Genomic DNA, 144,179 nt, shown 5'->3' with positions numbered 1-144,179 from the left:
AATAAAGTCAGTGAATTAAAGTTACATTTATAGCTTAAAAGGGAATTAATGACACAGAAGATATAAATGAAGAAATCACACAATTGGGGCCCAGAGAGGAAAAGTAATGGAAATGTATAAAAGAGAGCGTGAGAAATGTGGGACATAGAATGAGCTAGTCCAACAGACACACAGTCAAAATTCTAGACAAAATAATAGACTGAAGAGAGACAATGTTTGAATGGACAATGGTTAAGAATTACCCAGAATTGATGAACTCAGGCATACCAACAAATCTCAGGTAGGTTAAATTACCATAATTACACACACACACTTTTGTGTGTGTGTGTGTGTGTGTGTGTGTGTGTGTATGAAAAGCACCAAATAAGAGACTAGGGTTTTACAAAAAGCAGAGAGAAAAATTGGATTGTGAAGAAAATAGTGACAGCTACATTAACAGATGACTTCTCCACAGAGAAGTCCAGTAAAAACAGAACATTATCCAGAACTTCTTCATTGTTAACTCCAGTGATCTTTAATTCACTGACTGTATGTATATTTTTTTCAATTCTAAAAGCTCAATTTTGCTTTTTCTCATTTATGCCTGCTTATCTTTGATACACATTTCATTCTAATGTTTTCATCCCATATTTTATTTACATAAAATTACTAGTCTTGACTTCTCAATGAAAGACAGAAATCACCAGAAAAAAAATATCTTCAAGGGTCGAAAGTTCTTTCAACCTAGAATCATCTACCCAGTAAAAACATCTTCCAAGAAAGGCAATTTGAAGACATTTTCAGAAATTAGAACTTTACCACTAGCAGATTGTCCTGTGGGAACATCTTAGCATACATTTTAACAAGAATGCACTTTAAAAAAGATTAGGAAGATTCTAGAAGGAAGTTATGAGCTACATAAAGAAATAAGGCAAACAGGGAGGCAAGTGCAGAGGGCCGACAGGGAGCTTCAACAGTCTGCATAACATCCTATTTCACTGTATAGTTTTTTAATACATGTTATGTTACATATGTTCATATGGGTACCAAATGCTTCATAATTTTGAAAATAGATGAAAATCATCATATGGTCCCTGTGGAAAAAATATTTTAGCATAAAAGAAATAGGTGAATATTATCCCTAAAAGTCAGTGAAAATAAAATCTCTGTAAATAATTTGTAAAATAAAGCAAAAGAAAATTTTAGACAACTGTTTGGACAAACTGTGGTAGACAAGTGTTTCCACAACAGGGCTTAAATAGTGGTTCGTGTGCAATAGGAGCATCAGTCATATGCAAAGAGCAAGTTGAGGAGACAGAGGGATGCTAAGCCAGAATACAGAGCTAGGAAGCAAAGGGAGATGGGAGGAGCAGTCACTGGACAATAAGGCAGCCATCACAGCAAGGCCCTGCTGAAAACTGGATGTAGAAAAGTGCCCTTGTTTATTGACAAAAAGTTTCCCAGCTCTTTGAGAATGCAAAATAGAATAATAAGGTGATGAAAATGATGACAGTCCAATCAGCATGAAAAATAAGGAGCAGAGGAACACGTCAGAGACAGCTGTGGGGGGAAAAAAATTAGAATAGTCACAGCATGTTTATTGAGTGCCTCCTGTTTGCAGGCCGGGGGCCAAAACTAACACATCATCATCTTATTTACTACTACACCAACGTGAGGTTCACATTATTGCCACAATTACAAAAGAGAATATTAAGCCCTGAAGAGGTTGCTAAAGACCACAGCTGGAATTTGAACCTAGGTTTTTCTGTTGCAAATGTTTGAACAATTTATCTTTTTCAATAACGATATCAAGCGAAATAAACTTCAAGTTAACCTACTATGTATAAAGGAAGTCATTTTGCATTCGTAGACAAATTATCAGCATGGAAAAGAATGTTAAAACTTTATACTTCAAAAAATACAGCATAGAAATATGTGTGTGAGTGCATGTGCGTGTGTCATATAGATCTAAGGAGAAAACAGATACAGACACCTATATATTTCATGAATGTGAAAGCAAGATCTTCAAAATCAAGTTGACAGTTATTAAATTCATCAAAATTGCAAACGAATAAGCCACAAAGTCAACAAAGATTTTACCAAAACTACATGAATAGTTTGTTATTAGAATATAGATAATAATTTAAACATGTCAAATTTATATATATTATAACATATTTATACAAACAGAAGGAGTTCAATTACAAGGTAATTTAAGTTGCAATTTAAAGACATTTGATAACTAAAACCCTTTATAATAAAATATCTTATTAAATGTAAATAAGTTTACTTCTTTCGTATAACAAGAATACTTTCCTAATTAATGGCCAAAACTACATTTGAGATTAAAACCCCAGAATCATTGTAAATAAGGAAGGAAGACTATTAATGTTTAATATTATTCTGAAATTATAGCCCATTATATAAGTATATTAAGAAATTGTTAACAAATATAATTTTGGGAGGTAAGCTAAACTATAATTATATACAGATGGTCTGATTACACATTGTACATATTGTAAAATCCAAGAATGTTTAACTTAGCAAATTAGACTGTTTAATATTTCTGAACATTGCCATGGTGTGGGGAAATTGGTGCTCTCATATTATATCACATAGGGGAACATTTACTTTTTTAGTTAGCAATATTAATTAAGATCATGTGATTGCTAACTACTGGGAGTCTGTCGTCAAAATAGCTAGAAACAAAAATAACATATGACAAAGATGATTACTATGATCTTAAGTCTATAAAATTAAAAAGAACAATATTTCTAAATGTCTAATTAAAGGAGAATCTTAATTAAAATACTGTACTATATGCTCATTAAATCTTTTAAAATTTTGAAGGATGTCAAATGTTTGCATGTAGAATGTTTGTATGTTGAGTAGGAAGGATCTACATATGCATATTGTTTCTATACTGTAAAAAATACAACTTTAAAATAATTCTTGGAATGACCCTGCCTATATACTATAATCGCTTCAGAAGAAGAAGTTAATGCTGCACCTCACATTGCTCATCCTTTAGTACCAAGAACACAAGTTATTTCCAGGTCCTTCTTTATATATTTCTATATTCAATTCAAATAGGTAGTGAGTGAGGGAGAGGAGAGAGAGAAAAGAGGGTTATCCAGACCACGGCTGTATTTGATAGCCATTCATTACCATTAGGAAGGAAACAAAAGTCTGCTAAGAGAAAGCTGTTTAATAACTAAAACCCTTTATAATAAAATATCTGGGTAAAGAAGATGGGTAAAGAAACAGGACAGGAAAGAACACGTTGGCGGGATGGCGTCCATTCATTCACTCACTGCCTGAGAAGAGTGTCCTGATAAAATATCATGGTGACTTGACTTGGTTATTCAGAAACGGGACACCTGGTAGTGTAGCATCCTGACGCTGCTCAACATTCAGATGACACCATCCTGGACCAAGCAACTGGATTAATTGAAATTTGCTATGTTTAACATGGCAAGGCCTCAACACAACCCAATAGCGGTCCTCTTGATGACAGCCTAGTTTCTATTTGTTCACACCAATAAAAGCGTTATCACACAGATTGTCTTAGATCCAGTCCACAATGTCATATGCTTTTCATCACTTTCTACATGTGGAAACAGCTGATATAAAATGGACGTGTCCAGGATCACACAGAAATTAAATGGTAAATCCAGAGTTGAATCTCTGCTGGGCTTTCCTTTTAAGTCAAAATTAGCACTTTGTCATCTATTTCTTTCTACATTAGTTCTAAAAGAAAAAAAAAAGCTACCAAATAAAATCTGCTTGTTGGTTACATGGAGATTTTTAGTTGAAATTTGAGATGCAGACATGAGTTTTTGCCTCAAATATATTAAAGATGAATTTATTCAGACTACCCAAAAGATCATAGTCCAGTTATAAAGCTGAAATAGATACCCCCCAAAATACTTGTCTATTTTGCAATGACTTTGAAATATTATTACAAGATTTTTTCCATGAGCTGTTTTATTCTGATTGTTGATTCTATCTTACAGCATGTGAAAATTCTCTGTGTGTGTGTGTGTGTGTGTGTGTGTGTTGTGTTCTATTCAAGCAAAGCAAAGTAAAATTAACAAAATGGTATTTTAAATTATTTTTAGGCACACATTCATTAATTTATCCAATAATTCAATAAAAGTTTATTGAATATCATATATATATGATACTATGATGAAAAATTGTAAATGAAAAAATAAGAAAGAACTATGGAGTACTCTAGCTGTATGTTTTTTGGCACATTACCTAAACTCTTTGAACCCCATTTTTACCAATTATAAACTAAAAATCACAATCTCTAACAAATAATTTAGTTTTAGGATTAAGAATGAGACATTGAAGCCATGAGGCCCTCAGGTGGGGCTAAGCAACTAGTCCTTGTGAATTGCGTATAAGTCAGTCCTCATGGAGCTCATAGTAGTTAGGAAAGATGAGCTTTTGCAGATGGAGATTAAATATTGGATTCCTCCCTTATTTTCTGTGTGATCATGGAAAAGTGTATGTCTGATCCTCAGTTTCTAAATTAGTGAAGCAGCAATCCAGGCCAAATAGATTTAAACGTTGGCCAATATTAAAGTGTTTCACAATTTTATATTTTCCATATTACATCATACTGGTATCAAAAATAGTACCTATCTTAGTGGGTCTGTATCTAAGAGATAAGTTTGTATGACTCATGGTTCTTGCATAAACAGATTATAGAATCAGTAACACATTAATTACAGAGTTCCTTTTTCTTAGATTTTGAGTGCATGTAAAATATCATCCTATATTTAATAACATAAATACACACATATACACACACAAATCTTTTTTGCACAGGATTATTCAAAAAGACACTATTTGCAGTTACATTAAACTTAAAAAGTCAACCACAACACATTGTAAATCATAGTAACAATTATGTTATATATTGTCCATTTGGGAAGGGAAGATTATGGCTTATACTGCTGTGTATTGTCCATTTGGGAAGGGAAGATTATGGCTTATACTGCTGTGTAATCTGCATCATGTAGTAGATGCTGGTTGCAGAGTTAACAATCAATAAATTCTAGCAAAAGGATGATCTCATAACTTTAGGTTTAAGTCTGTCAGAAACCTATTTACAGTCCACAAATCTTTGCCTTCGCAAACTATGCTTAGGTATAAATACAAACAAATGTAGATTTTAGGGGGTAGACCTATATATGTTTGGCAAGATATGCAAATAAAACAGCCAAGTTTCCAATACAACTTATATACCCATATCAATTATTTATGGATGGATGAAAGTATTTTAAATATCATTCATGACTATTTCCAAATCTTTTCCTGTTTTCACTATGCTTGAGCATAAAGGCCAACTTTGCAAACATGTGATTTCTGTTTATGTGATTGATAATCTCATTTCTTATTCATGTTCCAAATAGAACAAAAATGTCAACCCTCTGCTTTGAAAGTCATTTTTCAGGGAAATGGCCATTCAGTTTGAGTTTCTGACTTTATACAATCAAAAGTAAATCTTTAATGGCACAGTTCTATGTTATTTCAGATAAGAATCCGAATAGTATATTACGCCTACCTCCAAAGTGCTGCTTCAACTGCATAAGAGACCTTACTGCTTTGTATTATGTTCATTAATGTACTTCATTGACAACCCTTTCTTTCCCTAGACCAGTGCATTTTCACCAGCTTTTATCATTTTTTATTTATGTTTTTAACTGAAACATGTAAATTTTGTATATTCATGGGGTGCCATATGATGTTTCTGTACAAGTATACATTATGCAAAGTTTAAATCAATTAAACATATCTACTTTCTCTGTTAATACTTCTTTATGGTGAAAACATTCAAATCCTATATATTTTTAAAGCTTTAAAAATATATGTGTGTAAACAACACATTATTGTCATCTAGGGTCACCCTCCTATGCACTAAAGCACCAGAAATTCTTTCCTCTAACTGTAACTTAGCACCCACTGATTAAGCTTAGCCTATCCTTCCCGTCCTGTTAGTCACCACAGGCTTAAGAAACAACCATTCTGCTCTCAACTTCTTTGAGATCACCTTTTTTAAATTCCACATATGAATAATGTGGAATATTTGTCTTTCTTTGCCTGGTATATTTAACTTAACATAATGACCACTACTACCATCCAAGTTGCTGCAAATGACCAGATTCCATTGTGCTCTGTACCCCATTTTTTTATCCACTCATCAGTTGACGGACAGCTGGTTGTTTCTATTTCTTGGCTACTTAGAACACTGCTACTAAGCATATAGGAGTGTAGATATCTCTTTGACAGACCTGTTTCATCTCTTGTGGGTATACACCCAGGAGCAGGATTGTTGGATCATATAGTAGGTTCTTTTCTACTTTTTAAGGACTCTCCACACTCTTTTCCACAATCGTTCTACTAACTCATATTCAAACCAACTGTGCATGGAGGTTTCTTTTTCTCCACATCGTTGCCAGTGCTTTCCATCTTTTATTTATTTATTTATTTATTTGGTAATAGTCGTTTTTCCCAGGGTGAAGTAATTGTGGTTTTAATTTGCATTTTCCTGATGATTAGTGTTGTTAAGAATTTTTTAATGTATGAGTTGTCCAATTGTGTGTCTTCCTTTGAAAACTGTTTATTCTATCACTCAAATTCAATTTGGACTTTTTTTTTCCCTATTGAGTTGTTTGTTTCCCTTATATATTCTGGTTATTAGCTCTGTCAGATGAACAGTTTTCAAATATTTTCTGCCATTCTTCTTTGTAGTGCAGGGGATTGAACCCAGGACTTTCTGCATGCTAGGTAAGCACTCTACCAACTGAACTATATCCCTAGTACCTTTTTCTCCCATTCTACAGATTGTCTTTTCACTGTGTCAATTGTTTCCTTTTCTGTGCAGAACTGTTTAGTTTGCTGAAATACCCTTTGTTTATTTTTGCTTTTGTTTCCTACACTTTCGGGGTCTTGTTCAAGATATCTTTGTCCATACTAATGCCCCAAAGAGTTCCCTTTAAGTTTTCTCTAAGTTTCAAGTCTTATATTTAGTCTTTAATCTATTTTGGGTGAATTTGTGTTATGTGGTGGGACAGAAGTTTAGTTTCATTGTTCTGCCTGCAGTTACCCGATTTTCTCACCACTATTTATTGAAAATACTGTCGTTTCTCCGATGTGTGTTCGTAGCACCTTTGTCAAAGATCAGTTGGCTGTGAATGTTTTCTCTAGATTCTCTATTCTGGTCCATTGGTCCATGTGCCTGTTTATGTGCCCATCTCATGCGTTTTAATCAACATAGCTTTGTAGTATATCCTGAAATCAGCCAGTGAAACGCTTCTTACTCTTCTTCCTTTTACTCAAGATTGTTTTGGTTGTTCAGAGTTTCTTGGTGATTCCACACAAATTTTAGGAACTTTCTTTTTCTAAGTCTGTGAAAAATGTCCCTGGTATTTTGATAGGAACTACACTGACTCTCTGGATTACTTTTGGGTGGTATGAACATTTTAACAATGTTGATTTTTCCAATGCCATGAGCATGGGATATCTTTACATTTCCTATGTCCTCTTCAATTTCTTTCATCAGCATTTTATAACTTTATATAGAGATTTTCACCTTGGTTGAATTTATTGTTAGGTATTTTAACTTTTTTGTACCTATTGTAAATGGGATTGCTTTCTTGATTACTATTTCAGATAGTTAAGTATTGATGTATAAAAATGCTATTGATGTTGGTATGTTAATTTTATATCATGAAAATTTGCAGAATTCATTTATTAGTTCTAATAATTTTTGTCACAATCTTTGAGGTTTTCTACATTTAAGATGTTGTCATCTGCAAACAGTGATAATTTGACTTCTTCCTTTCCAATCTGGGTGTTCTTTATTTATTTTGCTTGCCTGGCTGGGATTTCCAATACATTGAATGAAAGTGGTGAAAGTGTGCAGCCTTCTCTTGTTTAGTCTCCCCTCATTCAGTATGATTTTTGCTGTGGGCTTGCTGTACATGACCTTTATCATATTGAGGTATGTTTCTTCTATGTCTTATTTGCTTAGGGTTTTTATCATAAAGGAGAATTAAATTTTTATCATAAAGGGAATTTTGTATCATAAAGGGAAATTGAATAAATTACTTTTCTGCACTTATTACAATGATCATATGGGTTTTGTCCTTTATTCTGTTGACATGGTTCATCCACACTTATTAATTTGAGTATATAGAATCATCTTTGTACCAGTGGGATGAATCCCACTTGACCATGGTGAATAACCTTTTAAATAAGCTATATCTATATATTTGTATTTATACAGCTTATTTAAAAGGTTATTCACTGTGTGAGCAGTATTTTATTGAGAATTTTTGCATCTTTGTTCATCAAAGATATGGACCTGTAGCTTTCTCTCTCTCCGTGTGTGTGTGTGTGTGTGTGTGTGTGTGTCCGTGTGTGTCCTTTTCTGGTTTTGGCATCAGAATAATGCTAGATTTTTAGGATGATTTTGGAAAAATTTCCTTCTCTTCAATTTTTTTTTAAATAACTTAAGAGGAATTGGTATTAGTTGTGACTCCATCTTGGATCTCAATAATTTTCTGAAAAATGCTTCACCAAGGAAATAGGGGACCCTCCAGAATACCAAGAGCCAGGTGGTAGCTTGAGGCTGTTCCAGACAGATACAGGACAGAAGAAATTATTGGAAAGAAGAGGACCACTTTTCAGAGGTGGAGGGCATGGCCTGGTGCCAGGCTGGGATTTGTGAGGATATGGGCCTCCTTGTGGCAAGACTAGTCCCAGTCTCCTAAACAATAAATTAGTGACTACATCTCCTTTCTCCCCGCAACAGGTCAATTGTTTTTTCCATGTTATGCTGCCTGGGGTTGAGGAAAAATTGGTATGGGCTGTGGCCACCAACACCAGATCTCACCAGGAGGCCACAGCTTACCAAGACCAGTGGATGTGGTATTAGGACTGAGGCCGATTGTGCTGTGGGCTGCCTGCTGCTGGGGTAGAGTCAAGGATTGATACTGCTGCAGCCAGCTGGAGGTAATGCTGGCTGGGATATGTCAGACCAACAGAGATGGATGGTATCTACCTAACAGAGTGTCAGATCCAGAGGCTCCATCCTCAGGTACTGGCCTAGGAATAAGGACTGTAAAGACTTGCCCAGTGTTAAGTTTGATTGACCTACCACTGAGTTCCAAGACACAGTCCTGTGCTCACTTTCTTGCTCCACTCCTCAGCAGCTAGAATCTTGCTCCTCATTTTGCTGCCTGAGGTCAGGGGTGCTGTTGGATGCAGTGCTTTGGCTGTCCAGGCTGATGTTAAACTGGATTACATGTGAGTCTCACAAGGGATTCTGCAGCTGAATCGATTAAATTGCATAATCGATGGGGTCACCCCAAGCACACAAAGAGCTGGTGATGATGCAGCCCAAAGCACATGCCCGTCCTATCAGGGCAGAGATCACTGCTTGATGCCAGATAGGTCCAGAGGCTCCATCTATGAGCACTGAGCTAGAGATTGGGGCCTTTGGGCTCTATCTGGTGCTGAGTTTTATCATGATGAGCCCACATTGATCTCAACCAAAGTCCTATGCTTACTTTTCTGCATTATTCCCTATTGGAGTCTTATTCTTCGCCTTTCTTCCCAAAGTTTAGGAAAGAGTGGCCCAGACACTCCCTTGGCCACGTGACTAAGGAGGATCCAAATACTCAGGGGGCAGGAGACTTGGTGCCTTGTAATACACTGGCTTTTGCTATGGTGGATCTGGTACTGGGCTTCAAGTCTAAGGTCTAGACTTAATCCCCTCTCCTTTCCTCAGGTAGCATCTAGGAGTTGTGGGAAGGGCCATGTAGGCAACTCATTCCTTCCAGCCTTCTTCCATGTATTATTCTTTCTTTGCTGTGCTAAAACTGGGCACTGTGTTCTCTCCTTAGCTCTTGTGAAGGTGGATTGGTAAAAGAATAGCTGTCCATCTTGGCGTCTCTTTGGAGAGACAAACACTGGAGCATCTTACTCACCATCTTGATCCCTCCATTGTTGGTTTTTGTTAGTCTGTATTGGGAGTAGTTTGGAACTCAATCATTTCTCCCCCCCCCCTCTCTCATTACAGGGGATTGAACCCAAAGACTCTCAACCACTGACCTACATTTTCATACCTTTATTTTTTATTTTGAGACAGGGTCTTATTAAGTTGCTTAGGGCCTAACTAAGTTGCTGAGACTGGCTTTGAACTGGCGATCCTCCTGCTTCATCCTCCTAAATCACTGTGATTCTAGGTATGCACCACTGTACCTGGCCTTATTATTGTCTCTTAATTGAACATCTATACTGATGGCTCTGTCCTTCTTAAGACATCTGTCCTGGCTCCATTATTTGGATTTTTCATTATAATTGAATAATCTCTGTTTTCTGTCTTTCAGTTCTTCTGAAAACATAGTATAAATATGAGTTCCTTCATTGGAGTTTTAGGACTATGACCCCATCATAGTAATATGTCTTAAGATGTATTAGGGTGAGTTAATTTTAATATTTCAGATCCTCCAGTCAAATTTTATATGAAGAGTTCTTAATTTTAGCCAAAATTAATCAAGTTATAAACACTTATAAGTAAGGGAATACTTAAGTTGTACTGTTATTTCAGAGTATTGTTTTATAATAATATTTATTGCCATAGAGAATATTAATAATTCACAAGCATTAGATGTGTCATAGTGAAATGTAAATAAATGGAACACAGCACATTCTGTAGCAAAAATAACTATTCAACTGTTATGGCTCTTCTTCCTCAATTAGTATTGATAATAGAGTTTATTCCAAAAGAAAATAATGTGTCTTCAATAGTACCTTGCAAGTACATTTTCTGCACTACAAATTCTGTAAAAGATTAATTGATGTTCTACTGTTAAATGGTTCTTTGCTCAGTAAGTGTGAGAAACAAGTGAAACAGTACTAACCAGGATTTTTTTATGTCAGGACACTATAGAGTTTTCAATATATTGGTATTAATTTTATAATTCAGAAAGAGAGGAAAAGGTATTATAATGAGGAAATCTAATTACATCCCTTTTTTTTTCATGATTTATACTTTCTATGTCTTATCCAAGAAATCTTTGTGAAGATTTTCTCCTATGCTTTTTTTTTTTCAGGAACCTTACAATTTTCAGCTTTTACATTTAGGTCTATGAACCATTTTTTGTTAAATTTTATGTATATTAATGAGTTAAAGAATAGATAATACTTTTTCAAAATTCCCAGTTTTTCTATATAATTTGTTGAAAAGTTAATCTTTTCACTATCTTACCCAGACCCAATTGTCAAAATCAGTTGGCCATTAATTTGTGGATTTACCCAGACTCTCTTCTCTGTTCCATTGTTTTACTAACCTCAGACCTCTAGCACATTGCTCTGATTATTACAGATGTATACTGTATCTTGAGATCTGGTAGTACAGATTCTCCATCTTTGATCTTTCTCCAAAGGATTTTGTTTCTTCTAGGACCTTTGCACCTGCATATCAATTTCTGAATCTTCTTATCAAGTTGTATAAGAAAATCTGCTGGGATTGCACTGAACTTATAGATAACTTTAGGTACATTTCAAATGTTACTAATGTTGAATTTCCAATTAGTGATATATCTCTCAAAGCATTTAGATGAAAGATTGGCAATCATTCTTTGTAAAGGGTAAGGCAGTAGTTTTTGATGCTTTATTAAATTATATGGTCTCTATAGCAGCACCTCAATGGCAAAAGCAGATATATATATATATATATATATATATATATATATATATATATATATATATATATCTGTATTGCTTGGTGCAGTTGTGCATGCCTGTAATCTCAGAGGCTGGGGAAGATGAGGCAACTCAGAGAGGTGTTAAGAAATTCAGCCAGACCCTGCCTCTAAATAAAAAACATATATGAAAGAGGGGGTAGGAAAGTGGCTTAGTGGCTAACTGCCTATGGATTCAATCATAAAAATTAAAAAATAAGCATAGCTGCATTATAAAATAAAAAATAGACCACAGACTATAGACTGTAGTTTGCTTAATTTTGATATAGATCATCTTCAAATATTCCCAACAGTATTGTTAGTTAATTATTATTTTATGTTGGATAGTTTTATAAATTATATTTTTAAAACATCATAATCATGAATAGGATACATATAAAATTATAATTTGTTTTTAAATATTTACTTTGTATCCCATGGCTCTGCTGAATTTTCTAGTAATTTTTTGGTAGATTTCTCAGTAACCTATTGCCTGCAAATAATGGCAGTTTACCTATTTCCAATCTTTATGAGCTTTTTTCTTTTTACTGTTTTGTTGCATTCCTCAGGACTTCTGGTACCTGTTGAACAGGAGTGATAAGAGCAAACATCTGACAACATCAGCAAACATCAGCAAACAGCTGACTCCAGGGAAAAGACAGTCATTTTTCACTACAAAATAACATATTAACTGGAGATTTTCTCCTAGACTCCTATTATTAAGTTCAGGGATGTTTTTTATTTTTTATTTATTTTTTGTTGTTTTTTTTTTCTATTTCTAGTTTCCTAAGTGGTTTTATCATGACTCAATACTGTCAAATGTTTTTCTCCGCTCAATTAATATTGATAATTGTATTGATCAACTTTTGAATGTTAAATCAGCCTTGCATTACACAGTTGTTCCTGTTTTTTAAAACTATATAAGTCAATTAGATTTGCTATGCTAATGTTTTGTCAGGAATTTTTATGCAATGCTCAAAAGAGGTATTCATATGTGCACTTCTTTTATGTAATATCTTTGTTTGGTTCTTGGCAGGTAACTCAGACCTCTTAAGAAAAGTGGGAAAATATTTCCTATTCTACATTTCTTAAAGAATTTGTGTAAAATTGGCTGAATTTTCTCCTAATTAGAGAATTTCCCAATTAAACCATCTGGACCTGGAGTTTTCTCTGTGGAAAGGATTTTAATTATGAATGTAATTTCTTTAAAAGATATTGATCAATGTAGACATTCTATTTCCTTTTGTGTCAGTTTTTGTAACTTGTGACTTTCAAGGAGTTTATCCCTTTCTTTGGAGATGTCAAGTTTGTTGTTTTTTAATATCCCTCATTTCTTTGGATGTCTGTAATAATATTGCTTCATTGCTGTTATTGGTAATCTGTATTTCTTTCCTTTTTTAATCAATTCAACAAAAGATTTATTTTATCCAAGAATATTATTGATAATTTCCAATAAATAATGTGTTATCATTTTTTCCCTTTCCCATTTCAGTTCTCATTTTCATTGTTTATTTTGTGGTTTTCCTTTTTTTCAGGTTTTTAAGATTAAGTTTATTCCACTGACTTTTATCACTTTTATTTCTAATATAAGTATTTATAGCTATACATTCCTAAGCACTCTGTTAACTGCATCACTCAAATTTGATATATTTTTCCATTATTATTCAGTGAAAAGTGTTTTATAATTCCTTTTGTGATTTCTTCTTTGATCCATGGTTTATTCAGAAACTTGTTTAATTCAGAAAATTGTCAGAACATGCCTTGGGAAATTGCAGAACACTCTTGTTATTTACACTTAGGATATAATGCAGTTTGGAATACAAAATATGGGGAGAAGATAGCCCCAGAGGTGATCCAAAGGAAAAAAGTATGTAAGCATCCTACCCATATAGGGATACATGTTTACTCTAGGGAATTATCTAAGACTGAGGCTCATCTTAGGAAGGGACACAGTGTGATCAAGATATTTTTAGAATCAGAGTAATCATGACACTAATTATCAGGAGACCTTTGTCTTGAGATATTTTGCTTGATACAGAAAAAAAAATAAATATTATACACATTCTATTACAGAATACAAGTCTCAAATGAGCCCCTCCCCGGGTTCGGCAACCCTTCCCCCCTCTCCCAACTCAGACCCTCCCCCCATCGTCCCTGCAGGCCGCTACCGCTGTCCTACAGGCTTCTGGACGGGGAGACAACCTATAGTCCTTCTGCATGGGCTTTTCGGCAGCAAAACCAACTTCAACTCCATTGCCAAGGCTTTGGCCCAGCAGACAGGCCGGAGGGTGCTGACAGTAGATGCTCGGAACCATGGTGACAGCCCCCACAGCCCAGATGTGAGCTACGAGGCCATGTGCCAGGACCTGCAGAGCCTCCTGCCCCAGCTGGACCTGGCACCTTGTGCCCTCATTGGCCACAGTATGGGAGGAAAGACAGCCATGCTTCTGGCGCTCCAGAGGCCAGAGCTGGTGGAACGGCTGATTGCAGTGGACATCAGCCCAGTGAAGACCACAGGCACCTCAAAGTTTGCGACCTACGTGGCTGCCATGAAGTCCATAGACATCCCAGATAAGATGCCCCGCTCCCAGGCTGGAAAACTGGCCGATAAGCAACTCAGCCAGGCTGTCCAGGACATGGCCGTGCGGCAGTTCCTGCTCACCAACCTGGTGGAGGTAGATGGGCACTTCCAATGGAGAATGAACTTGGATGCCCTGGCTGAGCACTTGGATGAGATTATGAACTTCCCACCACAACAGGAACCCTATTCTGGGCCAACTCTCTTCCTCCTTGGTGGAAGTTCCCATTATGTGTGTCCCAGTCACCACCCTGAGATTAGGCGACTCTTTCCTGGCGCCCGGATACAGACTGTGCCTAACGCCAACCACTGGGTTCATGCTGACCGCCCCCAGGACTTCATGGCTGCTGTCCAAAGCTTCTTGGTCTAAGAGGTGCTGCCTGCAAGAGGAGCAGAAGGTCCCAGGCTTCGTGTCCTTGCAGCCTGTTCACGTTGCCACACAGGACTCGGGCACGTACTGAGAGGGAACGGGGGTGTGCAGTGGCCAGGCCTCCAGGTTTAATGAATAAAGACAATCCCCCCCCCAAAAAAAGAAAGTCTCAAATGAATAAAATTAATCATACAAAGAATAACTTTGCTGTATTATCAGACACCATTTAATTCTATAAAGGACAAGAAAAAAAGCAACTTGTACACAAGTATGAACCACAGTCATAGTAAGTAAGCTAGTGGCAAAATTCATAAAGTATGTTAAATAGTAAGTTACTAACCTGGGAGACATGCTAAAGGTAGATAAATGCAATAAATAAAATTTATGTGCACTAGTTATCTTTCCATCACTGTAATAATTGTCTGAGGCAATCAACTTGGCTTTGGATCACAGTGGTGGAGGTTTTAGTTCATGGTCAGGTGAATCTATTGCTTTTAAGCTCTGGTGGAGGGGTGCCAGGTGGCAGCGGCAGTATCATTTGGCAGAGGAAAAACCATTCACCTCATGCCTGGGAAGAGAAAGACAGGAATAGGAAGGGCCTGGGGTCCTGCTATCTCTTCAAGGGCATGCTCGCAGTGAAGACCTCCCACCTCGGCCCCACTCAAAATTTTCACCACCTTTCAATAGTGCCAAGATGGAAGCTAAGACACTTGGGTCTTTAAGATCTGAACTAGCGCAATATGGCAAAACAAATAAAAATACCAGTGACAGAAACAGAGTCAGTTATGATAATCCTCTTCTCAGATTTTTTTTTTCTGAGAAATGGCTATTACCTTCTTTTCAATGTTTTATTGGTGCATTAGAGTTACATATAATACTTGATTTCATTTTGAAATAATCATACAATTTGTCATTTTGAATTTGGTATTTAATTTGCTCCATTTCAGTCCCAGGTCTTTTCTTTCCCTCTCTTCCTCCTTCTCCTTACTCCTCTTCCTCTACTCTATTGTTATTTTTTCTATTTATTTACTTTTAATTGGTGTTTTATAAATATACATAAAGATAGATTTCACTGTTGTATATTTATACATGCACATAACATAAGTTTGTCAAATTCATTCTGTGTTTACTCTTCTTTCCTATCCCTCCTCCCTCCACCTCAATCTCCTTCTTTACTCCACTGATCTCTGTCCTTAGGATACATGAAATCCACTCCCTCCTTTCCTCCCTTAATTTGCTGTAGCTTCTGCATATAAAAGAAAACATTAACCCCTGTCTTTCTGATTCTGGCTTATTTCACTTAGCAAAATGTTCTCAAGTTCCTTCCATTTACCAGCAAATGCTGTGACTTCATCTTCTCTATAACTCAGTAAAACTCCAGTGGGTACGTATACCATGCTTTCTTTATCCATTCTTCTGTTGTCAGACACCTAAGCTGATTCCATACCTTGACTATTGTGAATTGTATTTCTATAAACATTATGGCTGCATTCCTATTGTATGCTTATTTTAGATCTTTTGGAAATGAAGGAGTGGGATAGCTGGATCATGTGGTGGCTCCGTTCCTAGTTTTTTGAGGGATCTCCATACTGCTTTCCAGGGTGATTGAACTAATTTGCAGTTCCATCAAAAATGTATGAGTATATCTTTTTTCCCCTACATCCTTACTAACATTTATTATTATTTGTATTCTTGACAATCACTATTATGCATGGAATGAGATGAAATATCAGTGTAGTTTTGATTTTCATGTTTGGCAGAGGTATTGAACACTTTTTTCATATCTGTTGTCCATTTATGTCTTATTTTGAGAAATGTCTATTAAGTTTTTTGCCCATTTATTAATTGGGTTATTTGGATTCTTCTTTTTCATTTTTTTTCATTCTTTTTTTGTTTTTGTTGTTTTGGTGTTAAACTTTTTGAGTTCTTTATTTTTTGCCCCACCTGAGGAGCAGGTGACAAAGATTTTCTCTCATATTAATGCCCCATCTGAGGAGCAGGTGACAAAGATTTTCTCTCATTTTTAGGCTTTATTGTGCAGAAACTGTTTAATATGATACCATCCAAATTGTTTATTCTTGGCTTATTTCTTGAGCTTTAGGAGTCTTGTGAAGAAAGTCAAAGTCTGTGCCAATATGTTGGAGTTTGAGCCTACCTTTTGTCCTAGGATTTACAGAGTTTCTGATCTAATTTCTAGGTCTTTGATCCACTTTTAGTTGATTGTTGTGCAGAATGAAAGATAGGGATCATGTTTCATTCTTGTACATTTCAATATCCAGTTTTCCCAGAACAATTTGTTAAAAAGTTCATCTTTACTCTATCATATCTTTTTGGCATGTTTTCTGAGAATCAGATGATTATATCTATGTGGGTTTGTCCCTGTGTCTTCTACTATATTCCATTAGTCTTCATGGCTGTTTCGATGCCAATACCTCAGTTTTTGTTACCTTAGCTCTGGGGTATAATTTGATGTTCAGTATTGTGATGCCTCTGTAATTGATCTTCTTGATCAGGATTGAGGTTCCTATTCTTGGCCTCTTATTTTTTCATATGAATTTTAGGACTATGTTTTAGTCAGCTTTTTCATTGCAGTGACTAAAAGATCTGACCAGAACAATTATAGAGTTTCATTAGGGGGCTCATGGATTCAGAAGTCTCACTTCATGGTTATCAGGCTCCACTCCACTGGACTTGAGATAATGGCAGAAGAGTGTAGCAGAGGGAAGCAGCTCACATAATGATCAGGAAGAAGAGAGAGAGACAGAGAGAGAGAGAGAGAGAGAGAGAGAGAGAGAGAGAGAGAGAGAGACTCAACTTGCCAGATACAAAATATATACCCTCTAGGCATGCCCCTCATGATCCACCTCCTCCAGCCACACCCTACCTGCCTTCAGCTACCACTCAGTAAATCCACATCAGGGGATTAATTCACTGATTGGGTTAAGGCTATAGTAGTGCAATCATTTCTCCTCTAAACCTTCTTTCATTGTCTCATACATGAGCTTTTGGGGGACACATCACATCAAAGCCATAACAATTTTTTTTTCTAGTTCTCTGAGAATGTCATTGGCATTTTGATGAGGATTGCATGGAATCTGTATACTGCTTTTAAAGAAAGCATTTTGATATAGTGCTTGTCCAAGAACATGGGAGGTCTTTCCCTCTTTTAATTTCATTTCTTTGTTTGGTGTTCTATAGTTTTTATTGGAGAGACTTTCACCTTCTAGGTCATATTTATGCCTAAGTATGTTATTTTATTTTATTTTTTTGAAGTTATTGTAAATAGAATGAATCATCTTCATACTCTCTTTTTCAACAGATTCTTTATTGGAGTATAGACATCAATTGATTTATGAGTGCTGATCTTATATCTATATCTATATCCCTGGAAGTCTTCTAGTGGAGTTTTATTGGGTCTTCTAAATGTAGGATCATGTCATCAGCAGAGATAGTTTGAACTTTTCTTTTCCTATTTGTATCCCTTTAATTTCCTTTTCTTGTCTGATTGATGTGCTAGAGTTTCAAGGATCATGTTGAGTAGGAGTGTTGAAAGCTGGCTTCCTGTCCTGTTTCTGGTTTTAGAGGAAATGCTTTCAGTTTTTCTCCATTAAGTATGATGTTGGCCTTGGGTTGGTCTAGTATAACTTAAGTTTCTTCTATCACTAGTTTATCTAGCATTTTTAAATATGAAGGTCTACTGAACTTTGCCATTTGCTTTTTCTACATTCATTTAGATGATCCCTTGAGTCTTGTCCTTAATTCTATGTATTATTGGTTTGTGTATCTTGAACAAACCTTACATCCCTGGGATGAAACCCACTTGATCATGGTGTACTGTCTTCTTACTATGTTTCTGAATAACATTTGCCAATATTTTGTTATGAATTTGGTATCTATGTTCACCAATGGTATTGGTCTGAAGTTTTCCTCCCTGTCGTGTTTTGGTCTAATTTTAGTATCAGGGTAATACTAGTTGTATAGAATGAATTTGACAGCATTCTCTCTTTTTTGTTTAATGCAATAATTAAGAATGATTGACATTAGTTCTTCTTTAAAGATTTGGTAGAACTTGGCTGAGAATCTGTCTGGGCCTGGAACTTTCTTTGTTGGAAGGTTTTTTAATACCTGTTTCATTTTCATTACTTGATATTGGTTTATTGAAGTTTTCTATATCCTCTTGGTTCAATTTGGGTTAGTCATATGTCTCCAGGAATCTGTCAATATCTTCAAATTTTTCAAGTTTATTTTAGTATCAATTTTCAAAATAGTTTCTAATGATCCTCTGGATTTCAGTACAGTATGTGATGATATCTCCTTATTCATATCTAATTTTATTAATTTGGATCAGTGTTCTCCTTTTTTGGTTAGTTCGACTAAGGGTTTATCAATATTGTTTATCTTTTAAGAGAACCAACTCTTTTGTTCCATTTTTTTGTATTTATTTTTAAATTTTCAATTTCATTAATTTTGGCTCTAATTTTAATTATTTCCTGTTTTTTTCTCATTCACTAATTTTGGTTATTAGTTTTTCTACAGCTTTAAAGTATGAGATTAGAGAATTTATTTTTCACCTTTCAATTTTTTTAAAGGTAGGAACTCAGTGCCATAAACTTTCCTCTTAGAGCTAGTTCATACTGTGCCAGAGATTTTGATGTGTTTTATCTGCATTCTCATTTGCTTTTAAGATTTTTTTCTCCCCTGATTGCTTCTGTGATCAATTCCTCATTTAAAAATATTTAGTCTCCAGGTATTAGAATGTTTTCTATTTTCTATCTTGTCACTGATTTCTAATTTCGTTCCATTATGATTTGATAAGCTGCAGAGAATTAACTCTTTTTTTTTTTTTTTTGTATTTTCTAAAACGTGCTTTGTGCTCTAGTGTATGGTCTATTTTAGAGAATGTTCCACAAGCCATTGAGAAGAAAGTGAATTCTTAGTTGTTTGTGGATGAAATATTCTATAAATGTCAGTTATTTCCATTTGATTAGTAGTATTTCTGAGTACTGAAGAGCCTTTACTTTGTTTATGTCTGAATGAAGTATTCAATGGTGAGAGAGGTATGTTGAAATACCTCAGTTGTTGCTTTGGAGTCTATTTGATTCTTTATAATTGAGAAGCGTTTGTTTTATGGGGGTAGACTCACACAGTTTGGGGCGTAAATATTTACAATCCTCTTATCTTTTGGTTAGGTATTCCCTTAACCAATACGAAGTGACCTTCTTTGTCTCTTTTGATCTATTTTGGCTTGAAGTCTACTTTGTCTGATATGAGGGTAATTACCCTGCTTGATTTCAGTTTCCATTTGTGTGGTATATATTATCCATTTTTTTTATCTTTAGTCTGGGACAATCTTTATCTGTAAGGTTAGTCTTTTTATAAACAACACGTTAATGGGTCTTGTTTTTTAATCCCATATGCCAATATAAGCCTCTTTTTTAAAATTTCTTTTTGTTGTTGTTATTGATGGACCTTTATTTTTTATATTCAGTGCTGAGGATTAAACCTCACACATACTAGGCTTGCTCTCTACCACTGAGCCACAACCCCAGCCCCAATATTTGCCTTTTGATTGAAGAGTTTAGACCATTTATATTCAGTGTTATTATACAGAGACTATTTTAATTTTCTGCCATATTGATTAATATATCCTGATTAATTCAGAATTGATTCTTTTAATTGACTATTCTTGTGAGATTCATCCATATATTGGCTCAGATATTTATTTTTTGTTTCTTCTACATGAAATATTTCATCATATATGTTTTGTGGTGCTGGGTTAGTGGTTATTAATTCTTTTGATTTCTGCTCATATGGAAGGTTTTTATTTCATCTAAATTCTGAAAGTTCATTTTTCTGCATACAACAATCTTGTTGGCACCTGTTTTCTTTCAGTGTTTGGTATACATTATTCAAAGTTCTCCTTGCTTATAGGATCTGGGTTGAGAAATCAGTTGAAATTCAAATTGGCTTACCTTTAAATGTGACTTGCCTGGTTTATCTTGTGAATTCTAACCTTATTCTGTGTATTAAGATTTTCATTATAATGTGACTTGGAGAGGATCATTTTTATCTTGCTTTATTTGGAGGTTTATATGCCTCTTGTATTTCGATTTCCATCTCATTTCTAATACTTGGAAAGTTTTTTTTGTTGTTGTTGTTGGTATTGATTTTTGGTTTTTATGAGAAAAAGGAAAAAGAAGGTTTATTGCTTTGCTAGCAAAGAATAAACACAGGGGATAACTTTCCCAGGGGCTGTGATTCTGTCCATCAGCAGGAAGAGGGGGCTTTTAAAAAGGGGATTCAATGGCTACATTTCATGTGTTCTCTGTTGGAGTTGTAATTCACTTGTTAATTTAGGAGAGAGTCATTTCTGAGATATTCTGGTACCATCTCCAAAGTCTGGATTACTTGGTTTCTATGGTGGGTGTGTGCTCAAGGACAGGAAAATGTGCCTAAAATGGAGAAGAAAGATAATACTGTTTCCCCGGAGATTAGGGTGGAGGAGAGATTAAGGAGGAGCAGGGAGAGAGGAAGAGAAAGAAGCATGTCCATTTTAAAAATAAGTTGCTGTGGAGGAGCAGCAAGGGCTATATTCAAAGCATAAAGTAGACCACTGTTACATTTCCCCACTGTTAATTTCTACATTCCATTTCTGTTTTTTTTAAAAAATGGGCAATGACATCTCCAAACTGCTTCTTGCTGAAAAGGGGTGAAGTTGGGGGAAGTAATCCAAAGTCCTTGTTCTCTATCAGGTGGGGTGTGGACAGTTAAGGGCATTCAACACTGGAGCAGTCCAGAGGTCTACAGTGGCTGATGGCTGGTGACTGGACAAGGCATACAGAGGGCAGGGATCATGCTAAGCCAAGAATAAACAATACAATAAAGCATTACTTTTTGTAAACAATTAGCACAAAGCAAATAGTATTTCAGTCAGTCTCTGAAAACCATGAGGACAGTAACAAATAATCTTATCAGTGAAAACCAGGACTAGTTTATTGATGTAGGAGGTTAGGACGATTTGTAAGTCTATGAGATCATACTCCAATTAACTCAGGGCAAATTTTGCAACTGTAGAGTCCCTTGTGATCATTATTATTAGGCATGGAAAGTTTTATAATATTATTTCATTGAAGAGATTGTAGATTCCTTTAGTTTGTATTTTGGAGTTTTCTTCAATCCTGATGAGTCTAAATATGTTCTCTTGATGTTATTCCAGATTTATTGAATAGTCTGGTCATCTTAACATTTTTTCTTTATTTTCAAGATTATATACTTTATCTTTAATACTGTAAAAAAATGATCTTTGAAGTGGTCTAATTTATTGTGATGTGTTCCGTTGGATTCTTAATTTGATTTATTGATTCTTTCATTTCCAGGATTTCCATTTGGTTCTTTTTCAGAATCTCTTTTTATTGAAATAATCTTTCATTTCCTATATTTTCTAAGTTTATTTCTTATGTCATCTTTTAGATCATTGAACAATTTAATAAGAACTTTCTAAATTCTTTCTCCAACATTTTCTCTTCTGTGGTGACCATGGGGTCAGTTGTTGAAGTGTTGCAGGCCGTTTGGAATGGTTTGTACCTTTTGCTTTTTCATACTGCTTGTAGGTCTACCATTTATTAGAATGATTATTCTTTTTTTTTAAATGGAAGGGCCTATCTAATGAACTTCTTTTTCTTAAGAGTCCCAGCCTGGTCAAATATCCAGGTAGTGATAACTCTTACTCAGTGTGCATCCCATGTTGTTTCCAGTATCTGCACCACTTTGAGAGAAGACACTGAGTCTTGTTTATTTATTATAATCATTTCAGAACAAAGTCATATAGTATTCAAACTTAGGAAAAAACCAAAACCTCATTAACAGTGTTGCCCAGAGTTCCTCTAATCAAGGTGTAAACTTGTAGTAATGTTCATCTCCTGGTTTTCAGGGTGTTCCTTTTTTCCCCATGGATCTTCCTGCAGCAGAGAAAGCTGGGCTCCTGGACATAAGAGATGGTGCCTAGAAAAATCTCAAGGTAGTTTTCATTTGCATCTCTCTGATTTTAAATCAGGGAACAGTTTTTTCAAATTGTGTTGGCCATTGTATTTCTTCTTTTGAGAAATGTCTGTTCTTGTGCCCATTGATTCTGTGTGTGTGTGTGTGTGTGTGTGTGTGTGTGTGTGTGTTAAGCTTTTTGAGTTCAGAAGACATTTTTATAAAACATTTTAAAATTGGCCATTCATTGTTGATATCCATTATGGCCCTATTTTAACTTCACTTGTTGTGTGTCCATGAAGTGAAGGTAACCCCGTGACTGTTCAGGAGAATGATTGCTTGCAGCTATGTCTTTCTTACAGAGCAAGGACAGGTTTTGGCCACAGTTAATTTTCATCTGTGCATTCCTTCCTTACTCAAACCCCAACTTTAGTCTGAATCAACACAGAATCAGCAAAGAAGGTTGCCTTGGGACAGAGAAAGAGGAAGTATGAGGAAAGGAGAGGGAGAGAGGTAGTGTATCAACATTTTATAATCCAAAATTAGGGTAGTAAGATCCTTTCACATACTCATAATCTAACCTAATACCCCATCTCTTTTATTTTACCTCACATTGTATGCTTTTAGTTGATTTAATAGACCATGTTATTTGAGAATCATCATTTGGTCTGTAAGCCGTTTTCTTCTGAGACTTCTAGGATAGAAATTGGAGGCTACTATTTCATCAAGATTATTTTCTACATGACCATTGCCATAATAACAAAAACAATGATATCTTAATAATCAATGATGAGAGGCTTCTTTTGGTATTGTTGTTATATATCAGAGTATTTCAAAATCTGATTTTGATATTTTGAGGAAAGGTTAAAAACTCAATAAAGAGATGGTAGAATTAAATATACATATAATCCACAGAATAAAGCAATGTAAATTATCAAAGTATCTCATGATATTTGCAAAGAGCTTATTTTCCATCACTGTGACCAAAAGAGCAGATAAGGACGATTTAGAAGAGGAAAAGTTTATTTTGGCTCACTGTTCAGTTCATGGTCAGTCAACTCTGGAGTTCTGGGCCCAATGTGAGTCAGAACACCCGTCAGAAGCTCCTGACAGAGTAAAGTAGCTCCACCAGGAAGCAGACAGGAAGGTCTGCTCACCAGTGACCAAATTTAAACTCCAAAGGAATGCTCTCCGTCACCTACCTCTGAGATAGTGGACATGCCAGGCAGTTAGACAGGGACCAGCTGGCCCAGGCAGGTCTCTCCTCTTCCTCCCTTATCCCAGGTTACCAAAGGCCCTGATCTTAGGAACACAGGAGACAGTATCACCAACAAGTTGCCCAAGCAGCCTGAGCTTTCAAGGCTGGGCCAATCAACAAACCCCAGCAGCAGATTTCAATCACAGAACGCCAAGACCCGCAGCCTCACATCCCAACCAGGAATTTTAAAAACCAAGAAGCTCCTCTTTTCTGGCCATAAAAGCTGGATGGTCGGCCCTAGCAGGGGCACTCAAACACTGCACCAGAAGCTCTGAGCGTTCTCATTTTCTTTCTTTTCGAGTACAGTTCTTACTAGATTGCTTACCTGGCATTCATTGGTGGTGTTCATTCTTGGACTCTGTGGAATATAAATTCAAACTGGAACCGACCCCGACTTCAGCCACCCGCTACCTGCCTAAAGTTGCTACCCAGTGAATCCATTGTTTCACCTCTGAACATTCTTACATTGTGTCTCCTAGTTTTTATAGGACCCTTATGTGTAAACCTTCTCAGAGCCATTATATACACACATATATACCTATTTATCTATATAAATGTATGCAAAATGTGTATAAATGTATGTATGTACATACATACATACCTAGGTGCTCAGATTTTGCTTTTACCACACATTTAAAACTGTGAATTTAATTTTGACAAAATAAATTCAATAAACACTAATTGAGGATCTACTATTTCCCAGTCACAGGGCCAAAATCAACATCATTTTAACTTCACCTGTTGACACAGACTATTATTGTCCTCCACTTTATCTTACATTCTTTGATTGTTTATGTTACGTTGCCAAAAATACATAAATTTAGCTGGGTATGGTGACACATATCTGTTATCCAAGCCACTTGGTAGCTTGAGGCAGGAGGATCAAGAGTTTGCGACCACCCTTTACAACTTAGCCATACCTTAATAAGATAAAATGAAATGAAATAAAATAAACATGTTAATTTAAACCATAGAACTAATTCAAGATAAGTATGGGCCATGTGTCCACAAGCATGTGATGTAAAGCAAAATTTATTTTTATAATTTGTCACTGAAATAAATGTCAACAAGATCATTCATATTGTATACCTCCATGATATACTTTCTTATTATAAATCTAAATAGGGTAATTAATGTTTTTGAATTGGATTTTGACTGATAAGATAAATATTAAAGCACTGCTTAGTGTTAGCACATTAACTCTTGACTCTAAACCTCTTCTCCATCCTCCAATGCATTTAATATTCAATGTATTTAAATTATACAAAGAATTCAATGTATATTATTGGTTTTGAGGCATCTCCAGCTTGAGACCAACGTATTTTCCTTCTATGCCACTGGTGTATTGGGGCATATTAGGTTTTAAAAATTCACCCATGTTTATTAGGAACAGGCCTAAGTCTGTGAGTAACAAAACTCTGCCAACCTCTGTCAGTCACTTTGTTTAAATAGCCTATGTCTGTGGCAGGCCTGCAACCCCCCAGGGCAGTTTCATTACAGAAACAGGAGATCAAGAGGAAACAATTCAAGGAAACTGATGAGTTTCCTCCTTGGTGGTGCCTAAAATTACCCTACGCAAACAAATATCAGACAGAACAACACTACCTGAGAGTCAGTGGGCTTCTTCCCTCATGTACGCTCTGGTTTAGAAGCGCTGGAGTATAGTTATCAATGCAGAAGCAGCAGAGGAAGGGGGTGTGTTATCAAGCCAGACTACCAGAGTGCAAGTCCTTGCTGGGGCAGTCACTTGCCCTGAGACTTGATACAAGTTGTCTAATTTCTCCAGGCCTTAGTTTCTCCATTTGTAAAATAGAGATAATAATAGTTCATATTTCATTGTAATGGTGTGAGGATTTAATTGAGTTAATATATTGTACTTACATTGTACACAGGTACTGAATGTGCCCCATAAATAATGTGCCCCATAAATAAGTACAATGAGATATAAATAACAAAATTTTAGAAATTGTACTGAGCACAGTACTAGGTGCACACTTTAAGTACTGTAGAAGTAATTGCTAACATTGTTATACCTCTAAAAATGCAACAACTCTTAAAGTTCCTGAAAAATGAAGTCACCTTTAAAAGCATGAGTATTCCTTTAATGCTGAGACAATCAAAACAAAAAAAAAAAAAAAAGAGGAAGTGAGAGCTTCCCTGAGGTTTAATGTTGCATTTCAATCCCACTTATTCAAGATGGAAACTTGAGGGATCTTGTGTAGCCCATACTTTCCAAAGACCAGATCAACTTGTTCTTGGCTTGTGATTTAATCTTAGGAGAACCATAAATAAAGAGTCTGTCGTGGACTTTGAACACTAAATCTAAATGTTATGACCTAACATTTAGCTTAGTCCAAAAGCTATAGAAAACATGTGATTGATTTATTGTAAACATAACTATTTAATTGGCAAATATTGTCTTTGGGGAAAAAATCAGATATTGAAACATTATTTAAACTGTGGTTTTACTGTTCATTCTTTGAAGTCAGAAGATTACTATGGCTGCTACTGTAAGGTTTAGTTAATTTTTACTTCTTCCTACATTATGATTTTATTGTAAGGCAGCTTCAAATTATTTCATCAATCTTTGCCTTTGCTTTTAATTTACGAAGGGGAATTTACTTGTTCATTGGCTTGAATAATTCTCAATATCTTGCCAAACAGCCTGTGGCAACTGAACAGACAAGACACATACATTAGACTTTTCCATTTGAGTGCAATACGACAAAAACAAATTATGCAACAAACTCAACTTCATGAATTGTAGACACTCATAATTCAAAAATTTCCCTTTTGTGTCTGTAATTAAGAAAGCAAATTTGACACATATATTTGGGAGGCAAGTAGCAAAGCAAAGCATATCTTTGGCTATAATAGCTTTTCATTCCATTTCTTTTTGTTATTTTATCTCCCTAATCTGACTGAATGCTTTATATCACTCAGACCATCTTATTTCAGAACATATATTAGGTGTTGAATCAGTAACTCTAGATCTTCATTTTTCTTATATCCTCAGATTGTTCTTTTAAGTATGAAGAAAGTTCCCATATGTTCATAGTGTTATAAAAACTCTCCAGTTGCTCAGAACATGTAACACATTGTGGTGGCTGCAATGGGTTAAAAGTGTGCCATCAGACTGGACAGCCCCAAAAGACTAGTGATCCCCAGCTGAAAGGAGCATCCTCTAGAGCACCTGGGCAGCCCAATAGGGGCAGGATCTGGGATGCCATGTGTTCTCTAGCTCTGCTAGGTGGTGTTGGGTGTGGCCCATAAAGGAGAAGGGAGAGGAATTCACTTGGCAGGAACACAAGAAGTTCAGCAGTGGTCCAAGTTGAGGCAGGGGTCACCTTGCATATTGTCCATCCCTATTCCTTCTTCACACACATTCACATATCAGTTCTTCTGTAATTGCTATATAGTTCTGCAGTGGAATACCAAGCCTTTCAGATGGGCATGCATTTTACAAATCAGAGCTTTCTGATATTGCTATGAGAAAGGCGGATTGGAGTTGAAATTCATGAGTATTATCACAAGAAAATTCAACATTACCTGCTTGGACAGAGAAGAATGATTCTTTCACTTCTTTAAATATAATTTTCAACTATGAAAAAATGTAGAGTGGTTGTAAAAGAAGGTCTTACATATTTCCAGTAACTTGCTATTATAGCTATGTAAAGTTTGAAGTGATTAATAACAAAAAGTCTATCAGTTGTTTCAAACATAAAACTTTATATAGGAAAGGTAAGTTTATGGAAACAAACTCAAATTTTTTCATAAAAAGCAATAAATGATTTTATGTGGAATTTTGTGCACAGTTAATAATCACTTTGAATATTTCCCCACTTTTTTATCATATTAATTTAATACAAAAAATAGTTAAAATTTTAACGGGGCTCCAAGGAGTCTTATCATTTTCTCAGTGCCTTGACTCTGAAAGGTTCTGGGAAGCACCTTCCAACAGGGATTTTTAGTGGTTCACATGCATGCCAGATTCTCCCAAGAACTGGGCATTCTGCCTTTGCTGCTAACTCAGATCCACATGCAGATCACTCAGCCTCAAAAACATCATTCCAATTTGAACATACAATAAAACATCTCAGGATTCCATCAAATGGGGCCCACGTGTAATGTTTTAAGCTCCACTACCTATTAGACTGAAAAAGGGATTCCAGAGAGGTACAGTTTCTGCAAAGTTCACCGATCCTGACAACTGCCTGCAAGAAATGGGTCACTCAGGTGTCTTCAACAATTTCCTCTAATAAATCAGAAACTTCCTTCTTCCTACTTCTGCTGCGGGGAAACTGGCTTCTCTGCAGTAACTATCCATCCCAATTCGAAATCCCTTTGCTTTCCTCGGAGCGTCCACCGCACCTGGGTCTTCAGGCCTTGCTGCATAAATTTCCCTAAGGCGGCAGTAGCTGTGACCTTGGCCTGTGGGCTCCACGCTACCGATTCAGACTTCTTTGTAGGTGTCCCAGGAGGCAGATAAGGCCAGTGGCCAGTAGCGCATCAAGGCGGGTCCGGACTTCTTCAGTATCCAGTTCCCCTTTCAGGTTCTGTGCCCCAGGACCTGCAGGTGATCGCGACTCCACCTGTGGCTCCCGGAGCCGCCTGCCACCCGCCCCTCCCCCAACCTCCGCTGGTGGTGTTTATCTTTGCCATTGCTTCTGGCTCTTTCTCTTTCACTTTTCTTTTTGCCAGAGTTGGGACTCCCCGATTGGAAGGCGGCGGGGGAAATCACAGCTGACTCGCACGCTGGCTGCCGTCGAAGCCCCTAGCCCTGTCCTTGGTACGTGACGCTGGCTGCAAGGAGACCACCCTGCATCCAGGTCTCCATGGAGGTATGAGCTCAGCTTCTCCGCTTTGGGAATGGAGATGGTGTTGCTTGAAAACGCGGTGGAATTTTCCCCGAAAGCCTACGCCCCGGGCCCCTCCCAGCTGCGGCTCAACTCACACTTCTCCTCCACCAGCCGCAGCGGGCCGCCCCGCCCACTTGACGGGGACTTCAGTTTTCGGCTGCACGACGTATAGAGGGTTTTTCCCCTCCTGACCCTTTATTTCTCCCGTCGGTTCGCCTACCCATACGACTGCTTCCGGAGGAGCGCATTTTCGCGTCCCTTTGCGCCTTGCGTGCGTCTCCTCGGTGCGCTCCAATCTCGTTGTTCCTGGTGGCCGGCAAACAGTGACAGCGCCGGGCCCCTGCGCGCCACCTACTCTGCGAAGGCTGGCAGGGGGTGTCTGGCTGTCCCAGCCACGCGGCGGGTTTCGAAGAAGACGCGCTCCCGCAGCACTGATTCTTCCTGAACCTACTCCTCAACAGAAAGTTCAAGAAAGGTACCGCCGCTCTCCGCTTGCTCACTGTCGCCCCAAGACCCTTGCTCTTAGTGCGTGCGAGCCTCTCTCACTACCTTTGCAAAATCATGTTACATTCGTCTTTGATCAGGATATGTCTTCTAGGGAGAGAATTATGCAGGAATGATCATTGCTTGGCACTCAGGCCTGGCGCTGTGTTCGCGCCAAATCTGCACAAGCCGCTTGTCTCTCAGAAAAGCAGTATTTGGAATGAAGGGGAAAAAAGAAAAAAAGAAAGAAAGAAAGAAAAAGAAAAAAGAAAGGAAAAAGAAACTTGCAAGCAATTTGAGAGAATGGTATTGAAATAAAACCCTTATTCAAGAGGCTTTAAATAAATAGCTAATTTTTTCAAGATTTATTGAAGCTCCATTATTACAAGAATTTACAGTTCACTTGAATTAAATTTTTGTGATTCTATGCATTTAAAATTTGCTAATTTCAAAGTATGTGTCAAGCAAAATAGTACTTCACTGATGCTTATAAATGAAGTAGATTGTTAAACAGAATGAGTCACAAGTTAAAACTAGAAGCAAAAGTGGCTGTCACCAGCAATTTCCCATTAGGTGTTTCTAAACTATTTTGTAATATTATGATACTGGATAATGGCCACTTCTTGCAGTTGTTGTCACTCTCATCTTTCAGTTTATGGAATGAGACCCAACTGAGCTGGCTGAACTCTTGTGTTAGGATTATGGAATAAATAGATCAGGATGGTTATTACACATCTTACTGTGCAGAAGCTGTAAGGTGGACCATTCTGTTGAAATCATCAACATAAAATACACATTAAAATTTAAACTTCTGTCATTTTCTTATAAAGTAGTGCATTGGACATGGTAGAGGGAGGAGGTGCAACAGAAGAAATATCAAGATATGTAAAGGACTGAACACAAAGCAATAGTCATTTTAGGGTTTTAAAGTAAAGAAAAAGCTGAAGTTTTAGTGTCAGAAAATTCTTAGGGTTTATTAGGATTCTTTGTGTCATGTCCTTATATTTTTCTTTTTCTCCTTCTGAGGTTCATTCAGACTCATGATCTGCTTTGCAGCAGTGACTAAGAAGGGTTAGATTGGCCCTAGATACAGAATCTCAGATAGGGGGGTGTTTCCATGATTTTGATGTCATTGCTGTCTGCTAATTTAAAGGAGCAACTCCAGTGTTTGATTTGATGTTCTCATTAGAATTTACCTGCAGATTACTGGTAAGCTTAAGAAAAATAATATGATACTTTTTGTTTAAATCCCTGAAATTAGTATAGCAGAAAGCCATCAACTAGTACTTTAAGAATTAATATTATCAATGAATGTATTTTTTTAAACTTCTTTGAAGGATGGAGAAAAATAGTGATTTTAAGTTTATTGGAAGTAGAAGAGTTTAACATCTGGAGCTTCCCCATCTCAGGTTTGCTGCCTCTGGTAGGTTACAGGAAGTCTGTAAAAGAAGTGGCATGCTGTGTAGATGTAGATTTTCTTCAGGAGAATACCCCATCATTCTAATCAGCTTTTTAAATGGATCTTTGATGCAAAAAGTTTACAAAACTTTTAGAACTTAGAAGATTGTCCTTCCACCCATTTCTCTGAGTGTTTTCTTTTCTTTCTCTTTCTTTGTTTATTGTGTAACTACTCTTCTGAAGGTTAGTTAGTGATAGATAATACAGAGTACTGTCTTCAGATCCACAAGTTGCATTTTGGACAATAATAGGATTAACAGCCAACACCTGTTGAGTTCTTACTAATGTATCAAACATTGTTCTAAGTAAGTATGTTTTGGTTTTTGTATTTTGGCAGTGCTGGAAAATTTAACCAGGGCATCCAGCATGGTAGGCAAGTCCTTTATCACTAAGCTACATGCCCAGCCCCCTAAGTATGCATTTTAAAAACCATCCTGATATATTTTCGTGGTGCAAACTATATTTTGTAGCTTATGAAATTATAGAGTAAATAACTTTCCTAAGGGGATAGACTTAGAAAGTGGAATTCTAATTCACATAGGTTTAACCCATTTTGTCTCATTATCCCATATGTGGAAAACCTATAAAAAACTTAAATATGATAATAATATGATTACAAAATGATAAAAATATAATTATAATAGTTATGATATAATAACATAAATTCATGTTAATTTGTGTATGAGCTCTAGGTTATGATTTCCAACTTATTTTAATATTTTGTTGAAATATTTGCAGGATTGAATACTTGAGACCTACTAGGTTAAGAAAGCATGTATTTATTCAAGGATACTATTATTTCCTACAATAATATTCCTCACTCAAATATTTCCTACAGTTTGACAGGGACAATCATATTTCATTTTGAGGAAATGTTATAGTGTTAGAATATAGATTTTAAAGTAATGTTTGTATGACACTTATATAAATGACATCAATAAGTACATATTTAACCATTCTCTTTAATCAAATAATATTCATATAAGTATCTCTATGTTTAGTTCCCTGGGGAAATATCTTTTATGTTCCCTGAATGAAAACACTTGTCCAATTCATATCAGTTTTAACTGATAAAAGAATAACAGTAAGCAAATTTGGATTGATGCATATATCTGTATCCACCTATTTACTTATCCATCGGTCCAGGTAGAAGGCCCAGGACTCATGAAGGGATCAGGATGAAAGACCTTCCTATTGCATCACAGCTGGAAATAGTAACATTAACTATTTTGGAAACCCCCTTTTCGGAAGGCCTTATGATAGAAAAGCTGGGAAGAAGCCAACTTCTTTCTTTAGCTATACATTCATTCTTAGATTTACTTACCCAGTGATTACAGTAACTGCATGAGGCTTTAGAGATTGAACTTTGCTTAAATGCTTGCTGCTAGCCTTTTAAATTGATTGGATGGAAAAATTCTATAGGGCCTTTGAGAGAAAATGTGTGGTGGTGAGTACTGGAATGTAATTAACTAAATAATTAATAACAATTTGATGGTGTATTTCACTAATGAACTATCATCAAGTGTATATACGTATGTAAGCATATGCATAACTGTGTATATTCTGTATGTGTGTGTGCATGTGTAAGCATATGTAAGTTTGTGTGTATGTATATATATGCATGTACATATCACCTGTTAACATCTGGGGACAGATAAGGGCTATTTTTCACTCTGCTTCTGGAGTATATTGAATCAGGGATAGCCCAGAAATCTTAACAGAGTCTGAAGTACAAATTATTGTTATTAAGAGAATCATTCCAGTAGAAACCAATGTGAATCTGGAAGTAACACAAAGGAAGTTTCACGAACCACATTGATATTTCACCTGCATGACCTCATGGACTTCTAATAATAACTACATTTTTAATCTTCATTGTACAAAAAATATTGTACTGGTATGCACAATTTCACTTGGATTAGGACATAGCTAAGAAGACATTCTGCTGAGATTTATTTTGGTTACAATGTTAATACTTTTTTGTATATCACATGTTTTCTTTTCTGGGTTCCGGAAGGCAGTTGTTCAGTATAATGAAGACTATAATGCTTGTATCCTTGCCATGAAATAGATGGTGATCATCACTGGGATAATCTAATGATATTTATTACTTAGCTTTTTATGTTAAAAGATGTTCTTTTTTTTTAAAAAGTTATTCATTGCTGGGATTAGAAATAGTAAATAAGAGGTTCTTTGAGCTCAGTTCAGTTCAACAATATTATTTGTACACATTTTACATCTGAAGGCAAGGTATTTGTATACATCTGTTTTATAGTGTTTTAGCCCATGGCGATAGAGGGTTGCATACAGTCTAAATTAAAATGAACTCAAAAGTTTGGATACAATATGTGGTTGTGTCCTCTCCACAATGTTAATGATTCTTTCAAGTCCTGATAGGTATTGGGAAAGATCAGAGGGGAAAGAAATTATTTGTCAAAAGAAGGAATTGCAACTGAAAATAGTCCTAGAAGAAGAAGATATGATGATTTTAAGATTGATGGGGGAGGAAGTTATCATAGTGACACATACAAAAATGCCCAGAGAAAGCCCAGATCTCTCATAGCACTGAATTATACTTCTCCTTAATGGGAATTTTACACACATGTTTTTTAATTGAAATTTGAGAAATGAAGCAGCCCTTGCACACTGTTAGTGATGATCTCTAAAATTTTCAAATAATTATTCTTAAATTGAACATTTTACAGTTATGGATTTTATAACATATTTTCCATTTTTTCTCCCTTACTTCTCTACAACAAAAGTAAGTCTATAAATTCAATCTTAATCCTTTTAACTAAGGGGTTCTATTGTAAAAATTTCTTCTTGGCTATGTTGTTTTATCTATTATGAATGTACAATTAACCAAATAATCCTTTTTTGTAAGCAATGATGAGGCATAAAACTAAAGTTATAGTGGAAATGTGAATGATAGCTAGACATAGAGATGATTTATAACATTGGTTTGATTTAAGTTAAAAGCTCTCTCTTACGTCAGTTTTTCAAGTTGCTCCTTTCTTTATGTGGCGCCCTGACAAGGCAAGCCAAAGGATCAGATTCTGCACGGGGGAGGGATGTGTCTTTCATAAAGTGGGAAAAGAAGAAAGGGGAAGTAAGAAAGGAGAACTTGCTAGAAATCTGCTTGTCTCAGGTCCAGCAGGCATGGCATTGATAGTACGGGAGTCCCACTAAGCAGTGGGTATGGAATTTGGTTCCTTTAGTGCTCTGTACCCACACACCCCTGGGAAAATGCAGGACACCCCAGGGGCATGTTTTGTTCTGTTGGGAGATCTCTGATCTAGTTCAGCCTTATCCTCTTGACATCTGGATTGCCATGGCTTTACTGCACATAAAGCTAAGTACTCGGGGCCTGTGGGCAGAGGTAAAGGACCTAGTGGGACTGCTGTGGAGCCTCCTCCCTGGCTGGCAGTAGGAAATACTTTCATGCAGGCTGTGATCACTTCTGCATCCCCCTCTCCTCTTCTAGCCTCAGCTCCAGGCACACTGCTGCTGTCTTCTACACATACTTGCCCCTCAGTGCCAGCCTGCCAGGGTCTTGCACAAAGGGCTTATCATCTGTAGTGTCTGTGTCCTCATCCTCTGCCCGGGCAGAACTACTTTCTTCCTTTTATGTATTTATTTGGTGCTGTCTGTATTCCCTTATAATATTTTTTATGTCTGTAAATTCATTTTGATATGAGTCTGACTCTATACTTGCATTTTAAATAAAGAAAAGATCTGAGTGCCTTGCAGAGGATTGGTCATATACATGATTTGTATTGATTCAATGAGAGTCAGTTGGATCATTCAAAAGTTGGACAGCTAAGCACATGAATGTGAAGGAGGGAGGAGGCATAGCAACATAGCAAAAAACAGTGCTGGACCAATAAAATGCCGACAGTATTTTAGGAAAATTAGCTCAAGGCAGAATTTGTTGAAGAAAAAAGCAATTTAGAGATCAGAAAACCAGATAGAAATCCATGCAGTTAATTCGGGTGTGTGGTCTCATTCTCATTATCTAGTCAAGGGTTTATAGTTCTAATAATTCTTTCTCTCCATCATTTTTTTCTCTCTCTAATGGGTCTTTCCCCTTATCATATCACCAAGCTATAATTCCTCCTATTAAGCAAAAAATAGCCTTGTGTTATTTTCCTCATTTCTTTCCCCTACCACCTGGGTGTTGTGCCCCCACTTTTCAGGAGAACTTTCAAGGTTCACCATATTCTTTACCTGAGATTTTGTTTTTTCTCACTCTGTCTTGAACCAGCCTGGTGGTCATCCCACTGGTGCATTGAAATCCATTTGTCAAGGACACAAGAACCTCTCTGTTTTTAAATCTCCTGGTGAGTTCTTGGCTCTCTTCCCCCATGCTCTTTCAGCAGGTCCTGAGAGTTCTCAGGTAGACCAACCCCTCTTCTTTCTTTATTTTCCTTTTTCCTCACCAGCAGCCATTTCAGTCTCTTTGACTGGTTTCTTATTTACCGAGTGTGGAAATATAGGAGAGTTTGAGGGCTCAGCCCTCAGGGCTTTACTCTATGAATATACTCACTACTTTGGTGATTTCGTCTGTCTCATGGTGTTAATGCCTTGTATACTGGTGAGTCATAAATTTATGTCTCCAGCCATGACCTGTCCCTTGAACTCCAGACTCATATCCAAAGTCTCTCCAGAATCTCGATTAGATGTCTAATACTCATTGGATTCCTGAAGATCCTCCCTGTCTGCCTCTCCCTCTGTCTTCTCCATCTTACTTGTTGTTTCAGTCAGCTTTTTCACTGCTATGATTAAAAGATCTGATCAGAACAATTTTAGGGGAGGAAAATTTTATGTTGAGCTCACGGTTTCAGAGGTCTCAATCCACAGACAGCAGGCTCCATTCCCTGGACTTGAGTGAGGCAGAACATCATGGTGGAAGAGTGTGGCAGAGGGAAGCAGCTCACATGATGAACAGAAAGCAGAGAGAGAGAGAGACTCCCTTTGCAACATACAAAATATATACCCCAAAGCCACACCCCCAGTGCCTACTTCCTCCAGCTATACCCTACTTGCCTTCAGCCACCACTCAGTTGATCCCATCAGGTATTAATTCACTGATTTGTTTAAGACTCTCGCAACCCAATCATTTCTCCTCTGAACCTTGTTGCATTGTCTCACACATGAGCTTTGGGGGAATACCTCCCATCCAAACCATAAGGATTCATTCTTTAAAATGGATAGACAGTAAGTCAATCATCAATCAATAAATCAATCATGGAGTCATCTTGGACTTTGTTTTTCTCATACCTACTTGAATCTGCCACCAAATCATTTAGCTATGCTTTTGAAATATAGCCCACCCTTGACCTTTTCTCACCACCAACATTGCTGCCACCTGGGCCCAAACGAGTATCATTTCTCACAGTATAAATGCAAGAGTTGACCTCGCCACGCCACCCTTGCTTCCCTCTGCCCGACTCCAGCCTGTTCTCAATGCAGAAGCCATATTGTTTCCGTTAAATGGTAGTGCGTTAAAAATGACTATCATAAGATAAAAATGGAATGTAATAACAGTTGAGAACTCAGTGGCTTAAAAACCTCATTCATTTATTATTTATCATGATTCAGCAATCTGGGCTACCTTTAGCTAGTTGACTCTTCTTAGGTTGTTAGGGTCAAATACCCAAAAATGCTTCTTCATTCTTCTGTCACCTCAGCTAGAACATCTGGAAAGCTAAAGACTGGCCAGCCATTAGCCTTCCTCTGTTTGGCCTCTTTAGATGCCTAATTTACATTTGCATGAGTAGCCTGCTTTCTACCCTTAGAGTGTTCGAAATTTTTATACTTCTTTTAGTTTAGCTGTTGATGTATTGTTTCTTGTGTTTAAATTCATATCTCTTTAAGACACGGGGGACTTCCTTTTAATTTGAGTTTAACTCCATTTGATTAAAAAAATATATTTTATGTATAATATATAATAAATATATATAATATATAATACATCAATAATATACAAAAATGTATATATATATACAATGAATATATATTATATATAATAAAAAAATATATAATGTATATATATATATATATTTTTGTATCTGAAAAATGGAGTCTCTCTCTGCTTCTGATCATCATGTAAGCTGCTTCCACTCTTCCACCATGATGTTCTGGCTCACTTAAACCCCAAGGAATGGAGCCTGCTATCTATGGATTAGACCTCTGAAACTGTGAGCCCCCAAATAAACTTTTCCTCCCCTAAAATTGTTCTGGTCAGATCTTTTAATCATAGCAGTGAAAAAGCTGACTGAAACATTGTATCTATATCTATATCTGTCTCTATCCTGAAAACTCTAACACTGGCTCCTGTTTACTTTTGCTGCAAGTGAGAATGCTATAGAAGAAGCCCTTAGGATTTTTAGGGGCCCAATCTGACAAGATCTAAGGCAGCACTTTAAAACTTTCTAAGGTCTTACTGAAGGATCTTTTTGCTACGTGCCTATGATATGATCTTCAACCTGAGAGCACATTGTTTTAGTAAACCTTGGATTCGACCTCTTTTCTATGACTACTTCTCTCTTTGAATATCTTTTGCTGCCTAGAAAAGCAAGAGTTAGTTTTATTTTCTCAGCCAGCAAATCTTGGGTTGAGCTATTTCCTCTTCCTGCACTTACTCATGGTGCACTGAATGAAACCTATTGTCACTTTCAGAAGCACATTCTTTTTTTCTTCTCTATTTTTATAGGCCACGGTGCTGCCAATGTCCTGTCACACTATGACATGAGTCGTTCTCTCTCCAGCCTCTAATGACAATTTCCCTGCTGACTTTCTAGCCCTTAGTGACAGTGTCTTTGATTCTCTTAAGATGTTCACCTGCCACCTAGTCTCGTATCAGTTTCTGGTACAGTTATTAATTTTTAAGCTACCCCCAAACCTATTGGTGTATGATAAGAACTATTTTATTATCTCAGAGTAAAAATGTGGACAGGACACAGTGATGATGGTTTGATGTTACTCCACAATGTCTGTGGTCCCAGCAGTTAGGACTCAGTGGACCTTGGTTCACTTTTATGGGATCCCAAGTCTGGTTGTTGACTGGGTTCTCCTCCATGGTTTTCCATGTGGCTGGCTTGGGCTTCCTCATAGCATGAACCTCTCATGGCTGTCAGACTCCTTGCCTAACATTCATTTTCTATAAGAGAGAAAGTGGGAACTGCAGGCTCTTCATGCCTGGGAGTTGAATTTCACAGACTACCACATTTACCTCATTCTTTTGGGAAAAACAAGTCAGAAGACCATCCTCTGTTCAAGAGGACAAGACACAGATTCCACCTTTCAATGGGCAGCATGTCATGCAGGTTCATGATGGGAAGGCATTGACGTATGGTAGCTACTTTTGAGAGATAATCTGCCAAAAATGTGATCTTGTTAAAACATTAACCAGGTTTTATCTCCTCCCCTTTATTCAGAACTATCCATTGCCTTCTCATCTCATTCCAGTAAAAGCCAAATTCTGTTATTTTTATATTTCTGTTATAAAAATAACTGATATGTGATCAATATGTCCCTAAGTGATTTGTAGCCATCATCTCATCCACTGTCTTTCCCAGAGCACTAATTCAGTCACCCTGGTGGCTCTTCTACTCATCAGTCATAATGTTACGTTCTTGTGTACAAGTCTTTGAACTTGATCTTCCTTCTGCCTAGAATGTTCATTTCTCAGATATGACCCACTCTTCTCACCTCCTTAAAGGCCTGGCTTAAATATCTCCTTTGCAAATGAAGCTTTTCCTGACTGGTGAACTTCAGATCGCCCTCCCTCAAGGCTCCCCTCAAAGCTTCTCCAAACACCTGGCACTATCTTGTTACCATGGTGAAAGGTCTTGCCTCCTGGTGCTGTACAGAAATTTGGGAGAAATGCTGGAAAGGAAGTAGCTTTATTTAAAACCAGGTTTGAAGAAGAGAGAACTTTCTGTCTCAAATTTCCACCTTTTGAGGGGAGATGAGGCTTTCAGAAGCTTTCAGAAGAGAAGGGGAGGCACAGTCAGAAAAAAGAGTTTAACTAGACTTGACTCAAAGTGAGTTACCTGTGATACGTGGCTGTTAGAAAATTCTCTCCAGCATATTCTGTATGGTCTGGATCGGGAAGGGAAATGAACTTTCCTGAGGGCCTAATTTGGCCCAGGCTATTGATAGAATCCTCATATTTATCATTAGGAGTAAGAGATTTTAGTACTGAAACAAATATGCACAGAAAACAAAATCAGAGCTGTTTAATATTGCATGCCAGTTTTATTTAGAGTTGATAATTTTATTATCACAAAGTAAGTGCTTCAACAAATGAAAGGAAATTGAAACAAGGCACACCTATTTTCTCTAAATTCCTTCAAATGGAAGTCCTTTCATTTTCTTAATTCCATTTACCAAGTATTTTGAAAAAAAAACCCACAATTATTTCAATAGTACAAAAAGTATTAGTAGCACATAGATTAGTGTCTCTTCTCTTAAAAATGCAAGAAGGGGCTGGGGCTATAGTTCAGTGGTAGAGTACCTGCCTGCACATGTGAGGTACTGGGTTCGATCCTCAGCACCACATAAAAATAAATAAAGATATTGTGTCCAACTATAACTAAAAAAAATATTTAAAAAACGAATGCAAGATAACAAATATGTAGCCCTAACGGCATTATTATATCACTTCAGAATTTACCATAACCCCAAATTAGAGTAAAAAAAATTCTGTATTTTGTATCTTTAGACTTTACTCCTGAAAAGCAAGATCCTAGTTTATTGTATGCCTAGGACCTCTAAACTTTGAGACACGGTTTTGTTGGTGGCTTATTTGACTTGATAGTACGGTGTATATATCTTATAAAGCCTGAGCTCTCTTAATTCAAGCCATGTTATTCTCAGTCACTGAAATTTATAAACACAGCTTCCAGGACATGTTTTTTGTTTTTTTCAGTCCAGGAAGACTGACAGTGGACAAAGTTCTACTATGTAATAGCAGACATATACTGATCATTTTCTCTGTACATGACTTTCTACTATGTGCTGGACGGGATACAAACAAGGAGCCATAATAATCTCCAGGAATTTATTATCTAGTAGAGCAATTCATATTTGTATGGAAAGAGTTGCATAGTCCGTGTGTTGAAGGGCTGCCTGACCTTTAAGTACACCATGCTTGCTTGCATAGCTGGATATCTGGGCATGCTGTCTTATAGGGAGTACACTATTTCATCCAATGCCTCTTCCTCCTGGCTCTTTTTAGCTGGTGCAAAGGTCTCCAGTAATACTTCCTCAGAAAATATTTCCCTAAACCTCTAAGCCTGGGTTACGCATTTTCCATTCTTAACCTCATTGAGTAAATATTTGTGTAGTGAACATTTGTTGCCATCCAAAATGCTGAGCATTTTCACATGTTTAATCCTCCCAATTCTTGAGGCACTTTCTTCCTACTTTCCAGATGAGTAAACTGAAACATCAAGAAGTGAGGTGACTTGCAGGGAGCTGATAGCTAGGAAGTGGTAGAACTGAATGTGCACTGGAGTTTGTCTCTAGAGCCTGTGTTCTCCACAGGGAGGATACAAGGAAAGATTGAATGAGAGGAGATCCAGTTACCATTATTTGTAGACTCAAGCCATATGAATAACCAAGGTTTTCAGATAGAAGATCAAGAAAATTAGTGACACTTTGCAATACTAGATAAAATATTAGGACTGGCAGTATAGTTCAGTGGTAGAGTGCTTGCCTAGCATATGTGAGAGACCTTGGGTTTGATTCTCAGCACTGCCAGAAAAAATATTAGAATTCTAAATAAGATGTTAGCTAGTATAACAACAGTAAAACAAATAAACCATGTAACCTCCCCCATCAGGAACACACGCATTACAGTAAAATACTTGAGGATTGTATAGATAGCTCAATATCAGAAATTTATCAGTATAATCTTGTGATATGGAAAAAATAATATCAAACTGTTAGAAGAATAATAATAGGTGGGATCTTCCAAAAGTGGATACAGTACATCTATGAAAAGCCTGTACTGAAAGTTGAATGTAATTCAAAAACTTGAAAAACATTTCCTTTAATTTGAGAGAGGGGAGGATACCAGTGTTGGTACGATATTCCCTTAGAGTACTAAAGACAGAGATGATGATAGCAGCACATTTTTATTGAGCACTTAACTATATACCAAGAAGGACAGTAAACATGAGTGTGGCTTAGCTATTGGTGAGAACAGCGTGAATGGTCCATCTTCCCACTCCTCCAGAGAAGAAGGATAAGAATTGAACCACAGTGAATCAGGGTTGAAAAGAGTTGTTTGGAGCAATCGCAGGTGAAATGTTTGTTTTGCTGACCCAGAAAGCAGCTATTTGGAAATCAGTGGTGGGGAGCCACTTGAATTATAGACATGTTTTGCTGGTGGTAATGATGATGTTGATAGTTAGCTCTAAGATATGAAATGTAAAAAGCTCAAAATTCACTAGTAACTGCCTTTTAAATATGATCAATTTATGTGAATTTCAAGTACAAAACATTGTAATATGGGCTGTAGATTAGACTCAGATTACAATGTATAGACTCTATCTATATATTAGACTCATCCTGAAATTGAAGTTAATATAGAGAAGTGGTATAATCCATATGTATTTTTGGTGCGTCTGTTAACTGAATGAATTCCTAGTGTAGAATTAAAATAGGAATCCAAAACACAAATGGTGACCCGAAATGCATTGTTAAAATTTAACCCCTTTGTGTAAAAAATCTAGGCAAAAAATTCATTTACTTTTTTTTTTTTTCTCTTCCGAAAGTAAGATGATTAGAAAGGAGAAATTCCCCCCTGGGGTGTTAAACCATCCTTGGTGGTTCTAAACATTTGCATAACAATTCAATATCTTCTAAGATTATCAACTATACCTTTATAGATGTTACTCAGGAACTGGATTGAACTTTAGTCACTTCCAATCTAATTTCATTTTAAAGATAAGATAACTGAGGTTTAGATATATGAGGTATTTCACTTATGGTGAATCTCTCTTTGGATGTGTTGTGGGAAAGTGATGTGCTTCATACAAGGGCCACCATTTTTTCTTTAAAATGTTACAGTTTCCAATACTGTAGTTCATGTAACACTGAGACTGAAGAAGGCTCCCTGGCAGAATTTGAAATCTTGCTAATCTTAACCATGGAACAGACCTGGAGCTTAGAAGCTGCAAATGACAATCTTTTTAGAGCAATAGCTTGGAAACTATTAGTTAAATAATATGTAATTAAGGTCAGTGAGGAGGGATAAAGTACTGTTTCCTATCATGGAAACAGGCGTTCTTTGAGCTCTGTCTAGATGAGTATACATAGCCCTGGTGGAGAGGAAAGAACTACAGTGTGTGATCAGGGTGGACGAGTTCTCTGAACTAGCCATGTGAATCACACTAGAGGTCAGGAGTTCAAACTCTCTGCCAACTGTCAGATGAACTGCTGAGCAGTTTTGTGAGCACCACTACTTTGCCAGGTAGACTTGAGAAGTTTAGTTTGCTTGTCAGAAAGGAGCTCGGGAAGCAGTGCTTTAGAAATAAGATATTGGGACTACTGCAGCAAATTGGTGGCTGCTCTGTTGTTCCAGAGATCCCATGTTCAGTGTAAAGGACTTGATAGATTTCATAAAAAGCCAAGTACTGGGAATGGGAAATGCCAGAGGTCTAATTGGCAAGAATAATTAAAGGTTAGAAGAATGGCTGCCAGTGTTAGTCAGACTGCCTGAGGACAGGGTAGGATTATGTGGTCTCCAGTGCATCTGGGTTTAATACAAGATCAACCTTGCTCTAAATCATTTTACTTAATTGTAAGTGTTGTTCCTGACATTTGTGGTAATCGTGCTTCTTTGTTGCTGTAGGGAATTAGAGAGAAGCAATAGAAATGTTTGAATCCAGTTATTCGCCAGCAGGAGATGTGCTGTACCATTAAACTGTTGTTTTCATTGATAGGTTAGTATCAGCAGGTAATAGGAAATGTGCATCATTGCAAATTATCCTGTGGTATTTCCTGCTACAGCAGATGATGTACATCTTCCACTTCAGCAATGAGCGGTCCTGTAGAGATTGGTGTCATTATGGTTGTTATAAATCACAGCGTGCATTTTAATAGTTAAACAATTATCTAGAGTGGCAGTACTGGAGTATTGTTAGGTAATGACTGGCTGATTTTAATGGTGAAGAAGAAGTTTTATATATAAGTGCCTGAAGAATCCAAAAGACATTTTAAATGCTTGTCTGGAAACTTTTTGTTTTTCTGTTTTAGGCTCATTTATCTTTAACTGCAAATATATGAAGCTCAGAAGCCCATCAAAATAGCTTTCCATATGAATAGGTAGAGTTTAAGGTCATGATATATACGTATAATAATTTTTATCGTAAGCAGATAAGGTATAGAAGGAATAAGGAAGCCAAAAGTGGCCACTTGTAAATTCAGGCATACCTAAGTAAACAAGGTTTGGCTTGGCCTTTGGAATGAGAGGAAGACACTTCTTTAGTCTTAAGGGGCTAAAGCTATAAGGCTTCTTTCCCCTCTCTTTCTATTCTTTTCTTTTAGTCAGGTTTTTCATTGCTGTGACAAAAAGATCCAACAAGAACAATTTTAGAGGAGGAAAAGTTCATTTGGGGACTCACAGTTTCAGAGGTCTCAGTCCATAGACAGCCATCTCCATTCCTGGGGGCCCTAGGGGAGGCAGAAGATCATGGCAGAAGAGCGTGGAAGAGGGGAAACAGCTCAGGACATTACACCAGAAAGGAGAGAGAGAGAGAGAGAGAGAGAGAGAGAGAGAGAGAGAGAGAGAGAGAGATATGGGGAGAGGGAGGGAGAGAGATCCATTGAACAAGGACAAAATATAAATCCAAAAGGTATGTGCCAGGGACTCACCTTCTCCAGCCACAACCTACCTGCCTCCAGTGACCATCCCAATCAGTGGATTAATGTGCTGATTAGGTGAAGGGTCTCCTAACCCCATCATTTCACTTCTGGATGTCCTGGCATTGGCCCACACATGAGCTTTTGGAGAACACCCGATATCTAAACCATTCCACATTTATGTGATTCCTTTATCATAGTCCTCCTGCCGTTGTGCTTGCACCATTATGGTCTTTATGTTCTTCAAAATCGAGCTCAAATTTACCAACTATAGACCCTTCATCTTGCTGCCTCAGGAAATCCCTGCATCTCCCATTTTGCTGTATGAGTCTTGGCCTTTTTCATGGCAAAATTGGACGCCCTTTATATTTTAGAATTCTATCCAGTGGTGTGTTTTCCCAACGAGACTGGAACCATTGCAATTTTGAAAGTATAAAAATGTTCCTAGGCTTTCATTTGATAAAAAAAATTTGCATCAGCATGTCAATCAACCACATCACTAACACACATTTAGTTTACTGATGTTTTCCTTATAGCAAGACTTTCCTGAGGAAGGAGTCAATGTGAGCTTTATTCATTACAAACTGATGCTTTAATAGCACTGAACTATGCAGATGTTAACAGCTACTTTTTCCTCTTGGGTGGAATAGCCCAAGCTTGGGGGATGATGCAGCTGGTTTGTAGTGCGATGCTACATTCACAATGGGGATAATTGCCCATAAAGAGTTGATTTTGAGTGCTCATGTGTATTAAGATTTGTTCTATGAAGTTTGCATGAATGAGCTCAGTTAAACTTCACAAAGATCCTGTGAGATGGGTAATGCCATGCTTCTCAATTTATAGATACAAGAACTGAGCTCCTGAAACAATAACCTGCCCTAAATGTTACTGGTAGTAAGTAGTTAAGTCAGATTTCAAACCCAGCTTTGTCTGAGACAAAGTTCTGTTCTACACCTCTCCAGAAGAACTCTCTGCAGGAATGAAAACGAAATATTCTATCCCCCTCTGTCCCACATAGTGGGCACTAAGAGTTTATGGCTTTTTACCACTTGAAGTGGCTGGACTTAGGACAGGATTTTCTACTTTTAGTTTATTTTAGTTAATGATTTTCTACTTTTAGTTTATTTTAGTTAGTTCACTTTTAAATTTAAAAGCTACATGGGTTAGTAGCTACTGTACTTGTTAACACAGCTCTGGATACTTTTTAAATATTGACGAATATAAGCCAATAAAAGAGAAACCATATCAGAAAAATATGTTTATAGAAGATACTATTCTTTATCCATTTCTAGAATTTTCCTGTTTCAAAAAAAAGAGTGTCTTAAATTTGTTGCTGTATTAGAAGCATAGGATTTTATTTCTTTCAAAAATTACTTGCTGCCTCCTTTGGTTGAGACTTTGCTAGACTTTGGGCATTCTAAATGAAATAAGTTATGGTTTTTAATTTTATGGAGCTCACCCATTTAGTAACTTCATAAATGATATAATTTCTTTCAGAGTCTTTTCATATGCAATTAATAAATTGTTTCAATCTCTAATGTCTAATATTTTGTCATGTTTTTCTGTTAATATTTAATGTTGTATTTTGAATATATCAATTGGTATAAATTCACATGTTCTAAACTTCAAAATGTATAAAGTGCTTTCCAGTTCCCTTCTATAGATACAACCAGTGCTGTCATTTTCTAGTGTATGCCTTTACAAATACTTTTGTGCACATGTGAGAAAAATGCACATATATATTTACTTCTTCCCTTTTCAAAAAGTATAAACTGTTGAAGAAACTTGCTATTTTCACTTAAAATATACCTTGGAATTCTTCATATTAGTATTTAAATAACTTTTCATTCTTTTATATGACTGTATAATATTCCAATGCATCATAATTCATTTAGTAATGCCTTATTGATGAAAATTTAGAATGTTTCCATTATTTTTCTATTATAGGAAATATTGACATGAGTAACTTCAGTGATTAGATTCAAAAGTCATCCCGAGTGGACTGCATTCATGTTTCCCAGAGCATATTTTAGAGACCATAAGTCTCATAAAATGTTGAATATAAAAAAATTCTATGATTAAGTAACTGGGTAACTTTAGCTATTTGTTGGTGGTTCATCATGCACATTGTCAAATTAAAAGAAGTTCTGTGATAATCTGTTTCGATTTGATACAGGTGCATTCCAATCTTACATTTTCTCAAAGACAGAATACACTATATTTGTAGGTTGGGATTTCTAGGGAGCAGATGCCAGGGTAGAGTTGTGCATTTTATGTGCAGTCTGCATGCAGTGCATGTTTTCAACTCCTAATGGAACTGGGGCAGATAGAAACAAGGTAGGCAGGGGGAACATTGTAATACAGTTGCAGTAGAGGATTCAGCAGATCCCGTGAGGAAGGCTGTGGAGCTAGGAAGGCCCATTGGAGGTGGTCCAACCCTGGGGAAGAAGGCTAGGTTCTTCCAGGGGAAGGTCATGACCTTGTACTAGATACCTTCTTTGATGACAGCATTTCTGGGTAGGGACTCAGCTATGCGCTGTCAGCTGGCAAAATGAGTGCCTCCTTGTTGACTACAACTCTGAATAGCATCTTCATATTTTTTAAGTAAATGTTTATTTGTTATTTACTACATGGTCTTATTGATTAGAGCAAGTCACTAGGTCACTTTGGAAACCAGTTTCTTGCTCTCTGAAATATGGATGCTGAACTGCAAATTTTTTGAAACATCTAACATTCTCTTTTTCTGGTTCCATTGTATTGATTACATTCAAGGTCAGAGATAAATTTTTCTAAATACATGATTGGCCACATCAAGGTCAACTATGGGTATGTAGGTCAACCTTAAGCTTTCATACTACTGCTGTGCAATTATGGAGAAAGTGCATTTTTATAGGGCTTTCAGGTGCATGCCACCTAACTTTGGGAAGCCTCTTAGGGGCAAAATATGGCCTAGGAGAAGTGTATTAGTAATCTTTGGTCACTGTGACCAAAACACTTGACACAAAAAATGTGGAGGAGGAAAGGTTTGTTTTAGATCATGGTTTCCAAAGTTTTTGTCTATGGTGTGCTGACTCGAGGTAGAAACATCATGGTGGAAAGGCAAGAGAGGAAAGCTTCTCAGCTTATTGCAACAGAAAGGAGAGAGAGAGAGAGAGAGAGAGAGAGAGAGAGAGAGAGAGAGAGAGAGAACACACGGATGTGCACAAGGAAAGAGAATGAGAGAGTACACAGAAGGAAATGGGGAGAAGAAATACCTTCCTAGGGCACAACCCCAGTGATCTACTTCCTCCAAGTAGGCCCCACCCCCTAAAATGTCCACCGCCTCCCGTAATACCATCAAATTATTTCATCCTCACTGGATCGATCCACCAATGAGGACGGGGTCCTCATGACTCAATCACTTTCCAAAAACCTCACCTGTGAGTATTGCAGCATTGGGGAAAAGGCCTTCAACACACAGGGAGACACTCCGTATCCAGACCATACCAAGCTGAGTAGGAGGGGTGTTTTTGTTTTTTAAATATGTTAGTCACAAGTTATTAGGAATTCACAGAAGTAGCTGGCCCGTGGTCTTCCTAGGAATATTATCTCATATTGGTAATAATTGAGTAATCAGACTGCAGTCAGCAGAGAGATGACTGTGTGCCTGCCCCTTTTGTCTATATAAACAGTGTCTTCGCATCACTGCATCAGTCTGGGAAATATTTATCCCATACACTGGTCTCCCTTATGTTGCAGCATGAACCCCACCCCCCAACCCTAAAAAAAATAAAACCCTGTTGGGGATGGTTTTGTTTTGCCTCTTCATTCCTTCTATCTTGAGCTGAACAGGCTGAGATGGTTGCATTAAGAGCTGGCAACATGAAGGGCTGCTAGTGCTAAGAGCACCGAGCAGCAGAGATCTGCTGAGCAGTTCCAAAGAATCGCCAAGAGCCTCTGACTTCTGAAGGCAAGTGGGAGAGCTGCTAACAGGAGACGGAGAGCTGCGGCACTTAAAGCTCAGAGATACTAACACGAAGGTAGCTGCGCTTCATCTTTTTGAATGAATTGAGCAAAAGAAATCTCAGCTGGTTGGCAACAAGGCTAGCTGTGTTATCATATGTCTGCTAATGGCAGACTTTCTGTACTGCTGTTCCCTGCATGGGTGCTCTTCAGATTGGAGTGGAGATAATGCAATTGACTGCAGTGTGGGTGGAGGCGTCCAGAGCAGTACAGGGCAGAGGCATCTAGAGCATTCCTGGCAAAAGTGAAGGTATTTGACAGCGATTGCGATTGCGATTGCCATGGGCAGTTGTAATGGCAATCACAAAAGCAGTGGTGGCTAGAACAGGGCTTTTGGAACAGGTTCATGGAGACAGCCCAACTGGACCACTGAAGCAATGGCAGTCTCATCAGCGACCTTTATGACAGCTGCAGGAGCAGCGATGGAATCAGTGATGTCTGTGGCAACTGCACAAGTGTTGGCCCTGTAGCACCAGCCGAGGTTCCCAGTGGAGCTGCAGGAGTGGCAGCAAGAGTGACCACTACTCAGCGGAACATGGGACTGCCAAGATGACAGCAGTGGTCCCCATCCAGCCTGATGTCGTCCTGGCTGTTGCTGTCACCCTGGCTAGACTGGCCATCTGGCTACAGTACCTGGGTATAGGGAAGGGACATGATGGATATCAGTTGATCAACCAGACACAATGATACCCAATTCCTACCACCCTCAAGCTGCTTTGGCTGTTTGAAATGAACAGAAAAGTAGAAAAGTATCCCTTTGAGAGAGTTGGGTCTTCCTATTGATCTCGTCCTGAGCTGATGTGATGTCCAACTAGGGGGTGAAATGCCAGTTTGTATTAGCTGGGGCTCCCGTGACAAATTACTACAGAATGGATGGTTTATACAAGCAACAGGAATTTGTTTCTCAGTTCTGGATACTGGGAAGTCCAGCAATAAGATGCCAGCTGATTTGGTTTCTGGTGAGGGCTCCCTTTCCAGCTTTCAGATGGCTGCCTTCTTTCTATGTCTTCACATCAGAGACAGAGAAAGAGACAGTAGAGGAGGAGGAGGAGGAGGAGGAGGGGAAGAGGGAGAAAGGAGGAGGAGAAGGAAGAGGGAGAGGAGGTGGAAGAGGAGGAGGAGAGGGGAGGAGAGGAAAGAGAAGCAGCCGCAAACTAGCCTTTTGGTGTCTCTTCTCATAAAAGCACTAATCCCTAAGGGCCCACTCTTCTGACCTCATCTCAGCCTCATTATTTCCACAAGATTCCATCACAAATACTATCAAGTTGGGGTTATCACTTCAGAATATGAATTTTGGTGGAGGCATGTAGTCACATTTCAGTCTATGACAGTTTTTTTCTTTTTTTTTTTTTTAAAAAAAAGAAAAAACTGTCATAGACTGAGAAACAAATTCCTGTTGCTTGTATAAACCACCCATTCCCATCATGTCCTTGAATGGTGACTCCAGTCATTACCTCGGCCATACTTTCCTGGTATTTTAGTTTTCTCTATGTGGATCAGAGATAAAGTCTCGGAGTGGGTTGATGGTGGGGGTTAGTAGTATGTAGGAGATGTTTTCCCACCTCTGAATTAGCCTTGGAGCAGATGTCTGGACCCAGAACTCTCTTTATAACTTTGTATAACTTGATGTTTATTTGTCCTTAACATTGAGTTCTAGCCACCAATTCTAGGACAAGAATAAAATCTCATGCCAAATCTTACTGAAATCCTGTTCCTCCTCCAGGAATTCTGAGCCAGTGCAGGCAGCATTCCTTTGCTACTAAAACTGCTCGCTCAGGCCACCTCCAATGTCTCATGTTCACTGAAATCTTTCCCAGTTCCTCATCTTCCTCATCTCCATGGGATCCATGGCCTCACACATTGACTTTGCATGAGACTTTCTTCATTCCCCTTTCGAAACATTCAGAGCATTTTTTTTTCTGTTGTTTTCTGGTTTTTCTCCACTAGTTGGTGAGCTTCTTAAGGATTAAAACCCATTATTAGAGCACCAAGCAAAGATCCTTAGATATAGGAAGTTTTGCATAAATGTTTCTTTAAATGAATAATTTGGAAGAATTCTGGCTTTCAGGTAGGCATAAAGAAGGGCTAAATTTGGATTTGCAATTATATTAAACGTTTGCTACCTCAGTAGTGATCAGAACTAAGATTGTTTAAAATTAATTATTACTCTTATTGTAAATATTCTTTATACCATCGGCCATACTGAAATTTGGCTGTTTCTTAATTTACTTTATAAAATAGAAGTTATACTGCTTTACTTTTTTTAAAGTGGAATAAGTTGAAATACCATTTGTAAAAATAGGAGGCGTACTATTTTAAGGTTTTCTAATAGTACAATCCGTTAGCATATTTAAACCCCTTAAATCAAATGTACTTTGAAAAATGATATCATACATAATAGTGTTTTAATATTAAATATATGAATGGAGATTTATATTTCATTGTTAGAATAGATGTTCAAAACTATATTCAATATCTTCCTTAGACAGTAACATAACAGGAAGCCGACATATATCTTTGACATTTTCCTTATGCCATTTTGTGGTAGAATGAAGAACATTTTGCTAGAAAACTCTGGGAAGCATTATACTTTCTAATCAACATTAGCTTGAGTTAAATTATGGGACACTCTCAAGACTTCATGAAAGATTCACCCAGAAAATTCAGGCTTAACTTTTGAAGCCTTCTCCATGCAAGACTTCACGTCTTTTATAGCATAATCAGGAACATAGTAAACCATTAACCTGAGGAGAAGAGGATTCAATACCTAATTTTTAATCTTTTTATTCTCACCTTTGACTTTTATAGAATCCATCCCGACGTGTGGCCATCTGGCTCTGTGAAGCAATGTCTCATTCTGTTCCATGTTAGTGATGTCCCTCGGAGTACAGAAGTCCATGCCAGCAGACAGCCAGGCTACAGGAGGTCATGTAAGCAAAGTTTAAAAACCATATTATGCAATATAAACACTTTTATGTACTTAATAAAAAGTAGAGTGGGGGCAAACCTGGTAATGTCATACATAAATCAGAATTTTTGTAAACTGAGCACCTTGGATGAAAAAGAAAATGCCAATTTTCATAGACTGTTTAAAGCATTTCCTGTGGATGGAGAAGACTGCACATAAGAAAAGTAGACATTTTTTTTTTCTTGCAATTACTCAGATAGGGAATGTTCTAAGCTTTCTAATCTAAATGGTCAGTCACAACTAGTCCACTCTCCTCTATCGATGGAAAGCAGCCATAGACATGGATGTGTCTGTTCAGTCCCAACAGAACTTTATTTAAAAGCACAGGTAGTGGGTGCATTTTAGTAAGCTTCTCAACTCAAAAAAAAATGATAAAAAAAATTTAGAGAAGAAAAGTTCATTTGAGCTCATATTCAGGGGTTCAGTCTATGGTTGGCCAATTCCTTAGCTCTGGCTCTAAGGTGAGGCAGAACATCATGGTGGAAGTGTGTGGCAGAGTTAAGCAGCTCAGGACATAGCAGCCAGGAAGCAGAGAGAGCTCCACTGACCAAGGACAAAGAAATAAACCCCAAAGACATGCTCTCAGTGATCTACTTCCTCTAGCTACAACCTACCTGCCCACAGTTACCACCCAGTTAATCCATATGAGTGGATTAATTCACTGATTAGGTAAAAGCTCTCATAACCTAATCATTTTACCTCTGAATTTTTTTCATCATCTCACACATGAGATTTTTTGGGGATACCTCATATTTGAACCATAACAGGATGAGATTTGAGCTATAGATTGCACTTTGCCAATCCTGGGAACATAAGATGATGAGATTCTGCAGCTCACATTCTGCTACTTTACTACTTTTCTTTTGAATAAATGGGTGCTTCAAATTACATAATAATATAATTCCATTTTCCAACTTCTTAGTTTACTACTTTAAGGAAAGTATCTGATATTGATGAAATTGTTTAATGACTAATTGAAATTTTTGAAAAATATATAAAGATAATATAAGATCAAATTCAGTCTCAAGAACTCAACAAAATAAAGCCACAGAAATGAAAATTCAAGCACCTGGATTCTTATTGGTAAACCTATACATATCTCTTTTTAAAATTTTTTATTGGTTCCTCTTAGTTGAACATAATATTAGGTTTCATTGTGACATAATTATAAATGCATGAACATACTTTGTTCTCATTCAGATCCCAGTAGTATCCCTTTCCCTTCATTCCTCCCTGTTCCTCTTACATTTTGTTATAATTTCTGTGTAATTCCTCAAAATAAAATTTTGCATTGCGTACATAATGCAAAAGGAAAGGGGGTTTACATAAACTGAAACTCCTTACATAAATGCTAATGAGAAAAAGGTAGTTCCTCTTTTGCTTAGTCATTTTTTGGTGCCAGAAAATAAGAACATAAAAAGTGAAACAAAAAGTGTGAAAAACATATCCTTTGGCAGTAATTACCTATAAACTAACAATTTCCCCTTAACTTCATTAGGCTTCCTTGAAACTACTGTTTAGTAGGAATTTTGGTAAGAATTCCCCTGAACTCAAGGACCAATTTACTGGTGGTCTTTTGGATACACGCTTATTAGGGTGTCTGCACTGAGGGTTCTAAGAAAGTACAGGACATTTTGATCATTGGGGTATAGAACTTGGGACTTTTTAAGCACTAGCAATGTAGCTTTGAATTATCTTGTCACTATGAGATATTGATGGAAGCAACTAGTCATTAATTTAAAAAATTCCATTTTGATAAATTTGGGGACAGGAGAGTTTTTTTTTTTTTAAATGAGATCATGGTTGAAAATGCAAGAAATTCCAAGAGGAACCTCCTCCCTTATTATCTCAGTAATAAATAAGTGTTTGAAGTTGTAAGAAAAAAGCCTCATATGCTTTCTGGTTTTTTTCTTTTTGATGAATTCTGATTCCTCAGTTTTTCCTTCAGCTTCCTTTGTTGGTATTCTAACAAAGAGAGGCCTTTTGATTGGTCACTTGGGGTGACTAGTGATTAGTATTCCTGTCTAATATGAGTGAGGACTGAAAATTTAGGGTAGGTAGAGAGACCTCAAATATCTCAATTTGCATACTATAAAGCAGGCAATCAAGTGCCATTTATTCCTTAGTGACCCTTGATATTACTGTAACTAGGACCCTGTAAAGCACAATTGGTACAGGATTTCCTCTCCAAAGCAGCTCTTATTTTGGAAAATCAATTTAGCATAGTAGGCTTCATAATAAAGAAACCTTGGCTGAAATGACGTTTGTATAACTGAATTTCACCTGCAGTGTTTATCATGATCTTTACTTTTTTTTTTTTTACATTCTGAGAATAAATGTACTTATGCATCAGAATTTGGGTATATGGTGAGTTAATTCTGAGAACAAATGTACTTATAAATAAGAATTTGGAATATATGGTAAGTTCATAAGGATCTAATATCTACATGCTTTCACCAAAGCCCTCTTTATTTATTTTACCTACAACTATAGTCTACAGGGTTGGGAAGCCATCAAACATGTCTTTAACTCAATTTGTTTAAAACTTAACAGTATTTCTTACTACTTTTTTGATTATCAAAGTAATACATGCTCATTATAGTAAAGTAAAAACCACAGAAATGTATACAGTGAAAAAATTTCACCACTTATGTAATTACTAAGGAATAACTGATTACATTATTCTTTCCAGTGTTATTTTTCAACAATATAAAAAAAAGATACAAAGATTGTGTCTTTGCTTGTTTAACAGAACATTGTAACATTTCTCCTTGGCATTACATAAGTAAATATTATTTCAATGCATATATAATAATCCAAGTTAAAATGTATCAGAAACCATCATTAATTTCCCTAATTTTAATTATTAAAAGCAACACTGTATAATGTATACTTGGATAGATCTTTGTCCATAATTCTGACAATTTTATCAGGAAAGTTTCTTAGCAGGGTATATTAGAGTTCTCCAGAGAAACAAAAGCAATAGAATTCATAATTATACAAGGGGATTTATTAGAGTGTCTCATATGACAAGGGAATCCAAAATGTCCCTCAACTGCGGTCTTCAGTCTGGAGAGTCAAAGAAAGTAGGAGTTGCTGGGTCTAAGGAATTAGAAGCCTCAGAACAAAGGAAGAGACCAAAGATGCAGCCCCAGTGCTAGTGCAAAGACCTGAAAGCTACCTAGAGAGCCCCTGGTGCAAGTGTGCATTCAAAGGCTGAAGGACGTGGAGTTCCATGTCCGCTAGTGGCAGCAGCAGAAGACTCCACCTGCTTGGGAAGGGAAAGCCAAGCATTTTCTAGTGGCCACTTCTGCCCTTTGCTCTGCCTGGACCTCCAGCCTATTGGATGGTGCTTCCTGCATTCAGGGAGGGTCTTTCCCACTCAGTTCACTGATCCACGTGCCAGTCTTCTCCAGAAACACCCTAATAGTCACACCCAGAAGTGTGCTTTACCTATGCCTACCATCTCCTCCGTTCAGTCAAGCCGTGGACCAAAATTAACCTTGAAAGAAGGGAATTACGATGTCCAAATTTAGAAATAAGTTAAAGGTGCTCAACACGTATTCCAGAAAGCCTGTGCAAATTTACACTTTTGTCATCTCTCTGTGAGTCTTGGTGGCCTGTCTCCTCATCCATCCTAACATTTAATCATCCTTTTTGGTTCCATAAGGAATAGGATAATAGTTCATGCCACATGTGAGTATCTCAGGAACCCTACAGAAAACCAGGGAATTTGGATTGAGGGGGAGACTCACAAACTAAGCGTATAGCAAAATCCAGAGACAGTGAAATACCATAAAACCCCAAATATGTCATTTATAGGCAAAACAACTGAAGCCAGCAGAATTTGTGCAGGAAACCCTGCTGAGTGCCAGGGAAGAATGGGAATTTGGAAGGAACCCATTGATATCAGTGCTCATCAACAGATAAATACTGCAAGAAAGCAAAGGACCTGCTCTGTGAGCACTGACCTTGAACAGAAATCATTGCTGGGAGAAAAAGAGAAAGATGTTTTTGCATCTGTAAGTGGGAGAGCTCACAGAGCACATTTTTGAAAAGGAGAGAAATGCATTGGTGGGAAGGGGATGTGGCCCGTGGTGGCAGCTTCCAGTGATGACTCTGGAGGAGCTCAGAATTGATACTTATGACACCCCTTTTGTAAGTGCCAATGAACTTCACTGTGCGCATCCTGACAGGCAGTCAGATACCTGCCTCCAGTGTGTGTATGTCTTGTCTGGGGTTTCCTTTCTGTCATGGAAATGTGCACAAGAGGACAGCCTGTGTGTCTGGGCTCTGACCAAGGAAATGGAGATGTCAGCAGGACACCCTTCCCCTGTCCTCTGCCTGGGAGTGATTCCTTATGGTGCAGTCTGTGTCTGTGTCGTTCTGTGCTCTTAGAAATGGCCAGCTGTGCAGCACTTTCTGGTAGGGGCTTTTCTTCAGATCCTGATATTTTCCCCATTTTTACTTCCTCCCGCTTTCCTGGAATTGCACTCCTTACCGAAATGCTTCTGTGTCTAATGATGATGTCATACTTTTATTGTTTTTCTGATTTTCATTGGAATTTCTTTCAGGACACAGATTATTTAAAAATATGTTGCTTGATTTTTCCAGCTGTTGAACATTCCTTAGGTATCTTTTGTGTTTACTGATATCACAGCCAGAATTTAAGTCCTTTTAATTTTTAATAACCTGCTTTATGGCCCAGCATATGCTTAATTTTGGCAAATGTTCTAAGAGGACTTGAAAAAAGTGTGAATTTTGTCAATGTTGGGTGTCAAGTACTATACAACACCAGGTAGATCAAGTTTATTAATTCTTTTTCAGATCTGCTTTATCCTTATTAAACTCTTCTTTTACTGTTTGTTTTATGTGCATTTTTTAAAGATTTTTTTTTTAAAAACACCCACACTGATGGTGAAATTGTTTTAGTTCTATTAATTTTAACTTAGTAAATGTAAAGCTATGATTTCAGGAAATTAGATTTTGGATTGTGATATCCCCCTGTGTGTCAGTCAGCTTTGCATCACTATGACACAACATCTGAGATAAACAACTTAAAAGAGGAAAGTTGTATTTTGGCTCACAGTTTCAGAGGGTTCAGTCCCTGGTTGTTACCCTTGGCTGTGGGCTGCATCGAAGCACAATATCATGGGGGTGTGGAGCCCAGGATGGAGCAAGATGCATCCTTCATGGTAGGTGGGCAGTGAAAAAGACAGAGAGAGGGAGGAAGGGGCAGGGAGTCCCAATATTCTCCTGAAGGGCATGCCACAGTGACTTACTTCCTCCAACTAGGCTGCACCTCTTGAAGTTTCCCCACCCCGCATAGCACCATGAGCTGGGAAGCCAGTCTTCAACACAGAAGATCCAAACCATAACACCCTGGGAGATCGGCCTCTTCCTTGCTTTGAAATGCTCCCGCACCCTCATCTTTCTAATAAGCTACTTGACTTAAAGTCTACTTTGGGGTAAATATAGCTACCCTGGTTTATTTGCCATTTACGTTCATCATTTGTTTTTATGTTACAGGCCTGTCTCTTAAACAGCACATAGCTAGCTATAGATCGTGTTATTGTCTTTAGTCCAACTTGGCAATCTTAGTATTTTACAGAGTGTTTAGTTCATTTTCATTTGTATGATTCCTGGTTTAGTTGTGTTTATCTGACCATTTTCTCAGTCCTTTATGGTGCTTTTTCCTTTTGTGCCTTTATTTAGATTAATCAACTTTTTTTATTTCTCCTTTATGTCTACTAATCTTTTAATAATTGCTATTATACTCTATAACCTCATATGTTATAACATGCATCTTGTTTAGTTTACATACCAGACATCAGTTTTTGTTGTTGTTGTTTCTTGTTTTGTTTTGTTTTGTTTTGTTTTTTGAGGGGTGCTGGGGATTGAACTCAGGGCACTCAACCACTGAGCCACATCACTAGCTCTATTTTGTATTTTATTTAAAGACAGGGTCTTACTGAGTTGCTTAGCACCTTGCTTTTGCTGAGGTTGGCTTTGAATTCGAGGTCCTCCTGCCTCAGTCTCCAAAGCTGCTGGGATTACAGGCATGTGCCACCATGCCAGGCCAAACATTAGTTTTTACTGAGATATTACAACATACATTCTTCAAAATTGCATTCTATCTAGTGGTTATTTTAATGAGAAATAATTGCAGAGTGATTTAAAGCCTTCTCAAAAAATACAAACTTCAAATTATTTTCATGAAGTGAGTATGCCTTTGATACTTAAGCTTAATCTCATCAGTAAATTATTAGCAGAAATAATTTAGGAGCTCATTGAAGGAGTAATATATAATGGCAAAGTAGGGTTCATTTTAGGGATGAAAGATTGTTAACTGTTAAATTAATTAATCATATTAATGGATCTAAGAAAAAAACACAAGTTAATCTCTATATATGCTAAATATTCAGTTGAGCAAATTCAGCAATCATTGTGGGTTTATTTTGATGTTTAAACAAATAAGGGCAACTCAATAAAGTAAGAATTAAAGATTTTATGACCGTGACAAAATGCTTACATACACCTGCATGTAAACACTTGCTACCACACACACACACACACACACACACAGGTGTGCGCACATGCACACACATACACACACAATCTCAGTGCAAAGATAGGATCATAATTTATGGCAAAATACTAGAGGTGTAGCTGCCATCCTTGCTAAAATGCCAAATGAGATAAAGATGTACAACCGTACTGGTGATGCTGTACCAGATTACCAACAAAGCATACAAGAAAAAAAATGAGTTTTAAACAGACAGGTGGAAGGAAAATGTTTTGATGACTAAATATTTAGAAATTCCCAAAGAATCTACCCAAACACTTTTAACCATTACTCAATTTTAGGATCTAGGATAGGGCCTGATCAATAAATGAATCTGACTCATTAAAAAAAGTCTTTTGGTTGGGAGTTGGAGAACCAGTATGGAAAAATTCAAAATAAACATGATTAACTGGAGAAAAATTCAAAATGACTAAATGGGGAGAAACATTACCAGGTGTTTTCTTTCTGGTGTAACAAAAACTTTTAGAAACAGTTGGGTGGGATTGTGGGGAGTGCATAGCAATAGAGCCATAGGGAAAGAACACCAAGGACGTTCTGTATAAAAAGAAATAAATTGCATTTCAACTTATAAAGATATATTTAAGCCAGGCATGGAGCACATCTGTAATCCCAGCAGCTCTGGAGGCGGAGGCAGGAAGATCATGAGTTCAAAGCCAGCCTCAGCAACTAATTGAGACCTTATGTCTAAATGAAATATAAAAAAGGTCTGGTTATGTGGCTCAGTGGTAAAGTGCCTCTGGATTCAATCCCCTGTACCAAAAAAAGAAAAGAGAGATATTCAACTTGACATAAAATGCTCGCTGTTATTTAATTTTGCTTAGGAAGTGAAGGAATATAAATGTCTCTTTCTAGATTTGCTTTCATTTTGTAAAGTACTTTTGGAGGAAGCACAGGAAGTAACAGGAATGGTTACCTAGAGAGACCCAGTGAAGGGAGGATGGAGTCGACAGAACAGGAACTGAAATTTAAATAAATACCTTCTCATATTGCTTTCTTAAGTCATGTGATTATACTACCTTTAAAGAAAAAATATAGCAAAATGCAAATTGGTAATTGTTTTCACACATTTGTAAAGTGAAAGATGACACTGTTCCTAATACTATAAAAGTTTGATTCTATAAAGTGTTCATTTGCTGTTTCACACCTTGCAATTATCTATTAAACTTCTTTATATTTAGAGGTATTTTCATTCTTCATATTAAATTTTATTATCCTTTAATATTTTAAGGAGCCCATATATTTAACATATTTTTTACTTTTTAAAATCAATTTATCTTATCTTTTCATTATATATTAACTTATCAATTTTTTTTTAATTTTGCTAAACCTATTACTTTTCCTTTGTTGAATTTTAAATAAACACTATATTACTATTCAGATACCAGAAAAAAATCTATTTGCTTTTTCCTGGATGTTTTTATTTTTTTTTTAAGTCAGAATTTATTTGTCATAGACTATGGAAAAATAATATAAGTTTTCTCTTAGAGAGCTAATCTATTTTTTTTTATTTTTTTTGTTTCAAATTCAGAGTTATAATGTTTTGCTGAGTCACTCATTAATACCCTTGTATTGATAAACCAAGATTTTTATTTTTTGGTATATTTAACATCTATTCTTTCTAGCTCCTTCTTATTCTTTTTCTATTTAAAAATTACATTCAGCAGTAGATTTTTCCTTAAGGATCACAGTTTTAATTCCACTTTCTATGTCAACTCTTTTATGTCAATTTAGATTCCAATTACATTTCTTATGAAATAATTTGAAATAAATAGATTCATAATATACAGCATTTCTTTCAGGAATCAAGTTTGCTTCTCAAATTATTTAATTATCCTTTGTCTTTTTAATCTTGTTTTATTGTTTTTCTATATACAATACCAGAACATTCCTTATCATATTCATTCCTGAGCATTGTGTAGATTTTCCCCTACATATTGCTAAGATAGGGAATGATGTATATGAAATTTATTTATTATTTAAATTTCATTCATCATTTATTTTGTCCCAAAACTTCTCAGAACTTGATATTTTACTTCTTATGGTATCTTGGGTAATTTGCTTAACTTTCTTAATTGCATAATTGTGGAATCATGGTGCAATGACAAAGAATATGGGAAAATGGACTCAGCTAGAGGTTCAGTTATAGAAGATTCTTTGTCGTGATTGGAAAAAAGTTACTATGTTCTCCTTGGCATGCTCATAGAATGTTTTCCCCTTTTGAGTAGTTATACTTGTCATCTCTTCTTTTTCTCCCCTATTTGCAAAGAATAGGTACCAGGGTGTCTTATCTTTACTCTGAAGTACAGTAAGGATACTTGTGATTTGCTAGTAGGTTTGAAGTTGTTCAGAATTTTCAGTCTGTTTATTTTATTGATAATTATTTTTTTAAGCAATATGTACTGAATGTTGTCAAATGCCATGTATAAAGATTGAACTGAATGGATTAGGAGCCCAGCTCCACCACCTACTAGGATGGTATCACAACAGTGGGTCATCTGTTCCTGCTCTCAGTTTCATTTGCAAAATGGAGATGATCTTTGTATCTGCCTCACAGGGATCCTATGAATGACATAGGACTTATAACCCTTAACGGGGTTTGCCTGCAGTTGGAATAGAGTAGGCATTCATTAAACAATAACTACTGTCATCTATTAGGTGATGGAATGATTTATCCACAGGGCAACTTACATTGAAGAAGGTCCAACTGGCATCTCAGCCGTGGCTCAATTTAAAAAGAACACTTGTCTGTTCACCTCATGTTTGAGTACTATGGTTTAATTCTCAGTAGATTGGAATTCACTCTCAATTGATACTCACCTTTAAAATAATAATGTGTTTTCTTTGTCTATCAGCAATGTTAAGAAACATGTCTGTCTTCTGTTTTGAGGGCTCTGTTTATTCAATTAGAGGAAGGAAGGGTGGAGTTGAGTCAAATACTAATTTTTGAAACACTTTGTTTTTTTAGTTCTTTTATAATGGTAGATATGTGGGTGTGCTTTTATCTTGGTATACTAATGAACATAATACTTAGAAAGTTTCAAAGCACTGGAAAGTTTAGTCATGTATGGATAGACCCGTCAGCATGAACCTCAACACCACCTACCATTAGTGAGCCTCTTAAGTTATTTCCCTTATTTTAATTTTCTGTTATAATAGGTTATTTTAGTGTTCTGTGGAAACCTAACCTGATACTGTTAACATTTTTATGGGACATTAAGTTTTGTCCACTGTCACTGTTAATAAATCTCACTCACTTTGCTAGAAATATAATCTGGATACTGAAAATTGTGCAGCATATACAATTTCATTTTATTAGTATGTATTTTACAATTGTAGTTAAACCACCTTCTAATTTTGTTAGCATGTGTTAAATGATTGATTATGTAATAGAGATAACAGTGCCACTTATGCCAAAAATATATGCACACCTGTTGGAGGAGATATTTTCCTTAGAATGGAGGGACTTTTGAGAGAAGGATGCTGTGATTTCCCCATGCCTTTGTCTACCTGCCCACGCCATGCTGGTAGGCGGTCTCTGACGTGGTAGGGGAACTTCCCTCATGCCTCCTTGCCATTGCTGTTCCAGGGCAAGTTTCTGATTCTCTCTTCAGCATCTTCCATGTTCCTGTGAACTTTGGCAGAAACTTCTGGATTCCTTCCAGAGAGACTTAGATGATTCACTCTATCCTTCTCTGCCTACTGAAGCCTTCCTTCTGGTACCCTGTCATATCTGGCTGCTCCATGGTGGAATTACCCTCCCATTTGGAGTCCAACAGGAATTCTGGGCATGATCAGTACTCAGCTCCCTGTTGAATGTACTCTGACCCCACGTTCCGTGGATTCTGCTCTGGAAGGAGAAGTGGTCCACGCCTCTCTTCTACTTCTGTTTTCCTTTGCCTTCTCACCCTCCTGGCTGAAGTGCCGGCTTGCATCACATCCTTCTGAGGGTAACCTTGTGTTCAGCTTCCGCTGACAGATGGTGTTTCCCCTCTCTACTACAGAATCCAGAGACCAGATCTAGGTCCAGTTTCATTTTCAAGACCAGAGGCTTGGGAACCCTAGGCAGTAGGAATTTTTCGAAATAGAGGTGGTACTGGTTGAATTCTCAAAGGAACATAGTTCGGTGAGTAGAGTGAGTGATGATAACAAGGACACAAGCCAAGCTGCCTGGTTTCCTGTTCTGGGGCTGCCACTTACTGGCTGTGTAACTTGGGGTAAGTTATGCAATTACTTTGTTCCTTAAATTTGTCATCTTTAAAATGATGACAATAGCAGTACCTTCCTTACAAAGTTGTTGTAAAACAAAAATTAGTTAATAACACATGAATAGCTGAGAATAGAAAATGAAGATGGCGCTGGCTATTAGTTAACTAGCATGATTATTTTTTATTTATTTATTTTGGTACTGGGAATTGAACACCAGGCTACTTGCCACCGAGCCACATCCCCAGACCTTTTAATTTTTTATTTAGAGACAGGGTCTCCCTGAGTTGCTTAGGGCTTCACTAAGTTGCTGAGGCTGAATTTGTGATCCTCCGGTTTCTGCCTCCTGAGCCCCTGGCATTACCAGAGTACATCACCACACCTGGCTAGCTACTATTATTTTAATGTTATTATTAAAAGTAAAAATTTGTCTTTCGTTTCTGTATTTGAAGAGGTAGAATGTGAGTAGAATATGGTAAGGTCATTGGTAACTGAAGGGAAACAGGTGACTTCCTATTGGAGATTAAATAAAATAATAGATTAAGAAATGTGTGTGCCTTTAAGGAGGGCTTTGAAAGTGCCATAGAATTTAGACATACCATGATAAACAACAGGAACACTTGAAAATTGTAAACACTGGAGTGATTGTATTACAAAAGTAGCTCGATGATTTACATCAGTTCATGAGGAGCTAACCCAGGATAATCAAAGCATGAAACAGATATAGTTACAGGAATTCAGCCTGGAGGTGATGCAGGCCTGGACTGTGCCATTGCAATTAGTAGTGGTGACAAAGGAAACCAGAGAGGGTTGTCGGCAATCACAGAGGGCATCTGGACAAGGCTGCTTCTGAACATGGGATAGTGGTTGCCTGGTGCTGGATTTGGTAGAACTGGAGAGTTGGAAGAACAGGGCGTTGTCTGGAGGAAAAAATTTAATTTTAGGTTTCTCAACTTTGAGATTGCAATGGGAAATTCAAAGAAAAATATCCCAAAATCCAGAATTAGCAAACTTTTTTTTTTTTAATAAAGAGCCAGACAGTCTTTGTAGACCAGATAGGGTCTTTGTCAAATATTATTTGTAATGCTTTTTCCTAATCTCTTAAAAAAAAAATATATATATATATATATATATATATATATATATATATATATATATATGTAAAAATGCAAAACAAAAACCAGCTGTAACCTTATTTGGCATCCCCTTCCATGGTCTATTGCAAAAGAACAGAAGCTGGATTGAGATGTGGGATCTAGAGATCTAGATTAATCTTCAGCATGTAAATAATTTAAACAATCAGGAGTGAACATGAGTGGTATTATATATTTATATATATTTGTTATTGTGTTGTTTTTGTCCATGGTGCCTGGCATGTAACCCACACAGCCAGCCCTAGTAATTTTCTGTGTGAGTAGATCAATGCGGCATCTTTTTTTAGAGTTCCAGGGATGAAGGCTAAAGACACTCCCTGGTTGCAGTGTTGCAGTGCCTTGGGCTGCAGTGCCTTAGGCTCCAAGTAAAGTCTCTCTATGATTTTCTCCAGCCCTTCTTTCACTAGTTTCTTTTTCTCCCCAAGAAAAGCCACTTAAACTAGAATTTCTCTTCCCCAGTGCAGGCCATGGAAACTAAAAATATACTTATCTTCTTTTACCTTTTTGTCTTGGAAATGGACATAAACATACTTTGTGATGTACCTTATCTGATAGTAAATCATTAGACCCTATTTTGAAGGGGTTCTGCCCCATACCTGCAAGGAAGGACTGCTTCCCAGAGAGATGAGAAGAAACTGAATGGACAGGCCTTCCTGGGTTTCCCACTCGGTCTGTTGGCTGCAGATTATGCCTGTGTGGTTCAGTCACATTTCCACGCGGTTGTCTATGCTCCAGTTGTGCCTGTGCAATGACATCTTCATGAAAACATGCAGAAGGATAGGGATTCCAAAAGCCGAACATCTGGAGGCTCACAGGAAGGTGAACGGGCACTCACCTCCACGCATGTGTTCCCAGAAGCCTTCCAGACTTTGCCTTATGTGTCTCATCACCTGGATGTTCATTTGCATCATTTAAAATATCAAAACTGGTAAATGTGTTTCCTAAATTCTGTGAGCTGCTCTAGCAAATTGGTGGAGCCTAAAGAGGGGTGCATGGAAACCCAAACTTGGAGCTAGTCGATCAGAGATTCTGGAGGTCCAGATTGTGACAGGTGTCAGAAATGACAGTCTTGTAGGATTGAGCCATCACCTTGTGGGATCTGACACAATCTCTAGGTAAATAGAGCAGATTGGAATCAAATTAGCAAATGTTCAGCAGGTATCCACTGCAGAATTGATTGGTTTCCTGCTATTGGGGAGAAATACCCATGCACTTTTGGGTTCTAGAAGTGATCTGTTGTGAGTGTACATACAGTAGGACAAACTGAATTTGAGTGTTTTTTTTTTGTTTGTTTATTTATTTGACTTAGCATGGATATGCATTATTAAAATATTATTGTTAAATTACATAACTATTAAAACAAGAATTTTTGTCCAGAATTAGATTTTATAAATCATGACTCACTTCTTGTGAGCCCAGGAATTCTAGCAAGTAGATATAAAAGTAGATTCAGTAAAATTAATGAGGATTTTTAAAAATGTTTTTTAGAATTGAACATGATATTGCAGGAAATTCCTGATTTTATAATCCTATGGAAATTAATGCAAAATAATGTTTACTTATCACAGAGAGAAAAAGTAATATCTCTGGTTTATGAGATTATCATAAAATAGCCCATAAGAATTGTAGCAAACTCCACTTGGATCAAGGAATTAGAATACTTATGCTTTATGGGATTGAAGAATGTTCTGTTATTCTAAAATTGACCAAAGGATATGGTTTAGAATTTAAATAAAAAGTTTTGGTTCTGTAATTCAGCCCAAGTTAATAAAAATCAAGGGTATGATTTGAAGAAACCGCTCAAACTAGCCATAATTAATGAGTCATTTGTTCTTTTAACTCAAGTAGATCGCTAGAGATTAAATATGCTTTCCTAGTAGAATTTATTGATTGCAAATTTAACCAACATATTTCCAGAAATATGTTGTATTTTCCCCCAATATAACCAGAAATTATTTTGTTTCTTTTAAGATGATTCCTTAGTCTAGATAAACTGATGATCGCTGCAAAATATTACTTTCATATAATGCAAAAGTTCAGGTTATTGAAAGTAGTTTTGGACTCAACATTATGCCAGGCACTTAAGTACCTGAGTGTTGGAGAGAAACATCGACAAATCACATTTTTCTTAATTGTTTTTAAAGATAAATGGGAATATAACATATCTAAGAACTAATTCAAATGAAAATAACTGATACAAGAATCATAAAGGGCCTCTGTATAGGGGTGGGTTGTGTGTATATCACAGTTGTCTTAAATATTTAAATATCAGATGAAGAAGTAGATCTATTCATTCATCTGTCTGTCTCTCCATCCATCCATCCATCTATCCACCCACCCATTTATTCACCCATCCATGCATACATACATCCTTCCATTCAATTACAATTTCTTTAAAAAATAACCTTTTAGGGCTGGGATTGTAGCTCAGTGGTTGAACGCTTACCTTGCATGCATGAGGCATTGGGTTCAATCCTCAGCACCACTTAAAAAATAAATAAAATAAAATGAAGATATTGTGCCCACCTACAACTAAAAATAATTAAAAAAAAATAACCTTCTATATCAGTCATCATACATGTACTAGAGAACCAAGGTTGAGTAGTATAGGCTTCACTAGAGAAGCTCCTACTCTAGTGCCGAGGCTCCCAGGTTCAAGGATGTACTTACTAGCTAGGTAAAGTAATCAGCTTTTGTTTTCTCCTCTGGAACTCTGGATAATGATATCTGACTCAGAAAGTCATCCCCGTCAGCAGAATGAGGTGTTGTGAAAGTACTAAAAAATGCTATAAAAGATACTTTATATCATAGGCATATTTTTTGAGGAGAGATTATGAACTCATATTTTCAGAATCTTTAGATTGAACATATATAATGAATTGGTTATCTGTTGCTTTGTGAAAAAGAAAAAAAAAAAGATTTAAAAACAATTCAACCTTTAGCAATTGAAAATTACAACATTTATTATTTCTCATGATTTTATGGCTTGACTTATTTGGGGGTTCATTGGAAATCTGTTCACTGCCCTGCCTGGGGCCTTGGGTCTGGTGGTGGCCTGAGTTATGAGTCATGCAGTTAGGTCCTTCATTCAGCAGTCCAGCTGGATTTTCTCACATGCCAGGAGAAACTTTCAAAAATGGAGCAAACAGAATGGCAAGGTTTCTGAGATCATAGTCTTGGAGATCACACACTCCTTTCACCATATCCTCCTGATCAGAGCTAGTTCTAGGGACAGGGCCTGTGAGAAAATCTAGTAGTTTGAGAGCACTGAAGTCGTGCTTGATAGGTACACTGTCTTCAGTGTTTAGTAATAAGAGGTAAATTCTGCTCTCTCAACTCTTGCTTTTATACATCCGTTACAAGAAGATAAATATTTTAGTTCAGTTTTTTCTCTTATCTCCATGCATAACCAAAGATTAGAGATCCTGGAGTTGAGGATGGGGAATGGTTTAGGTTTTTTTTTTTTTTCCTGTTAATTGAATAGTTTTGATGTTATTTCTAATTAGATAATCTTATTTATTTATCTACTTATTTATTTTTTTCTAATATTTTTTAGTTGTAGATGGACACAATACCTTTATTTTACTTATTTATTTTTATGTGGTGCTGAGGATTAAACCCAGTGCCTCATGTGTGGGAAGCAAGCGCTCTGCCACTGAGCCACAATCCCAACCCTCTTATTTATTTTTGTTGTTGTTGTTGTTGTACCCAGGATTGAACTTAGGGGCGCTTAACCACAGAGCCACATCCACAGCCTAGTTTGGTTTTGTTTGTTTGTTTGTTTGTTTGTTTGAGATAGGGTCTCAGGGCTAAGTCGCTTGGGGCTAACTTTGAACTTGAGATCCTTCTGCGTCAACCTCCCAAACTACTAGGATTACAGGTGTTCACCTCACTACTGCGCCTCTGACATAATCTTACTTTTTAAGAACTTCACAACAGAAAATTTTCTGTTTCATTGATCTATCTTTGCTGTTTTATAGTTTCAATGACTTTATAATTTATAGGCCACAATCTCTTGAGTGTGTATAAGACAGAAAACATAAACGTGTCCATTTTGCTTAAAACAGGGGATTTCAAACATTTTGGAAAAAGCAAGAATTCTATATTGAAAAAAAAATCACTGTAGTGAGATTGAACTGTAGACTTTAAATGTAAAAGAACCGTGATAATGAAGAAATAAGCCAGTTTATAGCCAATTATGTCTGTCAATCATAGTCTTTTAGGCCTTTAAGACATGTTGCCTGCTGAGCTGGGAACCCTCCCTGACCCCTTATCAATGAGTGTCTTCTTGTCCTAAAAGTTTGCTCAGCTCTACTGTCACTTTCTCCAGAAAGTCTGCTCTTGTGGGTTGTCACAGCACCCTCCTCCGATGCTCCCCACTGTAGTGCAGTTGCTGAGGCCTTGTCTGACTTCCCACCGGACAGTGAGCTCCAGGAGAGCAGGCCTGACGTGGACTTTATTCCTGTTGTATCATTTCCCAGCACAGCAGTGAGAGCATTGGAGCATTGCAATGGGGGGGGGGGGGCTGATGTTTAAATTAACTTGTAGTAGACTGCAGGAAAATTCCCCTCTTTCCTTTATGTATGCTTCATCCAAATAAAAATACAATAGAGACCCTCTTTTCTCAATTAGGACCCATAGTTCTGCCTTTGAAAAAGGAAAAGCGCACAATGACCTGCTTTTTCTTTGCATGCAACAGATGAAACCTTCTGCTTTGTAAACCTCCTACAGGGAAACCAGGATCCACATGATCTCTCGTTAGGGTGTAACTATATGATCAAGGAGATGATTTTTCCTGATCTACTCTGTATTATTGTGCAGTTTCCCAGCACATTGCTATGAGAATCCTGATCACCCACATCAAATAGCTCAATTGTGCCTTCAGTATCCAACCTCCCCACTTGATTTCCTGGTTTGGCCAAATCCTTCTGCTTCCTATAGCCTTTCTAATGGCTTCTTTTCACCCCCCTGAACGATTATAACCTCATGTCTGCTGTCCTCGGAGCTTCCCATCTGCCTCTTTTAACACATGTGAGATTCATTGTGTTTATTACCATTTCACAATGCATGCCATCTCCTGTTCTGTAACGCATCCCCCTTTCCTTCCTTTTGCTCATTTATCTCATACGTATAAAACTTGATTCATCCTGACAGCGGATCAGAGATTTCAGGACATAACTCATTCCCTCAAAAGTCAGACGTTCCAGGTTCTTGTCTTGTTCTTAATATTCCAACATTGATAATGAACTGCCTTTTGATCCCAACCCGTACTTGTACTTTTTTCATAAGTAGGAATTATTTCAACCAGCTAAACAATTCGAGCAAATTGAATATTCTTAAGACATTTCATCTTTCTTTTCTGGCTCCTGAAATGTTCAGAGTTTCACTGAGGTCCATGTCAGATGGGTAGAGATTTCAGAAAACTCTTCAGTCAGTCTTTATTATAATAGCGAACCTCAACCTGGAGCGCTTAGGACTTTGGTTCCCGGGGCTTTTTAAGGGGATCTCTCTGGGATTTTTTTGTTTGTTTGTTTTTTAATATTCAACTAAAACATAGCACAATGGAAATACAAATCATGGCTGATTTTTAGTTGAGCTTTGTTAAGTCATTTTATCATTATGGAGAAATCTTATGTGAAATTTTATTTTAATTCACCAAAACCTATAAATCAACTTAAAGTATAGGGAAACCTAGGAATAATTAATACACTAATAATTTTTCAAAAGATTTCGGAAAGACTGACTTTTACAATGTGTCAGAAACTCTGGTGAAGTGTCACAAAATTAAAAGTCATGCTCAGATTTCTTTTGTCATAAAATCAGATATTTAAAGGTATAGTAATCCCATCTTAGTCCATTATATCTGACTGTCCTATATATACAATGTCTGTAGAAACTTAAGCAATTGTATAGGTGTCCTATAAAATTTTATAGGCTTGTACAGGTGTTCTACATATAGGACAATCAGACAATGGGTTAAATTCTTACCATATGCTAAAAGCTGTGCCAGGCACATTACATACCTAATCTTATTACTCCTTGTTACAATCATTTATTATTTGTATTATTATTTCTGTCTTTGAGCAGTTCTGCAAGTTAAATAAATTGCCCTACATTATTTTCTATTGCTGTGTAAGAAATTATCATCAACTTAGAGGCTTGAAATTAACACCATTAATTTTATTACACTTTTGTACTTCAGAAGTCCAGGCAGGTTTAACTAGATATTCTGTATGGGGTCTCATAAGATGGAAATCAAGGTTTTGGCTGAACACTTATGTAGAGAATAAATAGAATTCACTTCCAGGCTCATTCAAGTTGTTGGAAAAGTCAGTTCCTGGTAGCTGGAGGGTGAAGTCTGTTTCCTTGCTGAGTATCTAGCAACAAGAAATTCTCATCACTCCTAGAAGCTGTCCATATTATGTTTCACATGGTTACCTAGATCTTCTAAGCAATCAATGGCAAGTCTTATTTTTCTTTTGATTTGAGTCTGTCTTCCCCTTCTCCCACCAGCCAGAGGAAGTACTGTACTTTTAGGAACTCATGAGATTAGATTAGGTTTCCCTTTCCTCAACAACCTCCCTACTTAAGGCCAATTGCACTCTGTAACAGAATCACAGGTGTGAGAGATCACCACTTGCACACCTAGGGGAGGAGATGCTTTGGGGAGAAGCAGAGTTCTGCTTACCATAAGTAATTAGCAGAGCTGGAAGACAAGCCTGCTTTGGGTCAGACCCCAGAACTTTGTCCTATACCACACTCATCAGAGGGACTGATTTTATCTCTGGGCATTATGGAAACCAGCCAATTGCTCTACAGCCAAACAGAGTTGGTCCCACATACTGCTATAAAAAGTACTACCTCAGAGGATTCCAGGACAAGTTTTACACAAGCTGGTCCCATAAAATAGGAGATCCAGATGGTCAAGAATTGCATAAATTGGGTTTTGTTATGCTCTACATATTTCTGTGATTAGCGCTGTGTTTGTTGGTCTGCCCTATTTTATTACAAGCTTTGATTGCTGCTTTGTAGTTTATCTCCTCTCTGTCTTGTGAACACACTTTTAAAACTTGGTTAATTAAAAGTCATGCTCAGATTTCTTTTGGAAATTGGAGCGCAATTATAGTTTTTCTACTTTAAATCCTTTTCAGAAGTAATTGAGTCAAGTGACCATAATTCCCATAGCAAGGTGCTTAAGGGAACAGCAGAGGATACAAAGTTAATCAAGAAAAATCACATCTTTGATCACCCAGAGGTACCATTTAACTAGAGACCTTATGAAATTTTATGGAAAGGAAAAAGATCTGATACACAAAGGGATAAAGAAAGGTGTGTATTTTGTTGATCTAAATAACATAAACAAATATATGGCACAGATTTCGTAGCCGTTGGGTATAATACTTTTTGAGAGAATCATTGATTTATTTGCTGACAGCTTTCAAATCTCTTAAGTTCATCCCCATTATGACAATGTTAGGGATTTTCTGTATTCCCAGACAGATCTCATTGACTATATCCTGGTCCAGTAAATAGGAGCCGCCTGGGTTTTCTGTGAAACAAAGTTCGATCCTAGTCTACTTGATACCAAAGTAATTGGAATAGTTATCTTTGAATTTCATTGTTCAAATTTATAAAAAATGAAAATTCCCAAACTCTGTTGTTTTAAATTATATCTGTTATGATATACTTTGATGGAATCCGAGTTGCTAGAAAAATTTAATTGATTTTGTGTGACTACTAAGAAACTTGTTTCCTGGATTTTATAAAGACATATGTAAAAGTGTGTGTGAATATTTTAGTAAAACAGATAGGCATGTACATGGGGCTTGGTGTGCTTGATCAAGATGTAGAATTGTTTTTCTCTCTTCAGGCGACTAAAGTCTTTTCTTCTCATAAAACTCTTGTCTCCTCAAATATGTGTTTCTTCTTTGTTGCTGTTTAATCAGAAACACATTTTATTTTGAATACTGTCACAATTTATTCATAATTGCACTTACTTTAAATGAGATACGAATATTTCTGCTGAGTTAAAGTAACAAAATATTAAAAAACAGACATGGTGCAGTTTATGGTCAATGTGCGTACACATTGTCTTGGCAAAGTTGGTTTTGCCTTTTCCTGGGAAATATATTGTGTGAAGCCCTGGTGGTATCAGTTTGATGAGTTATTCCACAAATTGATGGCTCAGTTTTGACAAGCCAAAGCAGCCACATGATGTTTTAAAGTGTTGAAGAAAATTAAATGAACAGTAAAATTAGAAATGGGGTTGAGCTATAACTTGTCTCCCTGGAAGGGAGGATAATATGGGCAACATGCACACAGGGAAAGATTTTCCTGGTAATAAAGTTTGGAAAAATAGCAACCAAAACAGAACAAAACTATTCATGTTGTCATTCGGTACGTGGAAAATAAAAGAATTTTCACTCTGCGAGGAACCTATGCTGCAGTATATTTGCAATGATGCCTTTGTGCAAGGGGAAACAGCTGTTTATCTGTTTTTCTTTGGCTTTTATTTTCTTTCCCCACTGCCATTCTGTCACTACGTGGCTTCATAAAGCCTTAGGATTCTGTTAGGGAAACTACCGAATCCATGTGCTTTGGAAGCCAATGTGTTGATTTTCTGGCTTGATAGCAATGTTTTATGATAGCTGGAGGGAACATGCGCCTGTGTGTGTTAGAGACAGGGAGGCAAGTGCCACCAATACCATGTCCAGAAGTGAGCCATCCCCTGTGTTTTATGGGCTTCATTCCACTGAATGAATATTGTTTCTCCTTTTTTTTTTTATATCAGATGGTTTCATTTCTGTCAAACACTTGATAGAAAGTCTTGTTGTAAAGCTTCCTCCATGGAGATGGCTTTATGTCTTGACTATAAAGTAAAGTTCCGTAATATTTGATCAGAATTGTCTTTATGGGTTGCCATCCTGTGTGTGTTAAAAGCCCAGAAACTGAGTGTTGTTTTTAACGCAGAGCTGTGTTTGCCTCGAGTACTTGGATATGTCCTTTGTCTCCCTGCTGACCCGCTCTCCACCAGCTTCCCATCATACCCTCCCTGGCACATTTGACCCTTGCTTGCTCTACTCTAGGCTTGGAGTGTCTTCTTTGGATATTTGCAATGCCAAAGACCACATGCCATTTAGGTTCAGTCATTCACCTCTTTTATCACCCCAGGGATAGCTGTTAAGCAGTGTTTCAATGAATATTTGCTGTTAATTTGGGAGATATTTCTATTGCAATAAGCTTGCTTTACTGCCCATTCTTCCTTGTTAAAACCTTTTGTTCTCCCCTCCCGTTCTGTGGCCACATTACCCTATTTTTGTATTCTCCCCAGCCAAAATCTATGATATTTAGTTGAGCCAGTACACACCTGCATTCCTCCTGTAGTGACTTACTAGTGATTCTGCTTTACTCTAAGCTGAGTCTGAGAGAATGCCTGTCTTCCACTATGCAGATTGTCCCTTCTCCCAAGAACATCTTTGGATTCTTGCTCTGATCTTTTTTATTCGGGTCACTGTGAAACAGAATTCCTGTCTTCTTCTCTGATGAGTTAATTGTTAATCTTGACTTTTAGCTTGATTGTATTGAGAAGTGCCTGGGAGAAGCATGCCTCTGGGCATCTGTGAGGGTGCTTCCCGAGGTGATTCGCATGTGGGCAGCACCGTAGAATAGGCTGAGACCTGGACGGCAGAAAAGCAAGAGTGGGAGTAAGCCCTTCTTTGCATGCAGGTTCGATTCTTCCTGAGTAGGTGCATCTATCACTGCTTCCATTGCCTTCCATCATTAGACTCCATTTTCTTCAGTCCTTCAATATGGTTAGCCTTGATTCTCCAGGGGCTTTCAGGCCTTCACCCTCAGATTGGGGCTATATCATCATACCCTCTTGACCTAAGGGTCCAGCTTCTTCGACTGAGCAGCTACTGGTTTCTGTGGCTCTCTAGCCTGCAGACAGCCATTGTGGGACTATCCAGTCTCTGATATTGTAAGCAAATCTAATAAATGAATAGATAGATGGATGGATGGATGGATGGATAGATAGATAGATAGATAACCCTGACTACTACAGATTCTGGTACCAGGAGTGGTTCTAGAGAAACCAAGTTGTAAGGATAAGTTTCCTTCCTTTAATTGGTTTTGTGGTGTCTGGAGTTGGCTCTCTAAGTTGGTTTGATCTAAAGCTGCTAAACAATCTCTTTCTGAGGGTATAGAAGGTGCTGATAATGCATGGCATGAACTATTAGAAGCAATATGCAAAATGAATGCATTTAATACTCCTAATTCACCACTCATGAGAGGCAAGGAGTTCAGAGGCTCTATACATGATACTTTCGAATATTTCCAGAAAACTAGAAATGGAATGATGTTGGCTGGTTACTCCTGGTGTCACTGGACAGATAAGAAAGCAAAAGAAGAAGCTCAGAGATTCAGTTTCCCACCTTCAGGTGCCCATAAACCACCTAAAGTCTTCTCAAAGTGCCCTGTAGGGGACTGTTCCCTCCGGTAGCCACAGGGCTGAAGTTGCAGAAAACCAAACACCAGCTCTTATCCTGCAATTGGCTGAATGACAATGCGAATTTAACTCTCAGTCTCAAAGGATGTCCCCAGTTAAAAGCTGGAAAATAATGAGATCCTGTCAATTCGGATGGAGATGTTTGGGAGGACCCTGAAGAAGCTGGGGACATTGAAATCCTACCTTATGATGGGTTTATTTGGCCAGAGGAAGTGTCCTTACCACCCTTAGTGACAGTGGCATTCCCAACTCCACTGTCTGTGAGAGTGGCCTCTCCACCTCTCTCAGGAGCCAATCCTGCATTCCCTATGGAAACAGTAAGGACCTTCCATGAAGGAGCTGCCAAGCAAAAAAATGGTTATACTCCTCAGGACCTGCCCTCACCACTCAACGTTTTCCTTTAGACCTATAACTAGACACAAGTCTACACAGACCTCTGGAGGTGGGGCACACAATGTTTTCTACAAGGAGGTAACTATGCCCCTAAGAAACTTCTTGATTTTTCCAGTCCATACCAGCAAAAGTCTGGAGGGACATGTATGAGAATGGATTTAACGGTGTGGGAGGATCATAGAAGGAACAGAAAATTATACCGTGCTGAATTTATTGATATGAGCCCAATGAGCAATTATTTTTTATTTGATATTGCAGCTCATGGGGTTTTAAAAAAAGATTCTAATAGTTTATTTGGTTGGTTGGCTGTCTGAAACATGGATGAAAAGATGTCACACTGAATGAGCTGGAGATATAGCCCTGATAGCCCTCAGTTTACCTTTAATGACAGGATTCAACAGCTCAGAGAGATACTGGATTTTCCATGTACAACCTTCTCCTTCATGCTGGTTGGATTCAGAATATGTGTTCTCCACCAATACTTTAACAAATGGATTTGTTAGGGGAGCACCAGCAGCCTTGAAGAATTTTATCATTGCTTTTCTTTTCATGATGGAACTTGCCATGAGAGCAAGTTCCCACCAAGCCATAGAAGTAGATGTGTGCAGCAGCAATCCATCTTCAAATGGAAGTGGTACATATGTGATTGGGCTGTGGTCAGATACTGAAGGCACAAGTAATTTGCACGAAGAAGTGACCTAATTGTCCATGGTTCTTACCCCTGCTACAATACCTCTGTCCCCCTTCCTGAACCTACGACCTCATGGGGTGTACCATATGAGTGGTTCCTAGAGGAAGAGAAGGGTCTGGTTTAAGGATGTTTCTGCTTCATATGTATTGCTATCCAAAAGTGGACAGCTGCATCACTACAGAACTTTTCTGGGACATCTCTGAAGGACAGTGATGAAGGAAAATCTTCATAGTATGCAGAACTTCAGGCAGTGAACTTGGTTGTTCATTTCATTTGGAAGGAAGAAGGATCAAATGTGCTACTATATATTGATGCCTAGACTAGCCAGGTGTTTGGCTGGATATTCAGGGATTTGAAGGAACAGTATTAGAAAATTAGTGACCAAGAAATTTGGGGAAGAAGTATGTGGCTGGACCTCTCCAATAGGTGAAGTATGTGAAGACATTTGTGAGCCATCTAAATTCCCAGAAAAAAAAATGATTTCAATAGAGAAGAACCTCCTAATAACTAAGTGGATAAGACAGCCATGTCTGTGGATAGCAGTCAAAGTCTTTCCGCAGCCACACCACACCTCCCCATTATTGACCAACGGGCTAATGAACACAGTGGCCATTATGGCAGGGATGGAGGCTATACATGGGTTCAGCAGCATGGACTTCTACTTACGTCCAGTGACATGGTTATGGCCACTGCTGAGTGCCCAGTTGGCCAACAGCAGAGACCAGCATTAAGCTGCCAAGGTGATCAGCCAGCAATCAGGTTGCTGTTGATTACAGTGGACCACCTCCATCATGGAAGGGATAGGACTCTGTTCTTACTGGAATAGATTTGCTTCCCCTGCATGTAATGCTTCCAAACCACTCATGTTGGTTTTACAGCATACCTAATCCATCATCATCTTATTCCACAAAGCATTGCTTCTGGCCAAGGAAGTCTCTTGACAGCCAAAGAATTACAGCCATGGGCTCATGCACATGGGATTCACTGGTATTACCGTGTTCCTTCCCATCCTAAAGCAGCTGATGTGACAGAATGTGGAATAGCCTTTTGAAAATGCAGTTTAAGTGCCAGTGAGGTGGCAGTACTTTGCAGGGCTGGGGCAAAGCTCTCCAGAAGGCTGCCTGTGCTCTGAGTTAGCATTCAGTGTATGATTCTCTTTCTTCTGTGGCTAGGATTCACGGGTCCAAGAATTAAGGTGTGCAAAGGGGAATGGTATAGTTGACTCACCAGTACTCCTAGTGACCCACTAGCACAATTCCTTTTCTATTTTTATTTTTTTGTTTTATTTTATTTTTTGCTTCTTGTCCCACAAACTTCTGTTCTGCTGAACTATAAGTCTTAGTTACAGAAGAAGAATACTTCTGCCAGGAGGTGCAACAATGTTTCCATTGAACTGGAAGAAATGACTTTCCCTGGCCACTTTGAGCTCCTCAGGCCTCTGAGTCAACAGGCTAATAAGGGAGAAAGTTAAGGTGATTGATCCAGATTACCAAGGGGAAATTGGACTATCACTCCACAATGGAGGTAAGAAAGAGTATGCCTGGGTGCAGGAAATCCATCTTTTAATAGTACCATGTCCTGTCTTCAAGGTCAATGGGAAAGTACAACAACCCAATCCAGTCAGGATGACACATGGACAAGACCTTTCAGGAATGAAGGTGTGGGTCACTCTTCTAGTGAAGAGGAAGTGTTGTAGAAGAAGGTAGCTGCAAAACCGCTATGGCCATATGGCCAGTGACTGAATCAAGGACTGTAGTTGTCATGAGTGTTTCTTTCCTGTTTTATTAAGAATAAGTTTGTGCACAGAAACATTTAAGTGGAATCTTTGTTTTCTTGCTCTTATTCCTTTGTTAGGTAACATAATATTAATAGATTTAATATCAATTCCTAAGTGTTTTAAAATATTTATTGTAGATTTAAGTTGTAGACTGTCAAGATAGAATAAGCATCACTCAAAAACTTTGCTTCCCATACTGGGAAAGGAATTAGTGTATTTTCAGTGGTAGATACAGATGTCATTACAAAGACTAATGACATCGAGTTAGGTGGAGTTATGTCCTTGTTACTGTGTTTATTTGAAGATTAAGCATGGTTTATAGAGATATGGTTGGATGTCCATTTGACAAGGGGTGTACCTATGATTAACTTTGGTTCTCAACTTCACTATATTAAGAGAACCTAAGAAATAGTAAACTGTACTCCTGGGTGTGCCTGTGAGGATATTTCCAGAGATGATGGGCAGGTGGGTGGCATCATCCATTAGACTGGAAGCTCGGATGGAGCAGAAGGGGGAGAAGCCTACCAGTGCTGGCAAGCTCCAGTCTTATTGAGCAGGAGAATCTATTGCTGTTGCCCTTACCTGTGGACATCAGACTCCATCTTCAGCCTTTCCATGTGGACTCATACCAGTAACTTTCCAGGGGTTTCCACACCTTCAGTTTCAGACTGAGGCCACAACATTGGTCTCTCTTGTTCTGAGGCCTCCAGCGTTTTATACTGAACAGCTACTGATTTCTCTGCTCTCTTGGCTGCAGATGGCCACTGTGGGACTATCCAGCCTCTGGTCAATCTAATAAATCCCCTTGTATAATTATTTATATATATATATATATATATATATATATATATATATATATATATATATGACCTACATATATCCTAACAATTCTGTTCCTCTAGAGAATGCTAATAGAATTCTCATGTTTAATTACCTCGAGTAAAAAGAAGGAAAACATTTTTTTAAGGGTAAAAGAAGTCAATGTTAATCTTCTGCTTTGCATGGGAATAGGTTGCTCAGTGTCCAAAGGGGATCTAAACTACACAAGAACTTTTTCATTTAAAAATAAACAAATAAAAAGGCAAGTGGCAGCTCAGACAGGCTAGCTAATTGTGCCTTCCTTCCTTATGGTAGCCCATATGTTGAAATGCTATAAGCAAGAAAAGAATTTCTTTCATCTTCTTTCCTGCTAATGTTTTTTACTTGATATAAACCTTCCGTTCCGGCATGATAATAGGTGCCTCAGGGAATTAAAGTGAAATAACAAGATTCTTAGCATATTTTTTTATTCCTATACAATTTATGTTTCACACATTTCTACTAGAAACTGAGAAAACACTTTTCCCCCAAAGGTAATTACCCTGCATAGCCTTTCTATCCTATGGAAAGACATCCTTTCTAGTTAGTAATGCACAGTATCTCTTTAGGTGCTCATGTTAAGTCATTAATTGGTTTGACTAAGGGTACTTGACTGCAAGAGAGCTTATTCTGTCCATTGGTTGTGTGTTACTCCCAGAATTAAGTGACCCTTTTAGTTGTTCCTGAGGCCAAGAATCATCATTCTCTTTTGGAGTTTACTGATTGCAAACTTCAGTTTAATTCACAAACTTTTGAAATGATGTCTGCTAAGAAGCAATTTTTTTTTCTAGAGAGTAGTTCAAATTTTTAAAGAGTTGACATTGCAAAGAACGTGTGAATTGGTGTACTGGAAGATGAAGACTACTCAGGGAAGACTTCTTCTTGTAGTGTTCCTTTCTCTATCAGAAATGGGTTTTGCTGATCTGTGTCTTCTCATAAACATTTATTAACAACAAAACCAAGGTAATTTATTATCCTCATGTAAATGATTAATGCACTTAACCACTAACATCCACCTTTGTTTTCTACCTATATACTTCTAGATACTTCCCTCTTCTTAATTTAACCATAAAAAATTAAATTTATCAAGAATAGTACAAACCACTAATATGCCATTATGTAATAATGTGAGTATGTAACAGTTGTGATTCTGCAATCTGTATTTGGGGTAAAAATGGGAGTTCAAAACCCAATTGCGTCTAATGTATGAAAGATGATATATCATGAGCTCTGTAATGTTCTGAACAATCAATAAAAAAAAAAAAAGAATAGTACAAACTACAAACTTTTTTTTTTGGTGGTGGTAACTAGGAATTGAGCTCAGGGGTATAATACCACTGACTATATCCCCAACCCTTTATTTATTTATTTATTTTTTTCACTTTGAGACAGGGTCTTGCTATGTTGTTGAAACTGTCCTTGAATCAGCATCTTCCTGCCTGGGCCTCCTGAGTAACTGAATGTGTCATCACCCCCTCAATCTTTTGATCAAAACTATCTAAAATATTAAGTTCTGACTAAAATATATCTATCAGAAAGTCACTTCTATTTTTCTCCATAGGTCCATGACATATATTCATAATATATGAATTTACTTTGAGAAATAATTTATTTTGAGAAATAAATAATATGTATGAGTACATTTACTTTGAGAAATAAATAATATGTATGAAGAAAGGGATTTCATTCCTTTTGTTCTCTACAGTGGCACATAGCGAGTGGAAAGTCAAATTGTAAGGTTTCTCTGGACAACTTGGGAAAGCTGAGAGACAATGGGATTATAATAGGAACATTTGTTAGCGGTGCGTAAAGTAGAATCGGTGTCTTCCCTTGGTTGTTCTACTAACCTTACTGTGGGAACCTGGAACAAATCATCTAATAACTTCTGGCTGACTTTTATCTTGTCCATTTACAGTCATCCCTCCATATGAATGAGTTCCACATCTATGATTTAACCGACAATAGATGAAAAGTATTTGGAAAAAAATTGTGTCTTTACTGAACATGTAAAAACATTTTTTTGGTTATTATTTTTTAAACAAATAGCATAGCTATTCATGTAGCATTTACACTGCATTGTAAGTAATCTAGAGAGAATAGCAGGTGTTTGGGAGGAAGCGTGTTGGTCATGTAAGTCTGTATTAAAGACTTGAGCATCTACAGATATTGGTATCCACGGTGGGCTCCGGGTACTAGAGTATGAATGTATAAGGGTAAGTTCCAAAATTTAGTTTCTCATTTAGTAGAATAATGGTTTAAAATGGAGAAGGTAAAGTTAAAGTAGCAAAAGAGACATTTGGGTGGGAAAGAGAATGTTAAAAATTTTCTAGGGCAATTATTTTTTTTTAATTGTTATCTATGGTGAGAGTACAATTAATGATTTACAGGGGTCTGAGTAATGTCCAGCTTTAGGAGGCAGGCTAAAGTGCAAAAATAGTATAAATACTTGATAAAACAAATGTTTTTAAAACCACACAGTTACTGTTACAAATAGTATCTGTTTTAGTGAACTTTATCACTACTGTGACTAAAAGACCTGACCTGAACAATCGTAGAGGAGAAAACATTTATTTGAGGGTTCCCAGTTTCAGAGGTCTCAGTCCATAGACAGCTGACTCCATTCCTCAGGGCTGGAGGTGAGGCAGCACACCATGGTGGACGAGTGTGGCCAAGGGAAGTAGCTCCCAGGATGATTAGGAAGCAGAAAGAGAGACTTCATTTGCCAAATACAAAATAGATACCTCAAAGGCCCAGCCCTCATGACCCACCTCCTCCAGCCACACCCCACGCACCTTCAGTACCATTCAGTTGATCCCCTCAGGGGTTAAGGCTCTCATAACCCAATATTTTTCCTGTGGACCTTCTTACATTGTCTCACACATGAGCTTTTGGGGGACACCTCATATTCAAAACATAGCAGTGTCACCGTCCAAATAGAAGCCTCTGTTGGACATATATGTTGGGGAGGCTGAAAGATTTTAAGCCTAATTAGATTTCAACTAATTATCCCCAAATTCTTTACCTACAGAACTAATAATTAACATGTAACTTTACCATGCGGTCAACTATAAATTTTCATTCTTCAATAATTGATAATCTCTCCTTTCTTGTAAAAAGAATGATCATGGGTAGCCAAGAATCACAAAGTAATTCTTTTTTTTATTTTTTTATTGGTTGTTCAAAACATTACATAGTTCTTGATATATCATATTTCACACTTTGATTCAAGTGGGTTATGAACTCCCATTTTTACTCAGTATACAGATTGCAGAGTCACATCAGTTACACTTCCACTGATTTACATATTGCCATACTAGTGTCTGTTGTATTCTGCTGCCTTTCCTATCCTCTACTATCCCCCCTCCCCTCCCCTCCCCTCCCCTCTTCTCTCTCTACCCTCTCTACTGTAATTCATTTCTCCCCCTTGTATTATTTTTCCCTTTCCCCTCACTTCCTCTTGTATATAATTTTGTATAACCCTGAGGGTCTCCTTCCATTTCCAAGCAATTTCCCTTCTCTCTCCCAGTCCCTCCCACCTCTCATCCCTGTTTAATGTTAGTCCTCTTCTCATGCTCTTCTTCCCTACTCTGTTCTTAGTTACTCTCCTTATATCAAAGAGGACATTTGGCATTTGTTTTTTAGGGATTGGCTAGAACAAAGTAATTCTTTCAAGTAGAAAGGCCACTGAGAAGATTAGAGTCATAGTTTTCTAAGAGGTACACATCTGGCCTGAGTTTTTATACTAGCTGATACATATTTTTTTTTGCTCTTTAATCATTCATTTAATTCACAACTAATTCATTTAATTCACAACTAATTCCTGTCAATTATAATTATGAGCTAACATCACTAAGAATCTGAAGTAGTTTTGCATTGCATAGCAAATCAGATTCGATTCCTCAATTCGGCTTTGAAGGTCATGGGCAATCTGTCTCCAAGGTGCTATTCATGTGTATTTCCTTTGGCTTCCTTCAATGCTCTTCAGTGAGTGGCATCTTTTAGGCTTTCTCATAATATAATATTATTTATGCAGGTCTATATTAGCTTGAGATAACCTCCTTTCTATTCAGGTTTTATCCACTCCTCAAAACTAACCTCAATTTCCACATAAACCAAAAACCTTCTCTATTTGCAAGAGCATTTATTAAATATTATTTATTACCCATTTATACATGTATTCCCAATCATACAACAAATATATACTGAGTCCCTTCTGTTATAGGTACTGTCTTCTCCTAACCATAAACTTTTATTGCATGTATAGTCATAATCAATTAGTATGCTGAGTTTGTAGTTGAATGTTTATTTTATCTCCACTATAAAAATGTGCCCACAGTGGCAATGATTATGTCATTAAAAAAAAGATAATGAATTAGTATAAGACAAGTTCAAGCATGCACGGAGTTATGAGGCTGGTTCTCTGTCTCTTCTTGGCTACTTGGAAGAGCCCTTGCACTTCATAAGCAAGGGATGATCCAGGTTGGAGGGGCCTCCAGCACTTACTATATCCAGGCTCCTTAAGAAAAAAAAAAGCCAGGCATGGTGACACCTGCCTGTATTCCCAGCTGCTTTGGAGGCTGAGACAGGAGGATCCCACATTTGAGGCAGCCTGGGCACGTAGGGAGACACTGTCTCAAAAAAAGTAAATAAACAAAAGGGACTGGGGATGTAGCTCAGTGATAGAGCACTCCTGAGTTCAGTCCTCAGTACTGCAAAAGATTCCCAAATCAGAACTGCAGAATTAGTTAACTGGATCACTTTTTAGGTATCTCTTCAGAGTGGGAAAAGAAATCACAAATTACAGATATCTGAAAATTGAAAAATACCATAAAAAGTTATCATCACTAAGTTTCAGACTCATAATTATAATAATTATAATACTTCCTTTCCTAAAGATTTTTAGACACCTATACTCAAATTTTCTCTTTCAGACATTTATGAATTTTAATATTTTCCACAAAATAATATAAAGAAAAATCATTCTTTTTTCTAGCACAGTGAATTGAGAGTTTGGGGGGGTTGCTTTTTTTTTTTGTTTTTTGGGTTTTTTTTTTTTTTTTTGTCATTGATGGTTTAGGAAGTATTCACTCACTTCCATAATGACCAGAAACATCACATACCTAACTTGCTCTGTGGCTTCTTGATCAAGCAATGCCTGTTTGGGGGGAAGCCATGGAGAAATCCAGCTTCTGGGTCTCCCTGGGCATGATCTCAGACAGGAGGTGCAACTGGCTGGTTCCCTCTTGACTCTCCATCCTCACCCTTCTGGGCAGGTCTTGCTGGGAGAGATGAGGAGAAGAAGAAGAAAATAGCCAAGGGGCCTGAGAAAAGGATATCAGGCCTTTTCCCTGATATCCTTAAGATCCCAAGTCAGGTCTTGATTCTCCCTGAGGTCTACTGGGGTTGGGCTGTCATTGGAGTGTAGATAGATTGAAGGAAATGCCGGCATCTCCTTGCCAGTACTACCTGCTGCAAGCCCAGGATGATTTCAGGAAGCACAAGATGAGCACCGTCGGGGCTGCCCTCCATGCCTCCATCATAGTACCAGGCTATGGTCTCTCACCACAAGCACGCAGGAGAGTAGAGCTGAAATCTAAGCTCCGGTTTTGTGACAAATATGCCTTGTTTCTAGGAGTTCAGTAAGTTAACACTCTCCCTTATTATTTCATTCTTTCCTTGCCAAAGAGTTTTTCAGTCAGTCTCTAGGAATTTTGCAATAAATGCCTTTTTGATCTTGTGTATGATTTTATTTTGAGGAATAATTCTCTTTCTCTACTTTATTCCGAACAGGGTAGGATTTCAGGTAACCCCGCCTTTTCCTAAAGTGCACGTTGAGATGAGTGAACAAATTTAGGTTCGTGCTTCGTGATCAAATTAAGATCAAATCATATTGAGATTTTAAAAGCCACATTCCCTTTATCCTTAAATATCAATTGTAGATCACCATTCTGTGGCCTTTATCCCCTTCAAGAATGAAGAATCTGTTAGGCCAGTTGCCAGGGTCTGCTGCTTGCTGGTTCCCAGCTGACAACTCTAGCCGTCCTAGAGTTTCTTTTCTTTCTTTTCTTTTTTTTTTTTTTTTTTTTTTAAGAGAGAGTGAGAGAGAGAGAGAGAGAGAATTTTTAATATTTATTTTTTAGTTCTCGGCGGACACAACATCTTTTGTTTGTATGTGGTGCTGAGGATCGGACCCGGGCCGCACGCATGCCAGGCGAGCGCGCTACCGTCTGAGCCACATCCCCAGCCCCGTCCTAGAGTTTCTTGAGGACAAACTCTTCTTGCCCGAGGTCACACCTCCCTGGAGGCAGCCTTTGCCCAGTGTTCCTTGGGTGGAAGTGGAGGGGTGGGGGGGGGTTCCTAAGGACTTCCATTCCCATTCTCCCACCTTGGTACAACTCTCAGGCTCCATCCCAGCCTCAGAGCCTCTTGCTAATGATTGCACAGTGACTTCGGTTCTCTTCCTTCTGTCCAGTTGAACTATCTTCCTTCTTCCACACAGATATCCTTAAGACATGTCCTCATATACTTCACATGAATAAAAACTGTCTCAGATTCCTGAAGAACCACTGTTAAGAAGCACAATCTTTTTAATGGTTGCTTTTCTGAGGATGAAAGAAAAGAGCCTTTAGAATATGAAACCCAGTTTCAGAAATATACAAATTGAAAACAACCTGTCAGTCAGGTGCAGTGGCACATGCCTGTAATCCCAGCGGCTTGGAGGCTGAGGCAGGAGGATCGTGAGTTTAAAGTGAGCCTCAGCAACAGCGAGGCACTAAGCAACTCAGTGAGACCCTGTCTCTAAATAAAATACAAAATAGGGCTGGGGATGTGGCTTAGTGGTCAAGTGCTCCTGAGTTCAAGCCCCAGTACCTCTCCTCCCCTCAAAAAAACAAAATGAAACGAAACATGTTTCTTACCTTCAAGAAAAAAAGCTCTCGGAGACCGTGAGAATGCTATAATTGCTTGCTACATGATCGTTTTAGCTATGACCAACCACTTGAAGCAATTAGAAGCCTTCATTAGGCCATTATCTAAAGAAAGGTTAAAGACTGTTGATCTCTCCTCTCCTTGCTGCAATTTTCTCTTTACATATGCTCCTGGCTTGATCTCTTTTGAACTCATGGTTCTGGGCCATTGCATTGCATCTGCAGTCCTGCCCTCTCCTGAGTTCTGGTTTACTTATTCATCTGTCTGCCAGAACCTTTTCTTTGATATCCTTCTGATGTCCCAGAGTTAACATTTTGTTTCCAATGTCCATCAGTGGCACCACTATCCTGATATTCCAAGCCATAACATCTTAGTCACACTAGACTCTTCCCCTCCCTCACGCTGCATAGCCACACAGTCAAGATCTTCCACTTGGCTTATGAAGAATCACCCCAGCCAGGCCTCTCTTTTCATTTCTTTGTTTTGCTTTTGGTGCTGAGGATTGAACCCAGGGTCTCCTGCAGGCCAAGCACATGCCCCACCACTAGCTCTACCTCCACCCTGAAGTCTTTTGTTTTTTTTGTACCAGGGATTGAACTCAGGGGCACTCGACCACTGAGCCACATCCCCAGCCCTATTTTATATTTTATTTAGAGACAGGATCTCACTGAGTCGCTAAGCAACTCACCATTGCTGAGGCTGGCTTTGAACTCGCCATCCTCCTGTCTCAGCCTCCTGAGCCACTGGGATTACACGGGTGCGCCCCCAGACCCAGCCACCCTTGACTCTTACTACCACTCCTTGGTTGAGATTTTACAATAATAAATGCTCATTTCCCTACCTTTGGTCTTACTTCCTTTAAGCATACCCTGTGTGTAGTGGTGGAGACAATCTATTTAAATGCAAACCTAGTCATGCCATTATATGCATGAGCGCAATGAAAAGGAACTTTGGTTAGGTTCAGCCAAGGTCCGCATGACTGACTCCCATTTCTCATTTACCACGCCACTCCACTCCCTTTCTCCAACTTGATGTGCTAGGCTAGGTGGACTGCTCCGGTCTCCCCGTGGGCCTCCTGTTGTTCATGCCTCCGAACTTTGGCCCATTATCTTCCATGCCTCTCTTGCCTGTGACCAGAGAGCCCTTTTCTCCTTTGTTGGCCTGACTTTGATCATCCTGTAAGGTAATTTATTTTTATCATCTCTGGAATGTTTCCTTTCAATCTATAAGACTACAATGAAAGCCTGTGCTATGTTTCTAAAGGACAGGAGCCTGTAGGCCTAGCACCTGGCACATACCAGATACTCCTCTGCTGGGGAGCACTAAGACCAGTAGATTCTAGGATCCTTGTGCATTTCCTGATTTCATTTCTTACTTCTTATATTTTCAATATCCCTGTGAAAATTGATGAGTTTAGAATTCATTCATTCAGTAAGTATTTTTTGAGCCACTTATATGAATGTTACCTCTAGAGAATAGTAAACAAAATAAATTAATGTTAATTAATTTCGGCACACACTATGTCTATTAAACAAATAAGAAAATTTCATTAGTTACTCCAAAAAAAAAAAAAAATAATGAGGACATCCTGTGTTCCAAGCACTATTCTGGAAGGAAGGAAATTCTGTGGGGAGGAGAGCTGGAGATAGCATACATGGACCATTTTAGAGTATTTTTGTTATATAGAAGGTGGACAACTTAGGAGTCCTTAGAGGAAGTCGTGAAGCCAAGAGTTTTCCAACAGGAGGTGAGAGAAATAATAGTATATGGGTATTTCTGAGATAGGTCACATTGCTATTTATCTATCATCTATCTACCTAACTACATACCTACCTACCCACCTACTGTGCTTTTTTTTCTCTAAGAGTTATTTTTCTCCTTCTCTAATTGCCACAACCCACCACTACCACCTTCTGTTAGATTGCTCAAGGTATCTTCACCTTTTCTTCTATTTTTATGAATTTGAAAATTGTTTGTTCTTTCCATAGTTAAATTTTCTCTTGACTTTTCCCATTAATCAGCATGAATATGTTTCAAATACCCAAATAAAACAATAACCATTGCCTGACTTGCTGCTTCTTCCTTTTTCCACATCATTATCCATGATTTTCCTTCTACGTTGCTATTTGAAAATGCATGATTAAATCAGTAACTGACTTGGGGTTGAAGATGGAAAAACTGCACAGAGAATGTTTTGTGATTATCAATGCGGTCCATATCATGGTGGTGGTGCTGATTTCATGAAAACATGGATTGTTAGAACTCTGCATACTATTTGCTTAAAGTGTGTATATTTTATTATCTTGACATGGTACCCTGATAAACTTGACTTCAAGACGTAGGGATGGATGTTAGGGAGAGTAAGAAATAATTAACAGATTACAGAGATTGATGACTCAGTATTTTTGAAATTACTGTAACTCAACATTCAGTAGTTTGATATTATTATTGTTGCTTTGTAATCATATAATGTAGCAGGTATGATTTCAGATTTTTGTAATTTTTAGAGCTCATGAAATTATAAAGACATTACTCTTTTTCACAGATACTTAGCAGATTGGAATGTGAAATGGGTAAAATGAATGCTGGAGAAAGACAAAGTATTTGGGGATGTTAGTATCTACTTGGGAAAGCATTGCAGGGACCAAGGCACCTGGGTATGGGGAAGCAAGCTCAGCTAAGAAGCTGGTGGTTGTGAGAATGGGCCCAATGTAGTTAAATCCAAAATTATGTAATATATGCTACTCTCAGCATGCTTTTAGGTATTTTATACACTTATGTATGAAATGCTGTTTTTTAAAAGAAGAAACTTCTGACTTGTCATTTGTTTTTGTTGTTTTGTTAATACTGTGAGATTTATAGGCCTATAATAGTATGTTTCTGTTGCTAAAACAAAACACCTGAAGCTGGATGCTGCTAAAGAAAAGAGGTTTATTTAGCTCACTGTTTCAGAGGCTGGAAGTTTTAGATTGGGTAGTCCCATCAGTTTGACATTTGCCAAGGGCCTCGTGGTAGGTGGCATCACAATTGCAGGGTGCCCTAAAGAAGAAGAGATCTCATGGTGAGACGAACTCAAACTAAACTCAAACTAAAAAGCTTCTTTTCAGCCCAAGGGATTCATGAGTCAAGCTTGTTCTTTTATAATAACTCACTCTCACAGAAACAGCTGCAGGACTTGAGAACATCAGCCCCTTCCACAAGCACAATTTCAGCAACTTAACCACATCCCACAGGCCCCACCTCTTAAACACTCAACCGCTTGTTGGTACTGTCACACAGAGGACCGAGCTTCCAACTCCTGAACCTTTGAGGGACAGTGCAGACCATAGCAAGGCCCTTGAATATGTTGTGCAGCATTATAAAATAATTAAATACCCACTTCAGGTCTTTTAATTTTATGAATTAATTTTTGAAAATTTAGCAGTAGTCCCTGGTAACATAGTTCATAATGATTTATGTTTTAGTTTTAATATTGTACTTAGAATGTATTTGAGGGAGTCTCTTATTTGAAAGAAGCAATTAGTGTAAAAAAAATGCCAATATAATTCATGACACTTAAAAATATACTTTCTCAGCTATATTCAAATTAGGGCTGATGGAGGGATGCATAAGATTCAGGGATCATCAACAAATGAACTTTTTACTAACGTAGGTGGTTGGGAAATCCAAGGCCCCAATCACCCATTGACACAGGAGGTTGTATTGGAAGACAGTCAAACCCATTCATTCATGTGTTGTCTATGGCTGTTTTCACTGTAGTGGTCTTACTAAGTAATAATGAGAAAGACCACAAGATTTGCAACACCTAAGGTGTTTCTTATTTGGCTCTTTATTGAAAATGATTACTATGTTCTGTTTTATAAAACAATGATAGTTTTGCCCAATGACATTCTTTATAGAACGAGAAAAAACAATCATGGAATTCATTTGGAAAAATAAGAGACCCAGAATAGCCTATGCAATTCTTAGTAAGAAGAGTGAAGCAGGAGACATCACAGTACCAGACCTTAAACTATATTACTGAGCTATAGTAACAAAAACAGCATAGTATTGGCCCCAAAATAGACATGCACACCAATGGCACACAATAGAAGACACAGAGACAAACCCACATAAATACAGTTATCTCATACTAGACACAGGTGCCAAAAACATATATTGTAGAAAAGATATCCTCTTCACTAAATGGTGCTTGAAAACTAGAAATCCATATGAAGCAAAATGAAATTAAACCTCTATCTCTCACCTTGCACAAAAATCAACTCAAAGTAGATCAAAGATTTAGGCACTAGAACAGAGACTCTGCACCTAACAAAGGAAGAAGTACAACCAAATTCCCACCAAGTTAGCTTAGGACCTGACTTCCTTAACAAGACTCCTAAAGCCCAAGAAGTAAAATCAAGAATCATTTCATGGGATGAACTCAAACTAAAAAGCTTCTTTTCAGCAAAGGAAACAATAACATGAAGAGAGAGCCTACAGAATGGGAGAAAATCTTTACCACATGCACCTCAGAGCACTAATCTCCAGGATATATGAAGAACTCAAAAAACAATACCAAAAAAAAAAAAAAAACAAATAACCCAATCAGTAAATGGGCTAAGGAACTGAACAGACACTTCACAGAAGATATACAATTGATCTACAAACGTATGAAAATAAATGTTCATTATCTATAGCAATTAGCGAAGTTTTGATTTGCATTTCTCTAAGATTTCATCTCACTCTGGTCAGAACGGCAATTACTAAGAATACAAGCAACAATAAGTGTTGGCAATGATGCAGGTGGGGGGCTGGGAGGTTACACTCATACATTTCTGGTGGGACTGCAAATTGGTGCAACCACTATGGAAAGCAGTATGGAAATTTCTCAGTAAACTTGGTATGGAACCACCACTTGACCTAGTTATTCCACTCCTCAGTTTATAAACAAAGGACTTAAAATCAGCATACTACAGTGATGCAGCCACATCAATGTTTATAGCAGCTCAAATCACAAAAACTATGGAACTAACCTAGATGTCCTTCAACAGATGAATGGATAAAGAAACTGTGATACATATACACAATGGAATATTAATCAGCCTTAAAGAAAAATGAAATTATGGCATTTGCAGGTAAATGAATGGAGCTGGAGAAAAATCATGCTAAGCAAATTAAGCCAATCCCCTAAACACTGAAGGCCAAATGTTTTCTCTGATAACCAGATGCTAATCCATAATGGGGATGGAGTGGGGAAGAATGAAGGAACTCTGGATTGTGCAGAGGGGTGGGGAGGGAGTGTGGGGATGGGAAGGACGGTAGAATGGATCGGACCTTATTACCCTAGATACCTGTATGGATTCCCACTACCTGTGTGACTCTACAACATGTTCAGTCAGAGGAAGGAGAAGTTGTGCTCCCTTTGTGTACAATGTGTCAAAATGCATTCTACTGTCATATGTAGCTAATTAGAAAAAATTTAAAATATAAGTATAAAAATTTTAGTAAAAGAAAAAAATGTTTGTTTTGTTTTTTTAATCCCCAGGGATTACATCCACTCACAAACACGTATGTTCTTAGGAGAATTGGTGCTCCATAGAATGATAGTATGTGGCAAGTTGAATACCTCCAAAGCTGCTGGTGAAAGCCAGGTTTGCTGTTTCAAACCACAAAGATACTTATGTCCTTTTTCCAGATGCCAGACAAAGCCATAACATGTTTTCCTTTTTCAGCTACATGGTTTTCTGTTATGGTTATGTTGTTAGAAGCTTCTGAGGACATTTCCTACTGCATTCCTGTCGTTGTCATGCTTGAGAACCCCTTGCAACTGTGGAACATTCTGGCTAAAGCACTCAGTCTTCTTTTCTTCATGCCAGCAGGAGGTAGCCAGACAGGACAGAGGGGGTCACTGCTACAGAAACCCAGGAGGGAAAGAAAGCCTCATTGTCTATTAAAGTAGCTTTCCAAGGCCTTACTAAATATTGCATCACTCTTAGCATTCATTTTTCAATCCCAAGTCAATGAATAGTATTTTTTTTAAATGTAGAATTTGGGATACTATAAAAAAATGTAGAGAGTTTAAGATGATTTGGATGAAATTACAAAAATAATTGTGAAATGATGTAAGAAATGTTGAACACTGAAATAATGTAAACAGAGTATGATTGTGAAATGAGAACAGTAAGAACAGCAATTTTATTGTTTTAAATAAATCGATCAATGGGCCGATTAGGTCAGATGTACAGGAAAATTAGGTTTAATACATTCTTGAGGAAAAATATTCCTCAAACATATCCTTGTAATATTTTGTTTAATACCTTGATAAATGGTAGTTTTTCCTTTTAAACTAGTACATTATTGATTTTTAAAGCAATCATTTTATGTTTTAGAAAGATCTTAAAAGTGTAAGAATTTAACTGTTTGACCTTATGAAATAGTTGTAGTAAATACTTATCTCAGGGGATGTGGCATATTTTGATATTTTTGTGGATGAGGCCAATAAATATGTATTATTTTTATATATTATTTCTACAGGACAACAATGAATTATGTTTTAATTTTAAATACTTTAATAAAATGGAGGTGAATATATTTTGATTCTTGCATTCTTCCCATACCTTAAATTAGAAAAAGTAGAACTTTATACTTAAGAAATTCTCAAATGATGTTCCAATTAACAATGATTTATTTCAAAGACTGAACACATCTGTTCAATGTCTGTAGGAGTAGCTACTGCTATTGGAAATTGGATTGTCAAAGAGTAGTCATACAAATCTAAGAATTTACATGCATATACTTTTCACTAATGTTATTTCAGAAATTTTCAGTTCAGGGACACAATACAATAAAAACGTTTCACTCTTTATGATCAGACAAACCAGGTCTCATATCCTGGCTGTCACATACAGGATGTGGGGATGGGGCAGCTTACCCAAACTGCTTACCTTACCCCACAGGACTGTCATGTGGATTAAATGTGATGCATATAGCAGGGAATTTCATTTTAAAAAGTAGGTGCTCAGTAAACATCAATTCCTTTCCTTTCTTTCCAAAACGTCTCCTCGTGACTTTAATGGATTGTCCTTCACCTGGAATTGTATTACAGGAGGTATTCTGGATGGATGGCTGCTGGAAACCCATTACCATAGCAGGCTCTTCTTCAATACCTGAGGACTTACTCTGGCATTGAGTAATGAGAATTTCGGTAAGAAAAAAAAAGGAGGAAAATAGTGTATGCACTTTTCTTTCAAAGGTCATTTGAATCTCAGACACTTCATAACAAGCTCTACGATTAGTTGCTAAAGACCTTGGGGTGTCACAGATATCTGTTCACCTAGGATTGTCTTTATTTTGAAAATAAATTAAATGGAGTTTTCAAAACAAGATTAACAATTTTGCGAGGCCCTTCGTGTCACTGTAAATGCATTATGTCACTCATTCCACTCTATTTTGTTCTTAAAATGTCTGTCTGTGCAGTAAATTGTGCAGTCTTTGAGGGCAAGGTCTGAGAATAATTCATCTCTTCTGTGGAGACCAAATGAAGCACAGAACTATAAAAGCTTTGAAAACACAAAGAGTAGGCAAAAGTATTGAAACTTTGGGAATGTCTGAGATAAATGATTTTCCTAAGTCACCAAGAAAAATTCTTATACTGAGGCTCTTAGAATAGAATAAAACATCTTTATTTGAATCCATTCATATGTTTTTTTTCCAAGTGATCACATGTTAATATGTTATTAATTTTCAAATTGTGGCATGAAACTAATATTTAACTGGTGTACCTGTTATCAGTGCATTTTTTAAATCTGTGCTGCATAAAATATGTTCGTCTATTAAAAAGAAGAGAAAGATGACAGGATTTGAAAGATAATAGAAAAAATTAAGTGACATTAGTATATAAGTATAGTACTAAATATGTAAACTTTGTTAAGTGATTATCAGAAATGTGCATCCAGAGAAACACTTATTAAAGAATTTCGAGGAGCTGGGATTCTGGCGGAGAGGAAGAGCTCTTACTTTGCATGCATGAGGTGCTGGGTTCGATCCTCAACCCCACATAAAAATAAAATAAAGATATTGTGTCCACCTATAACTAAAAAAAAAAAAAATGTTTAGAAAAAATAATTTTGAGCATACAGATAGATTTGGAGGTGAGTGATAAAGAAAAAAATATATTCTAGTTTCATGATTTGATAAAGAATATTAATCATGAAATAATAATTTTACATTTTTGAACCTAGAAATATAAAATGTTATTTTACATTTAACTTTTCAATTAAAAATATTTCACTATCTGTCTATGATTCTATTTTTCAGAAACCACATTTGAGAATTACTTCCATCCAGTGCTATGTGTGTTTACTTCTAAATACTCATTTTTTAACTGAGGCTGGCATGCGTGTCTTCATTTTGGGGTAATTTTACCTTTAGATATCATAATCAGCATATAAAAGGCTATGACTATTGTCCTTGAATGTCTTCCCCATGAAACTTGTCCCCAGAAAAATGGTCAGTTTGCTCTTATCTCTAGGAAGGAAGAATTTGGAGTATGATGGGCTAGATTATAGCAATTCAGAGGAGGCTGGGTGATCAGCCAACTGTTCATTTCTCCATTCTCCTAATATTCCAAATAAGTATTCGCCCCTCACCTTTGATTTCCAACTGCACCCAGTTGGCCACCAGCACCAGATTTATTATTTTCTAATCTTATCACAGTTTACTTTTCCTCCACTCATACCTTCATAGTATGGGGAACCATAGGTTAGTTCAGGTAAATGTTCCTCATAAACTAGATTAGCCTTGATTATCATGCTTCTGTACAAGATCCATCAAAAAAGACTGTTTTTCCCCAAACTCTAGCAATTATTCCACAGTTACATGGTCAGTATCTTTCATCTGGATATTAAACTGCAAATTTTACCAAAGTTACTAAGAATATAATCATTTAGCCCAGATCAGGCTAAAGTTTGCAAAGTATATGAAGGAAACTTCTACAAGCATAAGAATAGTGTGAGCACCATGGAACTGAACATACTGGAAAGAACATTTACTGATACAGCTGTTATATGAAAATGATAGTTGCCTGTTTTAAGATCTGCATAGTAGGCTCCTGGAGCCTCTACCTAAAGAAAACTAGTAACTCATTCAAGAACAGTTATTGAGCATGGCCATACATCTTGTATTGTTTCTGCTTCATTAATTTGACTTTTCGGTAATCCTTGAGGTTGGCCAGTCCTGCAATTGACCTAAAGTGTCAAGGTGCACGCTGTATTCAGTGCTTAAGTTCATCTTCAAGACTATTGAATGCACAGAGACTGGGATAGCACTGACCTTCACACTGGTCAGAATAAAAACATTTCAATTGCTCTGTTGCTTATAGTAAGACAGTAATATATCATTCAAATGCTTTGCTCTGTTTTTTTTTCCTCCCCAGCTGTATTAGTGCAGGTATTCCTAAAACAGAGGCTAACTGGGAAGATGTAAGAAAGGATTTGCAAAAAATTGAAAATCTTATTCAAGTGAGTACTCATTTATTTTCCATAAATAGCTGGTATAATTGCTATGGTGTATTTTTTCTCCTTATATTTTTCTATCAACCTTAATGAAATGTCACATTAAAGAATAATATTTTTGTGGAAATTTATTTGCATTTTATAGTCTGAAAATACATCTTTTTCCATAGTATTTTTAGGTTCTGGTTATCTTTAAAATTTAATTAAAAGTGGCCTACCTGAAAAGTTCCACTTTTCACAGGTCAGACTGCCAGGTATCTTGGTAGCCACCTGCAGGCAAACACAAGGTGGACCTGACTCCAAGGAAGGATGTCTTGTCTCTAGACTAAAGACCCCCTTCTTCCACCAAGAAATACCACCAGAATCAGTTCGGTTATGATAAGCAGGGGCCCCATACAAAACAACAGTCTGAAGTGGTACACTTTATCCCAGAGGGATGTGGGTATCCCATTCTCTGCCTAAGAAACCAGGCAGCCTGGCCGAGAGAAATTCCTCCTACCACAGGAGGTGACACCAAAAAGATCCTGAAAACTTAGCTGCCATTGGAATCACTACATACAGAAATAGGTCAGAACTTGCCAAATCAGAAGAAGCTGACTGCATGTTAAAATGGATTTAAACAGGACCAGGTTCTCTTAACATAATAGTCACAATGCCACAATACCAACGAAAATCACTGTACCAAGAAGAGAAACATCACAATCAAGTTGGACCAGATGTTGGAACTATCTAACATGGATTCAAAGCAGCCATTATAAACGTGCTTCAAAAAGCAGCTACAAATATCCTTGAAACAAAATAATAGAAAGCCTTAGCAAATAACTAGAAAATATAAAAGGAACCAGTTGGAAATTATATAACTAAAAACGGGGATAGCTGAACCACAGAACAAACTGGAAAGGCTCATTAGCAGAATGGTTATGACAAGACAGTTAACCTGAAGATAGAATACGAGAGAGAAAAGGAGGCAGGGAGGCTCAGGGACCTTGAGGACAATAACAACAACAATAACAAAAATCCAGCATTCCTGATATTGGCTTCATAGAAGAAGAGGAGAGGTTCCACCAAGTAAAGGCAGAGATGATATGAAAACACAGGCTAGTTATGCTATCTATAAGAAGCTTCTTCAAGTATAATGACGGGAAGCCTTAAATTACAGAATAGAAGAAAACATACCATACTGTAGTGGGTTGAATAATGATATGTGGGAAGGAAGAAGGGTTTGACTATTAAAGAATAGCAGGAAGAACTTTGGGTTAATGATGATAATTTTGTATCTTAACTGTGGTATGGTTATGTGAACCTATGAGACAGAATCACATAGAACTTCACTCACATGTATGCATACATTATTGCTCATAAAACTGGTAAAGTTGAAAAACGAAGGAAGATTATGTCATTATCAATTCCCTGGCTGTAATATTGTACTATGGTTCTGCAAGATATTGCCATTGGGGGAAACTTGGTGAAGGGTACACAGGATCCCTCTGTTTTCTCTCAAAATTGCATAGGAATCTAAAATTATGTCAAAGTTATAAAAATGATTTAAATGGCTTAATTTACTGTTTTCAGTAAATTGCTCTCATGATATCTGAATCAGGGCAAAGTTTTACATGTTATGTAATTTTGTTTCTTTTCAGTCTTTACATATGGATGCTACTTTATATACAGAGAGTGATGTCCATGTAAGTAGTTCTTTTCTTTTTCTTTCTTTTTTTTTTAGAGAGAGAGAGAGAGAGAGAATCTTAATATTTATTTTTTAGTTTTCGGCAGACACAACATCTTTGTTTGTATGTGGTGCTGAGGATCGAACCTGGGCCGCACGCATACCAGGCAAGCGTGCTACCACTTGAGCCACATCCCCAGCCCATCTTTTCTTTTTCAAAATTGCTTTTCTTTTCAGTTTTCAAATATCTAAGAAGCATATTTTCAAAATTGAAGTGTGTATAGCTTTGAAATATAACTTTGATGTGTGTTTATAATATATGCTATGTCCTTAACATCTGCAAATTTTAGAAGTGATTGTTGAGGTTGTGGGGCGTGGGGACAAAGAGCTACATAAATACTGTTTTTTTAATGGTGCCAATCAAAATACACACACACATACACAAAAGCCTTTTCCATCAATGTCAAACAAAATATATTATATGCTTTTGTGATGTGGTCAAATCATGATGCTAGAGTCAGGTTAACTGATTCAATTTAAAAGTATCCCCACATCAGTTATTTCTAGGCTGTCATGTATCATCATCTCAAATCGCATTTTGTACAAACTGCTTAGGAGCATTCGTGTTCCGTATTTTGCATGGATCTTTACATATGTCAGAAAAGCATTCTGATTAAGTTCTCTGTATGAGGGAATATACACATAGTTCATAAAACTTACCAGAATTCAAAATGATGAATTGGTTTCATTAATATACCAACATTGCCTGGGGCTTGTAGGTTTTTGGTTTTGCTGTTAGTCTTTCTCCCCGGATTATCACTAAAACCAAGAAATGAGTTCTCAATTTCACTTTGTGAAAAAACACACTCTGTGCTGTATGTGTTCAAAACAGTGTCCTCTCTGTTATTCTTCAATTAGAAATTCGCTGAAATCGGCTTTTCCCCCACTAACATTTCATGTGAATTGAAAAGAATCTGTAGCTAAAAACCAGGAAAAGCAGATGTCCATCAAACACTTGGGTAGTGCTGCTGAACATGGAAATTGTTTCCTGTCTCCCTCCCCTGGCTTCAGCACGTTTTCTGTTTTTCTTTGCATTTTTTTTTCTAAACAGAAATCAGTCAGAGAACCACCAACTCTCAGCATCCTGGGGTTACTTTTTTGCAAGAAGAAAACCTTGCAACTCATGGGCTGTGGGGAAATTGAAATTTAGATTTAAACTGACACAACCACTTCTTACCTGTGTTACTTCAGAAGTCACTTAACATTTCTGAACCTCAGTTTTATTATTGTTTATATGGTAATAGGGTCCACCTTTCAATCATGAGCAGCTGCAGTGGGAGATAAGGATACTGTAGGGGCAGGCACATGGGGTGTCCATTTATTCATCCATTTAGTGAGCATTTAATAAGTGCTTGCAGGGATATAGATATTGTACCAGGCTTTGGGTACCCAAAGTCTAATAAGTCATGGTCAAATCATCATTTAATGTTTTTTTTTTCTTTTAAGTTTAGGTTTTTGTTGTGGAAAGTATACTTTGAGGTCCCTTTATGATTTGGCCAACTTTTGAATCAACACTATTCCTTCTTTATATTTATATTTCTTAGAGTCCCTTCTGCCTCTGGAACTTGGGAAATTTTAGGAACAGTGTGATTAGCAGCTACCACTATTTAAAATGTTAACATACATCTGTTTCCAAAATTCTCACTGACTATCTGTACTGAGGTTTAGAAAGTCTAGGGCCAGTGTTATCATGCTTTCCACAAGGGAAAGGTGCACAGTGAAAACAGCTGAGTACATTCATGTTTTCTGGTATTAAGTTCTTTCTCCTGCATAATAGCACCATCTTTCTTATTTGTGATTGGTTGGTTTGGTTTTGATTTCAAAGCCAAAAAGAAAAAAAAATTAAGCTGCTTCCTATGTAAAATCTTTTATGAGTATCTTATGTCTTTATAAAATATTTGGCTTGATTTTTTATATAATCAAAATGACATCAATGTAAAAATGAATAATGGATTTTTTTTTTTCAAAATGTCTCTTTGTAACTCTTACTTCTAGCCCCGTTGCAAAGTAACAGCAATGAACTGCTTTCTCCTGGAGCTAGAAGTCATTTCACATGAGTCCAGAGATGGAGACATAGAGGAAACAGTAAAAAACCTGATCCTCCTAGCAAACAGTAGTTTATCTTCTAATGGGGTGAGTTATCCAATAGTTTTACAGTGCTACATCTGATGTTTTTGGCTTGATTGCAAGAAGTTATTAGTAGACAAGCAGGTCTTTCTCAGCAGTGCTATTCAGTTCTAGTGGAGTGGCATCCAAAAGTGGTACCATAGCTGGCATATACTTACGGTCCTCAACTGTTCATTGACTGATTTGATAAATAGACATTTGCTAAATTATGCCAGGCAGTGTGCTTCAGTGCTGCAGTCACAGTGGTGAACCAAACAGCTGCTTTAAATAAACATTAATCTAATTACATAATCACATGTTCAACATCAGTAACAGTAACTCACATTGGGGTTTTACTGTGTACTCAGTCCCACTTCCTGACACTGTTCTTAAAGCTTTAAACTGATATTCATTTAATCCACAAAACAAATCTGTGAGATTATTATCCTTATATCTTTTTTAAAATCCAGTGAACCTCATTTCTAGTTGAAAGGTGAAGAAACTGGAATATTGGGAGCTTAAATCATTTGCTCCAATTCATGTAGCTAGTAAAATGGGAAGCCAGAATTCTAACCAAACAGAATCTGTCTCCTTATGCTGGAAAAGGATAATCATAATTAATGATTAATGACTGGAGTGTAGTTTAGGACATGCCAGCAACGTAAGCAATAGAGGGTTCTAAGAGAGCTGATGCTATGGAGCCATGGTAGGTGGGGGAACCAGCTGTGCAGAGTCCTAAAGCACAAAGAATCATGGCTTTCATGGCAGAACACTCATGCAAAAGGCAAAATGACAGAAACAGAGAGGGTGTCGTCAAATTAGGCCATTTAATAAATTCATTTTGGCCTTCGGAATACAGTCTGAAAAAACACCCATGACCCCTGCTCTTAAGGAGGGAGGAAATAGAAGTCAACCAATCAGGAAGCAAATGAGTTATTCATTAAGTCCAGTGGCAATAAAGAAGGCAGGTAAAGGGAACAGGTAAAGGCTGTAGGCTTAGATAAGTTTTCCCTAAGATGACCTGTGACAATGATGGGAAGGAGTGAGCCTTCAGGTTGTCTGGGGAAGTATGTTCAGGCAGAGGCAATTGAAAGAATAGTGATTCAGAGGGAGCGTGGCTGGAGACCTTGACTTTTCCCTAAAAATGCCAGGCTACTTTAGGTCTTTGGCTTAAATGTCACCTATTTTCAATGCAAGCTCTTCCCCCTTTAATAGTCTCCTTCCCCTCCTGTGTACATCCCACTTCCTGACATATCATGCACTTTACTTAATGAATAGTGTCCATTTCTTTCCCCTCAGAATGTCAGCTTCAAAGGGTAAGGCATTTTTCTCAGTGTTCTATGCCAATTTTCAGAATAATGGCTCACCTGTACTCAATAGCCAACACGTTTGCAAACACAGTTATGGCTGCTTAACACTTAAGATGTTACCTCCATCTTATCAGTGGAGAGAGTGAATCATACAACAGATAACTCATGACAGTATCAATGTGGAACCATTTAAAGTGTTTGTGGACAGTCAGCTCCCTTAGGACATAGTGTGGAATGTGTGTAGTGGTTCAAGGGAGCAGGTCTGCACAATCGAAAGACCTGGATGTGGAGAATTTCAATTGCATATGTCAGCGGAGCTGGATCACTTAATATCTTCGCCTTCCTCTCTGATGATTATTTTCAAGATCAAATAGGACAGTAGTATATACAATCTGACAATACTTAGCATATGGTATGTGCTTGACAAATATTGGTGAATCTGAATTCCAAGTGCCTAATTATAAAATCTAGTTCTAATTTTTGCTGGCACAGCCTTCATGGTTGGTTCAGATGACCTCTGAAATGTTTGTTCGGGATTGCTACATTTGGAATATTCTGGTTATTCATGATAGTGTTGTGGAGTTACAACAGTCTGTAGTATTTGCCTATGTGGATTAATGCCACCAATAAGGATTGAGTGATTTTTGTGTGCCAGGCCCTATGCTTCATGCTGGAGAAGCAGAAATGAAAGACCTTGCCCTCCTGGGAGAGCTTAGAGTCTAGTAGTGTAAAAGGGGTAAATCTTCATCAAGTAAATGTAAAATGGGAAGTGGATATGAGAGAGGTCTAAACGAGGAGTTCTGAGAGACAGGACATGGAGCAGAGCCCTAGGGAGCTCAGGGATTCAGAAAACCCTTCCTAAAGGAGACAACAGTTGAATATTCTTAGATGTACATGGCAGTAGCTAAAATAGGAAGAAATTAACAGAAAAACAGAAGCAGAGAGGCCTTCAATAGCATGCTGTGTGCCTGGGGAGGAGTAATGGAGCTCACTGGATGTTCTCAGAGCATAACATTTGAAGCAGTGGGAAAAGGTGACAGGAATAGGAACAGCTCTTGGAGGGCTCATGTAGGATGCAGGGAGGCAAAGGGCCCTATACCATGCTAGGAGGAGATGATAAGAAACCGTGGAAGCACTCTAAGCAGGAAGTCTGATAGGCATGGCTTACTTTTTTCAATGACCTTAATCCATTATAGGAAAAATAAGTTATATCATAAAAGTCCCAATTCTCTTTTCTCATAGTTCTTCTTTCTGTGATATTAATTTGTCAAAGCTCTCGTCTCAAGACCTCACCATATAGTTTAGATGTGATATTCCAAGAAAGAAGTATATTAGACTCAACAGTGTAATTCTTCCGTTTTATTTGGCAGAATATAACAGAATCTGGATGCAAAGTATGCGAAGAACTGGAGGAAAAAAATATTACAGAATTTTTGGAGAGTTTTAAGCATATTGTACAAATGTTCATCAACCCTCCTTGATTGCAATTGATCCTCTTCAGTGTTTCTGTTATTAACAAACATCTTCCCTGATGCTTAGAAGCAACAAAACACTCTGCATTTCAAATGTGCTGCCAAAACAAGATGTTCCAGCAAGAAGATGAGCAGGATCTTGGATCATGTGAACTCCTAGAAATGAAGGCAGAAAAATGTCAGTGACAGAGTTAACTATGCACTTTTCTCAGACTTATTTTCCTCATTTATTTTTAATTTATTATTGAAATTGTACATATTTGTAACATAATGTAAAATTGTGAATAAAATTGTGTACTTTTCATCAATTGAAATTGCACTGATATTTTACCTCCTGTAGGAAAACGGGGTTGGGGGGCAGCATTTGTTTAAAGGGTATAGTCTAATTATATAGCATGGCGGGGCCTGACCAATGCCATAGCTGGGCTGGTGTGCATGTATGGAACCACTGACTACTGGCTGTCACTTACTTCTTCAGTCACTGTAGCACCCAGAGAAGGAACTGGCTACCAACAAAAGAGGAACTATATGGGCACCCTGTGCTTTATGCTGTAATTTAGTTATAGATATATACAGCACTTGTTATTAAAGAAAGACATTGCAATGCCTGGTGTACAGTGTGTACCAGTAAATCTTAGGTGGTAGTGGTAATAAACACACCTTCACTGAAAGGCAGAACAGTGAACTGATGGTTTCAACAACACTTATATTCATGCTTTCCCAAGTAGAGGCATTTTATGTTGTAAAATAAAAACTGCTGATTTGTAAGAGTCAAAGTTATTGAACAGAAAATAATGGTTTGTAATTTTCTGTTGACACTTTATTATAATTTCTTTGCATTTTACTATGTAAAATTAGCAAGTTCTCTAGCTTTTCTATTGGTACAAAGTATTAAAAATTTAAAAAATACTATTTTTAATTCTAAGTTTCCAATCTAATCCTTAGATAAAGGTTAGTCCCCCACCTGAAGTTCATTGGGATGGGGGAAGGAAAAACTGTAATACCAGTTGTATTCCCATAATATTTTATAGTGGCCATTAGCCCATTTTGGACATATATACATACAGTGGATATAAAATTTGGAATTTTCCAGTGCTCAAAATTAGAATTATTCTCAAATTAGCTACTTAGTCTGGATCAATTCTATTGATCTTAGGAAACTCAGGGCATAAGTTTGCAATTTATTTTAAACCCTCTTAGCATAAGAAACAAAGCAATCATCTACAACAGTCTAAATTTTATTTTTCATGCTTTGTGCTCTTAAAAAAATCAATCTTATTTTAAAAACTTCCCTTTTTGGCTCTCCATCCTGGTTTACCTGCCCAGTATCATTTGCCTAGAGGATCTTGTGTTTACTGGCCCACTGCCCTAAATGCTGAAAATATTTGCCACACACTGTATATAATAAATAAAGTACAAAATCATATATTGAACCTCAAATAGTAAAGGTAAGCCTAATAAAAATTAGATTTACAGTTCTAAGTCACATTGATGAATTATGTTCTTGCATTTTCTTAATTGCAGGCAAAGAAAAGATATAGGAGAAAAAATCATCTCTACACTCTAACCTGGCAATAAACAGAAAGGACTAGAAGGCAGGGGACGTGGAAATGTAGCAGAACCAGTGCATAATTAGGGAGTCAGGAGAATCTGTAAAACCCAATTACTTGTATATAATCTTATTCTTTGTCTTAAAAAGTGAATCAAGGGGATTATTTTGCTGCTGCTGCTGATGATGACGGTGATGATGATGTAGTTGAAAAAAATGAGCTTGTATGTTTTCATGTGTTACTATTATTTTTATGTGTTACTGTTTATGGTCATCAGATTCAATAATTCATAATATCAAACCAAAATATACAATATAAAGTCAAATAATGTGATTGTTCCCTCCTCTCTGCCCCCACCCAACACAGAAATATTAGAGAATGCATTATTTATTATTCCCGTTATATCAGGCTTAGCATAGCTCTCTGCACACACAGGTGAGTTATGATTAACAATGCATGCCATATGTAAATCTTTGGCCCAAAGGAAACCCCATTTCCATAGAGATTTGGTTCAATGTTTCTGAATGTGTCTCTTGACAACTGGGTCCTCACTAGGGAATTTGTTATTCAAGATTACACTTTACTGCCTAAAGAAGTCTCCTAATCATAACTGCATTCTCTTGTGCAACAGAGGAGAAAAATTAACCAATCATTAATAAAGAGCCATGCTTATATCTTACATTTCACTCCTTCAGCACTGAATTTTAAAATAAGCTTCAAAGGTACTGAAGAAGAAATGGCTACACAGAAGCAGAAATTAAAATTGTACATTTGATTTTTGTAAACAGTGTCAACCCTATCAGCATATTATCATCAGGGACTCTGGGGTCAGCCTACAAGTTGCTTGTCTTCATCATCATTGTTTTATCACTGTTCTTCCTTAATTAAGGAATTCACTCTCAATCACTTCGGAACCTTGTATATTGAAAGCCTACTACATGGAAACTTTTTGCTAGGGACTACAGTTATAGCTGTGAAAAGGCCCCCATGGCGTCTCCATTTCATCAGGAGAGTCATGTTATCAACCTAACCAGCTGAGTGCTTGCTGGGTTGCTGCTTGTTCTATTGCTTCTATGAAAGGAAGTCTAGAATGTCTAGGGCAGGAGAAAGGATTGCAAGGGAGAGCTGGCAAGCTCAATATCAACTGGTGTCACAGGCTCTGCTATACATCCCCAAACAAATAAGACTCTTATTCTGACATGCATAGAAAAAAAAAAATATTGGAAGCAGAATTTTCTACAGTCAAGGGAAGAGTTGAAAAGTAAAAAAAAAAAAAAAATCTCACCATTTAATCTCAGCTTCATTAAATTATGTTTAAGAGCGTCATCTCACAAGAGCTCCATCACTGCAGTCATTTAATAAATTTCTTAATGGAAAGCAACCTCACAAGTAATGACTCGTTCTCCATCCACACTAGTGTTCTCGGCACACGGGACGTGACAGTTGTCAGGGTTAATTTGTGAGGTTCTGGGGACCTTCAGAATTGGTCTGTGCTCCAGATTTGCCACAGGGAAGACTTCTTGAAAGAAGGGCTTTCTACATCACTCTTCACTGAGAAGGGTTTGCTATAAGGGAAGCCAATTCTTCTCATCAGGAGAAAGGGTAGAGGAGAAGGCCTGAGAGCAGGAGGACCATGTTCTGCTAAGTAAAAGAGGGAGCTGGACAGAGCCAAGATGTGGCCAGGCAGAGAAAGTTCTAGAAGCACAATGACACTGCATATAATCAGAGTTTGGCCTTGCGGAGGGTCAGAAGGGACAAAGTGGGTGGGTTTATGGACAGCATAAGTAGGAAGCTGAGTTTCTGAAGAAGAGTCAGCTGGCCTTCTGAGGGTGAAGTGAGAGTGTTAGCCTGGTGACAGTCCTGCAGGACAAGCGCCAGTGTTTTCTAAGGTTTTCCAGATCGTGGTTATCAGACAAGCTCAGCTTCCTGAGTTCAACTATTAAGTCAAAGCCCCCAACATGTCTGTGGGTTCTTCTCTCTAAGGACCTGGCCGAGAGTCAGTTGTGATTCTTCAAAGTTCACAAAACACTTTTATCTATGTTATTTTATTCAGTGAGATTGTCTATCTTGGGCATAGAGGAGAAGATGTGTGGAGCCTCAGAAATGGTTTACTTTTGTCACTGATGTATACAGAAAAAAAAAGAAAAAAATGACCTGAAATTGTGCCCAAGTTCAGCTGTGTATTTTTCTACACCGTCCTGCCTTTTATATTTCTTTTTAAATAAGCATGAGTATAATACTCAGGAGGGGAAATTATTTGTTATTCCAGAAATCAAAATAAAGTTTAAGTATATATTTTTGTTCCCTATTTTGATATTTTTCCTTCGCACAATTCTATTCTAGTGTCTTGTTTGCTCTGCCCAGATGGCAAATGCACCATTAAGTGTATCCAGCCTGAATTAATTATCTTTTTATAGTAAGAGAAAATCCTTTCCTTTTGACAAGATGTTTGTGCAGTGTTTATGAATAAATGAAAGCAGCTGTTATACACAGCATTATTAATAGCATCACTTCAAACATTTCATCTGAAAAGAAATCTGTTCTTTTTAATATATTGTAAACTCTTGGTGTCTCAGAGATTGTTAAAGAGTGAAAACCACAGACCCGTTATCCACACTGTGGCATCAAAAAAATGTCACACTGTCTCTGAAGTACTCAATTCAAAACAGCAAACCAGAGACAGTACACTTTTAAATCGTTGTTGTTTTTGCTGATCCCTTGGCCCTGACTCTTCAGTGCCTTGCACGTTCGGAATCTAGACAGCAAAGCATCTCTCCCTACAAACAGACAGTGAGTGGGCACCCACAGCCTTACAAGATACCATTCTCAGCTCTTCAGTTGGATGGCTTTTGGAGAGGGTATATGCCATTCCAGAAGAGACGTGTTGTTTGCTAAGAGAGACTGGTTTGCTAAGCAGAAGAGCTCTTTACCTTCACAAAGAGGCCTTCTAGTGTCTGAGCCAGGAAAGGTGAGAGGAAGGAGAGCCCTTGTCCCCGCGATGAAATCAAGACTCCTGGGCCTCTGATGGGGCTTCCAACTTCCCGTGTGAAACAACTTAGTTTTCTGAGAGGACACCATTTCTCAGCAGAACCCAATCACCCCTAAGAATTCACTTCATTTCTTAATCACCTTTATTTTATTTCTAACAATAAACATAATATAGGCTCAAAGGATTGAATATTTGAAAGCAGTGACACCTAGAACGAGGGATGGAAGTTCCCACTGAAGACTTCAAGGAAGCTCACTCTCTGTGGAGAATGCAGAGATAATAAAACCAAGAACCTTTCTGCCTTTCTTTCTTTTTTTTTTTTAAATACTTTTTTAGTTGTAGTTGGACACAATACCTTTATTTTTATTTGTTTTTATTTTTATGTGGTGCTGAGGATCAAACCCAGTGCCTCGCATGTGCTAGGCAGGCACTCTACCGCTGAGCCACAGCCTCAGCCCTCTCTCTGCCTTTCTGCAACTGGTTCATCCTCTGCCTCAGGATTCCCATGTGTGGACACTGACTGGGAAAGGGGACGCCTCCCTAAAGGAATTTTTTTGCTCTAAATTTTAAGCAATTGCTCAGATTATCATTTTTTTAAAATGATACACATGTAAAATCCCATTTAGGATATTTTGTATGTATTCTTAAATGAGTGCTCTACAGAGAAGTTCATTCGGTGACTTTGGTTAGGTGGTTAACTCTCATTTCTACAGAGCTCAGATTTATTCATACCAGTTTGGGACATGGTTGGCACTGTTTTTACTGGTCTGGTCCTGCAGAGTTTTGCATTTAAATAGATTGGAATAAACAATTACATAGCACTCTGACTGTGGAGGAAACTGATCTTGCCTCAATTCTTCCTTCAATTTATTTTTCTTTGTGTTTGCTAGAAATTTCAATTTGTATTTAACTTTCAAAATAATGAAAAAAACAGTAAATTTGGTGGTGTAATAGTTTAGTCCATTCAAATGTTGGCTCATTCCTCAAATGATAATTTATTAAATACAATTAGTATCTTTGACTTTGAAATGAGTCGTTGGATTTAAAACTAAAGGAAACCCAAAGAAAATAAAAGTTTATATTAGTGGAATAATTTTGTAGTTGCCTGATATGCATCTTTTGCAGATGTTTCAGTTTTGCTAAAATTTACTTACTAGTTTCTAGTTATTCGCATAATTTATTTATTTTATCAAACTTGTTATTAAACAAAGTCTAAACTGTTATGTAGATGTAAACAAAATAAATAGTTGTGGTTTTAGTTCTCCATAAACTTAGAAGGACTTATTTTTTTTTTTTGTAGTACTTTTGTTAAACTGCAACTGTTTCATGATTATTCTGAATTTTGTAAATAAATTTGCATGGGGAACTCAAAGCAACATGAAACTACACTGATAATGAGTCCTGTCCTAAGGGTACAGACATTGAAGAAGAGAGGAAATGTTAGCAAAATTCCAAACAACAGGATTTGTGTTTTTAATAATGGAGAAGAAAAAGTACTACTAAATACCAAGTAACACTAAAGGCTCTAGTAAAGACTCCAGCATGATCAAGACTGTATTGAAGAGGGAGAATGGATGATAACCTATTTTGATGTCACCATCTGGACAAAACTACTTCCAGGTGACTTGAGAGGTAATCTGGTTAGCAAAGAAATGAGTCTTTTCACAATAAGCATAGGACTACCTTCCAAATCTAAGGACAGGAAGAAAAGCATAAATTAGATACTCAATCCATAGTGAATCTGTGGTTTTTTGAAATTTCCCTAAGTGATCTTGAAACATCTAGTTGATTAAAAAAAAAACTTTTTAAAAATTTTGCTTCAGAATCCATAGCTAATAAAAGACAAAATTCTGGAATATTCAAGTTTATAGCTATCTAAATAGTTATGAAGTTATTGAAATGAAATTTTTGAAAACATATTTGAAACTGTACTTAAGTGTCCCAAGGAATGAGGTATCCCTATGTTCTCTTAGAAACAAAGATCAAAGATCTTTTTCTTTGAGATTGGTATTACTCTGTTTCCAGAGTAAAAGAAAAAGTATGGGAGGTAATTAACTTATGAAAGAGAAAAAGGTTAATTTTGTCTCAGTTTGGGAGGTTCCAGTTGAACATCAGGCAGACTCACAGTTTTTAACCTCATACCAAGATAGCACATCATGGTGACTGCATGTGGCAGAGCAGAACAGCCCATTTCCTGGTCAGGAATCAAGAGACAAAAGAAGAGACCATGGTCCCACAGTCCCCTTCAAGGGAACATTTCTGATGACCCACAAGATGCTGCCTCTCCACAGCTGAACTACCTCCCAACAGAACCAGACTCATGACCTTGGCTTGAACACATGGACCTTTAGAGAACTTGTAACATCCAAAGTTTAGTAGGACTAAAACTTCAATTAACTACTAATAAGTCTACTGTGAGAAATGAATTAAGAGAAATAATTAAAGAGGACTCCCTCATGTCTATATAGGTTACTTAAATAAAATTTCCTGCCAGCTTCTAGGAATGCATATGTAACTCAACTTTGATAGTATTTGTGCTACTAGTGGAAAAAGTGTATTTTTTGCTTTTGCTATTGTATTTTGACTTTTCCAAACTTTTAATACTGGTTTTGATTTCTCCACTCTCTTAGTCATGTCTCAAAAGCATTTTTAACCTGGTATCTACAACTAATTAGGCTGCCCATACATGGAATTTAAGCTTTAGCTCTCAGAAAATAAATGTAAATTTGTTATCACTTTGCATAATTCATTTTCAAGAATGGGTCCATAGTTTTTTTGTCAGATTCTTAGAGTATTCCATATATCAAAAGGGCTTAAGAATGCGTCTCTAGGAATTCCCATTCCTTCCTACTAAGCCAAAAGTTCAGACAGCATTATAGGTTGTAAAACTTGAATATATACTTTCATGTTCATCTAGGGATGTTGTTAAAATGCAGATTCTGACTCAGTAACTCCCAGGAGACATGATGCTGTGGTTCAGGCAGGTCACACTTTGACCAGTAAGGGTGTAAAACTTGTAAGTTTGACATCAGAGAGCTTTTGCCTCTGAGCTATTCAGGCAAGCCACAGTCATGACTGGATGCACACCACCCAGAGAGACCCAAGAGTGGGTGTGGTCTTAGCCATCTAATATTGGGCAAGTCACTGAACCCCTCAGAGCCTGCTTTCTATTGGTTAGTGATATTGACTAGCAGGACTGATGCAAGTTATTCTATTAATTGAAACTAGTTATTTGGCCTAACTCACTACAATAGAATTGCAATACCACCTCTGCTGAGTATAGCTGCTTGCCTCATTTATATTGATTATTGATTTGATATATGACCTTGTGTACTCATCTTCTCATTTCATCCTTCTCCTGTTAGTCAAGAATCGAGCCTGTGTAGATGGCATTGCATTACAACTCTTAGGTGTCAGGTGAGCCGGAACCTTAAAAGCTTTGGAATATATCATGGTTGTTTCTTCACATAGTTTACTTGGCTGTCCTTGCTTGCTAACAAATGATATTATGTTCTCATCATTAAGCTACAAAGGCAAGGCGATTTGGTCACTGCTTTCTTATTAGCAAAGTATGAAGGTCATGGTTAACATGGAACTTCCATTAATTTAACCTACTACCAAATTCTCATCATTAACAAAGTCTCTGAACAGATGGTAGTTGGGAAACATTGGTACTGATTTATAATTTTTCAACTCTTAAAAAGTTGCTGCTTGTGGGAATAGATCACACTATTAAAAAAAAAAAGAAAGACTGTTGTGTTATTCTTAAAGACTATTAGGCTCAAGGTTACCAGCCAAGCATAATTCTTGTTTAATTCTCCCATTACCACGGAATCCTGTTTATGTCAGGAACACCTTTAATAGAATGTCACTTCAAATCATGAAAAGACAAAGACAGGCAGTGTAATTTACTTTAGCTAAAAAAAGACACCCTTTCCACAGGTTGCCCTGAGCTAGCAAGTACATCAGGGACAATACAGTTTGCTTCTGACCTCCCCCCTGTATATCAGACCCCCACCTCCCAATAAATGAATTCCTTTTTATAGCTACATGAATCAGAGTGCTTTTCTCCCTATTCCTGAAGGGAATTCTGGGTGATGATCCCAGGATAAAAAGCATTTTGGGTCTCTGATACTATGGTTTAATTTTAGCTTCTCTATATAAAATGCACTTGACTTATCTTTCCAACTCTTGAATGACGGACTCAACTCCTGCAGCCCAGGGGATGTTCTGATGTTCCTTAGGGTCCATGACTGCCTTTAGTGAATTGTGTAACTCAATGAGATGAACTCTCCACAAGCTTGACTGCTTAGATGTCATTGAAGAAATCTGTACTAGTATCTGAAACACAACATTGGACCTAATAGGTACCTCTGGTTGGCCATGGGCAGCTAGAGGCCTTGAAGTACAACAGAGTAAAGGCCACTGACTGGACCTTAAAGAGATAGTTTGAAGAACAAATCTCTAGAAAAGCAACATTTTAAATAAAATTTGTATGATTTTTTTTTCAGTACAGTAGCTCAAGTATTAAATCAATAAAGCAAGGATATAAGTCTTGGCTGTGCCATTAGATAACAAAAATGAACTTGATGATTGCTTATTTGCTCTAAATTGAGGCAGCAGAATAATCTTTGATTCCAGAAATGATTAAAGTCTCTGGAAATGATTGCTAGGATGGCTAACAGAATCTGTTGCCTGGCCAACAAATTCCCACAAGTTGACCACCTTAGGGGTTCCTTGCCATTGGCCATGCTTTGCAAATGCAAAAGTACGACATCAGAGGAAACCTTTTGGGTCTATAATACTTACTGTAGAACCCTGGATGTCACAATGCCAAGTTTTCCACGTTGCAGAGCTAAGTTGGCAAGAGCTCAAAAAGAACAGGGTAGGGAGTGAGAGGGTAGGCTTGAAGGGCCTACCTATTAAGGGGACTCCTATAGGAGATGGGCAAGAGATGGGCCCTGCCCATTTTTCTTCACTTCCTTCAGTTATCATACCATGTTTTTGACTACCTCTTTTATTTATTTATTTATTTATTTATTCATTCATTCATTCATTCATTCATTTTGGTACTAGGGACTGAACCCAGGAGTGCTTAACAACTGAACCACATCCCCAGCTCTTTTTATGCTTTATTTTGAGACAGGGACTCACTTAGTTGCTTAGTGTTTCACTAAGTTGCTGAGGCTAGCTTTGAACTCACAATCCTCCTGCCTTAGCTTCAGAGCTGCTGGGATTATAGGCATCTACTGCTACACCCAGCTTGACTACCACTTTTATAAAGTTATCTTTGTCTACTGCGGTGGCTCACAAACTTTACCATATACTAAATTTACCTGGAGGACTTAGAAACTAATGCACACCGATTATTCTCACTCCCAGAATTCTGCTTCAGAGGGAATAAAGAGGGAGAAGGAACAATAATTTACATTTATAACAACATGATGTATTGGTCTATTATATATGTTTTGGAGTACTTGGTTGATTACATCTTTCCTGTTTAATATTTCTCTTCCTTTTCAAACTAGAAAGCCAATCTATACAAGTTCATATGTAATTAAATACTAGAGGAAGAATTTGAACCAGTGTCTCTCTCTAACACTGACAGGTATATATTCTTAGTAGGTTTAGGCTTGAAAAGAGTCTTCTAAAGGAGGTGACATAATTGAATTAGTAGGAGTTTATCCCCAAAAGTAAGTGAAGAAGGATATCCCAATACTTTCACTCTGAGCTCTGGACTTTGTCCATTGCCCTCTGACCTCCCACCTTTTCCTCCTGGGCGCTGTCTTCCTGTGTTGTGACCATTCCCATCATTCTCCCCCCTCGGAGGGAGAAGGCAAGCGCCCTATTCAGTGCATAAATCTCTCATTTGGGGCTCATACTGGGGAAAGTTTTTATGTTCTTCTGACCTTAAGTGCTGCACAGATTGTTCTCCATTAGAGCAAGGACAAAATTACTTCTCATTTTCTTCCCACCATCACTTTCCTCAAGGCCTAATAATTTGATCTTTTCGGTACAGCTGTTTCCCCATATAACTTAAAAACAAAATTGTTACTCTGGTTGATTTTGTTTTAATGTCTTAGCAATCACACATGGTAAATTCAATCAAACAGAAATGATGATTGGTGTTTGAAAAGGAAACCAAGATTCACAGAGAGACTGGTCGTAAGCAATCTGCAGGGGAATTTTAGCATCTCACTCTCAATGTGAAGGCAGCTATAGTCTGGGAAGAATTATCAAGTAAGCATGACCCCAGACATAACTAATACTCTCTGAGAGTGCCTGAGTTCTTTGTGACATTCAAATTTTGATGAGTTTTGGAGGTCATTTTGGGATTCCATGAAATACTCAGCTTAGCCTAGGGCTTCTTACGTCAATCATCTATCGTCACAGGTCTCATTACACCTGCCTGGTGTTCACATTTGTAAGACTCCCTGGTCCTTGCAACCACTTTACTGTACAACCTCTTAAAGTCAATGCCACTTACACTTCAAATGGGATTCAGAACAGAAATTCTGGCCACCAGTGCCACCTCTTCCAGCGAGGTTACTGAGAAAGATATGCAAAAACAGAAAAAAGTAGACACAAGAATTTCTATAAACAGTTATCACCAGCTTGGTTTTGAGCCCCTTCAAACTGCATTATGGAATCTTTGTGAACTATGACCCCCTTACCTTTGACACACTGCAAGCCCAGGGGCGAATCTCAGCACCCAGCACCAATGTAAGAAAACCTTGCAATTAAAAAAATGCAATAATTTTAAAAAAGGGTGGAATATTTCCTGAAAACTGAAATGAAGAGGTTAGATCAGAGGAGCATTAGCCTGGCTTTCATTTGTGTCCAGCACAAGCTGTGGAAATGAGGTTCCCCTTGGTGGAATGGGCTGGCTACGAAATAAAAGCTAAGAAAAATAGAACGGTGAAAGAACCACAGGACACAGAAAATATTTCAAAAGCAGGGGTGGGACGGGCAAACTGGAGCCCAGGCTTGCTTTATTTATATCAAGGACATCAAAGGCAGGGATACAGTTTCAAGGGCAGAGTCTGGCTTTGTGTTGTCTTGCCGTCAGCAGGTCCATTGACATCTTGGCAGGTCATACCCAGGTCTTGGCAGGTCTCAGGTGCTGTGTGGGATCTCTGGCATAGCTTGAGGGGGAAATTCACCTGCATCAGGTGATCAATCCCTGTGGGGCTGCCACAGGTGGTTCCCAATGCCAGACTTATCCCCTCATTAGGCGACTATGTGCAATGTAGTCCACACACAGCCCACAGACAGCTCGTGATACCTGGCTACCCAGCCCAGGAATTCTTAGGGTTGCTTCTATTAACAGCTTCATGAAAACAATTGAGTCCCAAGAGAAGAGTTCCCTGTTTCCTGAACACGCACACAGAGACAGACAGAGAGAGAGAGAGAGAGAGAGAGAGAGAGAGAGACTCAGATGTCTAATCCTTTCCCCATCACATAAACCTACAAGTCCTTTTGAGCACAGTGGTCTAACAAAACATCTTTGAGTCTAGTGGTGCTGAGTCTTAGTGCTTAAGGGTATTTCTGCAGGGCTGGGAAAATATGTTTGAGTCCAATTTTCATAATTATAATTATCAGAGTTCAACAAAGAAAAATAATTAAAGCCGTACATAGTAATATCATTTGCTTAATCACTGCAGATTTTTTTTTTATTTTCCATTTTTTGGCATGTGCATTTCTAAAATACAAAATGAGTTTACATTGTAGATAATATTTTATGTCATTTTTACCTGATGTATTGTAAACCTCACTTTAATAGCCATATAGCAGTATATCATTTTAATATACTATATTTTCTAAGTCTTTTTCCTATCATTGCACCTTATTTATTTTATACCTTGTTATAAACTATCTCTTCAATAAGTATCCCTGAGATAAATCTTTTTGCCTACTTTCAGGTACTCCTTTAAGATACAAGTCATTTAATCAAACAATACGCATATTTTAAGGACACCTTATTGTTGAATAGGAATTTTATTCTCATATTTTGTTTCTTCCCCTAAGAAAGACTGATCATGCCTCAGCTTACACATTGAAGTATTATCTGACCATTTTCTGTCCTTCTCCATCTTCCCATCCTCCACTATAATGGCAAGTTGAATTGATCAGTGGGCACATTAAGAGGCCTCTGTCCACTAAGAGTTAAGACTTTTAAATTAGAAATCAGATTGGAGTACATCAGGGCTTCCTGCCTTGTCTCAAACTGCCAGCATCCTGTATTTCTGTCTGAGACTGACTAGCCGTCTGTCTAGCTGCTTCTAGACTAGCTGCAATCAGGCTTCTTGATGTGATCATGACTGGGTGAGAAGGTGAGGTGACAACACAATTCTCTCCTTTACCTCCAAGTTTTTAGTTGGGTAGGTGAGTGAACCTGAGTTCAGAGGTGAGGGAGTAGGAGATGAGCAGTTCTACCTAAGACTCCTCTGGGTTTCAGCCACATCTTCAACTTTTCCAGGGGGTCCATGTTCATGTGAGCAGATAGAGGCCGGAGTGGTGTTAACCAGTAGCCTACTACCTTCAAAAAGAAATATGGGCACTCAAAGACCCAGGGTACATTATCAAGTACACTTGTGACATTTTTTACAAAAGTTTTTAATGTCCATATAATGGCAGTCAAATCTATATAGTATGTTATTATGATTCTTAGCCATTGGCATCTTACTTAGAAAGACTTTCCCTAGCCCAAATCCAAGTCTATGTAGCTTTCCTCCAGGTAAGTTTTGGTTTCATTTTTATTTTGGAATAATTTGATACTTACTTTGGTTCAAGGTATGAAGCAGGCATCTCAATCATTTCCCCAAAAGACCAACTGCATCTTATAATGTTATTATTCCCACACATATATTTTTTAGCCCCCTTCCTGGAATCCAACTTTTTCTTGATCTGCCTGTTATTCTTGTTATTTGAGCAGACCAAGAACCCTCTGCTGGTATTAGCAATATTCTAATAAGCACATGAATTGAAAAATGACATTAAAGAGACAGTGGAATGAACCACACATAACTTTCCTATGTTCATATATGAATACACCAGAATGAAACTCCACATCATGTATAAGCACAAGAACGGGATCCTAATAAGTTATATATGTGTATATATATATACATATATATATGTATATATATATACACATATATACATACACACACACACACACTCTACTGTGATGTATATATAAAAGAACAAATTAAAGATGAATAGGCTGTGAATAAAACTTGAAGGGAAAGTTTCACTGTTCACAGAATGAGAAATGTAAGTTTTTAAAAAAATGTTTTTATTAGTGCATTATTCATTTTGACATAATCATACACACACATGGAATATAATTTGCTCTATTTCAGTACCCTTTACCCTTTTCAGTATCCTTTTTCCCTCTACCTATCTCTCTTCTATTGGTCTTCCTTCTAGTTATTTACTGCTTTTTAATTCATGCCTTACACATAGACATAAAGATGAAATTTACTGGAGTATACTCATAAATGTACATATGATAACTTGGTTCACCTCTGACCACAGTTCCTGCCTATCCCATTGTCCCCTCCTCTTCCATCACCTTCTCTACTCCATGATCCTCTCTTCTATTTTCATGCCATTCCCTTATTTTGTCCTTCTTATTTTGCATGAGTTTCCCCCTGAAAACATGTCTTCCTTGATTTTGACAGTCTGATTTATTTCACTTCGCATAATATTCTCTGGATTCATCTATTTACCAGCAAATGCTATAATTTCATTCTTCTTTATGGCAGAGTACAGCTCCATTGTTGATGTAACACACCACGTTTTCTTTATCTAGTCATGTTTTGATTGGACACCTGAGCCAGTTCTGTAACTTGGCTATTGTGAATTGCACTGCTATAAACATTGTATCACTACAGTATGCTGATTTTAGTTCTTTTGGATAAATACTGAGGAATGAAATAGCCAGGTCATATGATGGTTCCATTCCTGGTATTTTGAGAAATTCCTATACTGCTTTCTAAAGTGGTTGTGCTAATTTGTAGTACCACCAACAATGTACAGGTATACATTTTATTTGTATTCTTGATGTGTAGCTGGAGTAAAATGAAATCTCAAAGTAGTTTCGATTTCCATTTTCCTGTTTGTGAGAAATGTTGACTATACTTTCATTTATTTGTTGGCCATTTGTATTTCTTCTTTCAAGAAATGTCTCTTTAGTTTTTTGCCCATTTATTGATTGGATTTTTTAAGGTGTTGAATGTTTTGAGCTATTTATATACTCTGGATATTAATTTCCTATCTTAGGAATAGTTGGCAAAAATTTTTCCTCCATTATTTAGTCGTCTTCTTCATTTTCTTAGTCATTTCCTTTGCTCTGCAGAAGTTTTTTAACTGGATGCTATCCAATTTATTCATTCTTAGTTATAATTTCTTAGCTTTAGGGGTCTTATTAAGGAGTTGGTGCCTGTGCCAATACGTTGAAATGTTGATCCCATGTTTTCTTCTAGAAGTTGTAAAGGTTTTGGTCTAATTCTTAGGTTGTTGATCCATTTTGAGTTAACTTTTGTGTAGGGTGAAAGATATAGATCTAGTGTTATTATTCTGCATATCCAATTTCCCCAGCATCATTTTTTAAAAGGCTCTTTTCTCTGATAATTGGCACTTTTGTCAAATATGAAATGATTGTAAGTGTGTGGCTTTATCTGTGTGTCTCCTGTTCTTTTCTGTTGGTCTTCTTGTCTGTTTTGATGCTGATGCCAATTCAATGTTGTTGTTTGTTGTTGTTGTTGTTGTTGTTTTTTACTATAGCACTGTGAAATAATTTGAGACCAGGTTTTGTGACACCACCAGCCTTGTTCTTTTGCTCAGTATTGTTTGGCTATTCTGGGTCTTTGTTCTTCCAAGTAAGTTTTAGGACAGTTTTGTTTAATCTAGTTCTGTGAAGAATGTCATAGGTATTTTGATGGAGATTGCATCAAATCTGGATAATGCTTTTGGTAGTAGAGCCATTTTGATAATATTAGTTCTGTCTATCTAAGAACATGGGAGGCCTTAGGTCTTAAATTTATTTCTTCAGTGTTCTGTAGTTTTTATTGTAGAGGTATTTCAAGCTCTTAGTTAGATTATTTCCAATTTTTTTAAAGGATTTTTAGGAAAGTGATAGTTTTCTTGATTTCTTTCTCAGCAGGTTTAGTACTAGAGAATAGAAAAGTTATTGAATTTTATATTCTGATCTTGTGTTCTGCTACTTGACTGAATTTATGAGATTTCAATGTCTTCTGGTGAGGTTTTTTTTTGGGGGGGAGGTGGGGTCTTCTAGATACTGGGTCATATATCAGAAAACAGAGATAATTTGCCTTTTGTTTTTTCTATTTTTATCCTTTTAATTTTGTTCTCTTGTCTGATTGCTCTGCCTCGAGTTTCAACAACTATGTTAAATAGGTTCAGTGACAGAGGACCATCTTTTTCTTGTTCCTGATTTGAGAGGAAATGCTTTCAGTCTCTTTTCCATTCATATGTTATTGCTTTGGATTTTTTATATACAGCTTTATAATGTTGCAATGAGTTCCATCTATCCTTAGCTTATCAACAATTTTAACATGAATGGGTGCTGAGAATTTTGTAGAAGGCTTTTTCTACATCTATTGAGATGATCACGTAATTCTTGTTCTCAATTCTATGTGAGTAGTAAATTACATTTATCAATTTGCATTTATTGAACCAACCTTGCATCCCTGGGATGAAATCTACTTGATCATGATGTACTATCTTCTTACTGTACTTTGGAATGCAGTTTTCATAAACTGTATCAAGGAATTTTGCATTTATTTTCATCAGGAATACTGGTTTGTAGTTTTTTTTTTTTCTTGATGTATCTTTGTCTGACTTTGGTATCAGAATGATACTGACTTCATAAAATAAATTTGGGAGTTTTTCTTCTCTTTCTTTTCATGGAATAATTTGAGGATGATTGGCATTTTTTCTTCTCTAAAGGTCTGGTAGAAGATGACAGAGGATACTTGTGGTCCTGAGCTTATCTTTGTTGGAAGGCTTTTAATTTTTGCTTCAATCACATTACTTGATTTTGGTTTGATTATGTTTTCTATATCCTTGTGGTTCAATTTGGGTATGTCATATGTGTGTAGAAATTTGTCAATGTCTTCTAGATTTTCCAGTGTATTAGAATATAAATTTTCAAAATAGTTTCTCATGATTCTCTAGATTTTAGAAGTTTCTGTGGTGATATCTTCTTTTCCTCTCCAATTTTGTTGATTTGAGTTTCTCTCTCTCTTTCCTTTGCTTAGTTTGATAAGAGTTTATCAATCTTATTTATCCTGTTAAAGAACCAACTATTTGTTTCATTAATCCTTTGTGTTTTTTAACTCAATTTTATTAATTTTGGCTCTGATCTGAATTATTTCCTATCTTCTACTGAATTTGATTTAGTTTGTTCTTCCATTTATAGTGTATAATATTAGATTATTTATCTGGAATCTTTCTTTTTTTTAATATAGGCATTAAGTGCTACAAACTTTCCTCTAAAATGGCCTGTGGCACTATCCCAGAGATTTTGATATGTTGTATCTTTCTGTTCTCATTTGCTTCTAAGAATTTTTTGATTTCTCCTGATTTCTTCTATGATTCATTCCTCATTTAAAAGTGTATTATTTAATCTTATGTTTTTTAATCTTCTCATTGATTTTAATTTATTCATTATAGTTTATAGGATCCAATGAATGCTAATTTTTGTATTTGCTAAGACTTGTTTTGTGTCCTGAAATATATTCTATTTTAGAGAGGGTTTGATGTGTAGCTGAGAAGAAAGTTAATCTGTTTGTTGATCAATGAAACTTTCTATAGATATCTTTTAGGTCCTTCTGATTAATTGTATTTTTTAGTTCTGAAGAGTCTTTATTTAGGTTATGTCTGGATGACCTATCTATTGGTAAAAGAGGAGTGTTGCAATCACTCATTAATATTGTATTGGGTCTAAACATCCTACATACACAGGACGTTTATTCTCAGCTCTGACCCAAAGTGGAAAAACTTGTTAGGGGAGTCTGTATGAGAGTTTCATTGTAGGGTTTCACTCCCTTTGTGGCTAGCCAGCTCTGACATGTCCCTCTTTCCGTGAGTATCACACCATGTGCTGAGGTGAGACAGAGTCAAATGCCCCAGCCTATCCTCCAGTCCTTTCTAGTCTTGGACAGGATCACCAGATTTGGTCTGAATTTAATTGGTCTCAGTTCACTACTCCTCATGTGAGCCTGGTTCCTTATCTCAGAGCTCAGATCACCTGTCTCAAGTGAAAGAGTTCTTTGCTCTTTTCAGCTTTGAAATCCCATTTGCTAGTGCTGAATGCTGTTTTGATTCACACTTGGGGAGCTGCTATGATAGTGTAGCTTCCTCAGAGCTGCCTTAGTCCATTCCCCAAAGGGCTCAACTCCATCATTTCAACATTTCAACATGGAAGTTAAAAATATAGTTCATTAAGAGTAAAGAAGTTGGGGTATGAAGGCAGAGGGAAGGTTGGATTGTTCAAAAGGTGAGGGGAAGAAAATTTGAAGCAAGAGAGTGAATGAAGGCCTAAAGAGGGAGGAACTGAAGAAGAGGAGAAAACAAGGTATTCTGCTATGAGAGGGTGAGGTAAAAAAAAAAAGAGTAATAAAACAAGCAAATATAAGCAGAACAAAGGAACACCACTATCCCAACATTAAAAAACAAAAAACAAAAAACAAAAAACAGGGCCGGGGTTGTGGCTCAGTGATAGAACGTTTGCCTAGCACATGCGAGGAACTGGGTTCAATCCTCAGCACCACATAAAAATAAATAAAATAAAGATATTGCATCCAGTTACAACTAAAAAAAAAAAAACTAAAAACAAAACAACACCAGAAAAAAACAAAAAATCAGTACCTCTTAGAAAAAGAAAATGAAATAGAACAAAAAGATAATAAAAGGAAAAGAAATAATAAAATAAAAAAGAAACACTCATGTATATGTATACACATGAATCAACTGCAAACAGAGCTAGAATAATAACTAAAAAACGTTGATTACAACAAAAGAAAAAGAAAAATTTTTAATTAAAAATGCTTGAATTTTTCCATTGATGTAGCTGAAGTTGAGTGTTTATTTCCCATTCTGTCCCTACTTCTTGGACTATACATTCACCTCTTAGAGAAAGGGCTGAGTGATAACAAACCCAAATTCCTTTTGTGATTTTCACCACTTTGCTTGCTGGAGTGGATTGGAAGTGTAGCTGGTTGAGATAGCTTTCAGTTTCTCTGCTGGACAGTATGGGGAGGGGGGGGGGTACTAGAATTATTTTCTTTTGGGGTTTTGTCCAGATGTCTCAGATTGCAGTCCTTCCTAGTTGGAAGCAGTGCAAAGATTTATTTAGTAACTTGCAGCTGCTGGGTTGAGCTGTAAATGGAACTCTGTACCTTTGTTTAGGGTATCTACCTTGGAGCAGTTAAATCCTTGCACTCTTAGGGCTGAGTCCATCTCAGCTGGGCAACTGAGTTTCTAGCATCTTCCTATAGTTCTACTTATAGGGCAGGGTGACAGACCACTCTCAGTATGTGGTGCTTGGAAGGGTTCCTGTAGCTTACCCACCACTAAACATGAATTTCCAAGTCTCTGTCTCCAAGGTCAGTCCTGCCCACTAGATCAATTTCTCTTGATCCTTTATGGCTGGTCAGTCCTGCTGCAGAGTTCAAAAGGATACTGGATTCCCTCTCCTGTCTCAATGTAATCATGCCTCACTGGTCAATTTCTCTTCCTTTTCAGCTGGTTGTTCACATCACAAGGCTCAAAGGGAAAGCGATTTGCACTCCCCTCTATACCTCTGTCTTCAGTCCCCTGGATCCACATTCTCTGTAACCATTTTGGGATCACAATTTACCAAGTGTGCTTTAGGTCACAAATAGAGCACTGGCTGAGACAGAGCAGAAGTATTTGCCAAGGACTTGGGTTCCCATAGGAACAAGCCACTCGAGCTGGATCTCCACCTGAGGTCTTCACTTAGAAGCTGAGAAACACTGAGCACATTTAAACAGCATCTCACTGTGCATTCGCTGTATCAGCCAAGTACAGACTGCCCTCCACAGGTGTTTATGGGCCAAATCTATCTACTTGTTTCTCTCCCCCTTTGATTGACACACCTCAACTGCTGCCAAGCTCAGGTGTATTTCCTTATATTCTCCATTCACTGCAGCAGAATCTCTGGGTTTCTCTGAATTTCTGACAGATACTGATTTGTAATGGTTTTCTTCAGACATCCACCTCATTATGAAGCCATATTCCTGTCATTTCAATTTCAAACAGCAGAGCAAGTGCCTCTTCCCTCTATTCTACCATCTTGCAGTCTCTGGTGAATCCATTTTGCAAAGCCTTTGGAAGAGAGTCACCGAGTGGAAGATAACTATATTGATAGCACTCATACAACTGAGAAAAGAATGAGATGTAGTCTTAGTGGCAACAAGGATAAAGGAGATCACAAGCACACACAACTAGGAAAGCTCATGTGTTGCTCCGGGGAAAAGGGTTCCTTGACTGAAGATTGGACTTGTACATTTCCAGGCGTGTACTGGCCTACTGAATGAGGATAGTCAATGGTCAGCAATCAGAGGTGTTGGGCTCCAATTGAGGTCTTGTTCAAATGCAGAAATCATACCTGCAGGCCAATCTGTAGAAATATTAATGGGTGCTATCAAAACCTATTTCAAATGTCAAGGATCTTGAAGCTCACCTGTGAGAACTCCTCCTTTGCTCCCTCCTGTGTCCCAGAGGTGAGAAAATGAAAGTGGGGGAATGGGAGGTGGAAAGGAACTCAGATGGAAGTCCATAGTAAGAATTAAACTCAAAAGCCTTGGTGCTGTTCTCAAAGCCTGTTTTACATAGATTTTGATCAATGGTTTTGGTGCCATTTTCAACCCCTGTTTAACATAGATTTTGCTCCATGCTCTACCAAGAACTATAAATAAAGCTCCTAAAGTGGCACACAAAAATGGGATTTTTTCTGCTTTCAGGCACCCTCCCACAGGGTAGGAACTTTCTTCTTGCTCAAATAAATCCTGCTCCATTTACATTTCTTCCCTTCTGTTGTTGTTTGTGGGTTTCATTCTTCAAATTTTATAAGCCAAGAACCCAGAAGGAAATTGGCCAAACAGGGATAGTCTCATCTCAAAACTCCAGTTTCACTACCGCAGCCTCAGCTGCCCTGAGCATTTGAGTTCTTGCTCTCTGTTGGGAGTCACTGCTCCATGAGTGACCTCTGCAGAAAGACTCTGGCTTCTTGTTTGGCTTGTCCTGAGGGTGTGTGCTTGTAGTTCCTTGGCAATTATAAATCTTGTGTGTCTGTACACAGTATCCTCTTGTGAGCTTGATGTCAGTGTCACTGAAATTTGAGTCTGCACATGCAGTAGCAGCTCAATGACTCAAATAGTTTTTCTCTGAGCAGAGCTAACATTTTTTATGTGAAAATCAGATATTCAACCTTGGACTCAAGTGAACAGAACAATCTACATTTCAAAAAAGAAAGAAAAAAAACCCCACATTCTCTATATCCATAGATTAGGGTCTGTTTTTACTTTTTTATATCTTTTAAGTGGGAAAGGGACAGGGATATCTGGGACTCCCATTTAATTATGCCAAATGACTTGAAGGATGATTTAAAATAAGAACTTCCAGATACTCTCTGCCCCTGAGAAAGTATACTCAAGTTCACAATGTATTAATTCCTCTTAGAAAGTTTGAGAAAATTCCACATCACCAGGACCACTTTTATTGTACCAACTCTAGAAGATCTCCATGTTTAAGTAAAAATATGTGGACTACTTGGAGGGAAAAAAAAAGTTGGAGCCAATAGGTACAAAAATACTACTTAATTTGCTTTTTAAAATCCTGAAAAACAAACATGTGGATCTAACCGGTGGCAGTTTTCATGCCTCATGCAGTAAAAGGTGAGAAAAAATAAAGGGAATTTTATTTCAAATCCTTTCTTATTTCTTGAGATGATTTAGTTCAAAGTAATGGCTCAAAAAGTATTACTTTTCTCTCAAAGACATTTCTCTGTAATCCAATAAAAGTCAAAATAATTTTAAAAGAAGTATGGCACCATTCTTTGGTCAAAAACTTTGAGGTGGGGGAGGCTTGGGGCTTCATCACAGCTGGCAGTACCCCCAAGACACTAGAAAGGTCTCCAACTTATGACTCCACCTTTTCCTTTCTTTTCTCATTTTCTCCAAGCATCTTATGCCATTCCTCTGCGCATGCCTTCTCAGCCAGCTTTATGACTTATGTCCCCTCCAACGTTGCCCTTAATGGTGTTTTCACCTGTGCTGGGCATTAGAAAGAGAAGGCCATTTATTTGGAGCAATGTGTTGCTGTGATTATCTAAACTTGGGAGCTGGTATTATTAAAAAAAAAAAAAAAGCATGTTTCAGCCTAATTGTGAGACTTTTTTCTTCCTGCAGATGGTTTTCCTCCCCCTACTTAAAATGAAAGCACTCACATCTCACTAATATTCAAAATTGAGAAATTATGTTTTGGCATAAAATGCATCAGGGAGAAAAGATAACTTTGGAGTGGTCCATAGGACCCACAAATAGAGATTATTCTGCTCTATTAAATAATGTGTCTCTTATTTTTTTATGAAAATAATCTGTGTACATAATTTTTCATGAGGCAAATAGTACATAACATCTTATGGCTGGAACAAAAGTGGTCCCCTGCCCCATGCCTGAGTCCAGCTGTCAGATGACAATCATTACCAAAAATTCTAACACATTCATCTATTTCCTCATATTTCTAAATACTGAGCATATACTCATTTCTTTTTTTAAAAAATGATCGAGAGAGAAGATGTGAGGGAAGGGGAGGGGGGAGAGTAGGGGATTGGAAAGGTAGCAGAATACAACAATTACTAATAGGGCATTATGTAAAATTGTGGATGTGTAACCGACGTGATTCTGCAATCTGCATTTGGGGTAAAATTGGGAGTTCATAACCCACTTCAATCTAATGTATGAAATATGATATGTCAAGAGCTTTGTAATGTTGTGAACAACCAATAAAAAAAAGGCAAAGCCCCCCCCCAAAAAAAAGATCTCTTTTAAAAAATGATTATTTTAAATCCATAAAAAAATCCAAATTCTCAAAGTAACATAATGAAACAAAATTGTCCATTGACTCCTTGGGCAGATGAGAGTGTTATCCCCTTGTTCAACTCTGACCCCACCATTCACTTTGCCTCATGTCAATATATCAACACTATAATTTTTGATAAAACCAATTCTCAGAGTTTAATTATTGGGACTATGTAAATACTGTGACTCCTGAGCCAGTAGATCCTGAGATATAAAATTATGTCTATAACAAGGAGTGGTGTTAATGCAACTCAAAAGTCAAGCTGTCTTGCTGGACATTTCTCATTCTACACTGATGTTTTGAGGATATGAGAGATCAGTGATCTCATGATTAAAAGAAAGCTTTATCAGTATACAAGTACTTCAACACACTGCTGAAAATCCTGTAAAATGCTTTCTATTTGGTGCACAGAGCTGCTGGCTTAGTGGCATCAAACTCTACCACATGCTTACTGTGTCAATTTTGGAAAACTAAGTGTAGGAACATTTTCTTTGGTTTGGAAACACTTGCTGATGGAGAAGAATACTCCATATCATATTTTTAATTTCAATGAACTGGATCATCCACAAAACGAGAAAAAGACAATCTTTAAAAAAATCATGATTATTTTAAACCCACTAAAGGCTTAAAGTCTCAAAGTAACATAATGAATTGAAATATGAACAATGCAGAGTCCTCTTCTGGGAGGTGGAACCAATGGACCTTTCTTTTTATATTCGGGAGAATAGCAGGGGAAGAAGAAGCTGTCATAGAGTAAGAAAAAAAATACAGTGGACTTGCAAGGATTTTTAAAGGGTGAATAGCTCGGTCTAAAAATTTAGAAACTCTGAGAGTTCCATACACAGGGGGAATCTGTACTCCCTGCCAACCCTCTATCAGAACCCAGGACTTCAGTGAGTACTCTTTAGAAATATTGCTGGAAAGGCCTGAGAAGTAGAAGAATTTTCTTAGGTGCAACTGCCCCCAGCCTGCTGTAGACTGAAGGAAGAGCAAAGGAATTGAAAGGAACCCTCCCACACTCCAGGCTTATGCCAAATAGGGGACAGCAGCTGCCCATCATTTAGAATGGAGCCTAGCTAAAAAAGGCACATGCATAGGAGCCTGATTAGATAGAATGGCGAGAAGGAACCCTGAGACACCCTCTGCAGAAACTCTAAGCCTCACCCTAACTTTGAGTGATGACAGACATTCACAGGAGGAAGACCAAGAGAGCCCAGAGAAACAGCCCACATAGCTCCAGAGGCATAGGGGTTAAGAGGAAATCTGAGTGAAATCCTATAAGACATCCCAGGCCTTACATGGATTCTGGGCAGTTGCTTTCAGCCATCTGAAGAGTGTGGAGATAGACCTGCATATGGAAGAGCAAAGGGTTTTAAGCAAGAAAACCAAAGCAATTCAATGGAGAAGTCAAAAATCTTTTCAACAAATAGTGCTTAAAGAATCGTATGTTCTTATTTACAAAGAAAGGAACATCTCACATTATAAATGAAAGGCAATTTGAGATGGATTATAGGCTTAAATCTAAAGTTAACACCGTAAGACTTCTAGAAGATAACACAGGAGAATGAATCTTCACTACTTTGGTTGAAAAAAGATTTCTCAACCAACTCAGAAAGCATTAACCATAAAAGAAAAAATTGATAAACCGACCTTCATCAAAACTAAAGCTTGTGCTCATGAAAATTCACCATTAAATCAGCTAGCCTGAGACAGGAGAAAATATTCTGAACCCAAATGTTTGACAAAAGATTTTTCCCCAGGAATGAATGAATGTATGTATGTGTGTGTGTGTGTGTGTGTGTGTGTGTATATATATATATATATATATATTTTACACACACACATATGTGTGTGTGTATGTATGTATATGTATGTATATATATATATATATATATATATTCTTACGAAACCAAAAATAAAAAGAAAACCCAATGGACAGAAGACTTGATGGCTCTTTTACAAGTGAACATACACACAAATGACCAATAAGCACAGGAAAAGTACTGAATATCATTTATTATTTAGGAAATGCAAATCAAAACCACAATGGGAATCTACTGCACACTAGCACAAATGGTTACAATGACAAAACTTTATAACACCAATTGTTAGAGAAGTTGTAGAGCAACTAGAATTCTCACTCATTCCTTTTGGGTAGGTCAAATAGCAAAACAATTTTGGATAATAGTCAATTAATTTCTTGGGGAGTTCAGCATATGCTTTCCCTACCACTCAACAACTGAGTTGAGTTGGACTCAAGGGTACAATCATTTTTATAGCAGATTTATTCATTATAGCTCCATCCAAGAAACACTCAGGAATAGCCCACCCCTTTCAAAAATGGGACTAGATAAACAAAATGTGATGTAATCATACAATTAAATACTACTAAGAAATAAAAAGCAAAAAACTAATAATACAGGCAGCAACATATGTCAATCTTGATATTAACATTGGGAAATTTCCCAAAACCATTTGGCTGAAAGAAGAGAGATGTAACAAGGGACTTATTGTAAAGTGTCACTCAGATGAAGTTTTAACACAGGCAACGTGAATCTAGAAGGTTTTCCTTGGTTGGGTTTTAACTGGTATGAAAGAATTTCTTGTAATGAAAATATTCTGTACCTGGTAGAGGTACAAATTATACTAATGCATGCATTTGCCAAAACCTTGGACATGTACTCTTAAGATTTTGGTATTTCATGCTATATAAATTATATTCAACAAAATGTAAATTCTTCAGTTTTCCAATTTTATTTTTTATAAAATAGTCATGACCCAATATATTTCTCCCTCTGTGGAGTTAACTTGTAAGCCAGATTTCAGTTATCTTTGGAAGAATTTTTAAAGAATGTCTTTTTTCTGCCAAAGCCTTTGGGGATTTAAATAATTCATGTTCACAGGTATGAATGCAACTTTAAATTGAACTAAGCACACTCAATGAATGAGGTTCATTCATTGGCAGGTGTACAGCAGCTGTTTAGTGGAAAAGGGCCTGAACATTTACAAGTCTAACTAATGGATTCATTATCACAGTGGAGTAGGATTTCACCTTGCTGTGTGTCTGAAACTAAGTGAACCAGGGGACCTAATACCTATTTTTCCACGGTGCCTTAAACAATCGGAGCATTGCAAAATATTTAGTCAACATATATTTACTAAGAACTCATAGTGAATATAGTCCTAACCAGATGTGCTATATAAACTTCAGGGGAGTACTAACACTAACTAGTTAGTAAATGCATCAATCTCATTTACCTAAGTCAGTGTTGACCTTGAAAGTAGGTCTTCATTTCAATGATATGTTTTTTGCTTTATACTTTGAGAGCTCATTTTTAAAATTCCAGGAGAAAATACTTCTTACAGGTTTTATAAAATTGGCTTTATCATGTTCTTTATTTAAATATAGTTCAAAATGACACTTGATTATTATTTTTAAAAACTACTCTCAAAAGGTGGTGATTTACTCCCATTGAGGAAATTTAAGAGCTCCATTTGTAAAAAATTAAACAAAACAAAACTGTACCTTGTCAACCTAAAAGCAAGTTGATGTACACTGAATATTCAAAATGGTACCCTAAGGTCTGATTTTAGAAATCAGAAAGAATGAGAAGGGGGCTGCAGCAGGTTGGTTGTTGCAAACACATTGCAAACACAACGTTAGCCCTGGTTGTTGACTGTCCCTTGCTCACTTGAGCTATAGATTCCAGGGGGAGGATTTCGATAAACAGGGACAGACTTACTGGGCCTCTTTCCTGTCTCTATGGCATCAGAGAGTTGGCAAAACCTGGCAACTGCCATGCTCCACTTCATGTTTCCCCTGGGCTAGGGAATTTCATGACTTCATTCTTGTGACATTTTAAATCCTTTCTCAATCCTTAATTTAGATGAAAAATATTAAAGGAGTCTTTTAAAGGGTAACTGACCCTAACATGGCTGACAGGAAAATAATATGAAATATATACAATGTCTTACCATTCCTGCCTAGCCCTGAGAGAAACATCCATGAATAATACAATCTGATAAGTTCATGCTGGGACTATATATAACAGGTAGCATGTGGTCAATGAAAGAGTGAATATGTTCATTTGGGATGAGCTTCATACAAGTGGTATCAAAGAAGGAATATGAGCTCAGTAGGTAAAAAGGCAGGAAAAGTATCCCCAATAGAAAGAATAGCATGTGTGGGGGCATAGAGGTGGAGACCCATATAGTAGGACCAAAGCCCCTCCTCTTCCTCTTTTTCATTTCCTGACCATGAGAGAACAGTTTACTCCACAATATGGCCCCACATGGTAGTGTTGGCTCACCACAGGCCCAGAAGCAACTGGACCAACTGACTGTGTGGATTAAACCTCTAAAACCATGAGTCAAAATAAACCTTATTTCTTTATAAGTTCCTCATCTCAGGTGTGTGTCACAGTGACAGAAAGCTAACTCAGCTACAGACTCTAGGCCTCAGATCTTCTCTTAGATCCTTTACTTTAACAATGTAGTAATTGTAAATTCTTTTTTTTTTTGCCACTTTAGAATGTGTATAAATCTCCTTAAGAGCCTGTGCCAGTTTTACAACCCTGAGAATGTCTTTTTCAAGGACCCAAACGCTATCTCTTTGAAATGTAATTGTGGAGAATACAGTGCCTCCATCTCTAGCTTTCCACAGGAGGGTAGGAGCCTAACTAACCTCAGAGGCTCTTTGCTCCAAGTTGTAAAACTCTTAACTAACCTCAGAGGCTCTTTGCTCCAAGTTGTAAAACTCTTAACTAACCTCAGAGGCTCTTTGTTCCAAGTTGTAAAACTATCTTCTGTCATTATGATGGAGGAAAGTCTACTTTTGTTTTGTGTAAAAACAATCAGCAAACATACAGGTGGGATCAAATTGTAAGACAGAATGACTCAGTCATTCTATATTTAATGCACCCCTTGGATAAAACTAAAAACTCTCAAGATGAGAGTTCACTCTCTTTTCCTTATTGCGATAATCTTTTCTGGGGGATTGGGGGGGGGCGGCGGAGGACAGGTACTGGGGATTGAACTCTACTGAGCCACATCCCCAGCCCTATTTTCTATTTTTTATTTAGAGACAGGGTCTGAGTTGCTTAATGCAACTTTTGCTGAGGCAGGCTTTGAACTTGCAACCCTCCTACCTTAATCTTGACTAAACAAATAGTAGTCTTAAATATGGTTAAAAATCCATTTAACTGTGTTTAGTGCAATGTCTGACTGTGATATTGTCATGGGAGAAAAGATGTCTCTGGGGAAGGGACTGAGGAGTTCTCTCAGGAGAAGGGGAACTCAAATCAGGACCAGACAGGTCCTTGGCGATTGTGATAGAAAAGAATTTTAGCTCAAGGCAGACAAGGGCATAGTCAGAGGTTGATTTAGGAAGAAAATACAGAGTTAAGGGAGAATGTGGGCTATCTCCAGAGTGAGAAGCAACCCTGACTTGGGCTGAGGGCCCAATATTTATAGAAGGGCTATATCAGGGGCCAGACTGGAAGTGGAGCCAGCGTGGAGCTCTACAATTTCTTGCAGTTTTCCCTGCATTTGTATATTTCCCTCATTTTATAAGGGCATGGGCCAAGGGCATGTTGTTCAAGATTTACAACTGTACTTTCTGCATCTCAATGGCTTGTGGACATTTCTTTTAAGATTCCTTATTTCTCTCTCTCTCTATTCTAAATCCCTATCTCAATACCAGTTTGTACAGGCATTTAGCAGCATAAGAAGAAGGAGACCCTGGGTGTTGATGATTAATTATGAACCTATTACCATAATGCAAGCAGAACTATGGGACTGAATTAAAGAATTCATATAGAAAGAGACAGAAATAAGAAATATTTGGAGGGTTAAAACTATAGGACTTAGTGACTATGGATTAATGATAAAAATAATGATTCTATAGAGGTATTTAGAACTAGACAGAGGAGAGTGAAAAGAAAGGAAAGGACAAGGGGCTAGGAATGATAGTAGAATAAATCAGACATTATTACCCTGTGTGCTTATATGATTACATGACCTGCATAACTCTACGTCATGCACAACCAGACGAATGAGAATTAAACTCCATGTAAGTATGATGTGTCAAAATGCATTCTATGGTCATGTATAACTAGCTAGAACAAATAGAAAAAATAGCGATTCTAAGGTTTAGGGCAAGAATCAAAACTTCTGACTGGATAAATGGTGCTAAAACCTATCAATGAAGAACATACACAATTCAAGTATCCAAAAGGAAAGAGGTAAGTGCATTTTTTCTCATTTCAACTACATACCATGTACCCCAGGGAAAGTTTCCCCAGGTACAGTCAATTGAGGAAAGAATATGGTAGTAGGTAATGTTGACAGGCCTCATCTTGAGGAAATATAATTCTGCCTTTCAGTGCCCACCATGAATTCTCATCAGTTTGTCACTGGTTGCTGCCGAGTATTAGAAGATGAGCACCTTGCATCTGGCCTCAGTATCAATCCAGACAATCTCAACACTTTTATCATTTGATTAGGGTTAATGCTGGAGCCAGGAGTCCATTTGAAAGATATTGGCAAATAAGAGGATTGGACGGGTTCAGATTTTCTTACATATTTCAACCAGAACATAAAACTTGCTGTCTCCAGGGCCATTCTCTTCATTTCATCAACAGTGTCACAGTTGATTGCTGTGTTCTTGTACCAGCATATAAAATCTGAAGCAGCTATCCAAGGGGTGCATTAAATATAGAATGACTGAGTCATTCTGTCTTACAAGGAAACATATGGGAATCTTTGTTTCCTAATAGAGAAAACAGTGGGGGTGTAGAAAGCCACCAAGGGATTAATCTGCATCACAAAGCTTCCAGATTCAGCAAACAGCTTGAGATGTGCAACAGTTTTAGGCTGTTAACTTCCAAGTATAATGGTATTTTGGAGAGGATGCATTTCCTGAAACTTTCCAATAAACTCAATTCCTCATTGGACCAAAAGCCCAGATCAGTACCTCGGGTTAATATGAAGCTTTCTTTGAACACACTTATAAATCATCATTCAGCACAAACTTCATTACCCTAAATACTGGTCCTCTTTACTGATGAATTTTCGTCAGCCTGTCTCCCCTAAAAGGAAATTCGGAATGAATGTGCTTGATTTTTTTTCTTCTCATCTGAATCTTTCAAAAGCCGACCTGATATGGATGAGGCCATTTTGGCTGTGTCACTGAATCAAGTGGCATTTGGAAAGAGGGCAGATGTGCAAGTAGAAAGATCAAGTGCTTGGGAGGAAAAATGATGTTGAATCTAGAGGTTCTGTCTTTGCCTTAGAGATAACTGAATTGGTGTCTTCTTATTCCATGGAGCAGGATATGAGCAGCTGCCTACTTGGAAAGTGAAGAGGTGAGGGAAAAATGTTTTACTCTTATAGGTTTTGCCCTTCCAAGCTTATGGAACCTTATCCTCTGAGAATACATTCAAGCTCAATGTTAAACTCACAGATGAGAAAATGGAGCTGCTTTGGGGCTGGGACTGTGGCTTAGCAGTAGAGCACTTGCCTACTATGTGCCAGGCCCTGGCTGGATCCTCAGCACCTCATAAAAATAAATAAATGGAATAAAGGTATTGTGTCCAACTACAACTAAAAAATGAATATTTAAAAAAGAAAATGGAGTGGCTTCGTCCATGTTTAACCTCCCTCCTTTCCCATTTCCTACTTGCCCTTCCTTCCTTCCTTCCTTCCTTCCTTCCTTCCTTCCTTCCTTCCTTCCTTCCTTCCTGTCTTCCTTCCTCCTTCCTTCCTGTCTTCCTGCATGCATCTTCCTGCCTCCCTTCCCTTCTTCTTCTCTCTGTCCATCACCCCATCTCTCTGTTTGCCCTTATATAATGGCCAGAGATCTCTACGGTGTCCTACTGTTGCTTGATGATGCTTGGCAAATCATTGAGACCTTTAAAACAGTTCCAACCTAATTATCTAAAACTTCCATTTCTCACTAAAACTAAGATAAACCTTAAATCTTTAAGGCACCTAGTAGAAAGCCCCATCTTTGAAGGTCTAGACATAAATAAATCACACTGATAGTATTATTTACTGTGTTCTACTTTTAAAGCACTGAGAAGTAGTTTATTTTCATGTCAGTAGTCATATAACCAGTGCCCTATAATGAAATAGAAAATTCTTATTCTTTCCTTCACTGTTCTGTATCATAATTCAAAATAACAGGACCCCAAGCAATTGGGACCCAGGAACATATTTGGGCACAAAAATGTGAGACTTTAAATTGGAATATAGAAAATATTTACTAAGACTGAAATGATCACAAAACACCAATTATCAAAAACAATTGGGGACCAATTAATAGCAGTCTTATTTGACCTGAGGGCATATGCCACCCACCAATCCTACACATCCACCCACCTACATTCTCCAGGTCATCCCCACTTGTCCTTGATGACAATGATAATGTGATTCAATTCCATTTATAGAAATATGGGTGGCAGCACAAGAAGTTCAAACCATAAAAACTGGAAGAAGAGAATAAAACTGAAGAGAATGGATTTCCATGGCTGGAGTCTGATGCATAGTGCTGATCTAACAAGTAGTTTTCTTTTATACTTGTGAGATTTACTATTAAGTTGCCAAAAGTCAGCTTCTCTCCACCTAGGTACCCTTTTGAAATAGGACATAAAAATAGCCAGCCTCTTGTGAATGATTTTAAAGGAGTGGAATGAATATTTCAAAGCCTTCTCGGGCAGGCTGAGCATCAGAAGAGCAATTGATTGACTTAATAGTTATTGAATCCATCGAAGTGCTAGGCACATCTGTTTGATGGTCACCTATGCCTGTTGTAGAATGTAGAGGAAAATGACTATACCTAAATAAATATCACAATAAAATCATTTAATATGTTATCCATTAATCACAAATCAACTATTAAGGGTGACATTTGCATCTCTGTTACTACAATAAGCTTAAAATTTCAATAGAATCTTCTCTTAGAGATTTTGCTCTTAAAAAAGAATAGAAAATTCCAATGAGTTAAAGACCTTAACAACAAGAATAATACGGTTACTAACTTCCATCCACATTTAATACCATGCATGTGGGATAAGCCATGTTTTTCCAGAAGGAGAATTTTTTTTAAAAAGGGAAAATTAAGCTAATTTCAAGGTTGTATTTATACATTTGAATTCCTACAAGGCAGTGACAGTTTCACTTGTATGAATATGAGATATTTTAAAAAATTAACTTCCAACCAGAGATAGCCCAAATATCTCTTGAGCTTCAAGGGAATACTACCTGAATACTAATACCCAAAATGCTACCAGTGTAGATTTTACAATTAGTACTGAGGAAATCCAGTGTTTTCTTTTTAAAAATGCATAATTTATTTAAATATATAAAGTCATATTTTAACATTACCAATATATTATAATTCCAACACAATTAAACTAGTATTCTTGCTGAAGGTCAAAAAGGAGATTTTGACAATTTCAAAATATAAGAATGTTGTTAAGGAAGAATTCAGCATGTAAACAACCAGGATATGCAAGCCATAGCAAAAATTTTAAGGAGTAGACAGCAAAGAGAATACTTCAGAAACAAAACAAAGATGTGGTTTGCTTATAGGAAAGATAGAATAGAAAATTATGCTGCTGTGAACCAATCATGTTTTTTTCATGCTGTAAAAATGTAGAAATGTAGATATGTTACATGATAAGGATATTTTTCTTGTTGCTATGGATCAAAAAAAGGAAGGTATAGGTGAAAATGTGTATGAAATAGGAGGCATGTTGTTTTTCATGTTATGGTTTAGAAACAAGGTGTTCCCCCAATGCTCATGGGTGAAACAATGCAAGAAAGTTCAGAGGTGAGATGATTAGGTCTTAACTAATGGGAACATTCATCCCTTGGCAGGATTGACTGGGAGGTAACTGCAGGCAGGTGCGGCAAGGCTGGAGGAGGTTGGTCATGGGGAACATGCTTTTGTGATATGCATTTTATCCCCTGTGAGACAAGCTTAGTCTCTCCTTCCTGATTGCCACGTCCTGAGCTGCTTTCCTCTTCCACATGACATTCTGCCTCAACTTGGGCCCAGAGCAATGGAATTGGTGTTGTATGAACAGGAACCTCAAAACCGAGAGAGACCCAAACAAACTTTCCTCCTCTAAAATTTTTCCTTTCAGGTTTTTTTTCAAGTCACAGGAGAGAAAAAGCTGACTAAAACACCATACTGTCTAAAAGGACTAAGATATACATGATAAAAAGTCCCTAAATTTTCCTTGTCTCCTTTCCTTTTCCTTTATTTCATTTTTTTAAAATTGAATCTTATTTATTATTCAGTCTGATCATTTCTAGCTTTGGATCAATTGTTGATCAATTCACATTTAATGTTGTTATTAATATAGTTGGATTTATGGCTGCCATATTGGTTTTGTTTTCTATTTTCCCTGTCTCTTTGATATTTCACTATATTTCCCTGTTGTTTTTTTCCCCCATCAATAATATTTCCTTACATTACATTTAAATTTATATTTAAGTATCATTTTTATTTTTTATTTTTTTGACAAAATTTACCAAATTTTATTAATCTATTATGTGCATGTACAGATATTTCATATATATTTGGTAACTTGAAGTTATTTATTTTATCTTTGACCTTTCTGTACTTAACTATACATTATATCTGTTTCTATGTTCTCTTTTTTTATTTAATTGACTTTATTTTTTTTAAATACATGACAACAGAATGCATTACAATTCTTATTACACATATAGAGCACAATTTTTCATATCTTTGTATATAAAGTATGTTCATGCCAATTCATGTCTTTATACATGTTCTTTCGGTTTTTTTGTTGCATTATAATTCTTATTACACATATATAACATAATTTTTCATATCTCTGTTTATATATAAAGTCTGTTGACACCCATTTCGTGTCTTCATACATGTACTTTCGATAATGATGTCCATCACATTCCACCATCCTTGCTAATCTCCTGCCCCCTCCCTTTCCCTCCTACCCCTCTGCCCTATCTAGAATTCATCTATTCCTCCCATGCTCCCACTTCCTACCCCACTGTGAGACAGCCTCCTTATATCAGAGAAAACATTAGGCATGTGTTTTTTTGAGATTGGCTAACTTTGCTTAGCATTATCTTCTCCAACGTCATCCATTTACCTGCAAATGCCATGATTTTATTCTCTTTTATTGCTGAGTAAAATTCCATTGTGTATATATGCCACATTTTTTATCCATTCATCCACTGAAGGACATCTAGGTTGGCTCCACAGTCTAGATATTGTGAATTGTGCTGCTATAAACATTAATGTGGCTGTGTCCATGTAGTATGCTATTTTCAAGTCCTTTGGGTATAGTCTGAGGAGAGGGATAGCTGGGTCAAATGTTGGTTCCATTCCCAGATTTCCAAGAAATCTCCAAACTGCTTTCTTATCATTTTTAATATGATTGCAGCCTAACAGATCCCTTTATCCTTGTCTTGTTTTTTGCTACCTTCATACACCCTCTTCACACTTTGCTTAACCAACAAAACACAGAGATGCAAAAACTGAGCTTAGAAGTACTTCTAAGACAGGTATGAGGATAGAATAGCACTAACAATGCTGAGCAGGTGGCAGAAAACTGAGAAAATCCCCAACTGCAAGTTTCACAGCAGTTAAAACTAAAAACTGCAACCCAGTCACAATGCTTCTCACCTAAAATTTCAGTCTTCAGTTGCTTCCTGATACTTATCAACTGAAGAAAGCCTTTAAACTTCTCTATTAGCCATCCTTTTACTACAGTGAAATACCTGAGGCAATAAAAAGAGAAATGTGTACTTAGGTTCAAATCCAAGGTTGGGCCACCTGTGGTTTTGACCTCAATGGGAGTAGCAGATGACAATGGCAAAGCATGTGTCAGAGCACCTGGTCAAGTTACAAGTCACAAAGCAGAGAAAGACTGAGGGACTGAAGGACACACCCCCAATGGGTGTGTGCTTAAAGGTCTCCCAAGAGGCCCCACCATTTAAAGATTCACAGTACCTATCAAAACTGCCCCCCTAAAGACAGAGCCTTTAACACAGGGACCTTTGGAGAGACACGGTCTGCATTTAAACCACAGCACCTTCATGTGATTCAACTATGCTATTTTTTTTGTTTGTTTTTAGATAATTATCTGCAGAGTAATCTTATTTGCATCACCAAGGACTGGAATTTTTAATGAAAAATACAAAGATGCTGAAAGAAATTAGATTCTGGGGTTGCCCTGAAGTGTCTAACTTAAAGTGTAAGATACATATGTTTTAAAAAGGTTTTGATTACGAATTAAAAGCTTTAGGAAATGTGTTTTTTTCTCAAGCCCAGTGACATAGTGAAATAAAGGATTTCCCTGGTTTTAAATGAGTGTGCCCTAACAATTGTGTTTGATCTAATTTATTCCAGTAAGAGGTGTTATTTTTATAAAGGAAAACATGACTGATTGAGAAAACATAGTATTCTTGTTTTACTCAAGTAGACAAGGGAAGGGAAACCTCACCCAGCTAATACAGCCCTGTTCAACACCTTATCAGTTAACTGTATGGAAACAACAAACCCAAAGAGATAGAGAGATCATTAGAAAACTACACAAAAGTGTCTTCTGGTGTCACTTGGATATAAAATCCAGATCCTTTCATTATAAAACTAAAGTTTTAAAAAATGATATATTAACCTCTAGTATATTATTTGCCCCAGAATGATGATAGCAGGAAAGGAATTACAATTGCCATTTTAAAACTCAGTGTGATGGTCTTTTATCAGATTAGTGGCAAGTTCAAAAATACATTTTGTGAAAGAAGTGCACCTAAAATATTTGCCACTCCAAGATGCATTTGAAAAATTTGTAATTGTTTTATAAATAAAATAGTAAACCATCTTAAGATCAGATGTAGTCAAGCACTGCCACATTTAGCCCTCACTTTGTGGGTGGTATAAGGTTCTTAAGAGACTGTAAGGAGCTTGGACTTATCCAGGGTAAATATTTTGTAAGAAATAAATTCTTTACTTACAATAAAATGTGTTTAAGGTACTGACCTATTTTTAATCCATTTTATTGGCATTATCTGGAGAAATCAAAAAGAAAATTACATGATACACTTAAGAATTCATTTAGAAAGTGCTGTGATAATGAAGTTTGTCTATGCATTTGCTTGAAAGTCAACATTGATTAAGCAATTTCAAATGGCTACTTACAATTAAGAATTCCAATTTGGCTGTATTCTAAGAGGCGCTTGGATAGTAAATAGGAAAGGAAAATATATCCAAATAAAATATAGTTTATTAAGGTATGGATTTTTTTCAATTTGTAGATTTACACTTCATTTGTTTTAGAAAATTAAAGTTTTAACCTAATTTAGGCAAGATACTGAGCTACAGTGAACAAACAGATGCCTTTGTGATTCACTTCAGGTTTTGGAAAACACTGGAGGTGTGGAGCTATAAGAAACCAGGACATCATGAATGTAGATGTAGTTTTCTTCCTTTCTTACTATGGCATTTTTGGTCTTGGGCGACTTTATGTAGCAACATGCAGAGCTGTAAGAGAAAGAAAGTATACTGAGGACCAACTTTGTGCCAGGCACAACTGTGAGAGAGGTATTTAAAAACTTAATAGTATTATTATTTTATCTTACATAGATTGTGAAGTAAGCATTGTATTCCTGAAGGGTTGATGCTCAGAAAGACTATAAGTAACTCATTCTAGGAAACAACAATCAAAGACATAAGAGTCATTTGTAAACCAAATCCTTTTTGCTTTGGGCTCTTTTTTTGACAATGAAAAGATGAAACATGTTGATATATGGATTTCAAATTTCCTGTTGCTTTAATTAGCTGTTGCTTATACACCTGTGTGTGTAGGTGCTATTTTACACATTAGGTTATATATAGGTTATATAGGTTATATATAATATGAATAGCTATAATTACTATACAAAATTAAACTATTACTTGTAACTTCCCCCAAGTGATGGAAAGTGATTTCTTGTGTCGAATTCCTAGGAGAGAGTCCTGATCTTCATGCAGCTTCCTCCTAGTGATGATCCAGTCAGGCTCCTTCCATCTCAACCCTTGTCCATCTTTAGCACTTGGCTTCTGAAGTGCTCCCTCTGTGGCTGATCAAGATGGCCTAAGAGGAATGAGCATGAGAGGTTTTAGGTGCCAGGATTGGAAAAGGCACAAACAGCTTCCACTCAGAATCCATTGGCTAGAAATTAGTTCATAGCAACAGCTAAAGATGAGGAGTCTGGAAAATGTCATCTACCAGTGTTTCCAAAACTAAGAGAAAACCAGTTTATTGACATGTCCTTAGATTTACCAAAGCTAAGTTTTCCATATGAGTTACATACTAAGCATTGTTGCAGGAAAGATGCCACATCCATGTGAAATGTCACTAAAGCACAAAGAATAATAGAGAGGAAAGGGAAAGCAATATTGGAATCCAAAAACCTGAACTTCAGTCTCGGATCTGTTATGTAAGAGCTAAAGCACTTCTCTGAATCAAAACTATCAAATGTGAATAATAACATTCTTGGCCCACCCATATAAGTGTTATAGAAAAAACTTAGAATATGATTGGATTTGGTAAAGGTTAAACTCCTAAAATACTTTTAATTTTTCCTTATCTATAATCCATTGTTAATAGAAATAGTTACCTAAAAGAAATATCAATTACATTACTCAGATGCTTAAAAGCATTCATTGGTTCTCATAATAAACAGATATAGACAGACGGTAGATGGCATATAGAGAGACACAGAGATCAATCAATCAATATATATAGTATCAAAGTCTGTAGACTATAGTCTCCAATGTCCACACTAGAGAATTCCAAATAGAATGTAATGAATTTCAAATTCTTCAGCACAGCATGCAAGCCCCTATAATATTGCTCAGTATGTATCTAGCTAAGGAAATTTTCTTCTGTTTCTGTTAAACAAACTTGTTTCCTCTGTTTATTTTATATTTCTATAATGCTTATTAGTTGGACATTGGTACAACAATGAATGTCCTGGGTCAGTAATGTTATTCTCATATTTGTATATTCTTTTCTATCTAATTCTCTAGAATGTCTTTGATTTTTATCTGCTAGTGTTTTCCAGCTGTTTCAAATATTCTGCTGATATGAATCCTATCAATTTTTTAACTTGTATGGTTCACAATTCACAGCGTATCCACAGATTTCTCTGAGGATAATAACTGGGACATTTAAGTCCTAATTCCTTTCCTCTACTCTTGGAGGCTCAGTTCTTCTCGTTATACATCTTGGCCTTCTATCTCATGACACTGTTTTCCTTACAGGCTCTCTTTGGTTCGACTTTTATATTTGAGATTCATTATTCCCTGGTAGCTGTTTGGGGCTGTCTCCACTGCTTGCCTGAGTAACGTGGTTTCCCAGTTTTGTCTTTCTCTTAAATGAGAAGAATCCTGGGGAGACTGTGTCCCTGGCTTTGTCAACTGGTTGACTTCACTTTGGGGTAAGCAGACAAGGATCTAACTGTTAGCTCTAATCTGAAGAGATTAATGCTGAAGGGCCTTGCATCAACACCAGAAGCAGGTCCCCAGGCCATCTATATGATTACTTCAACCAGAAACACTCTGAGGACTAGTGGAATATTAACATGGATATTTATAGCTGAGGCAGGAGATAGGCAGATAGAAATGGGGATCTCAGAGGATGGGATCCCCCTACTCCAGATTAAAACCCTAGGCCAGAACTTGTTTTGTTTTTGTTTTTCTCTGCCTGACTGAAGGCCCCACTCAGGCTTGGACACCCCTCCATTCTGTGGTTGCCCCAGGTTTCCTTGACGACCCCAACATTAGTCCACCTCAAAGAGTTATTTTGAATCCTGGCGATTCTTTTGTTTGAAGGAACAAGTACAGGACAAACTCAGGTTAGCAAACACATTAAATCATCCTATTATGGGAAGAAATTTAAAATGTACACCTTCAACTGGGTCAAAGGAAAAGAACAATCAAGGGGGACTCCCCAGTGAAAGGTTAGTTCCTCAATAAAACAGTATAAAAAACCTGGAGACAGACAGCCATGGACGACACTCTCACTGGGACCCTCCATGCTGTGGGGGGTTTCCTTTCTTGCTTCTAATAAATCTGCTATTGAGTCCTCACCCTGTGTTGTCTTTGGACTTCATTCTGCAGGTGCCTAAGACAAAAACCCTTCAGCACACACATGACCCTGTGTTTCAGAGCTACAGCAACTTATTCCTGTTTTGAAATATAGGCAAATTTTATAAAGTCTGATCATAATAGAAATCTTAAAAACATCTTCAAAATGTCTTTCTGGGAAATTGAGAGTAGCTGAAACAATAATACCAATAGCAATAATATTAAAGAATAGAGAATTTGAATGACATAACTTATGAACTGTATCTAATAATGTGCTGTTTCTTTTTTCTGGAATGTTCTCTGAGACCTCCATAGGGTCCTGCCTTTTCTGTGTTTTGAGGGGAACTTGCCCTGATTACTCTATTTATAGCCACACCTCTGTCACTCTCCATCCCTTCACACCGTTTTGCTTTTGTCCATAGACATTATCACTAAAAATGCAGTTACTTGCAGAGTTAGTTGTCTCTTCTGCTTGAGTGCCAATTCCACAGAGGACAGTGATGTTGTCAGTTTTGTTGATTTCTCTTCTCTTGAAGCACAGGATGGAGCACAGCATATAATAGCCCTCAACCCACAACTGTATGATAAATTATAGAAACAAACTTACCTCCAACCTTGGAAAAAAGAAACTTTTGAACATACATAATCTTTTTATGTAATAGTTTTTACAATAACTATTTAAATATCGAGCAAAAAAGTAAATATGTGTACTTCCCCAAATCATGAATCATATGGCTCACAATCAGTAACCCAAAATAATATAAATAGAGAATTAATAAATTAGAGGTGGCCATAAAGATGTAACCGTAAGCACAAGTAACGGAGATGGGAGCGGACCTCAAACAGATCTGCAAACTTTCCTTTGTTCAGCAGCAGAGTCAATCAGTAAGGCATCAGACAGGCTCATTTTCAGGGTGCAGAATGGCTGCTGGTTACAGAAGGGCTCTGAGGTTTAAAGGTCACGATGAGGGTGAATTAATCACTGGAGACTGAAGCAGAATGTGTCGGTTTTGGGCAGTCAGTTAAAAAATTGAAAAAAGTCCGAACCTAGCTGAACACGGTAGAACACCCTTATAATCCCAACTGCTTGGGAGGCTGAGACAGGAGGATCACATGTTCAAAGCCAGCCTTAGCAACGGTGGGCGAGGCACTAAGCAACTCAGTGACACCTTGACTCTAAATAAAAAAAATATATAAAATAAAAGTAGGGCTGGGGATGTGGCTCAGTGGTCAAGTACCCCTGAGGTCAATTCCTGGGGCCTGCTCCTCCTCCTAAAAAAAAAAAAAAAAAAAAAAAAAAAAAAAAAAATATATATATATATATATATATATATATGTATATATATATATATATATATATATATAAAATAATTCCAAAACTTATTGTTACTGGGAAGGGATGAAAGAACAGACCTGAGTTCATTGTTTATCTTCTTCCTCTGGGACCCATTGTTACCTAGAGTTTTACTAGTTGCTTTTCTCCTTCCAGGACTCCTAAGCAATGGGAAAGGGTGAAAGTTTAGGGCACAGCAGTCAATTCCTTCAGGACCCATTGTTAGTAGGAAGAATTAATGTTTGCATTATATATATATATATATATTGGCACCAGGATTAAACTCAGATGCATTCAATCACTGAGCCACATCCCAGCCCTATTCTGTATTTTATTTAGAGATAGGTGTAAAGGTAAAATTTCTAAGCTGATTCTAAGCTGCAAAAGTCTGAGTTAAAGTGTAAAAGACTAGGGCATTGTAAAGCTTCTAGATTACAAGGCCTGGGCTAAAGGTAAAAGTCTATTGTTACAATTCCTCTGCTATCCCCGGAAACTGTAATCTCTGTAAAGTTGTTAGGACAATGCGGGAACTGCCCACTAACTATCTCCATTGATTCCCTGGTTGTTTAATAGCTAAGGGCTCCAGGTAGCATGGCACGTAAGCATATAGGCCCCAGAACCAATCAGTTTAAATGTGTACCCCGTTTAGAAGTGACCAATCACCCCTGCCCAAACTGTTCCCGCCAATGAATGGACTAATCATGTATCAGAGTTGTTGTTCAATTTTCCAGCGCCTCATGATGATTTGTTCTGATGCATGCAAAGCCCCCCACCCTCTCCAAAAAGTGTACTTAAGCTCTGCTTGACCTCTGCTCTGGGCTCTGGGCTGCTCTCCCTTCTTGAGTGAGCACAGAGCCCCAGCGTGCTGGAACGGATCCCTAATAAATCCCCCTTGCCATTGCATGAAGCTAGTCTCATGTGGTCTCTTTCTCCGACGCTTCGCCGGACCCTTACACAGGGTCTCACTGAGTTGCTTAGCACCTCACTTTTTGCTGAGGCTGGCTTTGAACTGAGAGTCCCTTTTAACCACTCAGGTTAAAAAATAAATTACTCTTACTAATGTATTATTTTAAATTAACTACATATTGAAACCAGTGGCCATAGCCAAAATAGTAACAAAGAGACAAACACCTAAATCAGATAACCAGAAAGAAAACAAAACAAAGTAAGTCAACTTTAATCTCAAAAAACTGGAAAAAGAGCAGAAAATCACTATCCCCCTCTCAGTGCAAAGGTGGGTGTCATAAAGATAGGAGTTTTCAATGAGGGTAATAGAAAACCAAGGATTCAAACAAACCTCCTGCAGCCTACAACTAAAAATGCTGAATGAATTACTTTAAGAACCCCTTTGGAAAATATCAAATAATTGACAATGAAGCGGAGATTACCCAAAGAATAGAAGAGAAAACAAAGCCGGATTCTGAAAGGATAAGCAGAGCTCAGAAGTCATTTTTTCATGAGGAGTATTTGCCATCCCTGAAAGTTTTTAAATTTGTTTTCAGATCCGTTACAGACATGGGAGGAAAAGCAGACATTAAGACCCAGCGTCCATACCATGTGCGGAGTGGGAATGTATGCTGTATTTTAATGGAGACATTCTCCACAATCTATTGTTATTCTGAAAGAAAATAAATCTCTCAGCGATATGCCAGTGGTCATATCCTTTGGGAAAAAGGAGACTTGTCTGAGTTTGGTTTCAGATTGTTCTTGGCTAACAAATAACACCCTTAGGGCACCTTGTAAAACCTCTTTAGATAAAGCCTCCTTTTTTTTTTTAAGACCTTAAATCATTTTTCCAAATTAGTTTTTAAAAGCAATGAGCAGCACAGAACCAAGGATATTTTAGCACCTGCAGAGCTTGAGACATCATCCAGCAGCTGACCAAACCAGAATGGGAAATAAACACGGCATACAGAAAGGACAACCTACCAGGTCCAGTGTATCAGATGCACAAAAGGAAGAAATGTTTAAGAAGAAGTAAAACAAAACAAAAAAACCAAACATAACAACAACAACAAAAAGACAAAAAAGAAAAAAAAAAGAATACAAAGGAGTTGCTATGGTTTAGATCTGGAAGGTCCCCCAAGGCTCATGTGTTCAAGGCTTGGTCCCAATGCAGCCAGGTTCAGAGGTAGGACTTTGGGGAAGTGATTAGATCATGAGGGCTCTGACCTCATCAATGTATTAATCCATTGATGGAACCGTAGCTGAGTGGGCTATGGGCCGTTGAAAGAAACTGTGAAACCTAGTTGATAAAGTTGTTCCTTGTCAGCCTGCCTTTGGTGACTCTATCCAGCCTGCCTCTGTCTGTCTGTCTGTCTCTTTCTCTCTCCTCCTGGCTGCCATGCCTCTGCCATCCACTGTGATGTTCTGCCTCTTCACAGGCCCAGAAACAATGGACTAGTTAAACATTAACTGAAACTTCTGAAACCACAGGCCAAAAGAAATCTTTCTTTAAGTTGATTTTTCTCAATTATTTTGTCACAGCAACAAAAAAGCTGGCCAATATATGAGCCGTTCACAAAAAAGGATTGAAACTGTCAAGGTCAATGTGGAAAATAATCAAATTCCAAAATAATAAAAATACAAATTAAAACATAATACTTTCTCTTATTACCTTGGGAAGTGTTTTAAAATATCAGTACTACATTGCTAAAAGTGTTGAGGAATTTAGCCTCCAAGACACTGCTGATGAATGTTGTCATATTTTAAAGTGCATTTGCTAATGATTTAAAATTAAAATGCATATATCATCTGACTCGCGAGTGTCATTTCTAAAAATTTGTTCTCCCTCTATTTACACAAAAGTATGCCAACATAGTTGCATGAATGTTCTTTACATTATTGAGTACAAAGGACCAAACTAGAAAAACTTAGATATTCATCATAAGAGAATCTTAAAAATATATCTATTCAGTAGTATTAAGCAGCCATAAGAAATAATGAGGTAGGGCTGAATGTCTTGATATTCAAGGAAATGGAAGCTATTGTAATAAAAAAAGCAGGAGCAAAAATAGAGACTGGTTATGACATGATATAAAAAAATCATGTAAAATCCTAAGTTAAAGTACATTTTTTTTTTTCTGAATGAATACATGAAGGATGTTAACTTTGGTCAACTTTGGGGAGAAGAATCGAGAATCTGAGTGGAAAGAAAAACCTTCACTCATATCTTATACTGTTTTGTTTGGTTTTCTTCCTTTAAAAAATAATTTTCTTAGTTGTTTAAACAATATATATATAAATTGTTTAAACAACTAAGAAAATTTATTTTTAACTATTTATTGGTTTTGTTTAATTTTAATGCATAATTCAATAATAATTTTAAAGTTAAATCAATTTAGTTTATTTAAGAAATTTAAACATTTAAAACATTAATAACATAATGATTAAGGGATGTTTTTTCTTTTGTATCATCTCCCGACCTTTTCCTTTCATTTCTGAATTGCCACTGAGTTTCCTACGGATCTCTTCCCTTCCAGTAACTCCCAACAAACTAGGCCCTGTACTCAACAGGCTGTGGGGGTGAAGTCAAGCAAGTGAGGGGCCTTCCATTGTTGAGTGTCTTTGAGCTCCCTGAGATCAGGGATGGAAACACTTGGAGTCTGTTACAGTTCTTGAACTTTCTTTTTTCATAGCAAATCTATCAGCTTTAAATTTATAGAAGTTTCAGGTTTACCAAATTCTTAATGCTTTTCCTTAGAAAACAAAAGGGGAGATTTTAATTTTCAGCTTATTCTGCTTATTTAAAAATTTTATATTCTCTTCAGTGTCTGTTTTCATAGACATTTAATTAACATTCTTAGTTAATTATTAATGGCTCCTAATTTGAATTTCTTCTCAACTTTTTAAAGGTCATATCTTTATTTTCTTTAATTAAGAAAACCATGTGGTTTATGAAAAATTACTAAAATTATTGTCTCCTCCTATAATTTTTTTTTTTAAATACGAGTTTTCTTTTTTTAAAATATAGTTTTTGGAAGTCTAGAATTTATCTTGGTTCTGCCTGTGTGAAATTATGTGATGATTATACTTTGAATGAATTCCAATAACTAAGAAAAATATTACCAAATACTCAAAATAGCAATTCTGGTCCTCTCCCTAAAACCCTCCCTTTTCAGCCTCATACCTCTGGTTATGGTGCCCTGATGCTCTGACTGCAGTTACCACTTACAGAATCCCACTCTGGGGATGCAAAAGAGAGAGAAAGAAAGAAAGAAAAGAAAAAGAAAAAAGAATTCCCAAATGATTTCCAAACTCAATCCA

At 37.3% G+C, this 144,179-nt stretch overlaps 1 protein-coding gene and 1 pseudogene across 4 annotated transcripts in view; both read left to right on the top strand.

The window, feature by feature from the left end:
• The window catches only part of LOC308654735 (sn-1-specific diacylglycerol lipase ABHD11-like), a 66,920-nt pseudogene extending 52,083 nt beyond the window's left edge, over nt 1-14,837 (top strand). The window contains exon 3 of the transcript in view: nt 13,905-14,837. The product of the transcript in view is annotated as a sn-1-specific diacylglycerol lipase ABHD11-like (transcript). The remainder of the gene's footprint in view (nt 1-13,904) is intronic.
• Nucleotides 14,838-27,722: 12,885 nt separating this feature from the next.
• On the top strand, nt 27,723-105,773 carry IL15 (interleukin 15). 3 transcript variants are annotated; one of them, XM_081304649.1, is made up of 9 exons: nt 27,723-28,503; nt 28,629-29,261; nt 50,414-50,535; nt 90,757-90,855; nt 91,968-92,065; nt 93,085-93,169; nt 94,804-94,848; nt 96,885-97,022; nt 99,676-105,773. In XM_081304649.1, the coding sequence occupies exons 4-9, from the start codon at nt 90,844-90,846 to the stop codon at nt 99,784-99,786; spliced, it is 489 nt and encodes a 162-aa protein (XP_081160775.1). In that variant the 5' UTR covers nt 27,723-28,503; nt 28,629-29,261; nt 50,414-50,535; nt 90,757-90,843; the 3' UTR covers nt 99,787-105,773. The 3 variants fall into 3 exon arrangements, with proteins under 3 accessions (XP_081160775.1, XP_081160776.1, XP_081160774.1); XM_081304650.1 differs by having other exon boundaries at nt 27,723-28,768; XM_081304648.1 differs by having other exon boundaries at nt 27,723-29,261.
• Nucleotides 105,774-144,179: the final 38,406 nt, after the last annotated feature.

The sequence above is a fragment of the Spermophilus citellus genome (genome assembly GCF_964194105.1).
Source record: "Spermophilus citellus genome assembly, chromosome: 8".
NCBI classification, from domain to species: Eukaryota; Metazoa; Chordata; class Mammalia; order Rodentia; family Sciuridae; genus Spermophilus; species Spermophilus citellus.
The sequence above is the reverse complement of the archived record's forward strand: the minus strand, read 5'-3'. Positions and strand labels throughout refer to the sequence as shown.

Excerpts from the sequence above, each read along its gene's own strand:
- IL15 (XM_081304649.1), top strand. Across the intron at positions 93,170-94,803 it reads AAATTGAAAATCTTATTCAA|TCTTTACATATGGATGCTAC; the intron begins GTGAGTACTCAT and ends GTTTCTTTTCAG. Across the intron at positions 94,849-96,884 it reads ATACAGAGAGTGATGTCCAT|CCCCGTTGCAAAGTAACAGC; the intron begins GTAAGTAGTTCT and ends TCTTACTTCTAG.